The 144,179-nt window shown below is 42.4% G+C and overlaps 1 non-coding gene across 1 annotated transcript; it reads left to right on the forward strand.

Moving 5' to 3' along the window:
- The first annotated feature begins 133,192 nt into the window (after nt 1-133,192).
- Nucleotides 133,193-133,299, forward strand: LOC122666389. The gene has a single exon (XR_006333581.1). It is a non-coding gene; the product is annotated as a small nucleolar RNA R71 (small nucleolar RNA).
- Nucleotides 133,300-144,179: the final 10,880 nt, after the last annotated feature.

Consider the following 144,179-nt stretch of genomic DNA (forward strand, 5'->3'; position numbering starts at 1 on the left):
CAACCACCTTTGGAGCCCCTTGGACCCCTATCCACTTCCATTCCCAAATCCTCTATTATTGAGCCCCCCACATTAGAGTTAAAGGCATTGCCCTCCAACCTCAAGTATGTCTTTTTAGGACATGATCATACTCTTCCTGTTATTATTGCTTCTGATTTGACTTCTATTCAAGAAAAAGAGTTGATTAAGCTTCTAAAGGACAATAAGGAAGCCATAGGTTGGACCATGTCTGACATCAAAGGTATTAGCCCATCCATTGTTCAACATCATATACATCTGATGGAGAGTTCCAAACCTTCTAGGGAACCCCAAAGGAGGGCTAATCCTGTGATGAAAGAGGCAATCAAGAAAGAGATCCTAAAATGCTTGGATCATGGCATCATTTATCCTATTTCTGATAGCCAATGGGTGAGTCCTGTGCAGGTTGTGCCTAAGAAAGGAGGAATCACTGTAGTTGAGAATGCTAATAATGAGTTGATTCCAACCCGTATCCAAACGGGATGGAGAGTGTGCATTGACTATAGGAAATTGAATGCGGCAACTTGGAAGGACCACTTTCCCTTAGCTTTTATTGATCAGATGTTAGAGAGACTAGCTGGCCATGAATATTATTGTTTTCTTGATGGTTATGCAGGCTATAACCAAATTCATATTGCTCTAGAGGACCAACACAAGACCACTTTCACATGCCCTTATGGAACCTTTGCTTACCGGCGTATGCCTTTTGGGCTTTGCAATGCCCCTGCTACATTCCAAAGGTGCATGATGAGTATCTTTTCTGATATGGTAGAGCACTTCCTAGAGGTGTTTATGGATGATTTTTCTATTCACGGCTCTACTTTTTCTAATTGCTTGCATCATCTCTCTTTGGTTCTTAAAAGATGCATAGAAAAGAACTTGGTCCTGAATTGGGAGAAGTGTCACTTCATGGTAAAGCAAGGTATAGTTCTTGGTCACATTGTGTCCAAAGAAGGGATCAAGGTTGATAGATCTAAGGTAGACCTTATAGCCAATTTACCACCACCCAAGAGTGTGAAGGACATTCGATCTTTTCTTGGCCATGCAGGTTTTTATAGAAGATTCATCAAGGACTTTAGCCAGATAGCTAGACCTCTCACCTCTCTTTTGGCAAAGGACTGTCCATTTGATTTCTCTTCTGAGTGTCATGATAGTTTTGAGCAATTGAAAAGAGCGTTGACTTCAGCCCCCATTATTCAAGCTCCAATTTGGACAGTTTCATTTGAACTTATGTGTGATGCCTCTGATTTTGCTATAGGGGCTGTTCTTGGGCAAAGAATCAATAAATTGCCCCATGTGATTTATTATGCAAGTAGGACTCGAATGATGCACACTTAATTATACCACCACCGAGAAAGAATTTTTAGCTGTTGTGTTTGCTTTAGAGAAGTTTAGGCCCTACTTGGTTGGATCACATGTGATTGTTTATACTGACCATGCAGCTATCAAATATCTTGTGCAGAAGAAAGATGCCAAGGCTCGCCTCATTAGGTGGGTCCTTTTGTTACAAGAATTTGATCTTGAAATTAGGGATAAGAAAGGGTGTGAAAATTTGGTTGCAGACCATCTATCCCGGCTGCCTAATTCCTTGACTGTTGATTCTCCAGTCAACGAGAATTTTCCTGATGAGTATCTGATGGCAGTGTCTAGTGAACCTTGGTTTGCTGACATTGTTAATTATCTGGTTACGGGTGTGACACCTGCACATTGGTCCACCCAAGATAAGAATCGTTTCTTTTCACAAGTTAAGTATTTCTTTTGGGATGATCCTTATCTTTTTAAGACCTGCCCGGATCAAGTAATCCGGAGATGTGTCCCTGATCATGAGCAACAATCTGTCTTATCTTTTTGTCATGATCAGGCTTGTGGAGGTCATTTTGGGCCTAATAAGACTGCGGCCAAAGTTTTACAGTGTGGATTTTATTGGCCTAGTCTGTTTAAAGACGCTTTTACTTATTGCAGGGCATGTTCTTCATGCCAATCCTTAGGGCGTCTTACTAAGAGAAATATGATGCCCCTCAACCCAATTCTGGTGGTTGAGGTGTTTGATGTATGGGGTATTGATTTCATGGGGCCTTTCCCTAACTCTTTTGGTAACCTGTACATATTACTTGCTGTGGACTATGTGTCCAAATGGATTGAGGCAGTTGCTTGTAAGACCAATGACCACAAGGGGGTTGTGAAATTTCTGAAGGAGAACATCTTCTCCCATTTTGGTACTCCCCGGGCTCTCATTAGTGATCGGGGCAAGCATTTTTGTAATCGGCCTTTTGAGGCCCTCATGAAAAAATATGGTGTCGTCCATAAGTTGGCCACACCCTACCATCCCCAGACCAGTGGCCAGGTTGAGGTTTCAAATAGGCAGATCAAGCAAATTCTTGAGAAAACCATCAACCCGAACCGCAAGGATTGGTCTAACCGATTGGTAGATGCGTTGTGGGCCCATAGGACAGCCTTCAAGACCGATCTTGGTCAATCTCCGTACCGTCTGGTGTATGGAAAGGCATGTCACTTACCTGTAGAGATTGAGCACAAGGCCTTTTGGGCTATCAAGAAGCTTAACTTTGACCTACACACTGCAGGTGCCCATAGGAAACTCCAACTATCTGAGTTGGAAGAGCTTAGGAATGAGGCATATGAGAATGCCCGAATTTACAAGGAAAAAACCAAGGCTTTCCATGATAGACACATTTTGAGAAAATCTTTTGAGGTAGGCCAGAATGTTTTGTTGTACAATTCTCGTTTGCATATCTTTCCAGGTAAGCTGCGTTCTAGATGGGATGGGCCCTATATTGTTCAAAAAGTTTATCCTCATGGGGCTGTTGAAGTCCTCAATCCAAGTACAGGAGCTACTTTCAAGGTCAATGGCCAAAGATTGAAGCCGTACATAGAGATGCCTACTCCAGTTGACGAAGAGGTCATGAATCTCCATGAGCCTCTTTACCTTGACCCCTGATATCCTGGTATGTATCCCCTCCCTTGTCCTTATTCTTTCTTTTCTGCATGCATTGAGGACACTGCATGAATTAAGTGTGGGGGGGTGTGTTGGACTTTAATTGTGAATTTTGAATTTTGTGAATTTTGATTGTGGCGATAGTTTTTGGGTATGTGCATAAGTCTCTTCGATTTGCAAAGCGAGAGTGAGAGGGAATTAGGTGCCCTACTAGCATGTGAAATAATAAAAAAATCCCTTTTCAAGGATGGTAGTTGGTTTGTATTCGGTGATGGGGATTGAGTTTGAAAATATGAGTGCTACTTCATGTGATGGTTAGATTCCTCTATGTGTTTATGGACCCCTTTGATCTTTTGGCTAGTAGTTGAGACCAATTTGTTTGTGGCAAGGCAAGGCATGAAAGTGGAAGTGAATGAAAAAAAAAGAAAAAGAAAAAAAAACAAGGAACAAAAGAGAAAGTGGAATTCCTTAGGACTAGACAGGGCACTGTGCCTCATGAAGCAGGGTGACTTGATCGAAATTCCTTGGAAGGAAACTCAAAAAAAAAAAAAAACTCTTGCATCAATGTCTCAATGTCTTATGGATATATGCAAAAAGCGAAGCTACCAAGTATTTGGGTGTCGGTGTATGCTCCACCATGTCATTCAGAGAACATGAGTGGAGTAGAAATAGAGTTTGTGGTTGAGAAAGAAAAAAACTTTTGCCTTAATGCCTGAAAAAAAAAAAAGTATGGTCAACAATACTCAAGGCCTAAGTCTTTGGTTCCATCGATGCTATGGGGGGTTTACTTGAAGATGAGTAGTGTTCAGAAAATATGAGGAGATCCCTTGAACTTGATGCATGCTTGTTACATGAATTGATGTGGGTGTGATAAAATTCAAGTGTGGGGGAACCTTTGGCTCCTTGATCATTAGTTGAACACTTTTTGGGATTATGTGCACTGTCCTACTTATGCCATGATTAAAATTTGCAGCATTAATTTACAATTGAATTTTGGGTGTATATTCACTGCAAACACCCACGAGACACAACTCGTCCACTAGGGGTAACCTAGGGGTTTAAAGGCTTGTTGCACATGCTAAGTGCAACCGTGATTCCTATGAAAGTGAGTTAGGATTTTTTGCATTCTAGGTTAGTTTTTGTTTTTGCTTTACTTGAGGACAAGTAGCGTTCAAGTGTGGGGGAATCTGATGAGCACATTTATGTGTGAAATTTTAGGGCATAAATTATACATTTTACCACATTGGACAGAGTTACTCGGTGCTTTCTTGTGCTTTTCAGGGTTTAGGTGAATTCTTGTGAAAATGAAGGAGATGATGCTAAGGAGATGTTTTTAAGCTTTTTAGAAGTGTAAATGGATGCATAGCCCATCGAGTCAGCCTCGCAATGGTTCAAACGGCGCTTAATTCCGAGTTGAAACGAAGAAGTTATGGCCGTTTCCGTAACGATGCGTGAAAATGGTCTGCAGGGGTTTATTTATAATTATTGACAGTCGGATGGAAACAAAGTGAAACGAAAGTTCGGATTTTAGGGGCCTTAATGAAATTATCAGAAGTTACTTTACTGTACCCGAAAGATTCCATTTGGAAGGCTCTGGATAGTCCAACTTCAACTTGAGATATCTTGGGCTCCCCAACTCCGAATTGGATGAAATTTGGGTCTATTTTGTGTGATTTTTCGCAAGGAACACAATGGTGAGACCTATATAAGCACCCCATGCTCCACGTTTTCTGAAGGACAGAATGGGTATTTTATTTATTCTTGAAGGAATCCTAGTCATCACCCTTACTCTCTCTCTCCTCCAACTTCTCAAGGGCACTTCTGAAATTCTACTTGGGATAGATTTATATTTTCTCATCTATGGAAGGTTGAAAAATCAAAGATGCTTTGATTTTATTGCTTGGAGAAGATATCTACAAAGAAAAGGAAGCACTTGTTAAAATTGGAAGTTTATTTTTCTAGAAATAGAAGCTCTATGTAAACAATCTTCTCTTCTTCTTCTTTCTATTTTTTTCTTTTTTCTTAGGATTCAAGGCATTGTAAAAGAGGAAAGAGAAGAGAATATTCTCTTTTCTTAGGGAATATTTCTCCTACACTTCCATCTTCTCTCTTCTCCTCTCTTCCACCTATAAATACCCCTTACCTCTCTTGTAAAAATTTGCTCATTCACTTAGTGAAATTTCTTCTCTTCTTCTCCTTCTAATTTGTGATTTTTGGCTTTTCTAAGTTCTAGTTTGCTTTTATAATTTTTAGTTAATGGTTATAATAGGTTTAGTTTATGCTTTAATTTCAATTTAAGTCTTCAATTGGGTTGTAATTTCTTAATTCTAGTTTAGGTTTTAAGCCTTCTAGTCTAAGTTCTTAAGTTGATGACAAGACTTGAAGATTTAGAAGAGGAGGCCATGGTAAGTTTATGCAAGTATTCAAGCTTTTCATTTACATTCATGCAAGCACATCCAGGTTTTACTATCTAAACTCTCAATCTCATTCTCCATCTCCTCTATCTCTCTCTATCTTCTTCTTCTTCCCCCTCTATTTCTTTTATTTTAATTTTATATGGTTGTGGTTTATGGATGCATTTTTATTCCCTTATTTCTTTTTATGTGGTTAGTATGTGTGGCTGCATTTTTATTCCTTTCAATTCGCTTTAGTTCGATAGGTTAGATGCTCATGTGTTAGGACGCCGATTTAATCCCTTAATTTTGTTAGATGCTTATGAGTTAGGATGCATTGATTTTCGTTAGTTTAATTAGTTTAATTTAACACTTTAATTTGGTTCATTTTGCATTACTTTTAAGTTAGTTAAATAGAGTGGCGTATATCTCCTCGTGTTCGACCCGTAGCTACGATTGACCCGTACGCTTGCGGTTTTATTTTAACTCAAACAAGGGGGTCGCTTGGGAGGCGAAGATGGCCAAGGAGATTCGCGCGTTGTCTTCTCAGAAGGCTACTTTGGAGCCTGGGACCATGGACTTGTCTGGTAGGTTTGAGCCCTTAAGGGCGAGCTTCACACCCTATGGGAGCAGCATGTTGCCGATCTTGCCCATGCCTGTGAGCAAGCCATGGCTGACTTTCGAGTATCCCGTGCCTGTGTGGACATGTTCTATGCTTACAACAATGAGGTTTATACTATGGGTATAAACGATGCCGTAGGCTTTGTTCTCAGGAGGATTCCCGGTTATGACTTTAGGGAGTTTTGGAGCTATGTTCCTCCTGCCACTATGGATGCCGACGAGGTACTGGCCGATGACCCTTGTTCAGAGGAGGATGCTGAGGTGGTTTCATCCTCGGGCCTAGTTCCCCTTCAGCCTTCCAGGGTTCCTTCTCCTTCGTCTCCTTCTGCCGCTATGGATGCTAATGAGATGGTAGCGGATGTCCCTCGTCCAAAGGAGGGTATCAAGGTGGCCCGGTCCCCGAGCTTAATTCTCCCTTGTCCGGAGGAGGGCGTTGATGTCACTATCGTCCTTGCTCCTCCTGAGCCTTGATTTTATTTTTTCTTTATGTAATAGAATACTTTTTAGCGTATGCTTGTAGTACCTTTCATAATTTCAGTGTCGTCTTGCTATCTTTACCTTGAATCTTTGTGCTTGCAATTTACCTTTGTCTATTGTCTCATGGCCAAAGGACGTTGGTGGCATAGAGCCTCGTGGCCGATGGCCTTGGTTGGCATAGAGCCTCGTGGCTGATGGCCTTGGTTGGCATAGAGCCTCGTGGCTGATGGCCTTGGTTGGCATATAGCCTCGTGGTGGATGGCCTTGGTTAGCATAGAGCCTCGTGGCCGATGGCCTTATTTGGCATAGAGCCTCGTGGTCGATGGCCCTGTTTGGCATATAGCCTTGTGGACGATGGCCCTGTTTGGCATATAGCCTTGTGGCCGATGGCCCTGTTGGCATATAGCCTTATGGCCGATGGCCTTGTTTGGCATATAGTCTTGTGGCCGATGGCTCTGTTTGGCATATAGCCTTGTGGCCGATAGCCTTGGTTGGCATAGAGCCTCGTGGCCGATGGCCTTGGTTGGCATAGAGCCTCGTGACTGATGGCCTTGTTTGGCATAAAGCCTCGGGGCCGATGGCCTTGTTTGGCCGATGGCCTTATTGCTTGTGCGAACTCGATCGGTGATGGTGAAGTGCTCGACAATGGGAAAGTAAAACTAAGAGCTTTCATTTCTTGTTAATCTTCAACTTGAAAAAACTTCAAAAAAATCCTACTTGAAAAACTTAAAAAATTCTTGAAACATGTAAATAACTAACTACTTATAGCTGATCCTTGTAACTGTTCCTTCACTGATAGAACTTCTTTAAGTGTTCAGAGTTTTAGGGTCGACCTATTTTCCTGCCCCCTAGAGTTTTCAAGCGATATGTCCCTAGTCGTATCTGCTTGGAAACTATGTGGGGTCCTTCCTAATTTGCTGATAGCTTTCCTTCCTTCCTTGGTTGCGATGCCCGAGCTTTCCTTAGAACTAGGTCTCCCTGGTGGAATAGCCTTTCTTTGACTCTTGAATTATAATACTTGGCCGTTCGTTGCTGGTATGCCACGTTCCGTAGTAATGCTTTCTCATGAACCTCGTTCAAGAAATCCAAATTTGCTCGAAGTCCATCATCATATGTTCACTCGTTGAAATGCAATACTCTATGTAACAAGGCAAGGACCTCAACCAGTGCCAAAGCTTCGGTTCCGTATGTTAGTTGGAATAGGATCTCTCTGGTGGGTGTCCTTACCGTTGTCTGGTATGCCCATAGGACACTGGAAAGTTCCTCTACCCATCCCCCCTTCGCTTCATCTAGTCTCCTCTTGATTCCCTCAATCAGTGTTCTGTTTGTTACCTCGACCTGGCCATTGGCCTATGGGTAAGCTATGGAGATGGGTCGAAAGTCGATGTGGTATGTCTGACAGAAGGCCTTGAATATGGGATTGTTGAATTGCGTTCCATTATCCATAACCAGAATTCTTGGAACCCCGAACCCGTAGATCACTTTGTCGTGAACAAACTTTTCCATCTCTTTCTCTGTTATCTTCGCCAATGGCTCAACTTTGACCCACTTGGTGAAATAGTAGATCACCACCACCAAGTACTTCCTATTCCCGGACGCCGATGTGAAGTCTCCCAGAATATCCATCCCCCACATGGCGAACGGTATAGGACTAAGGATGGAAGTCAATTATGTCACCGGCTGATGAGGTACCGGGGCGAGCAATTGACATTTCTCGCAGGCCTTAACATAGTTTATAGCCTCTTCTTGCATCTTCGGCCAGTAAAATCCTTGACGCAGGACTTTATAGGCCAGGTTTTGGCCTCCCATATGGCTGCCACATATTCCTTCGTGTACTTCTGCTAAGGCATAGTTAGCTCCCTTGAGTCCTAGGCACCTAAGTAGCAGTGCCGTGACCGCTCTCTCGTATAGCACTCCATCGATCACCGTGTACTTGGCTACCCGAATTTTCACTTTTCTAGCCTCGAACCTATCCTTGGGCAATACATCATTCTATAGATAATTGACGATGGGATCCATCCAGCTTGGCCCTTCCTCGATCTCGTTGACTTGCTTTTCCTTGTATATCAGTTCATGGAGTATCTCGATGTATACCACACTGGCCAAGTTCTAGAGCTCATTATTTGCGAGCCTTGATAGGGCATCTGTTACGGCACTCTCGATCTGCGGTACTCGAACCATCTTGAACTTCTCAACTCTGCCACTAAATCACGAGCTCGCGTTAAGTAGGCAGCCATGCACTCATCCTTGGCTTTGTAGTCTTTGTTTACTTGGTTCACTACAAGTTGGGAGTCACTTCGGACGGGTAGGTGGGTGATCAGGATTGCTCTTGTGACTCGTAGTCTGGCAAGCAATGCCTCATACTCGGCCTCATTGTTTGAGGCTTGGAAGGTGAATCGGAGTGTGTATTGAATCCAAAAACCTTCCGTACTAGTGATTATGAACCCAACCCCGCTCCTCGCCACATTACTCGACCCGTCGATGAACATCTCCCACGATCCTCAATCATGCTCTAGTCCTTCCTCTTTTGGCTCGATCTCCAGGAAAGTGCATTCGACTATGAAGTCTGCTAGGGCCTGACCTTTGATTATTGTTCGAGGTTGGAACTTGATGTCGTACTCGCTTAATTCTACCGTCCAGGAGATAAATCGCCCTGGTATGTTTGGCTTGTGTAATACCTTCTTCAATGGTAGGTTTGTGAGTACGACGACCGTGTAGGCTTGAAAGTATATGGCCTTAGCTTCCTTACCACAATCATGAGTGCATAGGCTATATTCTTGATCCTGGTATACCTGGTCTCTGCATCGAACCAATACATGGCTGACATAGTGTTACACCCGCACCCGAAATATACCCTAATGCCCTGGGGCAAATTAGACCTTACCAAAGGGTAATGCCATGGTGGCTATGGTCAACACTTATGACCTTGAACCGAGTATTTTATTATAAGTGTCCCCTCAAAGTCTTGAGAGTATGGGTCAAAGCCCCGTAACTTTCCTTGAAGTTTGGGCCCTGATAGCAGCAACGGAGTCACAAATGGACTCACTTGACTGGTTTTGCTCTTAGATCCGCCCATGCTGTTACCTGCCCTTTTGGTTTATTTCCTTGTGGGACCTACATCCTCGTGTCCCGGACACCATAATTTGACCCTCGAACCAGATAAACCCTCACCCTTACCATTAATTGGTTAATTGGGCCATGAAACTGGGCCCACTAGACTTAACTAAAAATAAATAATGTGTTTTATACCCTAACTTAAACCAAACAAACCTTAGAAGACAAATAGGTCTTATGAGACTTGGGGTGTACCCAAACATGTCCTAATTAACTAACTAGACCTAATGGGTCAAGACATGGGCCAAACAAGACTTAAGGCCCAAATTAAAACCCATTTCACTAAGTGTTTTAGGGGCACATAAACAAACAAGGCCTAAGGCCCCTAAGGCCCTTAAAAGAAGGGATAAGTCTCCTATTCCCTTATCTCTCCCCCTCCCAAGCAAACCGTGGAGGAGAAGAGACAAGGAAGAAGAAGAAGTGGAAGTAGGAGAGGAATGAGAGGGGAAGAGAAGAAGATGGAGGCCATGCTAAGATGGCTGGCTGCTCCACATCTCCTCCTCTTGCTGTCCAGACAAGGCTGGAGAAGAAAAGAAGAAGAATAGATGGAAAGGAAGGGAGGAAGGAAAAGGAGGTGGATCTTCAAGGCTGGCTAGGGCTAGAATTGGAGCTCCTCTCACCAAGGTATGACCTAAACCTTTGGTACTTCTCTTTCCATTTTCATTATTGATAGATTCTTTGAGCTTAAGCTAACCTAGGGTTCCATTTGGGATTCAAGGTGATGCTTGGCCCTTAGTTGGAGCTCAAATGGTGATGACCAAATCCTATTGAAGACCTCTATAAGCTGCATTGCAGCCATTGTTGCTAAACCTTTGGTTCTAAGCCATGAAACCCTATCTTTGGAACCAAACCCTTGTGTGATCTTAGATCCATGAGGTAAGCCTAGGTTCTAGTGACCCTAGGGAGACCTAGACACCCTCTCCATGACCCTGAGTGCAAGGGGTACTCCAAGCTTCAAGCTAGAGGAGAAGCCCTTTGAAATCTCGGAAAGATTTTCGGTGGACGCACGACCGGATCCACCAATTGTGGTACTGTCTGTCAGTCCACCCAGTGTAATCCCAATGACTTGACCTGAATGGATGAAGGAACGGATTCATTCTGTTGCCTCAGCCCGTGGGTTAGTTCCCTCTCAGGTATGTCTCAGGGATCGAATGGATGCAAGGGTGGATTAAGATGGCGCATCTGCTCGCTCTCGGGTATGTCTCAGAAATCGAATGGATGCACGAACGGACCCAAACAAGAAGTTCCATCCATGGATCCACTCCTTGCATTTATACCTTTTGGCTTGAATGGAGTCAGGGATGGACTCACCCTATTGCTTCCGTCTATGAGTCCACTCGAGTTATCTTGGTTGAAACTTGATTTTAACCTTAGGGACCTAGCATGGGACCCCTCTATACATCTTTTAATGCTTGCTTTGATATTTTTAGGCTACCCAGCTCGATGGATAGCTGGTGCACCAGTGGGATTCATGTCAACCACGCCGGGTGACACCCGAGTTCGGTGAATGGGTTTTGGGTGTGTTGCATCAAAAAATGGCTCAACGGTCCTTCGAGTGCCGTAACCTGTAAAAGACCCTGGGTGACAAAGGAGAACCGGTGTGGTTTCGGCCTAGGACTCTACGATGCCTAAGTAAGATCTCTTTGAGAAAACAGATGAGTGAATAGAATTCAAGATGACTGATGAGATAGAATACCTTCCCTTTTATAGAAGGGGGTGGCAATGTGGAGAGTCCCAGTTGATGTGAGATGCCTTTGATAGCTGATAGAGTCCCTGAATAGCAGGGTTTTCTCTTGGTAGGTCATCTTCCGGTTAGACGTTGTATCCTAATGGACTTGCTGTCCTGGATGGATAGACTGTGGATAGGTTCTGGGTGTTTGAGTCTATTGTGGGTACGTTGACTAATAGGCGGTGGCCTAGAGTCCTGGAGGTAGTGCACGTCTTGCAGTTGGAGGCGGCGGTGCTCTAATCTTGTCCGCGGTCCTTCAGCGCACGTCTATCTACGTGCACAGGGGTCCGCGCCAAAGGGGGAGCTCACCCAGGGGGAGTTCTCCCAAGGGGGAGCTCTCCCAAATGGGGGAGCTCGCCCAAGGGGGAGTTCACCCAAGGGGACCCCCTTAGGCGAGCTCCCCCTTGGGCGAACTCCCCCCTGGGCGAGCTCCCCCTGGACTGCTATCCCTGCCCCAGCTGACTGGCTGGTTCTCGACCCATCAAATGACAGGAACCAAGGGGTGATGCCCATGTGTGCGATTTCCTTTATTTCTTCTTGCCCTTCACTCCTCTCGATCTGTATGGGTGGGTCATCTGCGAGGAAATCGGCCAAGGCTTGGCCTTTAACGGCCTTCTGAAGAATGTACTGGAGGGCAAACTCCACCAATGCCAAGGCCCACTTCCCAATTCGGCCCCTCGAGATCTGCCGTGTGAGCATGTATTTAATGACATCAGTCTGGCATATGACCTCGACCGTGGTTGGTAACAAATCGTATCGCAACTTGGAGCAGGACCAAAATAATGCTAAGCACAGCCTCTCTATTGGCGTGTAATGCTGCTCGGTCTCGGTCAGAGCTCGGCTAAGGTAGAACACTGCTTATTCTATCCCTGCCTCATTGTCCTGGGCTAACAGACCCCCAACTGAAGACTCCGTAGCTGTGATGTACAATTTTAATGGCACTCCTGCTCATGGTGGCACCAGTACCGGGGGCCCGACCAGGTAGTCTTTGATTGCATCGACCGCCTCCTGATGCCTGGTAGTCCAATGGAAGTCTTCCTCCAGCTTTAACTTTAGCAGCGAGGAAAACACCCTAGTTTGTCCTACCGAGTTTGATATAAACCACCGTAGGAAGTTGACTTGTCCAAGGAACTTCTGTAACTCCTTCTTGTTCGTCGGGGGGCTAGCCCCCCCTGATGACCTTGGTCTTGTTTTGGTCTACTTCTATCCCCTTTTTGTGAACAAGAAAACCCAAGAAATTCCCAGTTGCTACCCCAAATGCGCATTTGAGAGGATTCATTTTAAGGCCATGGGGCCTCATCCTTTCAAACACCCTCTCAAGGTGACCCAGGTGTTCCTCCTTAGCTTCGGACTTTACCACCACATCGTCAATATAGACTTCAACGAACTTGCCAATCATGTCGTGGAAGATGGTGTTCATAGCCCTCTGGTAAGTGGCACCAGCGTTCTTCAAGCCAAAAGGCATTACAACCCATTCATAGGTTCCCAGCGCTCCAGGACAATGGAAGGCCGTTTTTGGCACGTCTTCCTCAGCTATGAATATTTGGTTGTAGCCCGCATGCCCGTCCATGAAGGACATTATCTGGTTCCTAGACGCAGAGTCCACTAACATGTCTACTATGGGCATTGGGCATTCGTCCTTCGGGGTGGCTTTATGAAGGACCCAAAAATCAATACATACTCTTAACTTCCCATTTTTCTTAACCACAGGAACAATGTTAGACAGCCACTCCACATACCAGGCAGGCCTTATAAACCCGGCCTTGAGCAACCGTTCTATCTCATCCTTTACTTTTAGGATGACATCTGGCGCCATGTGCCTGGGCAACTGTTTTACTGGTCTGAAGTTGTCCTTAATGGGCAACCGATGTTCGACCAGTTTTCGGTCTAGACCTGGCATCTCAGAATAATCCCAAGCAAAATAATCTCTATATTTCTTCAATAGGGCTACAAGCTTTTCCCGAAACACATAACTAAGCAGACTACTAACAAAGATAGGACCTTTATCGTCCTCGCTTCCTAAGTTAACCTCCATTAATGGGTTCTGTACTTTCGCCGGTGTTTCTTCCATTTTTGACAGTGCAGGCTGCAAGTCCTCCATCCTAATTTCAGCCTTGAGCTCTTTCAGTTTTCTGGCCGTCGCTTCTGGCTGTTAAGTTGTTAGTGGTGTTTTAGGTATTAGAGGAGTACTTAACTTAATGTCGATGGACTGAGCTGTAATTGTTATTGTAAATATATCCCTCGGTCCCATGGTTTAAGTAGACTGCTTGCAACTCAAACTCGGGCAGTATTCTTCTCTTCTCTTCTTCAACTATTTTTTATCTCCCTCTTTTTTTCTCTTCCTCTTCTAATGCTGTTGGTTGTTGATGCCTTGATATTGTTACAGTTTACTAAAGGGAAATTTTATTTATACAAAAATCAATTAGAGGATAGAGCTTCCAAAATCTACTCAACCATTTCCACATTTTTCCCCATGGTCCTTTCATTCTGTTAATTCTTTCTTCTTCATATTTACTCTACCCCCCTTGTTTTTGATTTTTTTTCTTTTCCTTTATTTTCTGCAGTACTCCACTAAGTAGAACAAAAACTCGCAAGATCTTGCGAGATCTCAACGAGTTTCTCATTTTTTCAAGACCTCGAGACGAGATCTGATGTGATACGAAAAACTACCCCATCTCAGCGAGATCTCCGGTCGAGTCGAGATCTTGACCCAAAACACTTAACATTAGTTCCAGATCTCATGAGAGAGTCGAGATCTGGACTCTGTCTCGATCAAGAAGTTGTTTGGGAGCTGCTGCCACTGGTTTTTTTTACCATTTTTAGCTGGATTTCATTGTAGAAGCTGCTAGAGACATCAATCAGCTACTGTGGTGCAAGATTTGTGTATGATTTGTGGTTCTTGACATTAATTTTGAAGAACTTTGGAAAGGTAAACCATGATGGTGATGGTGATGATGGTGGTGGTGGTGGCATGCGTAGGGGTGGTTATAATGATGATCGTCATGAGGGGATGTGTGAGCAGTATCAGTATGAGCTGGGAACACAGGTAAGGCCTGTGCATTACACAAGTGAGTCTTAGTTTACGCATGCCACATAGGTTCGAGACCATGGTGTCCCCACTACGTACATCAGACGGAAGGGTCGTAAATAGTCACAAGCTCAGGATGATGACATGAATATAAAGACATGCTTGCAAGTTTCGGAAGTAGGAGTATAGATACTACTAGTGAGCGTCAGTCGTGACATTCACCTCAGCCTTATCATGACTATGATTATGGCCAAGAGAGCACCGGTTCTGAATATAGTGTCTATGGTCAGCTTGGGAAGTCAACACTTGAGTTCGGCAATCAAAGCATTGGGTCAGGTTTTATGGACATATTCCCAGTCCCAAACTAGCCACACCCATACATGCCTCAGTATGACAGTAGCAGTGGATCTCACGTCTCATGGAAACCAGCTCTTCTATACCCTAAGATAGGGGACTTGGCATATGTTGATGACAACACTTATATGTGTTCTGTGGCCAACTATGTGCAACACTACAACAACATTATGACATGGGAAGAATATGTGGAGTGAACCGTTCTGAATGAATGATTCGGCCACATTTTATGGGATGATGATAGATCATAGATGTAATATGTTAAACAGATTGATGTATTGTACACTATAACATTTCTAATGTTTATTTAAGTTGGTTTACATTAATTGAATGCTTTAATTGCTTTCTATTACTAAATTCTGTGCATAATAGGGTATTTTAGTACGTCGTCGCCTACCAACCTAGGGTTTGAAGTAAAACTTGTATTTGAATTTTGTTTTTGCAGAATCTTATAGTGTCATTGTGTTTAAATGGCCTAAAATAGGTTAAGTACCAAGTTTTAGTCCCAAAATAGGTCTAAAACCTACGAAACCAGCCATTGACTTGGAAAACCCAACTTGGAAATTTGGCTGGTCAAAACCTGTACTCAAGACGAGTTTTACTTCCTTGCTCCAGTGCTCCACTATGACAATCCAAAAAAAGGGCATACCCAATGCACGAGGCTCCTGCCACTACGAGGTCTAGGGAGGGTCATAATGTACGCATAGAGGCTGTTTCCAGACTCGAACCCGTGACCACATGGTCACAATGGAGCAACCTTACCATTGCACCAAGGTCTGCCCTCTCCACATTATGACAACCATATATTAATAAATTCCATATCTTGCTTCTAGGCTTCTTAAAAATGTTGATTAGTTCATATAATCTTGAAATTTGTCTAATATTTTCAGCAATGCACCAAAACAACAGTGGAGACAATACAACCTTTGCAATTTGATACATTTAATCCAGAATAACATTGTCTTACCAAAACACGATCTAATATAAGTTGAACAATGGGCTGCTCTATTTCCTCTCTCTTTCAATCAGAACATGGGAAGTCATACCATCTAAAACAAATGGTTATATTGTGAATCCACCAATTTTCACCATTAATAATTACTAAGATCATTTAAGTGCAATAATGGGTACAATATTCGATGAAGCATTAAAGTATTATTCATTATAATTAGTTTGTAGAAAGAAAAGAGTTTTGGACTATTATTGAGATTCATATGAGTCTCGGTATTAACGCTTGGTGCTAATACCGAGACATGTGAGAGGGTAGTTTAGTCATATGTTTTTTTATTTATTTTTATGTTTGATTTCTCTGTTTTACCCTTAATGAATATATATTGAAATTTAGAGAGAGATTATACATATTGTGTAACTCTTGGCTTGCACAGCTTCTCTTCTCCTCTCCCTCTCATTTTCTCTTCTCTTCTTCTTTTCCTCTCATTATTGACATGGTATCAGAGCATTAGGCACTGTCATAGCTCTCTTCAATTATCCTTAACACTATTTTGTAATCAAATATTGAAGATTGAAGGGTTTGTGAGAATGATGAGCACATTTATGTGTGAAATCTTAGGATATAAAGCATTCATTTTACCACATTGAACAGTGCTACTCGGGTACTTTTTCTCATTTTTCAGGTTTAGGGGCATTTTGGTCAAAGTGGAAAATACATGTCTAATTGGACCGCCAAACGCCAGATTACGAGTTGAAGACTTCAGTCGGGTTAGCTTTCCAATGCGCAACATCGGAAGTCACTTGATTAGAGCCAATTCGAGTTTAGAAGAAGAAGAAGAGAGAAAAATCAAGCATAGGGGCATAACGATAATTTTGGAGAATCAAGAATCTTTCAAAAGATATCGGATATTGGGCTCATATTTTCTGGAATTTAAAATGGTGTAACTTTAATTCTCGGGTTAGTTCCATCTGGACCTAGGATAAAAAGATATAGCCCAAAAACGATTCTTAGTGAAGTTGGAATTTAGGACAAAAAAATATAATAAAAAAAATGAGAAAAATATCTTTTCTCTCTAATCTCTCTACTAGCTCTCTCGGATTCTCTCTCGGATTGTATTTCTTTTATTTTGGTAAATTCGATTTCTATATCTTCTCTCTCCCACTTCCTCTTAAATTCCCTCATCTCTCCTATCTCCTTCCCATCTCCCTTTCACGAGCTCTCTCCCCCATATAAAACCCATCTTGACCGCACTCCAGCAGCTCTCTCCCTTCAGTCCTTCGTTTTTTATTTTTCAGTTTTAATTTTCTATTCTAGAATGATAATAGCAGCAGTAGTGCCGTTCCTCTTCGTTATACCCGATCTTTCATCCTCTTCTTTTTATTTTTAGTTTTTAGATCTTATGTAATTAGGTTATCATATGTAATTTTATTTTTTTTTTAGAATCATTGTTAGGATAAATTTTATTTCCCCATCCCTTCGATCATATGTGTAATCTTCATTATACACTTTGGTAATTTGTTCTTCAATATTGGATGCGACTTCAAGTGATGGGATTCAAGTGACGGAATCATCTTCATTGGAGTTATTCGAATCAACTAAGTTCTTCTTCTTATAAATTTTAGTTTTAATAATTTCTATGTCTTTTTCTCCATCAATCCTTCCTTCCCTCTTCATTACTTTCATGGCTAGCTAAACCTCTCCTTTTGAGAGTGGGTGAAACCATGAGAGAAGGAAGAATTGATGGCTAACATTGTCTATGTGATTAATGGACATGATCAATATTGGACTTACGATGGATGACCGCCCACAACTTGTATGTCATTCCAAGGGGAACTATATACATGTTCGTTAGCCGTATCCATTGTGACCCCGTTATGTTCATGTATTTTTTTTTTTTTTTTTGTTTACATTGTATGTTGTATGAGCACTGTTTTCATAGGATATGTTAGCCGTATATGAGCCGTGCCGCATATCTTATAGACTTAGGCCGTATGCATGCTTTGCCCTAATATGCTAGTCATTGATCTGCCCTAATTCTCATGGTGGAACTCATTCCCAAGTGACTTTCTTATTTTTAATTCATCCATTCCCTTAGCGGTTGACCTCCTCGTGTTCGACCCGTAGCTGCGATTGACCCGTATACTTGCGGTTAATTATTTTAAACTCAAACAAGTTTTTGGCGCCGTTGCCGGGGAGGTGACACTTGTTTAGTTTCCAATTTTAATTGATTCGTAGTGTTTTCAAAAAAAAAAAAAAGAGCTTTGTGCTTTAAATTTCGGATTGTGGCTTTTGTATGCTTGTTTGGGAGAGGAATTTTAAGAACCGGATAGAACGAGTTGAGATTCCAACTATGGGTGAGGAAGGAGAGAGGCAACCTATGACCCTTAGGGACCGCTTTTATCCCGCACGGGCTGCACAACCCTCATGCATTCGCTTATCCGCCGCCCAAGGAAACAATTATGAGCTTAAATCTAATTTCATTAGTATGTTGCCCTACTTTCATGGGGTAGCTAACGAAGATGCATATTTATTTCTTAGGGAGTTTGAGGAGGTATGTGTGCTCATTAAGATGCAACAATTGACTGATGATGCGGTTAAGTTGAGATTCATCCCCTTTGCACTTAAGGATCAAGCTAAAAAGTGGCTCTATGGTTTGCCTAGAGACTCAATAACTACATGGGATCAATTTATAGTTGTCTTCCTAAAGAAGTTCTTTCCCTTACATAAGACCAATAGGATTAGGAATGATATTCTGCAGTTCAGACACAGGCCAAACGAATCCTTCTCTAAATTCATGGAGAGATTCAACAATCTTCTTCAAGAGTGTCCTCACCATGGCCTAGATACTTGGCATCTGTGCCAAATCATCTATGAGGGTATAGATTATTAAACCAAGTAGTTGGTGGAATCCATGTGCCCAACTAGATTCACATCATTCACCGATGAAAATCAAGCTTGGGAGTTTTTGATTGACTTAGTGGACAAGACCAGAGAGTGGGAATCCACTTAAGAAAATGAAAACTCCGGTGAGGGATTTTTGGTAGAGGGAACTGTAGCCAAAGAGGCTCAGTTGGACAGTCTTATTAGAAGACTGGAAGCCATAGTGACCAAGGGACCTTCCCCGATAAATCAGGTTTGTCAGACCAACCCTTTGTGTAGTGGATACCAATCCTCATCACATGTGATGGATGAGTGCCATAATAGGTGTAGTGGGCATGGTAGGTATGAGAGTGTGCATGTAATGAACAATACTTATAGTGGAACCTATAATCCTGGGTGGAGAAATCACCCTAACTTCTCATGGAACCGAGATCCCAATCAAGTTGGTTCATCTACATTCCAGCCTCCAATCCAAGGTCAGTTTGCTCCCCTGCAGACTAACCCTAGATTTGTCTCCCCTCCCAATAATCTAACCCCAATGATGAATCAGCAACCACCTAAATTTTTGAAAAATAGTGATGAGTCTATCAGGTTAAATTCCCTTGAGAAGAGTATGGAGCTCCTCATGAGCACATTCCTGACCAGCCAACATAACATGGAGAGGCAAATCTCTCAACTGGCCAATACTCTCCATGAAAGGGAAAAGGGTAAGGTGGCGAGTCAACCAGATCCGAACCCTAGGACCTCTATGCCCTATCCACCTCACACTCAGTTGAACTCTATCCATCAGAGTCCACACCACTCAGAACCCTCTAGTCAATGTAATGCCATATATGCTCTGAGGAGTGGACGTGAGAACCAACAAAAGGCTCCAATTCAACCAACTCCTTTAACTTCTGAGCCTCCTATTGATGCTGTGAATGTTCTCCATCCATCACCCATTGTAAGTGCTCCACATGACCCTCCCATAGTTGTGAATGACCAGCCCCCTGTCCAAGGTTCATCTGATGAACCTATAGTGGTTAGTGAAGAGAAACATGAAGAGCCACCTGAGAAGACTTATGTCTCTAATGCTCCATTTCCCAATAGGCTTAAAAGCAACAAGAAGGATGCAATAACTGAAAAAGTTTTAAATGTCTTAAAAAGTGTGCAAGTTAACATCCCTCTTTTAGATGCTATTTCCCAAGTACCTACCTATGCAAAGGTCCTCAAGGACTTGTATACTCAGAAAAGAAAAATCAATGTACCTAAGAAAGCCTTCCTGACTGCCAATGTGAGCTCAGTTCTGTCACAACAGATAGTGGCTAAGTATAAGGATCCTGGTTGCCCAACTATCTCATGTATGATTGGTAACACTAGAATTGACCATGCCCTTCTTGATCTAGGAGCTAGTGTCAATTTATTGCCATATTCAGTGTATCAACAATTAGGGTTAGGAGACCTTAAGCCTACATCTGTCACATTACAATTGGCAGATAGATCAGTCAAGACTCCCAAGGGAGTAATTGAGGATGTGTTATTAAAGGTTGGGGAATTTCTTTTTCCCGTGGATTTCATAGTCCTAGATACCCAACCTGTGACCAATATCAAAGGTCAAATCCCAATTATCCTTGGTAGACCTTTCTTAGCTACTAGCAATGCTCTGATCAATTGTAGGAATGGTCTGATGAGGCTGTCTTTTGGGAATGCATCTCGTGATTTTAATGTCTTTCGATTGGGAAAGCAACCATGCTTAGATGAAGACGTACATCTAATTTTTGAACCACCTGATTTGGTTGCAACTGCTCTTAACACAGGTATTAATCAATGTCTAAAGGACTTGCCTCAATCCAACTATGGGGGAGAGCCTTCTAAATTGTGGACCAAGCCACCACCTGTTGAGCCAGATGGTAATCTGTCTACTTCTCTTCCCAAGTCACCACCAGTGGAACCGCCTGAAAAGGAACAAGAGGTGTTGTCCCAACAACACAATGGAGGCTCTATAATATTTGATCCAGGTAAGGGTACACACTCTACAATCTCTAGCACATCTTTTAATTCCTCTCTCATACCACTTTCTTCACCACATTCTTACGAGGTCATGGATTTCCATACACCTCCTTATTTTGAGCCACCATGATCATATCCGGTACGCCCCCTCTTCTTTGTCCTTAATTTTTTTTTTCATGCATTGAGGACACTGCATCATTTAAGTATGGGGGGGATTTCATTGAATTATAGTCTTTACTTTGGTTTGAGTGCGAGTGTGTAGCCTCTTTAGTTTACTTTTCTGAAAGACTTTGAGAGCATCCAAAATACCCTACACTTTAAAGTAATAAAAAATTTTGCACTGAGGAGGAAATTGAAATATATCGATCAAAGGGATTTTAAATTCTTTGAAAGTACGTTGTCTACTGAGAGAGCCAATTTTGTTAGTCATCCTGTTTACACGAGTTTTGGCTAGGTGCTAAGGTTGAACCATGATATACTTGCATGATATAGCTGATTGCCAAGAAAAAAAAAATTATTTACTCTTTGATCCAGTCTTGGCTTGTAGCCTATTTGGTTTGAGTAAGTAAGCCTGAGGGGTGTTTTACACCTAATTCCTTAAAGCCGTCTGGTTTGAGAGTAATTGGCCTAAAGCTCGCTATAAGAGCCACCTAGAAAGCTTAAGAAGTCAAGACATTGCACGGATTGGAGTAATGTGTGTTGGAAAAAAAAAAAAAAAAGAAGTTTGAACTCATACTGCATCAATGTCTAAAGCCACAATGTGGCAATCAAATGATATATGCACTGAGAATCTACTCCAACACTACTTAGTAACTTGGGTGTCTGGTGCAAGCCCTGCATGTCATTCAAGCCAATTGTAGTGGAGGGAAACTTGAGTTCAATACTTGAAAATGTATGGCAAAGTGAAATCGAAGTGAAATTGAAAGTGTGCATATGTTTAAAGGTTCTACCAAGGTTCCGAGCTGAAATCTTTTGTAGCCTTGATGACCTACTCGATCTAATCTCAAGGAAAAACAGTGTGACTCACCCGACCCCAAACCTCCCTAAGTTAGATGTATGATAATTCTCCAACTCAGAGTGGGATAATAAAGTTCAAGTGTGGGGGAATATCTAGAAAATCTCAAATAAATTATCTTGGGGTTGCATTCCTTATCTTGGCTATAGTATGGATTTACAAATTGAATTTTGTGTGTATATTCACTGCAAACACTCACGAGACACAACTCGTCCACTAGGGGTAACCTAGGGGTTTAAAGGCTTGTTGCACATGCTAAGTGCAACCGTGATTCCTACGAAAGTGAGTTAGGATTTTTGCATTCTAGATTAGTTTTTGTTTTGTTTACTTGAGGACAAGTAACATTCAAGTGTGGGGGAATCTGATGAGCACATTTATGTGTGAAATCTTAGGATATAAAGCATTCATTTTACCACATTGAACAGTGCTACTCGGGTACTTTTTCTCATTTTTCAGGTTTAGGGGCATTTTGGTCAAAGTGGAGAATACATGTCTAATTGGACCACCAAACGCCAGATTACGAGGTTGAAGACTTCAGTCGGGTTAGCTTTCCAATGCGCAACATCGGAAGTCACTTGATTAGAGCCGATTTGAGTTTAGAAGAAGAAGAAGAGAGAAAAATCAAGCATAGGGGCATAACGGTAATTTTGGAGAATCAAGAATCTTTCAAAAGATATCGGATATTGGGCTCATATTGTCTGGAATTTAAAATGGTGTAACTTTAATTCTCGGGTTAGTTCCATCTGGACCTAGGATAAAAAGATATAGCCCAAAAACGATTCTTAGTGAAGTTGGAATTTAGGATAAAAAAATATAATAAAAAAAATGAGAAAAATATCTTTTCTCTCTAATCTCTCTCCTAACTCTCTCGGATTCTCTCTCGGATTGTATTTCTTTTATTTTGGTAAATTCGATTTCTATATCTTCTCTCTCCCACTTCCTCTTAAATTCCCTCATCTCTCCTATCTCCTTCCCATCTCCCTTTCACGAGCTCTCTCCCCCATATAATATCCATCTTGACCGCACTCCAGCCGCTCTCTCCCTTCAGTCTTTCGTTTTTTCTTTTTCAGTTTTAATTTTCTATTCTAGAATGATAATAGCAGCAGTAGTGCCGTTCCTCTTCGTTATACCCGATCTTTCATCCTCTTTTTTTTTATTTTTAGTTTTTAGATCTTACGTAATTAGGTTATCATATGTAATTTTATTTTTTTTTTAGAATCATTGTTAGGATAACTTTTTTTTCCCCATCCCTTCGATCATATGTGTAATCTTCATTATACACTTTGGTAATTTGTTCTTCAATATTGGATGCGACTTCAAGTGATGGGATTCAAGTGACGGAATCATCTTCATTGGAGTTATTCGAATCAGCTAAGTTCTTCTTCTTATAAATTTTAGTTTTAATAATTTCTATGTCTTTTTCTCCATCAATCCTTCCTTCCCTCTTCATTGCTTTCATGGCTAGCTAAACCTCTCCTTTTGGGAGTGGGTGAAACCATGAGAGAAAGAAGAATTGATGGCTAGCATTGTCTATGTGATTAATGGACATGATCAATATTGGACTTACGATGGATGACCGCCCACAACTTGTATGTCATTCCAAGGGGAACTATATACATGTTCGTTAGCCGTATCCATTGTGACCCCATTATGTTCATGTATTTTTTTTTTTTTTTTTGTTTACATTGTATGTTGTATGAGCACTATTTTCATAGGATATGTTAGCCGTATATGAGCCGTGCCGCATATCTTATAGACTTAGGTCGTATGCATGCTTTGCCCTAATATGCTAGTCATTGATCTGCCCTAATTCTCATGGTGGAACTCATTCCCAAGTGACTTTCTTATTTTTAATTCATCCATTCCCTTAGCGGTTGCCTTAGTTTCTATTTTTAATTTGTTATCTTTGGTAATTTAATTGCTTCTATATTTGGTAATTTCCACAATTGGTAGTTTCCATATCTAGGTTGTTTCTATATTTGGTAAGTTGTACACTTCGCGTTAATTAAAAGTGGAAATTTATTCAGGGTTGACCTCCTCGTGTTCGACCCGTAGCTGCGATTGACCCGTACGCTTGTGGTTAATTATTTTAAACTCAAACAGAGAAATTGAAGTTTTGCGGCTTCTATTTTTCAGTTGAAGGGGTGCAGCAACCTATGTTGTTTTTTGGATCAGTTTAGAGACTAGGTCATGTTCTAAATTAAGAACTTGGTCTCTCTTTTCGTTTGTGGAAGTATTTTATGGAGTTTGATGGAGTAAAGGTTACATCGAAGCTAAAGATTAAAATCGACAACACTTGTCAGGGTTTTTGAGATCGATTTTTCAGGGTGAAAGAAAAATCAAATTTTCACAAGGTTTTGGATTAATTTTTGGATCCTATTTATTTGGTTGAATTTTTTGGAAGTGTACTGGACTGTTTCGGCTAGTACTTGGAAGCAGAATTTGGGAGCAGGTTTTTTGTGGAGTATCTTCTCTTGGAATTGATTTCTGTCAAGGTTTTTGACAAAATCGATTTTTTGTCAGGGTTTTTTGAGGTTCGAATTTTCCAGAATTTTACCTTTGGAAATTTTTTACATCTTTACTCCATCGATTTGATCTTGCATAATGGTTGATAATTCGAAGTCAGTGATGACCGAAGTTCTCTTCCTCCAATCGTATTACTGAAAAGAAATTGGAGGGGATCACTAACTTTCAACAATAGAGGAAAATTGTTAAGTTGGTTTTGATGGGATATGATTAGCAGGATAATTTTTTTTTGGGTGAATAAATAAATTCATTACCAAAGAGAGAAAACTACAGCAGCTCCCTTAGGGAGCAAAGAGAAACAGAAGAGAAGAGCCAAACCTCAAGAGGAGGAGGATCGGAGGGAGGTAGAAGAGAGACCACAGGAGACAACAATTAGCCTATTCCAAGGGGGGGGGGGCGAAGAAAGCCTAGCATTGATCTCAAAGGAAATGGCGTCCCAAAACTGCTGATGGGTTCACCATTTGGAGGTCCATTTCCTTAGGTTACGCTCCATCCAGATGTGATTGATCGTTACATAAAAAACTAACTTTCCAATAGTGTCACAAATAGAAGAACCTGCAAAAGTCATGTCAGTCCAAAGCCACTCTCTACTAAAGGGAAGGATTCTTCGACTTCTAGGCCAGCATTTAGCTAGAGGTCCCTTCCAGCTAGCTAAAGAGAAAGGACACGCGAAGAAAATATGCTCAGTGTCTTCCACATTGTTCCAACAAAGGCAGCATGAAGGAGGGACATCAATCTGACGATGACAGAGGAAGGACTGCATTGGAAGACAGTTGGAGAGCGCTCTCCAGGTGGAGAAGCATTGTCGGGGGATGTGATGCTTGAACCCTAGAAGATTTCTTCAGGGAGCCCAGGCATTTTTGGAGCCGATGTGATCCCAGGCAACTTTAGTACTAAAGCAACCCAAGGAGGAATTCACCCAAAGAATAGAATCACCTCTCCCAGATGGGCTTCTAATGATGGAAGGGAGGGCTGCCCAAATGCTGATATGCAACTGATGAGAAGAAGGCGGCGGAGTCGAACCATTGATGCCAAGAATAGTTGCAACCTTCGACTGTCTAGGAAGGCCCGATCTGTAAAAAGCTCTGGGGCTAACAAGATGGAGAAGGATGCCCATAGGATGCCAATAATCCATCCAAAGGGAAGTAGATGAGCCATCTCCAATGCGGGAGCAGATAGATCCTTGAATTAGGGTGCGAGCAGCTAAGATCTTGTGCCTAACCCAAGAAGCATCGGAGGACAGAGAAACAGTCCAGAAGGAATCATGCTATAGATTCCTCTAGTAGATCTAGTCAACCCAAATACTTCTCTTTTTAGAGACAATCTTCTAGATCAACTTGATAGTTCCAGCTAAATTTACCTCTTTGATTTTTCGAATCCGTGCTCTTCCAAAGAAAAGAGGCCATTAGGGATTCCAAAGCCTTGACAATAGAGTAAGGTAACCCATAGATGTTGGATCAGAAAATATAAGAGGATTCCAACATAGATTTGATGAGAACTATATGACCCGCATAAGAGAGAAGCTTTCGTTTCTGGAGTTGAAGACACTTTCTGATGAGATCCAACATTGGGGTGCAGTGATGCACAGAGAGCCTACCAAGAATCAGAGGAAGACCCAAATATTTAACAAGGAGCTGGCCAATAGTGAATCCCACTTTCTCAGTTAGAGCATCTCTTTCCAAATCAGAAACCCCAGCAAGGAAGAGAAGAGACTTTGATGGGTTTATGCACAGACCCGAGATCAATTGGAAGCACTGCAAACAAGACATAATGGTTTCAAAGGAGTTGATGGAAGCTTTGGAGAAGATCATTAGGGTCATCTGTAAAAGCTAAAGGAGAGCTTGAGAGCTTTGCACTTGGGTATGGGAGAAATGAGGTTCTGATCCGTGCAAGTTTGGATATCCCTTGATAAAACTTCCAAAGCCAAAGTGAAATTATAGGGAGAAAGAGGGCACCCTTGTCTGATTCCCATAGAAGTTGAGAAGTAGCCTGCCGGATTGCCATTTACTAGAACAGAGAGCCTTGTAGTGGAGATGCAAGCATGAATTCAATTGACAAAAGCTAGAGGGAATCCCATCTTGGTCATCACATTGATGATACAATCCCATCTAATGGAATCAAAAGCCTTGTGAATATCAATCTTCATAAGGGCAATAGGGGAATGACTGGATCTAGGAAAGCCTCTAACAATCTTATTGCAAAGAAAGATGTTATCAGAGATGTTCCTACCAAGGATGAAGGCTGACTGGTTATCGCTAACAAGCAAATCCACAACACTCTTTAGTCTGGAGGCAAGGATTTTGGCAATAAACTTGTAGATCAGATTGCAAAGAGAAATGGGCTTGAAGTCTGTCATAACTGAAGCACCTTCTTTTTTGGGGATAAGAAAAGGAAAGTGTGGTTAACCCCTTTGATTTGAGAGGGATTGAAGAAGAAGCTCTGACCAACTTTGATAAGGTCATGCTTTACAATGTCACAAGCGGCTAAAAAGAACCCCATATTAAAACCATCTGGGCTCGAGGCACCATCCATTTTGAGAATGTTACATGTGAAAACCTTTGTCGCACGATCCACCCATGAATGAGAATGCAAAAACCAAGTGAGCACTAGAGAGCCGGTGTGGCTCCGACCAAGGACTCTCCGATGCTTAAGTTAAGTCTCCGGTGCAATAGCATAATAGCTTAGTGAAAAGTGAGATGAGCGTTTGAGCCCTATACCTGAGTATTTATAGGATGAGGCGGCTAGATGCATCCTGGTATGGTAAGGGTCCGCTACCGGTTGGGCTCTTCCACGTGGTGCAGAGTGAAGAGGGATTTTCAGAGTCTGGCTCCTAGTTAAGTAAGAGTCCTTATGGGAGTGTGATTCGATTTCATCCTGGGATTATGGCCCGATTCGTATCCAGTGAGTCTCGGGATGTGTTGATGTTGCCCTGTGATCTGGGTGAGTCATATTTACTTCTTCTGGAGGGGCCTTAACCTCGGGCGGCCGCATCCTTGGTGCTCAGCTTCGTGTTCGGCATAAGTAAAGAGTGAGTGACCTCAAACGCGTAGTGCTCGGCTCGACGAACTCGGCCTAGCGTTTGCCCTCAGTGATGATTGGCTGTATAGCCGACCAGAGTAGGCTTGGCTCAGTGATCAGTGAAGCTAGTGCTCGGCAACGATGTTCGGCCATGTTGGTGCTCAAGGTGATTTGTCTTTCCCTTCGGTGTTCGGTCTAGTGTCGCACCATTTGGCTCGGCTCGGCCCTTGGGTTTGGCCCCGGTTTCTCCACGTGGCACTTTCTGAGTGGAGGGTGATTCTATGACTCATCATAGGCCCCCACTCATCAAAGCTCGGGTCGACTTTGATGAGTTCGATCTCTCGGTGCGCTGGCCATTCTATTCTGAGGCCGAGTCCGAGCTCTCCCTCTGCGTGGATTTGATGTCGTACGGACTCTAACAGTTGGGTTATCAGTGCCACATCACCCAGTGCAATAATGGCTTGGGAATTCGAACCGTCGGTGGCCCTGGCCCATTAGATCTCCTCCTCCAAGTGCTTTTCGGTCGTTGGATCTTGGCAACTCGATAGCTATAAATAGCAAAGCCTCTTCCTTCATTTGTCACTGTTCAAATCTTTGGAGTTCTTGGCTTGCTCAGAGTCTTCTAATCTTCAAGTGCTCGACGTCCTCTAGTTTTTCAGCACATGTTGTGTTCAGCTCATCTCCCAAGCCTCCTTCAATCAGTAAGTTCTCTTCTTCAAGCATGTTAGTTGGTAGTGGCTCGATGAGCGAAGTGCTTGCCGGGGTGCGAGGGGTTACTAGTCCGAGCTGAGAGCTCTCCACCCTTTCTCCCTTAATTAACTTGTTGGGCTCGGCTTCGGACAAGCCCATGGTGGAGTCCCGTCTGAACGACGATGCGGAAGCCCCCTTGCCCCAAGAGTCCGACCAAAAGGCTTGGCCCATCGCTGAAGGCCGAGAGCTCAGGATCGTCCTCAGAAGATGAAGAGTCCGATGAAGAGAGATCTTCTGATGATGAGGTCGGTTCGGTTGACTCCTCTACGAATGTCCCAGAGCCTGCCGAAGGAAGTGTTGGCACGGTCACTGAGGCTGATCTCCAATGGTTGAGGGAGACTTACGCCATACCCAAAGACATCAAGCTCCGAGCCCCCAATCCTGGGGAGATGGCCTGCTTCATTCAGCTCGGCGAGGTGGCTTTGTATGAGATCGCCTTTAAGTATGCCTTTAGGTTCCCAGTGCTCGGGCTAGTGGACCAGATTTTGGAACTTTTCCACTTGTCCCTGGGCCAACTGATGCTAAACGCGTGGTTGCTGATGTATGGCTTCCATATCTTCTTCTGCCAGATGGGCTAAGCGGCGAGCGTGAACCTTTTCTCTCGACTCTAGTATTTGAAGAAGTCTTCAGAGAAGGGGTGGTATTACTTCACCAACCGAACGTAAAAGAGTTCGGCGCTGAATACCTACAAGTACATAAGCCGAGTGTAAGCCTCCAATAAGCACTGGAAGCCTCGATTCTTTTTTACTTCCATTCTTGGCTATCCCTTTCAAACCGAGTGGAAGGAGATAAAGTTAAGTTATGTTAACCGGGTGCTGCCTCTGAATGAGTACGAGCAGACCTCATACGATCAGATTTGTCAGTACCCGCCATTCGACGTCCAACAACTTCTGGACGAGGTGTTTCTGAGGGTGTGGAAGCTGACCCTGGGTAGGGAAGCTGAGCTGAGCTCATTACTTACAACTTTTCTTAGTGTGTCCTGACTCTCCCTTTCCATTCTTGCAGTCATCGGTAACATCCCCCAAATGGACTCGGCTCAATTGAAGGCCGAGCTTACAAAGGAGAGGAGGAGAAAGGCAGTCGAGAAGTCCAAAGTAAAAGTTGAGGGCTCTAGGGCCGGCAAAGGAAAGGAGCTTGCCATGCCAAGCCCGAAGGATGCGGTGGTTGGCCTTGAGGCCGAGAAGAATAAGGACGAGCCAAGCCCTCCCAAGGAAGGAGCAGAAGAGGAGGGAGAAGGCCAACCAGAGCCCACCGCCGGGGGATGGCAAGCCCCCCAAGCTCTCCTTCAACGTTAAGAGTGCCCATCCGCTGGGGGTGTCCTTGGGCTTGGGTGTGGCTGGGCTGGCCCAGGGGCGGGCCTCGGGCAACAACCTACCGATTCGACCCCAATGGCATCTATTCCCAGGGGACTCGGCTCTATGCTTGGCCGCTCATGCCAAAGAGTGGCTTAACGCCGGTTGTCTCCCGGTGGATAAGACCATGCTGGAGGAGCTGAGCGACCTCGAGCTCTTATCCACACTTTTCCAGGACGTGGCGATGGTGAGTTTCTTTTTCCTCCTTCAAGTGTTTGGCAGTGTCATTTTTGGGTTCAACCCTTTCTGACTCTCGCTCTGCTCGTGCTATCAGGGTTTCTTCAAGGCGGTCAAGGGGGCTCTTTGGATGGAGAGGGCTCTTAATGACAATGCCTCCCTCGATGCCCAATCCCGAGCAGCGGGGAAGGAGGCCAGGAAGGCTATCAGGGAACATCGGGAGGCCGAGGAGAAGGCCAAGAAGGCAGAGTCTGACCTCAAGACCCTTCAAGACAAGATGGGCTCTCTCCGGGCCCAGCATGAGAAGGAGGTGCGGGCTCTGAAGGCTGAGCTCGAGCAGGCGAAGTAGAAAGCCAAGGCCAACCTGGCTTGCACCCGAGCCGAGGGGGTGGAGGAGTACCTTTAATCAAAGGACTTCAATGTGCTCTGCCACGGCTTTCAAAAGCCCTTATACTCGGCCGATTATGACTCAGGCCGAGCCGATCTACTGGCCAAGGTCAAGGCCACCTTCCCCAACCTCAACCTCAACCTCTCTCAGTTTGATTAAGATGCGGACACCGTGGTCGAGGACTTGGGCGAGGAGGGTGGGGTTGAGGTTCTTCAGGCTGTTACGACCGAGGTCACCCCACTGGCCAAGTTGTCTGCTCATACGAGGACACCCTTGAGCATGCCGTCGAGGACACTGTCGATCCCCCCACTCTCTGAAGCCTTTGATTTTTTCTTGCCAATGATGTACATGTCCCCGTGTTCGGGGTTTTAACAATTTTTCTTTCTTTTCCTTTTTTATACTGTGCCGAGCTATCGACTTTTCCTCTTGTTTTTTTTTTTGTATGTAACCGAGCAGAGTCGTCGGCCTTCGATTAATGAAAGAAAACTTTTTCTCAGAAGTTGTCTAAGTGTTTGTGTTCGGTTGTTTTCCTTTTACTTTGACAACGCTGTTCTCATGTCTGAGTGCCGAGGTCGAGCACTCAGCCTGAATCACCAACCGAGCTTCTTGCCTTAGCAATTTCTTCCTCTTTTAACCTTAGATGTTGGCTTGGCTAGAGTGCTCGGGCTCATCTTAAGATGCTGGGCCGAGGTTGAGCTCTCAACCGAGCTTGATGTCTTAGTAAATTTTGTTGCATTAGTTACTAGCTCGGCTCAGCCACTGTATTCGGCATTAGCGTAGGATTATTGCACCAAGCTGTCCACTCAGCCGAGCTCAATGCCTTGGGTGATTTTTTGTTGCCCCCCAGATGCTAGTCTACTCGGCCGTCATGCTCGGCGTTAAGATAGCTAACTCTTGAAGGTTAGTCTTATGAGCCAGGCAGCTTATGAGGGCTGGTATTATGACCTTATTGCCAACCTATGAGGGTCGGTCTTTATCATCGGCCAATCTATAAGGATTGGTCTTATGAACTTCTTGCCGACCTATGAGGGTCGGTCTTGGGCATCGACTAACCTATAAGGATTGGTCTCATGACTTGGGTGCCGACCTATGAGGGTCGATCTTCGGCGTCAGCCAATCTATGAGGATTAGTCTTATGACTCGGTATGTTGTAGACTTTAAATAAACTCGGGAGTAGAGAAGAATCTTACCTTATTGAATTTCAAAACTTCAAGTAAACATCTGAGCTAAACTGAACATAAAAGCAGTGGCCGAAGCCGAGAGCATAGGTGAAGACAAGTATGCATAGATTGAGCTGAGCTGAACAGAATACTTTATCTTTTTATTAAAAAAATTTCTTCAAATTCTCTGAGTTCCATGGCCTCAGTACCTTCTTGCCCCCCAGAGTCTGCAAGCGATACGTCCCTGGGTGAATTTGCTTGGAGACTATGTATGGTCCCTTCCAATTTGGCGCTAACTTTCCTTGTTGTCCCGGCTGAGTTGCGCTAACTTTTCTTAGGACGGGGTCTCCTTGGCGAAAGTGCCTTTGCTTCACCCTTGAGTCATAGTACTTTGTTGTCTTCTGCTGGTAAGCCGTATTTCGAAGCAAAGCTTTCTCCCTTACTTCATTGAGGAAGTCAAAATTTGCTCTTAGCCCGTCTTTATACGTCTTTTTGTCAAAGTTGAGCACTCTATATGAAGAGGCTTTGACTTCTACAGGGGTGAGTGCTTCGGTTCCGTATGCCAGTCGGAACGGGCTTTCTCCTATGGGTGTTCTCACTGTCATCCGATATGCCCAAAGCACGCTCAGTAGCTCTTCCACCCATCTTCCCTTTGCGTCATCCAATCTCCTCTTGATCTTCGCTAATAGTGTTCGGTTCAACACTTTGACTTGTCTGTTTGCTTTTGGGTGAACCACTGCCATCGGGCGGAAATCTATATAGAAGTGTTTGCAAAATTCCTGAAAGTTCGGGTTGTTAAATTGCGCGTCATTGTCCGTGATGAGCACTTTGGGTAGCCCGAACCGGTAGATGATTTTATCTCGGAAAAATTTCTCCATGTTTTTCTCAATGATGGTTGCCAAGGCCACGGCCTCAACCCACTTAGTGAAGTAGTTGATGGCTACCACTAAATACTTTTGATTTCTGGACGCTGGGGTAACATCTCCGAGAATGTCCATTTCCCACATGGTGAACTGTATTGGGCTCAACATCATGGTCAGCTTCGTCATCGGTCGATTTGGGATAGGTACGAATAGTTGACTCTTTTCACACGTCTTCACATACCTCAAGGCTTCCTCTTGCATTCTCGGCCAACAAAATCCTTGTCAAAGTATTTTGTACGCCAGTGCTCGGCCACCCATGTGGCTCCCGCATATGCCTTCGTGGACTTCCGCCATAGTGTACTTGGCACCTTTTGGCCCGAGACACCGGAGGAGGGGAGCCAAGATAGCCCTTTGGTATAAGACACTGTCAATCAAGGTGTACTTCACGGCTCAGATCTTGACTTTTCTTGCCTCATCTCGGCTCTCCGGGAGTTGATCATTTTCCAGATAGTTGAAGATCGGGTCCATCCAGGTCGGCCCATCTTCTTCAATGTGCTTGATGCTTTCCTCTTATAGGGATGGCTTTTCTAGAATTTCACTCAGTTCTACCACCCATGTGATCGATCAACCTGACACATCCGGCTTGTGAAGTATCTTCTTGAGGGGTTGATCGGTTAACACCGTGATCGAATGAGCTTGAAAATATGGCCTCAGTTTCCTTACGGCCGTGACGAGGGTGAATGTGACTTTCTTAAACTTGGAGTATCCCATCTCGGTGTCGACGAGAACATGGCTAATATAATATATGGGCTTTTACGCTCGGCCCTCCTCCCTGATCAGTACCGCGTTGACTGCCACTGGGGTCAAGGATAGATAAATTTGGAGCTCTTCCTTAGGCTCGGGTCGGGAGAGGAGAGGCGGATTCTCCAAGTATTTCTTCAAGTCGTCAAAAGCTTGCTGGCATTCTTCGGTCCACTTAAAATCTTTTGGGCTTTGAACGTTCTTTAAGGTTTTGAAGAATGGCAGGCACTTGTCACCCGACCTCGACATGAACCGAGCCAACGCCGCCACTCTTCTGTTTAGCCTTTGCACCTCTCGGATCGTCCTTGGAGGGCTCATCTCTTGGATGGCTTTGATCTTTGCCGGGGTGGCTTCGATGCCCCGAATGGAGACTATGAAGCCGAGGAATTTTTTTGAAGTCAAGCCAAAGGCACATTTGGCGAGGTTCAGCTTCATTTGGTTCTTCCTCAGTACTCCAAAAGCTTCTTCGAGGTAAGCCAAGTGATGCTCAGCCTTCAAGCTCTTCACTAATATGTCGTCCACATATACTTCCATGTTTCGACCGATCTGTTCACAGAACATGTGGTTCACCATCCGTTGGTACGTCATTCCGGCATTCTTCAATCCGAATGGCATGACTTTATAGCAAAAATTTTCATGGTCTATTCGGAAGGCCGTCTAGGACTCATCCTCTTCATGCGTTAGGATTTGATTGTAACCAGAGTACGCATCCATGAAGCTTAGCATCTCGTGCCCAGCAATGGTGTCTATCAACGGGTCGATCCGAGGTAGTGGATACTCATCTTTCGGGCATGCCTTGTTGAGGTCGGTATAATTGACACACATCCTCCACTTCCTGTTCGGTTTGGGAACCATGACGATGTTTGCCAACCAGGTCAGGAATTTTTCTTCTCGGATGAACCCTGACTATCGTAGCTTCTCCACCTCTTCTTTGATCGCCGCTTGGCATTCAAGAGCATAATTTTTTCTCTTCAGTTGGATCAAATTTTGGCTCGGATCCACATGGAGTCGGTGCTCGACAATGTGCCTCGATATGCCGGGCATGTCGACGGCCAACCAGGCAAAGATGTCGGTGTTCATCTTCAAGAAGTTTCCAAGCCGATTCCTTTATTCTTCACTCAATAAAGATTTGAGCTACACTATCTTCATTGGATCTTCATCACTTAGGGAGAATGGGATGAGGTCTTCCACTGGTCTCCCACATCTTTCGGTAAGCTCATCCTGTTGGTCTTTAGGGAGGTGCCTGACGCACATGGCCATTCCTCAGACATTTCCTTTATTTTGCTTGACGAATGTGGCGTAACATTCCTGGGCCTTCTTTTGGTCACCTTGGATTTCTCCGATCCTGTTCTCCGTGGGGAACTTCATCTTTAGATGCATCGACAAGATGATGGCCTAGAGGGCAGTGAGTGACGGGGAACCGAGTATGGCATTAAAGGCTACCACTGACCGTACCACCATGAACTTAACCTGGATCGTCATTTGGCATGGAGCTTGTCCGAATGTAACTAGTAGGTCTATCGACCCTTTGATTGTGGTCGAGGCTCCTGAGAATCCGTGGAGGGAGGTTCATTCGGGCTTGAGTGCATCATTGTCGAAGCGGAACTGTCGATAGGCATCGAGTGACATAAGATCCACCAACACTCCTATGTCGATCAATACCTGGTGAACGGGTCTCCTCGTAATTTCCACCTGCACCACCAAAGCGTCATCATGAGGTAAACTTATACCTTTGAGGTCGGCCTCGGTGAAGGAGATTGTTGCCTCAGACTTCAGCCTCTTGCTCAGCATTTCTGCGACTCCGACGAACCTAGCATTAGCCTTACCTTTTCGGGTGGATTCTTGCCCGAGTCCCCCAAGGATGGTTTATATGGGAGCTCCTTTGTCATTGCTCAGCCCTGATCCATCATCTTTCTTTTCGGCTTAGACTTTCTCCTCATCGCGTCTGGCCCTCCGACTTTCTGACCTTGGCTCGGCCTTCTTCTGATAGCGGTCTTCTGGAAACCGACCTCCGTGTTTTGCTCAGCTCCCTTTGACATACCGCTTCAGGTGTCCCACCTTGATCAGCTCTTTAATTTCTCTTTTCAGCTGATAGCAATCTTCGGTGTCAGGACTGATGTCTTTGTGGAACTGACAATACTCGTTGGGATTCTGGGATGACCCAGCTTGCATCGATCGTGGCCGACGGATGTACCCGTCATCTTGAATTTGCATCAAAATCTCCTTACATGAGGTATTCAAGGGAGTGTCTCGGGGCTCCGAGCTCGGCTGTCCTCTTCGATCGACGGTCAGTCTTTACCCACTTTTCATCTTTACGATTGTCGGTTGTGGGCCTTTTATTTCACCCACACCCCAAATATACCCTTATACCCTAGGGCAATCCAGACCTTACCCAAAGGGTAATGCCTTATGGCTATGGTCAACACTGATGACTTTGAACTAGAAATACCATAGAAAGAATCCCCTCGAAGCTTGGAAGTGTGGGCCAAAGCCCCGCAACTTTCCTTGAAGTTTGGGCTATGATAGCAACACCGGAGTTACAAACGGACTCACTCTTACTGGTTTTGCTTGAGGATCCGCCCGTGCTATCATTAGCCTTTTTGGATTATTTTCCTGTGGGATCCACACCCCCGTGTCCTAGACACCCTAATTGAACATTTGGACCATATGGACCCCTGCCCTCACCATTGATTGGTTGAGTGGGCCATGAGGGTGGGCCCACAAGGCCTAACTTGCATGAATAATGGGTTTTATACACCCTAGTCTAAATCAAACAGACCCTAGTGGACAATTAAGTCCTATGGACCTAGGGTGCACCCCAAACATGACCTAATGGACCTAATGGTTAGGACTAAAGCCAAACAAGCCCTAAGACCTAAACCAAAATCCATTTAAAGACCTAGGGCCACCAAGTGATTGGGGGTACCTAAACGAAACACACCCTAAGGCCCATCTAACCCCTTAAAGGATAACCTAAACCCCTCTCTTTCACTTATCTCTCCCCCTCCCCCATAAACCGTGGAGGAGAAGGGACAAGAGAAGAAGGAGAAGTAGAAGTAGGAGAGGAATAGGAGGGGAAGGGAAGAAGATGGAAGCCATGCCAAAGTGGCTGGCAGCTCCACACCTCCTCCCAAGCTGGCCGGACCCAAGGGAGAAGAGAAAGAGGAGGAGAAGAGATGGAGAGAGTAGCTGGAAGAAGGAAGCTCACCAAGGTAAGCTCCCTAAACCTATCTCTTCCCCATTTCTCTTTGTTTTTGTTGGTTTCTTGAGCTAGGGCTAACCTAGGGTTCCATTTCGGACTCAAGGTGAAGCTTGACCCTAATTGGGAGCTCTAATGGATGTTGACCTAGGCCTCTAAGTGCTGCAATTGCAACCATGGCCAATGAATCCATGGTTTGAACCTTGAATCCCAACCCTTTGGACCAATGTGAGACCCAAACGTTGTAAGGTCTTGGATCCTTGAGGTGAACCTAGGACCTAGTAACTCTAGGAAGGCTTAGACACCTCCCCCTTGTTCCTGAGGTGCAAAGGAGCTCCAAGCTCCAAGCTAGAGCTGAAGCCCTTTGCAATCTTGAAAGAGACTGCCGGCGGATGAACGGCCGGATCCATCTATCATGATACCGCCCATTAGTCCGCCCAATATAAACCCAGTGTGTTGGCCTGAGCGGACGAAGGCACGGATTCACTCTGTTTGCCACCGCCCAAAGCCTGTTGCTCTCGGGTCCTGTCTCAGGGATTGAACGGATGCAGGGGCGGACCCAGGAAGCACATCCGCTCGTGGATCCACTCCCTTTTATGACTGCCTCAGGTGTTGAACGGGTGCACCACCGGACTCAAGTAAGAATTTTCGCTCGTGGGTCCGCTCGCTCTGTTTTCACCGTTTGGCCTGAACGGAGTCAGGGACGGACTCACCTCTGCTGAGACCGCCCGTGAGTCCGCTTATACTGTCTTGGTTGAAATCTAATTTTAACCTTATGGGCCTAGTGTGGGACTCTTCTATGCATGCTTTAATGATTGTTTTTGTATTCCTAGGCTACCCAACTCGATGGAGAGCGGGAAGCCTATGTGAGATTCATGTAAACCACACACGGAGGCGTCCATGTTAGGTGAGTGGGTTTTGGGTGATTTATTGGGTTTGAATATATATTACTGTGATATCTTAAGCATGCTAGTATATATTTATAAGCATTGTGCGCATTGCATTATTATCTTATTGTGACCTAATATGAATGTGATAGCATGCTCACCATTGTATCGGATTACGATGCCGGGTGTGTCGGTACCAGAACCCCAATTTATTTAAATTATGAAAACTGTTATATGTCATCCTGATCTGTATGTGCTATGCCGTGCTGGTACCCGGGTACTAGATGGAATGGGACGTTGATGCACCCAGAATACCTCTTAGGATGATAGGACCTGCATATAGTATATCTATGGCTAGGATGCTTGCTCCCTTATGCTACGACCCTTACCAACAAGGGTTTATGTGTTGGATAGTCTGAGCACCTATGGTCTGTGGAGGTAGGAGAGGCCAGGGTAGGGGTAGTGATGGCTATCAGGGTTTGCCATTGGGTGGTCATGATGGCTTCTACCAGCGTAGGTCTCTTTGTGATAATTAAGGACTCACTGGGGCGATAGGATAAGTGACCCTCAGTGTTTCCCGAGTTATCACAATAGCATATACTTGACCGATAGAAATTGTGTGTTAGGTGGAAAATGAATCTAACATTAGCATGCTTCATTTTGACTGATATTGATTGTATGGTGTTTGTGCATTCCTCTTTGCTCCCTCACTAGCTAGTGTAGCTAACCCCATTGCGCAACCCCTTTTTAGTTGATTATGCAGGAGGTACTACTTAGATGAGCACTGTTGGATGCGAATCGTGTGGAGCCGGTGGCTGTGACTTGGATGTAGATGTACACCCAAAATCGTGGCAAATGTTTATTATTTAATTTTCTATCTTCATTCCACATTTATCTATAAACTGTATGTTTATTTATAAGGAGAGTAATGAATGGTTACTTATGTTAGAATTCTAATATGTGATATCATTAGAGAACCGATGCTCTATAATTTCACTTGATTTAATTTAATTTCGCTTCCGCTAACTCTGTATCTGGAGCAGTTTATTTCCTTTATACGTTCCTTTCTGTTATCAATATGTGATGATAGGGTGGACTGTGACTCGGGACACTGTATCTGCGATCCTGGTAGGTGTTGGGATGATGTGTGATTGTCCCAGTCATACCCCTAGGTGGCAAAATATCTTACATCGGGATAGGGGCGTGATAGAGTGGTATCAAAGCTTGATGCTCTGCACCAATCATAGTCCAGTATAACCTTTTGATTTACTCTCCACAAATAGGTTCTATAGTAAAAATCTCAAGAACATAAACTATTGTATGCAGACTTAGGGAGAAGACTGGTTGAAGTAGAAACAAGAACCTAGAGAGATAATAGGCAACATGGAACTTAGGACTTGGAACATAGGCTGTTGAGTAATAATTGTGTACTTGTTTGGTTGGGTCCTAAGTAGATACTAGTTGGGTAAGTATATGTTATAATCCATACTATAATGAATGAAACATAACCAACCCACAATAATCTACAATAATCTAAACAAGAGGAATTAAGCAGCATATGTAGATATAAATATATATATAATAGATTACAAGTTTCCAACTGTTCTAATTTCCTGCTAGGGCATGATTTTGCCCCTTTTGACCCAAAATCACAAGATTTCACTTGTGCTAATCCAAAACATTTGATTTGTTCCATCCCACTCAAGAGTACATTCATCCACCACAACTTAGAAAGTTCCTAAAGGTTCGCAAAAGCTCACCCAACCTCTTGATTAGAAAAAAGAAAGGAAAGGAGCAAATAAAGAGTTTCATAAAGATCCATCAAAGACTAGATAAACAAGAGCTGAAATAAAATAACTCCAAAGAACTGCTGGAGGAGAACTGAGCTAGGCATGTGCACCACCTCTACCACCGCGACCCAGGAAGGCATTGAGATCCTTCACCTCTCTCTCGATGCCCTCTAGACGCTGAGCCTAATTAGAGAATTGCTTCTTGACATCGTAAAAGCCATCAGCCATCCTCAAGGTCAGTCACCGAATAGCCATCATAATGTCGCTACCTCCCCCAAGTGCACTAGAAGTACCCGCTGTAGAAGGCCCTGAGCCCATAAACTCTAGATCACCACTGTCATCCTCATCCTCCTCCTTGGCCCCTCTGCCCTCCTTGTACTGGACCTGCTCACCTGTACTATCATAGTCATAATATAAGTTCATTTTTTGCAGTGCATTAAACCCGATAGGTCCCTCAGTGCATGTTCCCTTGGGTTCACGGTCAAGATCAACCCCAAGGAATAAGAAGATCCTAGTAAGTAGGCGACCATAGGGTAGAGTGTTGTTTCGGGTAGGATTCATCACCGCACGGGCCATGTGCTGCATGACCACGGGAGGCAGACAGATGGGCTGGCCAGTGTACAGAGAATGAGCCAGAACTATAGACATCAGAGGAGGTAATGTGCTGTGAACCTTAGAAGGAGTCAGATTTGTCTTGGCTATAAAGATTAGAACACGCTGCAAAGGGGGAAACTTGGTAAGGTCGACATTCTCCTCATAGTTGTCATTGGTGAGGACCTTGAATAATTTGCTGCTCTTATCTGAAAGCATGCATTTGTTTGGATGACTGCCTGGAGGATAGTATACTTGTTCACCTTTTGAAGGGACACTGAGAAGAGTCCCTAGCTCTGTGGCAATGAAACCAATGACTACTCCCTTTACATAGGAGGTCAGTCTATACTCATCATCTTCCTCCTTGTTTAGGACCAGATTTGCATAAAATCCCCTGTCCAATGTGGGATAGTAGAAGTCAGGCTGGATGAGCATGTTGGTCCACTGTAGTCTCTCAAACCTAGCCCCCACCTTGTAGGGTAGAAGCTCCTCTACAGTGACATCTCTCTCCATGAGAATCTTCCTGTTGAAGAGATGCTCCCTATAAATCCCTTCGGTCTTTTCAGAGGTAAACCGGTTCACATTATAGGCCGTAGGAGTGGAAGGCACAATGGATAGGTCTCTCCTTCTCTTTAGAGCCATGATTTGATTCCCTACACACAAAGGGCACAAACCAAAGAAGGACAGTGAATGTAAGCCCAATTGAAATGATGATATACAATTGGCAAAAAAAAAAAAAATTATAGGAAAGGTATGCTTGAATGATATGGAGATGAATTGAACAGAAGGTCATGCATCATTGGAAAATCAAATTTACATATACAAAGGATGATGATATAGAATATGAAATGTGGTTGCCATTGGGAACATGTGAGAAGCAAAGGAACAAGGTAAATTCATAAGTGAAGTCTACATGAGATCCCTAGTGTTGAAATATGAGATCTACACAAGCAATGTGGGTGCTCTTAAATATTATATATTTCAACCAATGTCAAACAAGCAAGATATTGAATAAGATACCCCACAAGGAGACAAGGATTTATTTATTTGAGGAAAAGGGCATGGGTATTAAGAATTTTGCAAACCATTCCAAGATTAAGTAGTGCATTGAGGTTGCATCAAGAGAAAGAATTATTTGGAAAATGAAGGATAGATTTCAAGGATTTTATCAAAATCATACAAGCAAGAGGATATGCTTGGAGATAATACAATGAGATGAATTTCTATGAGATTCTAAGGTATATAAAGGATTTAACATAAACTTGAAGGATTGAGGCTTTACCCAATCTAAACCTAGAACCAATCCAAGTAAATCTTACTACACTTGGCAACCATAGCAAACAATCTTCAAAATGCTTGCAAAGACTTTAAAATGTATAAGAATACGATGCACAAACAAGGAATCCAACCATATAGTGTCATTGATCGATTAGGACTTGTTTCACACCCAAAACCCTAGCCTAAATCGATTTTGGGCATGATCTTGGCATATATGGCCATGAAAGTGTAAACAAAATCATATCCAATCACAACCTAGGTTATCCATGCCAAATCCAAGAAGAAAAGGAGGAGAATATAAAGAGGCACAAGCCAAAAGTTCTACAATGGGAAAAAGGAATATGTAGAGACAAGCAAGTCCTACAATAGAAGAAAAAGGGAATGGAAAAGAGATTGAGGAAGAGGAATGGGAAGGAAGCCTTACCTTGAGAGTGAGAGAAGGAACCTTGAGGCTTGAGATTTAAGAAATCCACTCAAAGGAGTGCTAGGAGGCCCAAACGAAGAACCTTGTAGAGCCCCCTCCCATTGCGGTTGTGTTTCCCCTCTTTGGAGCCAAAAGTGAGTTTTAAAACTCACGGCTCTATTATGTAAATTCCACGAACTGACAAACGAATGGAACCACTTATCGTGACTCCGCCCGTCGATCCATTCCACATAGAACTTGAAATTTTGGGGTATTAGCCTGAGCGGATCAAGGAGCGGATCCACAGTAATGAGTCCGCTCGTAGATCCAATCGATTCTTTTCCTCTCGGTCTTTTGACCCTCTGAGAACGGACGAACGAACGGATTCACATTCCACATCCGCCCGTTAGTCTGTTCTCCTTGTTTCATGGAGGAATCACGAACAGACCCAGAGTACTGACACCGCTCGTGAGTCCGCCCGAGTTATTTTAGGATTTTGAGCCCAAATTTTTGGAGACCTTTTGTCCCACCCATGTATGATGAATTTATGCCTATACCCTAGGTTGGACACCCTGGTTGTGTGACCCATTTACGAGGACCACCTCAGCCATGCCTAATACCTTGATAATGAAAGGGATTTGGATTTATACCCGACTGGGCCAGCCAATATGAGATGGCAAGCATCAGTGTGTGTTGTGACTCCCCTCCTATGCGAGAGAAGGAGAGTTACCCTTGTGGATGCAAATCCTCAGACCCCGTTAGTGAGTGAACCTAAACCCTGTGGTGTAGAAACCCTTGATGGGGTATATAGAATCCAACCCTTAGTTAGACCAGAAGATGAGATCTTAGGCTAGATCATAATAACTTAGCCTGAGTGAACAATAAGAGACCGCGTGTATTTGGTAATCAGTCATTTATGACACCTCACGGACTAACGATGAACTCTATTTGTACCTTACTTGGTTTATCCAAACCTTGTATAGACTCATAGAGGGAATCCTAAGTTGTGAGGCGACACCCGAAATGACCTAGTATACTGTTTACACAAAATAATAAGCGTAAGCATACAGATCAATCGTAGCTATGGGTCAAACTCAAGGAGATGTACGCCACCCTATTTTACTCACTTTAAATTAACGCAGAGTGAACCAAATTAAAGTGTTAAATTAAACTAATTAAACTAACAAACTAACGGATCCTAACTCATAAGAATCTAACGAATTAAATTGACATCCTAACACATATCCATCTTACCATCAACTAATGCGGATTAGAAGGGATAAATTACAGCCACACACCACAATCACGTAAAAAAAACAAAAGAAGAAGAAGGAGAATAAGAAGAAGAGATAGAGAATGAGATAGAGCAGAGGGAGAATGAGATTAAGGGTTTAGAGAATAAAAACCTGGATGTGCTTGAACCCGGTTGAACTTGCTTGGATGAATTAATTAAGCCTTGCATGAACACTTGAATAAACTTACCATGGCTTCCTCTTCTAAATCTCCAAGTCTTGTCATCAACTTAGGAACTTAGACTAGAAAGCTTGAAACTAAACTAGAATTATTACACCCATATTGAAGACATAGATTGAAAGCATGAATCACAAGTATTACAACCATGAAATAAAAATCATAAAAGCAAACTAGAACTTAGAAAGCCAAAAATCACAAATTAGAAGGAGAAGAAGAGAAGAAATTTCACTAAGTGAATGAACTAAAAACTGAAAAAAAATTGAACTAAAGTTGAACTAGAAACTAACTAAAAACTGAACAAAAAAAACTAACTAGTTACAACCCAAAGGGTAAGGGGTATTTATAGGGGGAAGAGAGGAGAAGAGAGACGAGGGAAGAGGTAGGAGAAATATTCCCTAAGAGAAAAGAATCCTTCCTCTTTACATTACTTGAATCCGAAGAAAAAAGAAAAAAATAGAAACTAAGAGATAAAAATCTAAGCTACATAAACCTTCTATTTCTCAAAAAGTAACTTTCCTATTCTATTCTTGTGCTTCCTTTTCTTTGTAGATATCTTCTCCAAGCAATGAGATCAAGGTATCTTTGACTTTTCAACCTTCCAAGGATAAGAGAATATTTTTCAAATTAAATCTATCCATAGTTAAATCTCAAAAGTGCCCTTGGAAAGTTGGAGGAGAGAGAATGATGACTAGGACTCCACTCAAAGAATAAACAAAATACCCATTCTGTCCTTCAAAAAAACGTGGAGCATGGGGTGCTTATATGGGCCTCACTATTGCATTCCTTGTGAAAAATCACCCAAAATAGACCCAAATTTCGTCAAATTTGGAATTCAGGAACCCAAGATATCTCAAGTTAAAGTTGGACTGCTCCAGAGCCTGCCAAATGGAATCTTTCGGCTGACAAAAAGATAACATTTGATAATTGTGCTAAGGCCCCTGGAATCCGAACTTTCGCTTTACTTTGTCTCCAGCCAACTATCAATAATTACAAATAAACCCCTATCCACGGAAACGGCCGTAACTTCTTCGTTTCAACTCGGAATCAAGTGCCGTTTGAACAGTTACGAAGCTTACTCAACGGGCTACGCATCCATACTATTAACACCTCAAAATTATGCTAAGGGGCCCACTGTACTCACGTTCAAATTTGACTGATTGGCTTGATTCTTTCAGTGCTCAATCCAAACTTGATTTTCTCGACTCCTGTGCGCTTTCGGCTATTCTTAGCATCTTTTGCTCCATTTTCACAAGAATTCACCTAAAACCTGAAAAGCACAAGAAAGCACCGAAGTAACTCTGTCCAATGTGGTAAAATGTATGCTTTATGCCTTAAGATTTCACACATAAATGTGCTCATCATATACCATAACTAGTGCTACCCTAGTCCCTATGGATCGACCTAGGTTATAGATATGTCCATAGGAATATGATTGTAATTATTAAACTTATATCTATGATTGGTGCGATAATAAACATAATAATGTATCTTTTTATCCTTATGTAAGGTAGATTAGTTCTCCTGAGCCACAAGTGTGACTTTGGATAGACCTTACCGTGATAGCCAGTTGAGCCCTGACCCTGGTCAACCAGACCTTAAGGTTAGTAGGGGGTAAGTTTAATAATGACCGGGTAGGTTAGTAATGTAACCTGTTTAAGGAAGTGATTCAGACTCAGACCATGAATGGATTGTGTGGTTCTCGAGAGAGGACTAGTATGGACTTTTTCTTGTGGGATAACTAGGCGATAGGGTTAAAGATTGTGAAAGCTGAAACTGAAGGGGGTAACAAGATCTTTTCCAACAACAGACATAAAGGGAGTAATGGATTGCCAATGCGTTCCCTCCGTGCTGGGAGTGACACATATGGAGGTCCCATCAATATTCCAAATCATCCTGAAGTTGGGATAGGTAATGATATAACCTAAAGTGAAAGCATTCAGGATGTAAACCCTATGCTGGGAATTAGGCAGGTTAAGCCCTGCAACCCAAGAATGACCAGAATAGTAAAGACCTGAGTGGTATCACTTGATCTAGATGTTCTAGGAAACTTCCTGTTCTTCATCACACAGTTTAGTGTAGAAGACAGTGGAGTTGCCTCTGGAATGTGGAGACTATCGACTCTTAACCCAATGAAGCTTAGGGTTACTATGGACCACACCTTGCGGTGATGAGACCCTAGGGAGAAAGAGAATTGGATAACCTGACCTATTGTGTCATACAGGCACTGCCTCACTTTGACCCGACTCTGACTTAGTCCATGAAGTGGGCAATTAAACATGTTATTACACAACAAGCCCTTATACCTTGAGACCCGGGTTGCCTCAAATTTCGAGGATGAAATTTTTAATAAGGTTGAGGGGATGTTACACCCACACCCCAAATATACCCTTATACCCAGGGGCAATCCAGACCTTACCCAAAGGGTAATGCCCTATGGTTATGGTCAACACTGATGACCTTGAACTGGAAATACCATAGAAAGAATCCCCTTGAAGCCCTGCAAGTGTGGGCCAAAGCCCCGTAACTTTCCTTGAAGTTTGGGCCATGACAGCAGCACTAGAGTCACGAACGGACTCACTCTTACTGGTTTCGCTCGAGGATCCGTTCGTGCGATCATCAGCCTTTTTGGATTATTTTCCTGTGGGACCCACACCCCGTGTCCTAGACACCCTAATTGAACATTTGGACCATATGGACCCCTGCCCTCACCATTGATTGGTTGAGTGGGTCATGAAGGTGGGCCCATAAGGCCTAACTTGGGTGAATAATGGGTTTTATACACCCTAGTCTAAACCAAATAGATCCTAGTGGACAATTAAGTCCTATGGACCTAGGGTGCATCCCAAACATGACCTAATGGACCTAATGGTTAGGACTAAAGCCAAACAAGCCCTAAGACCTAAACCAAAATCCATTTAAAGATCCAGGGCCACTAAGTGATTCGGGGTACCTAAACGAAACACACCCTAAGGCCCATATAACCCTTTAAAGGATAACCTAAACCCCTCTCTTTCACCTATCTCTCCCCCTCCCCCATAAACCGTGGAGGAGAAGAGACAAGAGAAGAAGGAGAAGTAGAAGTAGGAGAGGAATAGGAGGGGAAGAGAAGAAGATGGAAGCCATGCCAAAGTGGTTGGCAGCTCCACACCTCCTCCCAAGCTGGCCGGACCCAAGGGAGAAGAGAAAGAGGAGGAGAAGAGATGGAGAGAGTAGCTGGAAGAAGGAAGCTCACCAAGGTAAGCTCCCTAAACCTAGCTCTTCCCCATTTCTCTTTGTTTTTGTTGGTTTCTTGAGCTAGGGCTAACCTAGGGTTCCATTTGGGACTCAAGGTGAAGCTCGACCCTAGTTGGGAGCTCTAATGGATGTTGACCTAGGCCTCTAAGTGCTGCAATTGCAGCCATGGCCAATGAATCCATGGTTTGAACCTTGAATCTCAACCCTTTAGACCAATGTGAGACCCAAACCTTGTAGGGTCTTGGATCCTTGAGGTGAACCTAGGACCTAGTGACCCTAGGAAAGCTTAGACACCTCCCCCTTATTCCTGAGGTGCTAAGGAGCTCCAAGCTCTAAGTTGGAGCTGAAGCCCTCTGCAATCTCGGAAGAGACTATCGACGGATGAACGATCGGATCCATCTATTGTGGTACTGCCCATCAATCCGCCCAGTATAAACCCAGTGTGTTGGCCTTAGCGGACGAAGGCACGGATTCACTCTGTTTGCCTCCGCCCGAAGCCTGTTGCTCTCGGGTCCTGTCTCAGGGATTGAACGGATTCAGGGGTGGACCCAGAAAGTACATCTGCCCGTGGATCCACTCCTTTTTATGATTGCCTCAGGTGTCAAACGGATGCACCACCGGACTCAAGTAAGAAGTTTCGCTCGTGGGTCCGCTCGCTCTATTTTCATCGTTTGGCTTGAATGGAGTCAGGGATGGACTCACCTCTGCTTAGACCGCCCGTGAGTCCGCTCGTGCTGTCCTGGTTGAAATCTGATTTTAACCTTATGGGCCTAGTGTGGGACCCTTCTATGCATGCTTTAATGATTATTTTTGTATTCCTAGGCTACCCAACTCGATGGAGAGTGAGAAGCCCATATGAGATTCATGTCAACCACACACGGAGGCGTCCGTGTTAAGTGAGTGGGTTCTAGGTGTTTTGTTGGGTTTGAATATATATTACTATGATATCTTAAGCATGCTAGTATATATTTATAAGCATTGTGTGCATTATTATCCAATTGTGATATGATATGAATGTGATAGCATACTCACCATTGTATCGGGCTACGATGCCGGGTATGCCGGTATCGGAACCCCAATTTATTTAAATTATGAAAAATTGTTGTATGTCATCCTGATCTGTATGTGCCGTGCCGTGCTGGTACCCGGGTACTAGATGGAATGGGACGTTGATGCACCCAGAATACTTCTCGGGACGATAGGACCTGCATATAGTATATCTGTGGCTAGGATGCTTGCTCCCTTATGCTACGACCCTTGCCAACAGGGGTTTATGTGTTGGATAGCCTGAGCACCTGCGGTCTGTGGAGGTGGGAGAGGCCAGGGTAGGGGTAGTGATGGCTATCAGGGTTTGCCACTGGGTGGTCATCATGGCTTCTATAGGCGCAGGTCCCTTCATGATAATTGAGGACTCACTGGGGCGATAGGATAAGTGACCCTCAGTGTTTCTCGAGTCATTACTATAGCATATACTTGACAGATAGAAATTGTGTGTTAGGTGGAAAATGAATCTAACATTAGCATGCATCATTTTGACTGATATTGATTGTATGGTGTATGTGCATTCCCTTTTGCTCCCTCACTTGCTAGTGTAGCTAACCCCATTGCGCAACCCCTTTTCAGTTGATTATACAAGAAGTACTACTTAGATGAGTACCATTGGATGCGAATCAAGTGGAGCCGGTGGCTGTGACTTGGATGTAGATGTACACCCAAGATTGGTGCCCTTGTGGTAATTGTTTATTATTTAATTTTCTATCTTCATTCCACATTTATGTATAAACTGTATGTTTATTTATAGGGAGAGTAATGAATGTTACTTATGTTAGAATTGTAATATGTGATATCATTAGAGAACCGATGCTCTATAATTTCACATGATTTAATTTAATTTTTCTTCCACTAACTCTATATCTGAAGCGGTTTATTTCCTTTGTACGTTCATTTCTGTTATCAATATGTGATGACAGGGTGAATTGTGACTCGGGACATTGTATCTGTGATCCTGGTAGGTGTTGGAATGATGTGTGATTGTCCCAGTCATACCCCTAGGTGGCAAAATATCTTACATCGGGATAGGGGCGTGACACCTTTTCTTCTTTGCCTTGACTTCACTCGCCTTCCGTGCTTGGAGCACCTCCACCATCTTTGCGAACTCGTTGCACCTCTCTAAGAGTTCAACCATGTTCTTAGTTGGTTTTCGGGCCAAGTCCTTGATGAGGTCCATGTCTATAAGTCCGTTGCTCATTGCCGTATGGGCAGTGGCCTCATCCAGATCCTTGATATCTAAGGATTCCTTGTTGAAGCGGGAGACGAATGCTCAAATCGACTCATCAGGCCTTTGTTTCACGTTGAGGAGATTGACCATCGTCTTCTTATGCTTCATGCTACTCTGAAAATGTGTGACGAAGGCACGACAAAGCTGAGTGAAGCTTGTGATGGAGTTCAGCGGCAACCATGAGAAACACGAGGTCGTTGCGCCCTTACGAGAAGAAGGGAAGGCTCGGCAGGAGACAATTTCTGTTCCCCGTACATGGTCATCATCGCGTTGAAGCAGTTAATGTGATCCTTCGGGTTGGTGGTCCCGTCATACCGGTCGAAGGGGGCGGTTTGAACTCAGCCAGGACTGGTGCGGTCATAATCTCGGGAGGATAAGGGTGTTGTCCTACCAGCAAGTAGGCGTCCAGGGTTGCCTATTTCTTCAATCCCTCAACTTGCTCAGCCAACTCTCATAGCCTCCTTTCTACCTCAGTTTCAAGTGCTCGGTCGTTCGAACCCTCAGCTTGGTGTCAATTTTCTTGTTCATCTAGTTGGGGTCGGCCATTCTGCCCCTCTGCTCGAGATCAGCTCGTGGACTCGTCCCGCCTAGGTCAGCCGTTCTGTTTGACTCGGACAAACTCACTCCCTCTTGTTCCTCTCTCCCCTTGGAAATTGGACCCGCGGGGGCTCCTCTGTTGTTCTTCTCAACAAGGTTGGCTTTGGCACCGAGGCCTATGGTGAGATCTTTCTCCTTCTTCAGTAATACATCTCCCGTTGGGCTCCCCCCGTTGTTCTCGGCATCCCCTCGGCTGGCTGTCCTCCTTGAGGCGACCAAAAAATACCGATCTTCTAGAGACCAAAGCTACCGGTTTGATCTCTCCCCCCACCCTCGGGCTCAGACGATGTTCCAACTCGTCCTGCCGAGCACTCCTGTGGGCACGCGGGGGTGGAGTTTTCTGACCTGGCAGATGAGATGACGCTGCTCGGCTCGGCTCGGCTCTGTGACAGCCAACGTTCTGATACAGGTTTCCTTCGACGAGTGCTGGGGTCAAAGGGGGCCAACTGGGGGCTGACCCAATAACCCCGCCTGGGCCATCTGACCCATAAAAGTACGTAGCATCTCGTTGGTGAACAACAGTTGCAGCTGAAGGTCCATGACTTGCCGAATATTCACCGAGGCTTTAGGATCCAAATTCTTCGGTACGGGGGGAGGCGGCAGTAACTTCAGCCCTTGTCGGTTAGGCTCGGCTCGGGCTGCCCTTCTGCTGCCGTGTCCAACACACTCCCCCCGTTTCCACCATCTACCGGGGGAGTTGGGTTGGCAGTGACGCCCGCACTGTGCTGAGTTCCTCCTCCTTATGGGGGTCTTCTAGCCGCACCTTATCGCGATGTTTCAGGGGGCGGGGGAGAGTGCCTCGCTTGTTTGTCAAGTTGTGGCTCATCTCCGTGGGAGGCAGAGCCATATTGTCCCGATCTTGTTTGCACGACCATTATCTTTGTTCTCTTGATTAGTAGAAACGACGATGTCTAGCTAACGTCGTTCCCATAGACAACACCAAATCTATTGTGTGTGAAAACTTCTGTCGCCTGGTCCACCCACACCTGAGCCTGCAAAAATTGAGTGAGCACTAGAGAGCCAGTGTGGCTCCGGCCAAGGACTCTTTGATGCTTAAGTTAGGTCTTCTGTGCAATAGCGTAACAGCTTAGTGAAAAGAGAGATAAGCATTTGAGCCCTATACCTGTGTATCTACAGGATGAGGCGGCTGGATGAGTCCTGGTATGGTAAGGGTCCGCTACCGATTGGGCTCTTCCACGCGGTGCGGAGTGGAGAGGGATTTTTGGAGTCCGGCTCCTAGTTAGGTAAGAGTCCTTATGCAAGTGTGATTCGATTTTGTCCCAGGATTGCGGCCCGATTCGTATCCCGTGAGTCTCGGGATGTGCTGACGTGGCCCTATGATCCCGGCAAGTCATTGTTACTACTTTTGGAGGGGCCTCAGCCTCGGGTGGCCATGCCCTTGGTGCTCAGCTCCATGCTTGGCACAAGCAAAGAGTGAGTGACCTCAAATGTGTAGTGCTCAACTCGACAAACTCGGCCTAGCATTTACCCTCAGTGATGATTAGCTGTATAGCCGACCAGAGTAGGCTCGGCTCAGCGCTCAGTGAAGCTAGTGCTCGGCCACGACGTTCGGCCATGTTGGTACTCAAGGTGATCGGTCTTTCCCTTCGGTGTCTGGTCTAGTGCCGTACCATTTTGGCTCGGCTCAGCCCTTGGGTTCTGCCCCGGTTTCTCCACGTGGTGCTTTCTAAGTGGAGGGTGATTCTATGACTCATTAGAGAGATCGAATAGCAGTCTCAATTTCAGCTTCATCAGGAATAGCTCTAAGAGAGGGGAGCAGGTCATTTGGGATGAATTTGTTGAGCAGGTTGTTTGGGAAAGGCCCAGGATCATCCAAAGAACCATTGAAAATTTTCTTGAAGTGCTTCACAGCCGTGTCTTTTATATATTTGACTCTAGTAATAGGAGAACCATCAGGAGCCCTTGGCATGAGAATAGAGCTTGCATATATCCTTACTTTCAAAGGTCGGTGAAAATAAGCTGAATTTGAGTCCCCTAATTCCAGCCATTTAATCCTAGACTTTTGCTTGAGAAAGCATTCCTCTTGAGAGAGAAGCGAGGAAATCTCAGTGGAGACTTCCTTTTCTTCTTCAGCCATGGCAACATTTAGGATATCAGATTGGAGCTGCAGCTGGATAGAGGAGAGCTTGTCTTTACATAACAAAACCTACTGACCAATGTTACCAAAGGAGGTTGAATTCCAACATTTGAGAGCATCCTTTACATTTCTAAGCTTCCTGGAAAAAGCAATAAGGGGGGGAGGAGAAAGCATTTATAGGCTTATCCCATGCATTCTAGATAGTAGGCAAAAAAGTTGGGTGAGATTCCCACATGTTGAAAAACTTGAAAGGATTCGGGCCAAAGGAGATTGAAGGTTGGATGGTAAGGGTGATAGGGCTGTGGTCAGAGATGCTAGACATATCGGAGGTGGCAAGAGATGAAGGAAGGGCTGAAAGCCATTCTTCATTATAACATTAAAATCTCCACCAAGGCCCCAAGGAGCATTTCCAATCTGATTTACAATGGAACGTAAATCAGTCCAAAGAGACAACCTATGAGAGGGGCAGTTTGAGGCATAGACAACAGTGAGGAGGAAACTTGAATGGCTAATGATATCAAGGAAGTTAAGATGCAAGAATTGAGAGGAAGAGGAGATGAGAGAGAGATTGTATTTACAAGGGTCCCATAAAAACCAAATACTGCCATTTGAATGGTGTTGGTAATTGGAGAGAAGAGACCAGCCTGGAGTAATGGAGGTTGAGATTCTAGAAGAGTTGGGTTCCTTTACATGAGTTTCAAGAAGGCAGCAAAAGCTTGCATGATCAAGCTTGATCTTGGATCAAATAGCAGCATGCTTTGAGGGGTTATTTAGGCCCCTAGTGTTCCAAAAAATGCCTTGGTTCATTTGGACAATGGGGCTAAAGGCAACGAAGGCTAATAGAGCCAAGAAAGAACCGACCTGGGCTAAGAGGAGTTGTGGTACCGGCGTTGGTAGGAGCCAACAAGGGAGGGATTTGCCAAAGGGAGGAGAGGGATGTCATGACCAGTAGGGGAGGTGGGTTGAACCGGCTATTTCAAATTTGGGTTAGAGGTGGTTTGATGGGTAGGAAATTTTTAAGGGGAAGAGACCCAAGAACCCACATGGGTTAAAAGGGGACCAGGGCCAAGAAGGGAAGGTTTAACAGATGAGGTGGGGGCCAGAGGGACAGCTGGAGGAGAGAGATAAAGTAATAATCTCAAAAGGGGGAGAAGGCATCATACTTTTCAAAATTTTGACCGACGAGGGAGCATTCAATGAGGAATAGGGTCCCGCAGAGGGTAAAGCATCAAGAGTGGTCGACAACAAAGGAGAATCAGACTTGGGAGCAGGAGGGCTAACACCAGAGAAGCTGGTGCGGGGGATCGATGACATACGAGATCGACTACGATCAGAGATCTGGAACTGGAGCAGCTTGGGGCAGGCATTAGCGTCCGTCACATTGTCAGAGGATAGGAGAGAGAACCTATTGTTACCATTGGGTAAGGACCCCGAAGCAGTAGGTGCAGCAACAGGTTTTTCCCGATGAAGATTCTGGTGTTTGGACCTAGTTCGAGTCCTACCATGCATAGGGGAGAAGACCTCAGAGAGGAGCTCGAGAAGGGGAAGGCAGAGTCTCTCAGAACCCATCAGAGGTAGGGCTTGCAGCTTTAGAGATGTAAAGCTTTGAATCATGGCCAAACGATTTAGAGGGTAAAGCATCAAAAGAGGCCGACAATAAAGGAGAATTAGACCTGGGAGCAGGAGGACTAACACCAGAGAAGCTGGTACGGGGGATCGATGACATGCGAGATCAACTACGATCAGAGATATGGAACTAGAGCACCTTGAGGCAGGCATCAGCTTCTGATCGTCAGAGGATAGGAGAGAGAACCTATTGTTAACATTGGGTAAGGACCCCAAGCAGTAGTGAGGGCAGCATGTTTTTTTCGATGAAGATTCTAGTGTTTGGATCTGGTTCGAGTCCTACCACGCAAAAGGGAGAAGACCTCAGAGAGGAGCTTGAGAAGGAGAAGGCAGAGTCTCTCAGAATCCATCAGAGGTAGGGCTTACAGCTTTAGAGACGTAAAGCTTCAAATCATGGCCAAACGATTTGCAAACCAGGCAGTGGGGAGGTTTCTAGTCAAAGTGAACCTCTTGCTAGAAAGAGTAATCGTCGCCTTCATGGATCATGATGAACGAAGGAAGAGGATCAGCGGTAGAGACCTCGATATATATTCTAGCATAGGCCAAATGATCTTTCTTGGAGGTGCGGAGATCAAAAAAAAGTGGAGTACCCAGGACTGATCCCACAATGTTGAGACCTTCAGAACACCAGTAGTGAAGGGGAAGACTTGGCAGAGAAACCCAGAGAGGGAGCGAAGAGACATCAAGTCGCCAGAGTTGAAGTTGATGATGCCATTGTCGGAGGAATAATGGCTTCTTTCCCACAAGCCAAGGACCACCTTTTAGAACTCGAGACTTGTCTTTATAATCAGAGAACTTAAATATAAAGAATCCATTTGCCAGTAGTGAAATCTCAAGATTCCCCTGAGTACGCCATTGTTTGGAGAGAGAGGTCTTCACCGTATGGAATGGAGGTCGAGAGCCAAGGAAGCTTCTAACCAAGCAATGCTCCCAAAGCCTTGCTTCATCTTCTAGAAAACCTGAAGGGCAGCAAGCAACTTTTGCAGAACCCATAATGGAAGGGGCAATAAAATGCAGAGGAATGCCATCATAAGATTTTGGAGCCAACCTGAATAGCAAACTCCAGTCAGAGGAAGCAACAGGTAACGTTGGAGTGGAACTAGAAGGATGTGGCGATGGGGGTGGAGGTGGAGTGGAGAGGGGGGAGGGGAGCGGGAGGTTCTAGGGGATGGCTACATGCCCCCAAAGGGAGGAGGCGAAGGAGCTTCACTAAAGGCTTGGCATAACTTATGTAAGAATAAACCAGATGATGACCCCTTATGGGATACTGTTGATGCTAGAATCTTAGGACAGATGTTGAATTCTATGGAACATCAGATTGTCGATTTGGTACACACATTGATACTATTAAGGAGTTATGGGAGTATCTTAATGTTTTATACTATGGACAAAACAATCTTTCCCGCATTACTTGTCCTAGGAGTTCTATAGGGTGATCAAAAGGGTCGTCCTTTGACTTAATACTTTGCTAATTTTAGAAGGATGTATGAGGAGCTTAATTCACTTCTTCCTATTACTTTTGATGTGGGAGAAATGCAAAGTTAGTGGGAGCAGCTTGATGTTATGGGGGTTTTGGGAGGACTTGGGAAGGAGTTTGATCTAGTTTGTTCCCAAATTCTTGGTGGTGGCAAGGTAGCCATATTATCCAAAAGTTTTTCCAGAGTTTTGGGTGTTTCTCGTGAGAATTCTACTAATGTTGATGCATCAGCTTTGGCTTCTTTTCCATCTAACCATGGGCCCAATAGTGGAGCTGGTAATGGTGGTGGTGGTTGTGGATGTGGGGTTGGTTTTGGGAAACCACCTACTTTGGGTACTCAGGGTGCTTCTAAGGGTTCAAATTTGTTGAAGACTTGTCACCATTATGGTCGCCCAAGGCATATCCAATGTTTTTGTTGGAACCTTCATGGTAAACCATCTCAGCAATAGTTTGCCAATTCTGCTACTACTACTGAGCTTGCTATTTCTACATCTCTACAGCCTAAGTGTAAGACTGTGAAGATATCTAATGAGGAGTATGCTCGTTTTACCCAGTTCCAGATTTCTCAGTCAACCCAGTCTTCAACCGCCACCTTTGTTCAGACAAGTAATGTCACTGCATGTATTTCGACTGCTACACCTCATCCCTGGATCATTGATTCAGGGGCTTTAGATCATATAACTGGTGTTTCAGTTATACTTTCCTCCTTCCAAAAGTCTTCATTCAGTTATACTTTCCTCCTTCCAAAAGTCTTCATTCAGTTATACTTTCCTCCTTCCAAAACTCTTCATCTAGTGTTACTTTAACTGATGGTTCCTTAACTAAAGTGACTGGTACAGGCACTGTTCATGTTACACCTTCTTTGTCTTTGTCTTCAGTTCTCTATTTGCGTAATTTCCCTTTCAATCTTTTATCTATTGATCGACTCACCAAAACTTATAACTATTCTGTTACCTTTTTTTCTGACTCTTGTGTATTTCAGAATCTTATGACGAAGAAGATGATTGGTAGAGGTCGCGAGTCGGGGGGCTATATATATTTGAGGATACTACATCTATGGTGAGTACCGGTGTGGCGCCACCCAACCAAATTTATTGTCTTTTTCACTTTCGATCACTATGTGAGTTATCTTCCTAGAGTCAATAAACTGTCTAACCAACCTTTTTCTTTAGTTCATTTAGATGTATGGGGTCCATGTCCTGTCATTTCTACATTGGGATTTCGTTACTTTGTAACCTTTGTTGATGACTATTCCAGGGTTACCTGGCTTTATTTAATGAAAAATCATTCTGAGTTATTTTTCATTTTTTTGTGCTTTTATGAATGAGGTAAATAATAATTTCATACTCCTTTGTGTATTCTTCATAGTGATAATGTTAAGGAGTATTTTTTTTGCCCCTTTTGCTGAATTTCTGGTTCAAGGTGGTATTATTCATCAATCCTCTTGTGCTTACACCCCATAACAAAATGGTGTAACCAAAGGAAGAATAGGAATTTAATGGAAGTTACTCGCTCGCTTTTATTTTAGATGAAAGTGACTAAATAATTTTGGGCAGATGTTGTTTTAACCTCATGTTACCACATTAATCGCATGCCTTCCTCTGTTTTACGTGGTGGTATTCTCTTTTCTTTTTTGTTTCCTTCTATGCCATTATTTGTTTTATCACCACGGGTGTTTGGTAGTGTTTGTTTTATTCGTGATCATCGTCCTGGTGTTTCTAAGTTGGATCCTAAAGCTCTCAAGTGTATGTTTGTTGGTTATTCTCACACCCAAAAGGGTTATCGTTGTTATTCTTTTGAGTTACAAAAATATTTTGTTATTGCTGACGTTTCCTTCTTTGAATCCACCCCTTATGATGATTTGCCTTTTACTGTGTCTGAGTTGGATGATGATCTTCCCATTTCTATTGTTCAGTGTTAACAGATTTAGAATTAGAGTAAGGTTTGGCTGATTAATGATCACCCCAAGCTCTTTATTTATATCATTGAAAATAGAGGACATAATCACAAATAAGCAATGTGGTACTAAAACCCACATAATAGAAACAAGAAAGTGTCCAGAATACCCTTATGATTCTAACACTCCCCCTCAAGTTAGACCAAATATGTCACTCATGCCCAAATTGACTAGATTAGGATGGAACAACTTCCTAGATAATCCCTTGGTGAAAATATCAGCAACCTGATCAGTAAACTTCGCAAAGGGAATACAAATCAACCCCTCTTCCAACTTCTCCTTAATGAAATGTATGTCCCCTGCAACATGCTTGGTGCGATCATGTTGTACCGAGTTGTATGCAATGCTGATTGTAGCTTTGTTGTCGCAGTACATCATAGGAAGATGAACAAGAACACCAAGGTCTTGTAGCAAGCCTTTCAGCCAAAGTAACTCACAAATACCCTGTGCCATAGCACGAAACTCTGCTTCAGCACTAGAACGAGACACCACATTCTGCTTCTTGCTATGCCAGGTTACAAGATTGCCTCCTACAAAAGAACAATACCCAGAGATAGATTTTTGATCTACAAAACTAGCTCAATCAGCATCAGTATATGCCTCTATTCGTAGGTGACCATGAGGAGACAAAAGAATGCCTTTTCCAGGAGCTAACTTCAAGTAGTGAAGAATCCGAAGAACAGCTTCCATATGAGAAGAATAGGGGTCATGCATGAACTGATTCACAGTACTCACAGCAATAGCAATATCTGGATGTGTGTGTGAGTGATAAATCAACTTCCCCACTAGTCTTTGGTACTAGCCATTATAAACAGGTTCACCCTCCTTTTTTTTGAGACGGACAGTAGCATCCATAGGAGTATCCGAAGGGTGACACCCTAATAAACCAGTTTTAGCCAATAAGTCTAGGACATACTTCCTTTAGGAGAGAAAGGTGCCTTTGGAAGATCTGGCAACCTCAATCCCAAGAAAGTGCCATAACTTCCCTAGATCTTTAATCTCAACTCTTGCCCAAGAAACTTCTTTAACCGGCTGATCCCATCACCATCGTTGCCAATAACTACAATGTCATCCACATAGACTATAAGAATAGTGAGTTTTTTACCAACTTTCTTTATAAAGAGAGTGTGATCAGCATTACTTTGCTTATAGCCCATAGAAATCATGGACTTGTGAAACCGACCAAACCATGCTCGAGGTGACTGCTTTAGCCCACAAATTGCTTGCTTCAACTTGTAAACTTTACCTTGATTACTGTCAGAAGAAAACCCTGGTGGAATATCTATGCACACCTCCTCACCAAGCTCTCCATTTCAGAAGGCATTTTTTACATCCAGTTGTTGTAGATCGCATCCAAGATTGGTTGTACAAGATAGCAAAACCCGAACTATATTCAACTTTGCAACAGGGGCAAAGGTCTCCTAATAGTCAATCCCATATGTCTAAGTGAAGCCCTTTACAACCAAACATGCCTTATAATGATCCATAGTCCCATTAACCTTTTGTTTGACCACAAATACCCACTTACTCCCACTAGTTTTTTCCCTGGAGGTAGGACTACAAGATCCCAAGTATTATTCCTTTTTAAAGCACTCATTTCTTCCAACATAACTACCTTCCACTTTCCATCTGTATAAGCTTTCTACCAATTTCTAGGACTAGAAACAAGAGAAAGAGAGGACACAAATGTACAAAAAGGTGGAGAAAGAGAACTATAAAAAACAAAATGAGAAATTGGATGTAGGATGCAAATCCTAGTACCTTTGCGATGAGCAATAGGTAGGTCAGAAGGAGAAGTCTCAACAGGAGGAGAAGGAGCTGGTTCCCGAGCCGGCAATTGGATAGGGATTGGTGCCACAGTGGATTACTGTTGCCCTTTTTTGGAACATCTCCTTGTGTAGGTGATGGTATTAGATTTGGCAATCCTCTTCTGAAAGTCACTGATGTTCTCTGGACCGGAGTCAACTCCCCTTGACTAGGAATATCACCACCATTATTTCCTACAAGCTCCCCTGTAAAGAAACCCCTTTAGATGAGGGGGCAGCAGCCAAAGCAGATGGTGCAGTAGCTATAGGAGATGGGGCAGCAATTATAGGAGAAACTTCAAGGGGAGGAAACATAGACACATCTTCACTATAACTAGAACTCTCCCCCTGAAGATATGGGGATTGATAATAAGGAAGACTCTCATGAAAAACAACATCCATACTGACCAGAGTACGACGAGAAGGGGGGTGATAACACTTATAACCCTTTTGGGTGGGAGAGTAACCCCAAAAAGATGCATTGCAACCCACGAGGGTTAAGTTTGCCAGGAGATTTTGTGTCCCTGGCATAGCACACACAACCAAACACCTTGGGAGGAACCACAAAGGTGGAAGTCCTATGTAAAATGTCAACCGGATTGTGGGAGTCAAGAACACAGGAAGGCAACCAATTAATGAGATAGGTTGCACTGAGAACAGCATCCCCCCAATATTGGGAGGGAACATGGCGTGAAAACATCAACACCCTAGCCATTTTCAATAAGTGTTGGTTCTTCCTTTCAGCCACACCATTTTGGTCTGGGGTATCAACACAACTAGTCTGATGAATAATTCTATGATCAGTAAAATACTTTTAAAATTGAGTTTTCCGATACTCGGTGCCATTATCACTTCTCAAAACCTTGAGAGTAGCCTGGAACTGAGTTTGAACTATTTTATGAAAATGCTAAAAACAAAAAAAAAAAAAATTTGACTTTGATGTGCATAAGATAAACCCATGTGTGTCTAAAATGACAATCGATAAAAGAAACAAACCAATGATGATCGAAAAGGGAAGTCTTACGACTAGGACCTCAAACATCAGAATGTACCAATTGAAAAAGTGAAGAACTCCTTTTATTTGAAATGGAATAAGTTGAATATGTCTGTTTGGTCAGAACACAAGCCTCACAAAAAAAATCTATCTTATCCCATTTTTTGACCAAAGTAGGAAATAAAGATGCTACAATCCCTAATGGAGGATGACCTAATCAAGAGTGCCACTAGTAAATTTTAGAAGAGACTAAGGAGTTCTGATGTGGAGATGGTAACGGGGATGGAGTGAGATGACCATCATCAAGTAGATACAAGCCACCATGCATTTTACCCAATCCAATCGTCTTCCCAGAGACCAGATCCTGAAAAACATAATGTGAAGGAAAAAAGATTACTTTGCAGTTAAGGTCACGAGTAATACTACTAATAGAAAGAAAGTTAGTAGTAAAATTAGGAATATGCAAAACAGAAGACAAAGAAAGAGAGGAAGTGTAGTTGATGATTCCTTTTTTAGAGATGGAAGAAAGAGAACCATCAGCTACTTTGACTTTGTCTTTCCCAGAAGTTAGAGAATAACAATGGAATCAATGTGATCTGTAGCTCCAGAATCAATGATCCAAAGATGGGAAGCTACAAAAGCATAGTGATCACCAAATGAAATACCTGATCGAGCAAAGTTTGAACCTAAAAGTGTTACACCCGCACCCAGATTTATTATTTAATAATGATTTCTCTTTCTTGTGTGACATGTAGATTCTGTTACCGTGTATGCTGGTGAGTTATTTTCACTTGTGGTCAAACCTAGCCACAAGATCGTTGACCATATCTCGGGTCTGCCTGTGGAAGAGAGATTCCTTAATCGGCAATGGAGAAGATTTATCGATGGTGATTTCGTCGATCATCCTCCCAGCACGAGTCCACAAAGTGAGGAGTACCGAAAGGTTTACCCCGTGTCCCCACAATTAGATACTTCCTTTGGCAAAGAACTAAGTATCGCGATCGAAAAGTTATTTGGGATCACGAAGGACACGTCATGACGACCGAGGGGTAAGATATTAATCTTGTAAATGATACTGAACCTTACTCTAGTTAACCTTGAAGTGTGGGCCAAAGCTCGACCCTTTTCCCTTATGTTTCTGCCCTTACAGTAGCAACGGACGCACGAGCGGACTCATCAGCACTGCATCCCTCTGTTAGTCCGCCCGTGTTGTCTTGGGGTTTTGTGTGTTTTCCTTGTGTGGGACCCATACCCCATACCTCGAGCATTCTAGTTTAGTCTTTTGGATGAGGTTGGCCTCATCCTTGTCTTTCCTTGGTCTATAGGTTGCCATTGGGTGGACCCATTGGCTAAATAAGCCTTTTAATGAGTTTTAACTCATTAAGCCTTAAATCCAAACAGACCCTAAGAGGGGGATTAGTCTTAAAACCAATACTTAACCCTTAAGCATCATTATTTCTCTACCTACCCAATACGTTGGAGGCTTGGAGCATTGAAGGCATTGGTGGAGGGAAACTTGAAAGGGGTTTTGAGAGGCTGTGGAGGTGGAGGTCACCAATTGATCCATCTTTGAGGTAGGCATCTTCACCTTCCTCTCTCTCTTCTCTTTTTGAAACCTTGGGAATCCCTTATCGATTTCAATGTTGGGGTTTCTCTTAGGAGCTCAAGAATTCCTAGTTAATGCTCCTTTAGACTTAAATCCTTTTCACCTTAATGCATTCATGGCTATGATTGACCCTTATGCTGTTCAATCATTGGAAACCTAGCTTAGGTTGGGAAGAACCTTGGGAATGGATTTGAATCCCCCAAATCCCCTTATTTTTGTGAAGGACATCATGTATTGGACCTCCAACGAAGGTCTGAGCTCACCTCCCCAACCCCAAGACCCTAATGGATCCATGAACGAAGGGCTGGAGGTGATGCTCTTCGCTGCTGTTCAAAGGAAGGGCAGCGGACGAACGATCGGACAAACTATCATGTATCTGTTCGTTAGTCCGTTCAGCCTAATATGGCCTTCCTCTTGGGCGGAGTTACGAGCGGACCCACCTAAGTGAATCCGCCAGAAACCCAGAATCCTTAAGTTACTCTCGGGCGTGTCTCAGGGTTGGAACGGATCTACGAGCGGACTCATGTTCTGCATCCGCTCGTGAGTCTGTCCTATATATTTTCAGGGCATGACCTGGGCGGATCCACGACCGGATTCACCAATCTAGCTCTGTTCCTTCATCTATTCCTGCTGTCTTGGCCCAAATTGTATTTATTTATTGGGACCTTTTGTGGGACCCACTTATATGGTCCTAACACTACTTTCACGTATTTTTAGACCTTAAAATCTATACGGGAGTGCGTGCACTAGATCAAACTTCACCAAACAACAATCAAATAATCGGTGAGTGGGCTTTGGGTGATGTTTGGGATTGATATACATAATTATAGGAATGCATTATCTAAATTAATATATTGATTTCTGTTCTTGCATTCATTCTTGCAATGTTGCATCTTGCATATGAAACTTGTGGATATGAATTGATGAGATGTAAGTATTATGTTTTATATTGTGATATTGGGTTATAGTGCCAGTTACACTGGTACCGGAGCCCCTTGACTGTTATAAATATGATAATTACTTGCTTGCCATCCTGGTCTGTATGCGCAGTGCTGTGTTGGTACCCAGGTACTAAATGGAATGGGACGTTGATGCACCTGGAATATCTCTCGGGATGATAGAAATGCATGCAGTATATCTGTGGTTAGGATTTACATTTTCCTATGCTACGACCCTTGCCAACAGGGGTTTAGGTGTTGGATACTCTGAGCACTTATGGTCTACGGAGGTGGGAGAGGCCAGGCTAGGGGTAGTGATGGCTATTGGGGTCTGCCACTGGGTGGTCATGATGGCTTCTACCGGCATAGGTCCCTTGTGATAATTGAGGATTCTCTGGGGCGATAGGATAAGTGACCCTCAGCGTCTCTCGAGTTATCACAGTAGCATAAACCATGACTTAGACTGCTTGCTAGGTGGAAAATATTAATTTAACATTTCATGCATCATGGACTATGTGTGATTGTATGTATGTGCACTCCCCTATCCCCTCACTGGCTCAGTGGAGCTAACCCCCTATGTACATAACTTTTTAGACTTTGATGTAGGTAATGGCTACTTTGCCGGTCTAGATGTACAGTCGGCAGAGTATGATGGTATTGGGACAGAGGAACCTGAGTACGTGTCGGAAGAACACGGCGATGGTTGCCCCTGTGATGATTGTGCTTATGGGCACTGACACTTTCGGGGATACTTCCCTAACTTTTTATTCTTTTGGGGTATTGTACCCATTATAGACTCTTTCTATAATAACTTATTATAGTTTTTGAGTAGTTATGTCATGGTCAGCTGACGTCAGTACTACTATTATATTATCACTTAGATTGCTGAACATACTGTAACTACTTATGTAATTAATGCTTCCGCTCATTATGACTCTGACAATTATTGAAATTATATTCCTTTTTACTTAATGTATTTTTGGGTGGGCCCTTGGGTGATGACCATGCGCTAGGACACTGTGTCATTGATCCTAGTAGGTATTGGGGTGACGTGTGCATCCCAATCACCCTCTTGACTATGCTTGTGGCATAAGCTCGGGATAGGGGCGTAACAACGTGGTATCAGAGTACATGCCATGGTTCACCAAAGGCTTTGGATTTACTCTACACAATAGGGTCTAATTAAAAGCTTTTAACAAGCATAATTGGAATGTGTGCAGAACATAGGAAGAGGACTAGTCAGGGAGCAACATGGAAACGTAGCAAATAATAGGGACATTATGAGAGTTAAAGAGTTATATATATATATATATATATGTTAATTGAGTTCCCTACACTCCAGCTGATCTTACTTGAACCTCCTGAGGAGGCAAGCAAATTACAAAGGACCCAAAACAAAAAGTTCCAAAATTCCAGCTGGTAGAACTATATATACATGATCCAAAAAAAAGGGGGGGAGAGAAATAAAAGACAAGTCAAAATAAAATATTGTTCAAACATTCCTCCAAAACACAAAAGAGCTGAAATTAGAAAGAGCCAACAGAAACTTCATTAGACTTGGGGTCTAATCCCCCATTCCACCATCATTGTCCTCCTCGTCATTACCACCTTCATAGTAGAGGTATGCATTGATGTCGTGGATGTCCTTCTCCATCCTCTCCAAGCGATGGTTTTACGAAGTGAATTGCCCATGGATACCTGCAAAACCCTCTAACATGTCTGAATTAAGCCAGGTCATGTTAAGGCTCATCTGATTAAGGTACTCAGAATTGCACCCATCTCTGAGGTTTCGGAACTGGAGGCATCGGCAGTATATTGTATTGGTCCCTCTTCCTCATCATCCTCACTGGCCTTTGTACCTGCACCTCTACCATCTATTAGAACCACCGGCTCCCCATCGCTATTGGTGGTGACTACAATCTTCATGTGAGCCAGGGAGTTCTTCCCAAATGGTTCTTTAAAACTTTCGCATGGTGGCTCATCACTCAGATCGACCTGAAAGTACTCGAAGATGCGGGATAGAAGCCTCCCGTAAGGAAGGGTTTTCTCAATCTTGGATTTGAACTGTACTTGCTCCATGTGCTTGATGATGACAAAAGGGAGACTTAACTACTGTCCTCGGTAAAGACAATACCCCAAGGTGGCGGACATGAGAGAAGGCTCAGTGCTATGTCCTTTCACTGGCACTAGGTTTGATTTGACTATCATAGTCAAAATCCTTTGAGAATAGCCAAACTTAGTCGGATTCACCTAATTATCATGCCTATCATTGGTCATGGTCTTGTACAGGTGTTCATACTCCGCCAAAGATATACAGAACAAGGGATCTCTGGCAGGCAGGTGATACACTCAAGCACCCATAGAACTAATCCCTAAGATAACCCCCAACTCTACCTCATTAAAGGTGATGTGAACCCCCTTCACAAAGGAATTGATCCTGAGCTTTTCTATGTTTTCTTGCTCTACAGTCATGTTGGCATAGAAATGCCCGATTAGCTTAGAGTAGTAGTGTCGAGGTAGAACCAACATGTTGGACCACCCTAGATACTCAAACCTTGGCCCTACCTTAAAGGCTGCTAGCTCTTCGACAATGGCATCCCTTCCTGTCTCGATTTGTCGTTCCCACAGTGTTTGGGCATATAAGACTTCAGCCTCTACGGACACGAATTGGTTGGCATTGAATGGTACCGGGGCCAGAATCGGTGTTGGTGCTGCAGCAACTGTGGGAGCCCTATTACTCCTTGTTTTGGGAGCCATTCCTTCACACCTAATTAAATTACACATAAGCAAACAAGGAACAAATGTGAGTGAGAGACCACACCAATGTTAATGGAATAGAGGGATTTAAAAGCAATGTATACAAATGCATCCAAAAAATTAGATAATTTCCTTTCCAAAGATAAAATAGAAAATCTTCCCAATTTCCAAAGGGACAATGGCAACACTCAAAAGGAAAGATTAAATTATTATTACAATAAACCTATGTAAGGTGGGGAGAATAGTTGTTAAACCCCATGTCTTAAAACCAAACCATCAAAACAAATGGGAGAATTCAGTTTTGGTAAGAGTTTGGCTAACCCTGGCCCAAATCGCTGGTGGTGTACATGGTTGGGCATGTTCACAAATAGATTTATAGTAAAGAGAACTAGAAAATGATGTCTCCTCATATTCTCAAACAATCCAACACAATGTAGAAGAATAAGAGAGAAAAACTTGAATGAAACCCTAGAAAGGAACTCAAACAATCTAAGGAATCCAGAAGGTTGAGGGATTTTTTATACCTTGAGGTTAGAAGATTAAGATTTGGAGTAGAAGAACTAAAATCCACGATTTAGAGGGCAAGAAATGTGGGGCGGACGAAGCTTGGACACCCTTACTCTGTTCTCCTACTCCTAACCAACTCTCCCAAAATATGAAACTGAATGGAGCGGTTTCTATTTTGTTAAAATCTGTCAAGCGAACTCACTAATTGTGAATCCGCTCGTGGAACCGCTGAGCCTATAGACTCTGACCTTTTATCTTCTATACTGGGTGGATGAACGAACAGAACCACGATATAAGGATCTGACCGTTAATCCGTTCGACCCCATTCCTCTCGGCCTGTGAGCACCCTGAGAATGGACGAAGAGCGGACTCGCATTCCTCATCCGCCCGTAAGTCCTTCCGATTTAAATTTTTGAACGGACTCACGATCGGACTCAGAGGAGTTGATCCGCTGGTGGATCCATTCGTGTTCTAAAGGGCTATTGGCCCATGTTTTTGGGCTCAGCCTCCTTCTTAGGATTCTTGTTGCCTCTGTGTGTTGGGACACACATTTTCTTGTGCAAATTATGTGCTCTTTCTCTATATTGTGCTTATTCCTCTCTTTCTTGTGCTAAAATGTGAGGCATCTAATGAAATCAGGTGCTAAAACATGGTCAATACTCGCAATCGGAATCGTTCTCCTCCTAGGGATGACACCGGTGATGTTTCTGAGGAAGGTTTGCCTGTACCTCCTTCGGTAAACACTAATGCCGATATCGCAGCGCTCTTGGGAAATATTCTTCATGATATGTGGAAAGAACATCGGGATCCCCAAAATGAGCAGCACGCTTTTATGCGTGATGTGACTGCCCAGCTTCAAAATGCTGGTAGGGAAGGACCAAGAGTACACCTCAGGTGCACGGAGTCCCAAATCCTCCAGCTAATGTCACTCCCATCATTCCCCCTCTTGGTTCGGCTGCTAATGAAGTTCCTGTAGTGCAAGTAAACCAAGATCTACCTCCCCCTCCTCCAACTACCTTACCTATCAGAAATGTGGTACCGGAATGGGTAGATGCCTCCAAACTCTCTGAGAGATTTCAAAAGCATCATCCTCCCACTTTTTACAAGCTGATCCATGACTCAATGTTCCCAGCTACTTGGCTCTGGGATCTCAAGAGAATCTTTGAAGTACTGCCGTATAATGATCTCGAGAAGATCCGATGTGCTAATTTCCAACTCCGAGGTGACGCTGATGTATGGTGGCGTTCCTCAAAAGATCATTTCTGGGCTAAATAACCTAATGCTACTTAGAATCAATTTAAGGAAGCTTTTCTCAAGAACTACTTTCCAAGAAACTTTCGGGAAAAGAAGGAAATTGAATTCATGAACCTCAGTCAAGGATCCAAATCAGTCCTTAAATACCAACAACTCTTTGAGGAGTATTTCTATTTTGCTCCGATCCATTTGAAGACTGAAGATGTGAAGGCAAGAAGGTTTGAAAGAGGACTTAGAGCCAATCTGAGTACTGCAGTGGTGTTGCACAAGTACCCCACCTATGCAGAGGTGGTTGAAGCTGCTATGCTGATAGAAGATCAGCAGAGATAGAATTATCGAGCTATCCAGGCAGGTAAGAGGCCAATGCCATCTCATGACTCTAGGGGACCCAGCAAGTTCCAGAGAAGAGGGTCTTATACCAATGCGGCCCCGATTCAATTCCGTAGACCTAATTTGGCTCAAGTGCCTAAATCTGTACCTACTTCTCATTATGGGGCACAAACTCTTATATGTTACAACTGCAAGGAGTCTGGTCATATGGCCAAAGATTGTCCACAATCACGGCAATAGGATTCATGGCTGGTTATGACTTCCAAACCACCCCTGGTAAGGACTATTGTTTGCCTACTTGCTCCTTCCGCAGTGAGCAAGACTCAGGGGCGAGTCTACTATGTTACTCATAAGGAAACCCAATCTGACCCTAGTGTCATCACAGGTACTACACTCAACCATCTTAGTCAAATTAATTAAGTTAGTTTACTCCATGTTTGGCTATTCGGTGTTTGCCAGGCATGATTTATGTGTGCTCCTTACTTGGTTATGTGTTATTTGATTCGGGGGCGTCACACTCCTTTGTATCCCCCTCCTTTACCGAGAAGTTACCTATTGAACCAGTCATACTGGAGCAAAAGTTGTTGGTTAGTACACCAACTAGAAGCAAGGTTGAGCTTGACTAATCCTTTCACTCTTGCCCTGTTCGAGTAAGCGACCATGGGCTTGAGGCCAGTTTGATCATCCTAGACATGAAAGATTTTGACGTAATTCTGGGAATGGACTGGTTATCTACGCACGGAGCTAGCCTGATTTGTGCAGAGAGGAAGATACTCTTCCGGATGGGAGAGGATAATGAGTTTGTGTTTAAGGGCAACAAAAGTAAGAAGCCTAAGAACCCAATCATATCAGCTCTCTAGGTCCAGAAGCTCTTAGCACAAGGTTGCCAATGTTACTTAGCCTCGATAGTGGACACTGAAGCTATGGTTACATCGATGGAAGAGATAAGTGTGGTAAGAGATTTTCCTGATGTCTTTCCGGAAGACCACACACGGTTATCACCAGATCGAGAAATGAAATTTATGATTGATCTGGTGCCCGGAGCGGCTCCAGTATCAAAGGCACCATACAGAATGGCCCCATCAAAATTGAAAGAACTTCAAGGATAGCTTAATGACCTACTGAAGAAGGGTTTTATTAGGCCAAGTGTTTCCCCGTGGGACGCACCTATTTAATTTGACTACCGTGAACTTAACAAGCTGACAATCAAGAATCGGTACCCGTTGTCTAGGATCGATGATTTATTTGATTAGTTACAAGGTGCTAGGGTATTCTCTAAAATTGATCTCTGCTCAAGGTATCACCAGCTGAAGATCAGAGATAGTGACATTATCAAGACCGCGTTTAGACCGTAATATGATCATTATGAATTCTTGGTTATGTCTTTTGGGCTAACCAATGCCCTGGCAGCTTTCATGGAGTTGATGAACAGGGTGTTTCATGATGTGTTTGATAAATACATCATTGTATTTATTGATGAAATCCTGGTCTACTCTAAGAGCGAAGAAGAGCATGCAAACCATCTTCGATTTGTGCTTCAGCGATTGAGAGAGAAGCAATTATATGCTAAGTTCAGCAAGTACGAGTTCTGGTTACAAGTGGCTTTTCTAGGTCATTTGGTATCTGCAAAGGGTATTGAAGTTGACCCCGATAAGGTACACTTGGTAGTTGACTGGGAGACACCTAAGAATGTAGCAGATATTCACAATTTTCTTGGTCTGGCCGGTTACTATAGGAAATTCATCGTGAACTTTTCCCAAATCTCTGCTCCTATGACTCAATTGACCCAAAAGGGAGTGAAATTCGAGTGGTCAGACGAATGTGAAAATAATTTCCAGGACTTGAAGCAACGACTGATTTTGGCCCCGGAACTTACCATACCAAATGGTACTAGGGGAATGGTAGTCTATTATGACGTGTCAAAGATGGGACTTGGTTATGTGTTAATGAAAGGTGATAAAGTGGTGGCCTACGCTTCTCGTCAATTGAAAGAATATGAGAGAAATTACCCAACTCATGATTTAGAGTTGGCGGCTGTGGTCTTTACTCTGAAGATCTGGAGACACTATCTGTATGGAGAGAAAAGTGAGATCTACCGCAACCATAAGAGCCTCAAATATTTTTTTACTCAGAAGGAACTTAATATGAGACAGAGGCGCTGGTTGGAGCTTATGAAGGACTATGATTGCACCATTCATTACCACCCAGGTAAAGCAAATGTTGTAGCAGACGCTCTCAATAAAAAATCACAGACCTTATCTATTGCATCCTTAGCTGTCAGCAAGGACCTTGTTGAAGAAACTAGAAGGTTGGATTTGGAGCTACTGGTAGAAGGTGTTACCCTATCTTTAGCAACTTTAACGGTGCAATCAACCTTGGTTGAAAAGATTAAGGCCGCTCAAGCTTTAGATGAACATTATAAGGAGATTATTGAAGCTATCTAGGGTGACAAGCAGCGTGATCTAGACTTCACATTGACAAATAGCGGCGTTCTCATGTTTAGAGATTGTCTATGTGTTTCCAAAGACGATCAGCTAAGAAAGGAAGTGTTGGCAAAAGCACATGAATCTCCCTACTCGATTCACCCAGGTAGTACTAAAATGTACAGGGACCTGAAAGGACATTACTGGTGGAGTGGAATGAAGAGGGATGTATCTGATTATGTAGCTCGGTGTCTCACTTGTCAGCAAGTGAAAGCGGATAGGCAACATCCCCATGGCCTGTTACAGTCATTGCATGTGCCAGAATGGAAATGGGAGCATGTTACTATGGACTTGGTCACAGGATTACCCTGTACGCTTAGGGGAGTTAAAGCTATATGGATCATTGTGGATAGGTTGACAAAGACGGCTCACTTCATCCCAATCAAAGTCACCTATTCTATGGATAGATTGGCCCACCTATACATTGATAACGTGGTTCACCTACATGGAGTTCCAGTCAGCATTATCTCAGATTAGGATCCCAGGTTTACTTCCAAATTTTGGGGTGGATTCCAGAGATCTATGGGTACCCTATTGAGCTTTAGCACTGCCTTCCCTCCACAAACCGACGGTCAGTCGAAGAGAATAATACAGACAGTGGAAGACATGCTTTGAGCTTGTGCCGTTGATATGTAAGGCAGCTAGGATGAGCACATTTTGCTTATCAAGTTTGCCTATAATAACAGTTACCAAACTACTATTGGGATGGCACCCTTTGAAGCACAGTATGGAAGGAAGTGCCGAACTCCCTTGTATTGGGACAAAGTAGGCGAGCGGCGCATTCTTAGGCCGGAGTTAATTCATACCACCTGTGAAAAGGTGGATTTGATCCGAGAAAGAATTAGAGCAGCCCAGTCTAGGTAGAAGGGCTATGCAGATCAAAGGCAAAAGGATCTAGAGTTCCTCGTTGGTGACAAAGTGTTTCCCAAAGTGTCACCTACAAAAGGTGTGATGCAGTTTAGCAAGAAGGGCAAATTAAGCCCAAGATATATTGGGCCTTATGAGATTCTTGCAAAGGTTGGACCGGTGGATTATCGGTTACCACTTCCACCATCTCTCGACAGTGTAAATGATACTGAACCTTACTCTAGTTGACCTTGAAGTGTGTGCCAAAGCCCGACCCTTTTTCCTTATGTTTCTGCCCTTACAACAGCAACAGACGCATGAGCAGATTGCATCTATCTATTAGTCCACCCGTGCTGTCTCGAGGTTTTGTGTGTTTTCCTTGTGTGGGACCCACACCCCATACCTCGGGCATTCTAGTTTAGTATTTTGGACGAGGTTGGCCACATCCTTGTCTTTCCTTGGTCTATAGGTTGCCATTGGGTGGACCCATTGGCTAAATAAGCCTTTTAATGAGTTTTGACTCATTAAGCCCCAAATCCAAACAGACCCTAAGAGGGGGATTAGTCTTAAAACCAAGACTTAACCCTCAAGCCTCATTATTTCTCTACCTACCCAATACGTTGGAGGCTTGGAGCATTGAAGGCATTGGTGGAGGGAAACTTGAAAGGGGTTTTGAGAGGCTGTGGAGGTGGAGGTCACCAATTGATCCATCTTTGAGGTAGGCATCTTCACCTTCCTCTCTCTCTTCTCTTTTTGAAACCTTGGGAATCCCTTGGGATCAATTTCAATGTTGGGGTTTCTCTTAGGACCTTAAAAATACCTAGTTAATGCTCCTTTAGATGTAAATCCCTTTCACCTTAATGCATTCATGGCTATGATTAACCCCTATGCTATTCAATCATTGGAAACCTAGCTTAGGTTGGGAAGAACCTTGGGAATGGATTTAAATCCCTCAAATCCCCTTATTTTTGTGAATGACTTCATGTATTGGACCTCCAAAAAAGATCTGAGCTCACCTCCCCAACCCCAAGACCCTAATGGATCCATGAATGAAGGGCTGGAGGTGATGCACTTCGCTGCTGTTCAAAGGAAGGGAAGCAGACGAACAACCGGACTCACTATCGTGTATCCGTTTGTTGGTCCATTTAGCCTAATATGGCTTTTCTCTTGGGCGGAGTTACGAACGGACCCACCTAAGCAAATCCACCCGAAACCCAGAATCCTTAAGTTACTCTCGGGCGTGTCTCAGGGTTGGAACGGATCTACGAGTGGACTCACGTTCCGCATCCGCCCGTGAGTCCGTCCCATATATTTTTAGGGCATGACCTAGGCGGATCCACGACCGGATTCACCAGTCTGGCTCCGTTCCTTCATCCGTTCCTACTGTCTTGGCCCAAATTGCATTTATTTGTTGGGACCTTTTGTGGGACCCACTTATATGATACTAACGCTACTTTCATGCATTTTCAGACCTTGGAATCTATACGGGAATGCGTGCACTTGACTAAACTTCACCAAAAAACAATCAAACAATCAGTGAGTAGGCTTTGGGTGATGTCTGGGATTGATATACATAATTATAGGAATGCATTATCTAGATTAATATATTGATTTCTGTGCTTGCATTCATTCTTGCTACGTTGCATCTTGCATATGAATTGATGAGATGTGAGTATGATGTTTTATATTGTGATATTGGGTTATGGTGCCGGTTACACTGGTACCGAAACCCCGTGACTGTTATAAATACGATAATTACTTGCTTGCCATCTTGGTCTGTATGCGTCGTACCGTGCTGGTACCCGAGTACTAGATGGAATGGGACGTTGATGCACCTGGAATACCTCTCAGGACGATAAAAATATATGTAGTATATCTGTGGTTAGGATTTACATTTCTCTATGCTACGACCCTTGCCAAAAGGGGTTTAGGTGTTGGATAGTCTGAGCACCTATGGTCTGTGGAGGTGGGAGAGGCCAGGACAGGGGTAGTGATGGCTATCAGGGTCTGCCACTGGGTGGTCATGATGGTTTCTATCGGCGTAGGTCCCTTGTGATAGTTAAGGATTCTCTGGGGCGATAGGAAAGTGACCCTTAGCATCTCTCGAGTTATCACAATAGCATAAACCATGACTTAGACTGCTTGCTAGGTGGAAAATATGAATTTAACATTTCATACATCATGGACTATGTGTGATTGTATGTATGTGCACTCCCCTTTCTCCTCACTGGCTCAGTGGAGCTAACCCCCTGTGTACACAATTTTTTAGACTTTGATACAGGTGATGGATACTTGGCCGGTCTAGATGTACAGTTGATGGAGTATTATGGTATTAGGATAGAGGAACCTGAGTACGTGTCGGAAGAACACGGCGATGGTTGCCCTTGTGATGATTGTGCTTATGGGCACTGACACTTTCAGGGATACTTCCCTAATTTTTTATTCTTTTGGGGTTTTGTACCCGTTATAGACTCTTTCTGTAATAACTTATTATAGTTTTTGAGTAGTTATGTCATGGTCAGCTGACGTCAGTACTACTATTATATTATCCCTTAGATTGCTGAACATACTGTAACTGCTTATATAATTAATGCTTCCGCTCATTATGACTCTAACAATTATTAGAATTGTATTCCTTTTTACTCAATGTATTTTTGGGTGGGCCCTTGGGTGATGACCATGCACTAGGACACTGTGTCGTTGATCCTGGTTGGTATTGGAGTGACGTGTGCATCCAAGTCACCCTCTTGACTGTGCTTGTGGCATAAACTCGGGATAGGGGCATGATAGAAAGAGAAGGTGAATTAACAGTAGTTGATGTAGTAGAGGCAGCTGCAGTGGAAGACTCGAGCACACTTAGGAATGCCTATAGATCCTCCTGAGATAGTCCAGTGTCAGTAGTAGGGGTTATAGCAACAGACTCAGAGTGATTGGCCTTCTTGTATGGTTTCTTATTTGTAGCCCGTTTGGCTTCAAAGTCAGTTGGTTTCCATGAAGTTTCCAACATTTTTCCTTGGTGTCGTAGGGCTTATTACAATGCTCATAAGTGACAATGCCCTTGGTAGAACCATCACCAGAAGGGGAGGAACCAGGAATCGGAGGAATAGTCATGGAAGCAGTCTGGAGAGCAGATCTCCTAGTAGGTGGAGGATGGAGCATGGCAGCCCTACAATTCTCTTCAAAGGAGACCAAAGCATAGGATTGTTCAAGTGTAGGAAAAGGAGAGTGGCCCAACACTTGAACTCTAATCTGATCATAATCCACATTTAATCCAGCCAAGAAGTTATAGGCCCGTATCTTATCAACATGCTTCTTGTAAGAGGCAATATCACTATGAGTAGAAGGACAGTAATCAGAAAAATAGTCCAACTATTGGCAAAGCCTACGAAAAGTAGCATAGTACTTGGAGACAGTCAATTCCCATTGAGTGATATGAAGGATTTTCCTCTGGAGTTCATATACCTGGGCATCATTGCCAAGCTGTCCATATGTTTCCTTATAGGCAGACCATATCTAGGCAACATTATCAAGAAGAAGAAATCCACCCACAAGGTCTGATTGCATGGAGCCAATCAGATAAGACATGAGAATACCATTATCGGAGATCCACCTGGTCAGAGAAGGGCCAGCTTCAGTTGGCATGACAGTAGTGCCATCAATATGGCCAATAAGCCCACGGCCAGCAATTGGCATAGTAGGAAGAGCGAGACCATATCAGGTAATTGTTCCCATCAAGTTTGATAGGATTAGGAAGAAGAGCACTGGTGTCATTCCGATTGTACCCATTATTAGTAGAAGTACTAGTATAGACTTCAAAGTCACCCATAAGTGCAGCACCAAAACCCAAATCGCAGAGAGAAGAGAACCCCAACAAATACTTCAAGAGAATGGGTAGAAATTGGTGGAGAGACCTTTGGTATGATAAAAATAAGTGTCTCCAAAAATCAGCAGCAACAGAGGCTCAAGTCCCAGAGATTGATTTTTTCAGTTTTTTGTAATGAGATCAATATAGGGAGAGAAGCCTGCAATAAAACACTGGATTGAGCTGAAACTTGGCGCAAGTGTGGGTCTAGAAGGGCCTAAGCACTCCTCCGAATATCAGCACAAACAGAGGACAGCAGCTCCTAGATCGATATTTGTCAGGGTTTTGAAAAAAAAAAACCCTGTTTTTGGAGAAATCGATCTAAGAGGTCTTCAAGGCAGATCTGAGATAGGAACTTATTCAAGAAAGGAGCCTGCTACAGTTCTTGATCTTCAATAAGGGAGATTGTTTCCTTATACTTGAGGTGGAATCAATCCAAATATGTGAGCTTCAAATATCGTTGCCAGGGTATTATAGATATCAAACAGATTAATTTAACCATGGAATGAGGTGAGAAAGGGCTGCAGCTGGATCTATGGATCAGCTCATTAGTGCTGCCCTATTGGAGAATAGAAAACAAAAGAAGAAAAGAGAGAAGAGAAGAGGAGATCGAGAGAGAGAGAGAGAGAGAAGAGAAAGAAGAAGCTGAAATTGGAAGGTAGGGGACCCTAATTCGAAATTCGAAACCTGCTCTGATGCCATGTTAAAGGATTTAGAATTAGAGTAAGGCTTGGATGATTAATGATCACCCCAAGCTCTTTATTTATATCATTGAAAATAGAGAACAGAATTACAAATTAGTAATGTGGGACTAAAACCCATATAATAGAAACATAATAGAAACAAGAAAGTGTCTAGAATACCCCTATGGTTCTAACATTCAGTCTATTGTTCACCATGTTCCACAGGCTGCCTCATCACCAACACCTCCACCTATTGTGTTTCAACATCACTACAAGAAATTACGGGCTCCCCCTATTCCCGTGAGTTATGCTCCATCTACTTCTTCACCAGTAGATCCTGAAATAGGTACTATTTTGCTCCTTTGGAACCTCCTTCTGATCTTGATATCCCTATTGCTCATCGTAAGGGTGTTCGGTCTTGTACCCAATACCCCATTTCTAATTTTGTTTCCTATGTTGATTTATCTTCCACCTTTCATTCTTGATTACAAACTGTCAAAAATCACCCTGTTCCAAAGTCTGTCACAGAGGCATTGTCTAGTCCGGGTTGGAAGGCTGATATGAATGAGGAATTATTGGCGTTGGAGGAAAATCAGACTTGGGATCTTATTCCCTTACCCTTAGGTAAATCTGTTATTAGTTGTCATTGGGTGTATGCGGTGAAAGTGAACCCTGATGGATCCTTAACTCGTTTGAAGGCCCGCCTTGTGACAAAGGGCTATGCCCAAATTTATGGAGTGGATTATTTAGATACCTTTTCTCTTGTGGAAAAGCTTACTTCTGTTCACATTTTAAGTTCTCCTGCTGCTACTTATCATTGGCCTTTATATCAGCCTGATGTTAAGAATGCATTTTTGCATGGGGATTTGCACGAAGAGGTTTATATGGAGCAACCTCCTGGGTTTGTAGCTCAAGGGGAGTCTGGTCTGGTTTGTAAGCTCAAGAAGTCATTGTATGGGCAGAAACAGTCCCCTCGGGCTTAGTTTGGCCGATTTACTGAAGTTGTATTAGAGTTTGGGCTGACACGGTGTGGTAGTGATCATTCTATATTTTTTAGCCGCTCTAGTGCAGGGAAAATATTCTTTGTTGTATATGTTGATGATATAGTTATTACAGGAGATGATATTGTTGGTATTGAGAACTTGAAGGTATATTTGCAGTAGAAATTTCAGACCAAGGATCTAGGGAAACTGAAGTATTTCTTGGGTGTGGAAGTGGCTCAATCGAAGAAAGGGATTTCTCCCTTAGAGCAAAAATATGTTCTTAACCTTCTTTCAAAGATAGGGATGTTGGATTCTAAGCCTTTAGATACTCCTATAGATCCTAATTTGAAACTTACTGCTGATGGTGGTGATATCGTGCCTAATCCTGAGAAGTATCGAAGGCTTGTTGGAAAGTTAAATTATCTAATAGTGACTCGGCCTGATATTGCCTTTCCTGTGAATGTGGTGGGTCAGTTTTTATCTGCTCCTCGAACATCTCATTGGGAGGCTATTACGCATTTCTTGCGTTATCTTAAAAAGGCTCTTGGACGTGGTCTTCTCTATAGTGATCATCGCCATGGGCGGATAGAGGGTTTTTTGGATGCTGATTGGGCAGGATCACTGGTTGATAGAAGATCTGCTACAGGTTATTGTGTGTTTGTTTGTGGGAACTTGGTGTCTTGGAAGAGCAAGAAATAGAGAGTAGTTGCTCGTTCTAGTGCAGAATCAGAATATAGGACTGTGGCACATGTTACCTATGAATTGATGTGGGTAAAACCGTTATTGGCTGAGCTTGGATTTGATATTGATTCTCCGATGCAACTATGGTGTGACAATCAAGTTGTTGTCCATATTGCTTCAAATCCAGTGTTTCATGAAAGAATGAAACATATTGAGGTTGATTGTCATTTTGTTCGAGAGAAGCTGCAATAAGGACTGATTTATCCTTGTAATGTTTGTACATGAGAGCAACTTGCAGATGTGTTCAAGAAGTCTTTGGGGAGTGCAAGAGTGGATTATATTTGTAGCAAGTTGAGCATGATTAACATCTATACTCTAGCTTAAGGGGGAGTGTTAATGAGATTCATGTGAGTCTCGGTATTAGTGCATGGTGTTAATACTGAGACACGTGAGAGGGTAGTTAAGTCATATGTTTTTTATTTATTTTTATGTTTGATTTCTCTGTTTTACCCTTAATGAATATATATTGTTTAGTGAGAGATCACACATATTGTGTAACTCTCGGCCTGCACATCTTCCCTTCCTCTCTCCCTCTCTCCCTCTCTCCCTCTCGTTTTCTCTTTTCTTCTTCTTTTCCTCTCATTATTGACATGGACCAACATTAGTTATCCTTATGTCACATCTCACAACGAAAGACAAATAAGGCATTTTACATCTATGAAAAATGGGGAGACAAAGATATCAACCCATTAAGAATAGGCGGTCCCTTAACTGAAGGCCTGATAAAGGGCCATATGCAAGAAGTTTACATTCGAAGACCTTGCTTCAGCATGGTGCTGGACCTAGTCTGGGTCAGTATGCAACAAAACTGATCACTTGGGTTTTAAAAGTAAAACACAATTTCATTGGGCATTAATAAATGTAGGGCTTTTGGGGCTACCATTACGCATATGTGATAGAATTGGCTGGCTGGCTTTTGGGGCCACTATTACGCATATTTGGATGGGGCGCAATATTAGAAGATGGACTACCAACTCTAGGTCATTTAGACAGATTTGGGATTCGGTGTTTGAATACAGAGAGTAGAGCGCATCTATAATGATATGAGGTCAACTAACACTTTAAACTACTTTATACACTCCGATAGTTCATTAAATGGCCAAGACTTGACATAACCAAGGAAAGAATGAAATATATGAACTGTTGTCTTTACTTCTAGTTTATTTACTATGTACTTGAATGCTTGTAAGTATATTAACATTTACACCTCATTGGGCATTATCTTATTCCTTACTATGTTGATGATTTTTGATGAAGACACACGAGAGGAGGCTTGTATAGTTCCAGAATATGATTAGAGTTAGAGCCTGAGGGCCTAAAAGACATCTAGTGATGTTAAAGTAATATTTTGAGTGTTGGATACAGATCAGTTTAAATACTTGCTTCACCAGTGTACAAATAACTCTTGTAATGTAACTTAACTTGTATGCATCCGCTGTGTTATACGTGTCTTGGATTTTTTTTTTGTTACTTTTACATGCTTATTTGTGACTTTTGGGTCATTACTCATGAGAGTAGTGCCTATTGGATTTGGGACATTACAAAGTCAACTATTTAATAAGGAAGAGAGTTTAGAGCAGCAACGCCAGCAAAAGTAAAATCCAGATAACTTATATTAAAACAATACAAGAAAGAGATATAGAGATATAGCAACGGCCTCAAGGTACCTAATTCCTTATGCTTGACCTTGACCTTGTCCACCAGCTGCATTGTCACCCTCTGCTCATTGTTCTTTATATCACACAATAAAGACGCTAGAACTTTTGCATAACCTAAAAGAAGATGTTCACTAAAAGAACAACATTCCCATAAGTTCACTAATCCCCCCCCCCACCACTACAGCAATTGACAGAAACTAATAGTAAAAGCTGAAGATGCATGACACACCTTGACTATGAGAGCATCCCAGTGCACGAAGCTTGGGAAGGGAAAATGTATGCAGCCTTACCCCCACTTCATGGAGAGGTTGTTTCTATGTTTCGAACCCGCAACCTAACGGTTGCAATCAAGGTTTAAAGTATCGGTATCGGGTATCGTATCAGTCAGGTGATTTTAAGAGGCATATCGTATCATATCATATTGTATCGGAGATACATATCGAACAATACGATTTCGTATAGAAATGGTCAAGATACACATGGAAATACATTTTTGGAACAAAAAACAATATAAATAAGCAAAATATATAACAAGTGTCATGCATAAACACTAAAATGGTGAATATTGTATAACCAAACAAGTACATTAAATTGAAATTGTTATAAAAGATGACGTTTTGTTGTGATTGTCTATGGCCATGAAGAGTATTGGATGATGCAAAGGATGATGTATAGCACTCCTTAATTCGCTTTTTAATCTAAAAGTGTGAAAAACCAAGACTAATGCAAGATTTTAGACTCTTGGTTGAGAGTTTTCCTTCATTTTCTCATTAGATTAGGAGTTGTATTACGTCTGTGAGTGAAAATGGCTTTTTTTTATGGAATGTATCGATGGTATCGATACGTATCAGTAATGTATCGGTATTTATTGGTAATGTATTGGTATGTATCGAGCCATATCGGCCAATACGTATCAATATGTATTAAACCACTCATAAAACCCTTTACCAGACTTATCGATCGTATCGGATCGTATTGGTCCATATTGGCCGATACATTGCGATACAATTCGAGACAATCCATTTTTTAATAAAAAATAGATGTATCCGTATCGATCGATACCGATATGTATAGGTCTGTATCGTATTGTATCGGTCGATTCTTAAAACCATGAGTATAATTGCAATAGCACAACCTCACCGTTGCGCCAAGGCTCACCCACTATGTAAAGCAAAAGTTTAGAATAATGCATTCTCCATCATAGTTGTCATGGCTCCAAGGTGAACCTAGATGGTGGCCAGTCATATTGTCACCTTGGCGACTATGCGTGCATGCACCAAAGGGGGGGTTATATGCAAAACTATAAATAATACTTCTTTTTTACTTATAAATAGAATAGAATTTCATACATAAAATTAAAAACTATTAAGAGATATGTAACACGATAGGGGGAGTCCCTCTATCGTGGTTTCCTTTATTAGTTTATGTCTTTAGTTGTTAGTTTCCTAATATAAGTTTCCTGTTTAGGCTTTAGGCTTTAGGCTTAATTAGTTAAGAGTTATATTCCTTTTGTAATTCTATTTTAGTTTAATATAAATATGTGTTGGCTGGTACGGTAGAATATACATTCTATCGCACAGCCCTTTTCTCCCATTGTTCTATCTTCTTCTCCATCTCTTTCTATCTTCTCTCTTCTCTTTGTCAGACACTAGTTACAAGTTCTGGGATTCTTTACATGGTATCAGAGCTATAACTAGTTGCCAGTTTGAGAGTCATTTTTAGTTTTCCGATTTTGTTTGTTTTGAATGAAAATTCTTGTACGATAAAGCATGTGCCTATCGATTTGCTGTTGCTACTATTATAGAGAGTGATCAAGTATTTCTGTTGTTCGAACAAGGGTTTCGTATACTGAGAATATTGAAAATTTACTATTATCGGGAGTTATTTGTTGCTGCTCTAAGGTTCAAAATTTTTTTTGGTTCAAAGGAGGTACATGACTGTTGATGAATCGTATACATCTATTAGCTAGTTGCTTTGATTGAAATCGCTTGTCACTACTCCTATTTGCTTCGATTGATATCGAAGATTTACTTGTGGAATCAAACTCTGGTATAGACTGAATTAGTTGCTGGTGTGAAATTGATTACTGATGTGAAACGAACTATGGTTTGTTTCCTATTTGGTTTGAGATTTGCAATTTGTTCGGTTGCAATTCTCTTCCGCTGTTGCTGTTCTGCCGCTATAGCTACCATCTATCGATTTGGATTCTTCAAATCTGTTGGGGTTTAGAAGTCATCGTCCCACAATTTACTGGTTGTGGGTTTCATTGTTCATTGTTGGCGCAAGCTACACAACAAAGCTTTTGGTTCGTCTTCATGCTGCTCTCACAATTTTAGTTTTGTCAATGGCGAGAGTTGCATCTTCTATCATTGGGTGGTTAACCGCCTCAAATTTGGTCCCCGCCCCTCCTCCTTCTCTCCCTTGTTGCTCGGTTGCAAGGTGGAAGATGCAACCTCCTGCTGGTTTCGTGCTAGTTGTCTTTCCGCAATCGAAGGTGAATGTTCCCCTAATAGTCGATACCGTGAAGGTCTCCTACACCTTCTCTATTAAACCCTATTTTTCTGTTTCCATTTAGTTTTATTGCCTATTTTCCAAGTTTGCCCCCACCCTCTCTATTTGTTTGAAGTATCCTTTTACGAATGACCTTCATTGTTGTTTGTAGTTTTCAACATGAATAGAATTAAAGCTGAATGCTTGAATAGTCTAAGGTAGACCCCTAGCCATATATTTATAATGAATAGAAAATATAACATGGATAGAATTGTCCCTAACTAAGCCGACATGGCTATACATATCATAAAAGTAGTAAAAGTCCAGAGTACCCCCACGGTATTCTGGTCCATACAATCCAACACTCCTCCTCAAGTTGGGGCATTTATGTCATGCATGTCCAACTTGACTAAGATAGGAAGAAACACTTTGCCACTTAGTCCCTTAGTGAACACATTGGCTAATTAATCAGCAGACTTCATAAAGGGAACACAAATAAGTTCGGCTTTGAGCTTCTCCTTGATGAAATGTCAATCAACCTCCACATGCTTAGTACAATCATGCTAAATAGGGTTATGAATAATGCTCATGGCTGCTTTATTATCACAGTAAAGCATCATGGGAAGATGGACAGCAACATCGATATCGTGCAACAATCCTCTAAGCCACAAAAGTTCACATATTTCTTGTGCCATTGCACGGAACTCTACTTCAACACTTCTCAAGCCTGCCCCTAACTGACTGGGATTTGGGATGAAGGACAGGGACCTCTGACCAGCCACCTAAACACACTATGGAGCATTACTCCAGTGGTTGAACCCCCGAGGATGTCCTACTATATACCTTTCAAAATATGGATTGCAAGCCCATGCAGATGCACTGCCCACAACATGATGTACAGCGTCAACCCCAGGTACTCTCTCTCTCCTATCCATAAAGTGGGGCCCACACCTATTCAGATGTGTATTAAACCCTGGATGAGGTGTTGGTGCAACGCCCAAGCCCTGGGCTAAACACCTGTGCAAGCACATGGCATATACAGCATAGCTGTATTCTCTGGGCAATTGGCCCAAAGGCCCAGAGAATCGCCCAGAGTGGCTGAAATGTGTATTTTGGACTCCAGACCTGTGGGACCATCCATACAGGCCATGAACACCCCTAGGGGTAGATGGGAATTTTAGGAACCATTACCCACCCCTGGTACCATGTGGACCCCACCTGAGCAGCCAGAATGGCTCAGAATCCAATCAAAAATGCATTCTGGAAGGAGGGGCCCAAAATCAAACAGACCCCAGTAAGGGCCAGCACTATAAATAGAAGGGGGGGCAGTACATATTTCGTTTTACTGCCCTATCTGAAATAGAAAAAGGAGAGAAGGAGAGGAAGAGAGCAAAGAGGAAGAAGAAGAGAAGGAGAAGAAGAGGAAAGAGAGGAAGGGAGGAGAGGATCACTGTGCTGCCAACCTGCACACTATCTCTACAGTATCCATCCTCAGGTAATGAATCCTACCTTTATATGTTGTTGTCCTCTATATCTGTCTAATGATCTCTGCTCTGTTGATGGTGAACCTGGCTAGTAAAGCCCAGGATACCTTGGACTTGCCTTGGGATGCATCTGATCTGACATGCAAACCTATTGCATGTAAGATCTTATCATTATAAGCATGATCATGCTGTTATTTTGCAGCTGGGACTGAAACCAATCTCTGTGCCAGACTACACTGCCCAGTTGCACCCAAAACAGGCAGTCTGGGCATGGATCTGTACATGCAAGCTGATCCTTGCTTAGCTTACTGTAGGAACAGCATCCTACCATGAATGTAGACGTAAAACTACCCTTGCATGCAGCTCAAACCATGGCTCTGAGCTAGAACACAGCCTGGGCTACTGTTCTCTGAGCTGTTTGGACAGCTCCTTATTTCCAAATGGGTGAACCAAGCCAAAAATCATTGGGACCAGTGGATTGTACCTCAAACATGGTCCATGACCATCATACATGCATTCATGGTCAATCTCATGGCTGCCCATGCAGAAAAATCCAAGAAACCAGGCCTGAACTCATCTCAAACAGGCTCTGGGCGATGCACTGGGCGATTGGCCCAATCACCCAGTGAAACGCCCACAGATATATTTTGGGTTGTACTGATGTCCAGACTCTGTGGGCCTTCACTAGTAGGCTATGTACTATGTGTGGAGGTGGTAAATGACCAAAATACCCTTCTTTACATCTGTCTAATGATATCCATACCTTGGGTACCAAAGTGGGCCCCACAAGGCCAGGTAACTATGCCTGGGATAGAGTTTCATCACCCATGCTACGCACCCTTGCCAACAGGGATTAAGGTGTTGGATGCCTGTGGGAGTGACCATATGAATGAGAAAAGAAAAGAAAAAAAAAGAAAGAAAGGAATGTTATTACACCGGAAAGGTGATTATGGGCTATAAGCCAGAAAAGAAATGTGATATGAGAAAAAGGATGGATGCCTCACAGGTTAATCCCAAAGGGCTGGTCGGGCTGACCTTGGTGACTGATGCAGGAGCTGATCGGTCCTCTCCAATAACTCAATGGGTGTATCGCGGGAAGGGGTTAAAAGCCACACCAGGGATACATTGGGGATTGTAGTAGCACTAAACCGCCTTAGTTGTGATGTTAGGTGGCTAATAAATAAAATGAATTGCACCTCATGTAGGACTCATATGGTTATGATTGCATGTGCATGCATGGTGATGTATTTCATTCACGGGCTCGGTGGAGCTCACACTCTATTATATATGTTTTTCTGTTAGATGATCCTACAGGTGGATGTTACCGTGGTGGGGAGACTTATCACCCGGAGGCGATCTATGGTGGTTATGATTGTATTAGTAGGGACCCGGATGGAGGTCATACCGTTGGTGCGAGTGTGTTCTGTGACAGCCGAGGATGACCCGTGAAGGGTGTTGCTGCTAACTCTTTTGTCTTTAGGGACTCCTTTTGTTTTTGTCGAAGTTTTTCACTGTTTTATTTTATAGCTTTCTTTTTTTTGGTGGCTCGGGTTACCCTGCCCTATATATTCTTTTGTTTAAGAGTTGTATATGGTAGAGGTAGGTACTACTCTTTCTATGGGAGTGAGAGAGGGAATGAACAAACAAAGTACTGTTTATATTTTCTTTTCCTGTATTACTACTCTTTCTAAATGTTTCAATGTAAATATAGCTTTCCGCAGCACTCTGAGTTTTACAATATGTACTATGATGGATGTGTGCGTTTGTAAATGGATTAACTGCTTCTAGATCCGTGGGATTTGGTGGATTGCTACAGTGCAATTCAGGTCATCTACCTAATCCTCCCAGGGGGTGGTTTGGGGTGTGACAGAGATTGGTATCCAAGCAAGAAGCTCTTTCTACATTCACAGACAATGGAATAAGAATAATAAATTGTAAGAATAAAATATATAATAATTAAAAGTTACAGGGGGTCAAATATAAATAAAAGACCGAACACACACTTAAAACTTTAATAAAGGTTAAGCTGTGGTAGAAGCCACTGCATAAAGTTCAAATGGAAGTACTACTTCCAATTACATCTGTGGAGAGATAAACCCAAAAAAAAAAAAAAAAGAGACTACATAATCCATGATTTAAAAAAAAAAAAAAAAAAGGGAAACTACATAAAGTCAGACTAAGTAAGGGGACTAGATCCTAGGAAGGAACTGATGTTGGAAGGCTACTCCTGGGGAGGAATGTCGCTCTGTGGAGGCTAAGTCTATCGAGAGTTAACGCGATAGTAGGAGTCCCAAAAGTCTAAGTGCTGCTCAACTGAACCTACTCTCCCCTCCAGAGAAGTGAAGCCCTAATCCATTCATGTTGACATCTGAGCCAGCTGGGTGTTGAGACCTCAAAACTGTGTCATCATATCAGACCACCCATAAGACTGGCACCTGGGAACTAGAAGCACCGGTCGACCCATAGGGAGGTAAATCTACAAACTGTGCACCAGTGTCCTCTGGATCACCCTCCTGCTCACCCAAACCAGCCCCCTCTGCTGTCGCTTGCTCCATCTCCATCTCCTCCTCAAACTCGGGATCGCTCTCTGGCTCCCCATGCTTCATCTTCTTGATGGAGGTCTTGCTGATGGGTTTTGACCTATCACCATCCTTATACTCTCCAGTAAGTGGAACCCCAAAATACTGGAACACAAGAGTTAGGAACATCCTATAGGGCAGGTTCCCATCTGATGGGTTCTGAATGGTACAGCATCACCTGCATCAATAAGTATGGGAGGTTGATCACTGGACCCCCCTTGCTGACCCCCAGTAAACAGTATGTGATATATGCTCGGAGCATAGAAATAATACCCTGGTTTCCACCCTTTGGATAGATGTTATAAGAAATACACCTGGTGATGATCCTGGTTGTAGGCTTGTAATCTGACTCAGACTTTAGAACCCCATCTGTCCCAGTCAAAGCCCTGAAGACCGTCCTCCTGTTCTCAGGAGAAAACATGTCAGAGATATCTACCCTAAGCTTGTAGTAACATCTGTTGCCTATGTTGGGCAGTCCCAGAATCTCTACTAAAATGGCAGTGTTAAACTTCATATCTACTCCCTTCACCCTGCTCTCTAGACTAAACCCTTGCACCCCAGAGGCTGGTACAAGGTTGCAATAAAAATACCGAACCAGGTTCGAGTAGCATGGCAGTGTATGAGACAACGTCGATGCCCAGCCTAGGGCATTAAACTTGGCATAGAGCCCATACTGGTGGAAGTCACCAACTTGCACCACCCTTCCATTCACAATATTCTAGGATTTCAACTTCGCCCAGTCTTGTGAATGCTCGTGCCTAGAAAACCAAAAGTGGTCAAACTCTAGTTCCTCAGACGAGGAATCATCTTCAGGCGATGCAACAGGTACTGCCGAAGGCAAAGAAGGCACAGGGTCAGACCGCAGGCACTTGCGGGTCACTGCCTTCCTCGCTGTACTGTGTCTACCACTTGTGGACATGGTTTCTGCAAGCAAGAAGCGAAAACAAGAATGAATTAGGACATGAAATTAGAAATTCCAACTAAAAGAAAAGAAAAATGTGGACAGCAATCCAAAGAAGGAGAAAATGTGAAGAAAACTTACCGTAGCCTCGCGTGGATGCACGAGAGACTTGCGAAAACACGTGGAATTGGTGTGGAATTAGTCAAAAGGACCTATTGAGTTCTGCCCTAGGGGTTTGGAGCTCTTAGAATAGAAAATGGGAGGAACAAATGATCTCTCGGACTGATATAACCTGAGCCCCGATTCTCTAGGCGATGGAGCCAAACACCCAGAGAATGGTTTTTCAATAGGATTTGAACTGTTGATGTAAGAACTTATGGTTTCTACACTAAAATGGCATGAATAATACTACTACAGCATTTGAATGATTATGTGAATAAAAAAATATTGTAGACACCCTAAAATTGCCCACAAAAATATTTCAAAAAATAACAATAAAGGGGTCAAAAGTTGGGAACCAGTCCAAAACCTAACCAGTCTAGATCCAAATTGGTCCAATGCCCAGACCCCTGTTGTCTCTACAAATATATATAATAATAATAAATAATAAATAAACAATAATGAGTAAGTACATCAATAATAAGACAATTACATAAGGGTATACAAGATCTTAAACTAAAACGACAGCTGGAACGAGAGTATCAAATAGGAAGCAAGGAATTGGAAGATTTTTGTGAACAATTTGGTTACCAGAAACTCAAAATTTTGAGACGCACAAAGCGTCCAAATAAAAGTCAACCCTATAAATCATATAAAAAACCTTTCCGACCAAGGCATCAAAGAAATGTCAAATATAATAAATATTTTCCTAATACCAATAAAAATGATACTATTGTTCAAAATAAACCAAAAAAATTCTATAAAAATCCCCTGCAGACTAATAAACCCCCTGTCTGCTATAAATGTGGGAAGATTGGTCATTTTAAAAATCAATGTCAAGTAAAAGCAAAGATCAACGCTTTAGAACTCGATGATAACTTGAAACAAAATCTGTGTAATATACTCCTCAATACCTCTAAATCAGAAAATGAGGATTCTAAGCACGAAATTAATCAGCTTGGGCACGATGAAGAATTATTCATGTCAGCTAATTCCAGCTCTGAATCTGATTGTCAGTGCAATCCATATAAGGCTTCTATCCACATTAATGGATTAAGTATAAACACATTAACAACAAATTAAGACCAGTTTATCAAAACTATTGATCAAATCACTGATCCCCAGGTCAAAACAAAAATGTTAACTGATTATATAAATCTCATTAAATCTCAACAAACTAATAAATCCAATAAATCTAAACTTTTTGAGAAAATTAATGAATATAATTTTATAAACATTATAAAAAGAGTTCAAAATACTCAGATAATGCCTACTTCATTCAATGAATCATCTATAGCCGATCTTCGCAAGGAATTAAAGGACTTAAAAACTGAAGTTGTTTCCCTAAAACAACGAGTTCAGGTCCTTAAACTTACTACCCAGCAGTACCTCGACATTCCTACGGCTGAGCCTGGAGAAGAAGTGTTTCATTATATGTTCGCCGGCGAAGGGCAGCCTTCTGAAGGACAATCCTCCCAAGGCATTCGCTCGGTTCATACTATCACCTCTCAGCGATGGTATATTTTAATAAATATAGTAGTCCATCGTGAATATACTTTTAGTGCCTTAGCATTAATCGACTCTGGGGCAGATTTAAACTAAAAACCACTCAAATGATGACTACTGCAAGTGGATCTAAGATGAATGTTAATTATAAACTCTCTAATGCCATCATTTGTAATGATGGGATATGCTTAGATATACCTTTCCTTTTGATTAAAGAACTCTCATCCATGGTTCTATTAGGAACACCATTTCTTCAAAAAATATATCCCTTTATAGTTGATCATAGAGGAATCCACAGTACCATACACAATCAACAAATCACCTTTGCCTTTGCAGATGGCCAAAAGAGCATGCTATAAATTCTTTACAAAGACAAATCAAATACAAAGAGAAATTTATTAATATCCTTCATTTTGAAATGCAACAGAAGACCATAAAAGAAAAACTTGAGAACCCTTAGTTATAAGTCTCCATAAAAACTTTTCAACATAAACTTGAAAGTGAAATCTGTGCAGAAGTCCCTAATGCCTTTTGGAACCAAAAATCTCATATTGTGACCTTACCATATGAAGATAATTTTTTAGATCATTTAATACCCACAAAAGCTTGGGCCGCTCAGATGCCGACGTCTCAGCAAGAGACCTGTCAAAAGGAAATCAATGACCTTCTCACTAAAGGGCTAATTCGCCCTAGCAAATCCCCTTGGAACTGTACGGCCTATTATGTTGAAAATAATGCTGAAATAGAACGCGGAGCACCATGCCTCATAATCAATTATAAACCATTAAATAAAGTCCTTAAATAGATTAGATATCCTCTAACAAATAAACGAGATCTTCTAAATAGGCTCCATGCGTCATACATATTTTCAAAATTTGATATGAAATCTGGATATTGGCAAATCCCGATTGATGAAAAAGATAAATATAAAACTGCATTTGTTGTTCCTTTCGATCAGTATGAATGGAATGTGATGCCGTTTGGATTAAAAAATGCATCTTCTGAATATCAAAATATAATGAATCAAATCTTTAATCCTTACTCCAGTTTCATAATAGTTTATATTGATGATGTCTTAATATATTCCAATTCCATTAATAAACATTGGAAGCATCTTAATATTTTCTTAAAGATTGTCAAAAATGCAGGATTAGTGGTTTTGGCCAAAAGGTAAAACTTTTTCAAACCCGTATATGATTCCTTGGCCATTATATTTCTTTTGGATCCATTCTCTCCATAACGAGCGATTTAATTTGCTAATAAATTTCCAGATGAATTAATTGAAAAGACCCAATTACAACGTTTCCTTGGAAGCCTGAACTATATATCAGACTTTTATAAAGACTTAGGCAAAGATTCCAAGCCTCTTTTCCTTCGGCTTCAAAAGAACCTTGTTCCCTGGACGGTTGACCGGACCAAGGCAGTCCTAAGCTCAAAGCCAAAGAAATCCCCTGCTTGTCTTTAGCCCAACCTGATCTATACAAGATAGTTGAATCAGATGCATCTGACATCGGATATGGAGGAATTCTTAAACAAAGACTTCCTTTGGGCAACGAACAATTAGTAAGATTTACTTCTGGGATGTGGAACTCAACTCAGCAAAAATATTCCACTATAAAGAAGGAAATTTTATCTTTTGTTCATTGCATCACTAAATTTGAGAGTGACTTGCTCAATAAAAAAATTCCTGGTACGAATAGATTGTAAAGCAGCTAAAGATGTTCTTGAAAAGGATGTCCAAAATCTTGCTGCTAAACAAATATTTGCTAGGTGGCAATCTTTACTCTCCATATTTGATTTTGATATTCAATATATTTTGGGAGAAAAGAACTCTCTGCCTGATTTCTTAACTCGTGAGTTTTTGCAGGGACAAAAATAAGCAACTTGTGACAGCCTTTTCAGGTATCCTTCCTACCCCTGATAAAAGCAAATCAAAGGCTATTCAAGGATCACCATCTCCTCTCTCTTCAATAACACCTCCCTCTCCTTCTTACCCAAGACACCAGTTTACTGAAATAGCCACCATCCATCTTTTCCCCATAGAGGAATACCATGTTCATCATAATCTAACCCCATCTCAAGTAGCCGCAGCATATTTCATTGATCAACCTATCCATGGAATAAAACCTATTGAGTTTTATGAACAAATTCTCATTGAAACCGGTTGTGTCAATATTATCCATACCTTCTCTAATGCCACCAATACCACTAAGGCATACTCCAAATTTGCTATACTAAATATAAAATCTTTTAATGACTGGGGGACCGATATATCCACCGAAAGGTCATTTCTAAATCCTTCTGCAATATCTTATACAACATATACCTACTTTGATTATATCAAAGCATGGGAACAGGTACTCATATACCAAAATATATTCGGAACACATTCTTGGTATATCCAATTCCGCTTGCAATACTCTATATCTCATATACCAAGTTGGTTCAAAAATTGGTTCTATATATGGGGTCTGATGAATTCGGACTTCTTTCCTTTCCCCCTCAAAGAATTTGTTCTTAAATTCAAAAATATAATTCTTCTCTTGATCCCTATGATATCACTATACAATTTCTCATCCTATATGAAGTACCATGGATCATGAAGTGGAAATACACCATACTCCCCGATGATAACCAAGCATGGGATTACATTCCAACTCTTTATTGTCAAGTTTACATCAAATGGTGGGATAAATTTAATATCTCTCGACTCGTTCCTAGCAAGATCCCACTTAAAAGGGGAATATATTCTGACGCATCCTTTTTCGGAGAAAGCTGCAGCTCTACCCCTTAGCAACCTGACGATCTTGCCTCCACTATTGCATCCATCCGTAAAGCAAATCTTAATTGGACCCTTGAGCAGATTCGTCAAAAAATCCTTGATGTTCTTTTGCCAGAAGATGACAAATGTCTACCTCTGAAGAAACAGTGGATCTTGCTCGTGATTCAGAAGATACCTTTCAGCTTGCACAAAGACAAGAATCTCCACATATTTATTCCATGTCATCCAGCACCAAAGGAAAAGGTTGCTCGGCATAATTTTGCATTTGACAAAAGAGGAAAACAGGGTCCCTTAGACATGGGGAATGCCTCGTCAGATGCAGAATTATTGCTTCACCAATAAAGTTTAAATGTCTTTTCAATAAAGCCCTGCGTCGATGGATCTTATCTGTAGCCTAAGCATCGCTGGATCTTATTTGAGGCAAAAGGCGTCAATGGATTTCACTAGCTTTGAAGTCTGCAAATTTGAAGACCCCTAAAGTCTGAAAATCTAGCTTATATAAGACACGGCTAGCAAGAACAAGGTCATCGATAGAAGAAGTTTTATTTTTCCTTTCCGCTAGAGTGTTTTGCTTTGTATTCTCCTTGAGTGTTTCAGTGAGTTGTGCTGTAGTAAGTTGTGTTCTAGTGAGTTATGCTTTAGTGAGTTGTAAATCAGTATGAAATCTCAATTGATCTCTGATATTATATTTGAGGTTTATGACCAGTTCTCTGGCTCTATATTGTTCAAAGACCAGTTCACTATCGGCTACCCAGAGTGCTTTTGGTTGGCTTGTTACTGTCTGTCTCCATATGTAAGTTTAATCTTTATTTTGAACATTTTATTAATGTTATGTGTGCAAGATTTGAACTTTGATTTACAATTAATCAAAGAAGATATTCATTTTACCTTGATTAATATAGATAGATTGTTTAGTTTATATGCTCGTTCTCGTCCTTCTGATGTTGTAGTTGTTTTGTTATATATTATTGATTGGTAAATAGATTTGCAAATGATATTTGAAGAAAAAAGCAACATTACTCAGAAAATCAATCTTCTACTCTTATGAGACTTCATATACTTAAACGTATTAGACTACTTGAATAGGCTATAACCCTAGAAAAGGAAAATATAAAACATATTCAGACTAATATTTATGATATAGAAAAGAATATTGAAAACCTTAATAGAACATTAAATCATCTTCAAAAGCAGGATTTACCCATATCTTCTACTTTTAGAACTGAGCTATCTGGACAATGGGATAGGATGGTATTCAATCATATATTTCTTGAAACTCATTTTGAGACACTTCAAGATTTTAAGTATGAACTCAATTATTTGAGACTCGGATAAGCAGTATTGCTCTTGCTGCCTCTAGATCTTGGGTTAACTCTGGTATACATATATATATATATATATATATATATATATATATATATGCAAGATCCGATCTGACCAACCCAACATTTCACTAAGAGCCAAACCCAATAGATTTTTTCTCTTGTCCTCATCCTCTTCCTCGACCATTTCAATAGAAATTGATATGATTATCCCAAAGAGAAAAAGAAGTCAAATCCAACCTAATTTAATTTCTTCCTCTTTCCTACAGCTTATCATTCTTGCATGTGAAAACCTCTATCACCCGGTTTGCCCACGGATGAGCTTGCAAAAACCGAGTGAGCACAAGAGAGCCGGTGTGGCTCCGGCGAAGGACTCTCCAATGCTTAAGTTAGGTTCCCGATGCAATAGCATAACAACTTAGTGAAAAATTGAGATGAGCATTTAAGCTCCATACCTGAGTATTTATAGGATGAGATGAGGTGGTTGGAGGAGTCCTTGTATGGTAAGAGTCCTGTATTGGCAGGGCTCTTCCGTGCAAAGTGGAGAGTTATTTTCAGAGTAGGACTCCTAAAGAGGTAAGAGTCCTTATGGGAGTGTAATTTGATTCCGTTGTGGGATTACATCCTGACTCATATCCCGTGTTTGTTGGGATATGACGACATGGCCCTTTGATTTGGGGCATGAAACATCAGTTGCTTCTGGAGAGTGCTCACTTCGGACGGCCGAGCCCTTGGTGTCCGGCCTCGTGCTCGGCTAGGTACTCGCCCTCGGCAAAGCCCGGCTATATGGTAGATCCCAGAGGGCATGGCTCAGTGCCCGATGGAGTAAGTGCTCGGTCGCGAGGCTTGGCCATGTTGGAGATTAAAGTGATGGTCCTCCTCGGTGACCAATTTGGTGCCGCATCCGTGGGCTCGGCTCGGTCCTCGGGTTCGGCCTCAGCACGTCCACGTGGCACTTTTTGGTTGGATGGGGATTCAATGACTCATCACAGGCCCCCCCCATTCATCAAGTCTTGGCTCATCCTTGATGAGTAAAGTCTTTCGATGTGCAGACTATTCCGTCCCGAGGCTGAGACTGAGCTCTTTTTTTGTGGTGATTTGACATTGTACGGATTCTGGTAGTTGGGTTGTCAGTGCCAAGTCACCTGGTGTAATGATGGTGCTCAAGAATTCGAACCGTCGATGGATCAAGACCATTGGATCTCCTTCCCTGAATTCTCCTCGACCGTTAGATCTCGGCCACTTGGTGGCTATGAATAGGCGAAGGCTCTTACCTTATTTCTCACTGTTCAAATTTGTTGAGTGCTCAGCTTGTTCAAGGTCTTCAGCTCTTCGAGTGCTCGACGTTCTCCAGTTTTAGCTCATTTCGTGCTCAGCTCGTCGTCCCAGCTTCCTTCAACCAGTAAGTCCCCTCTCTTCAACATGTCAGTTGGTAGTGGTTCTGAGGGCGCAGAGATCGCCAGGGTGGGAGTGGTCTCGAGTCCGAGCTGAGAGCTCTCTGCCCTCTCCCCCATCATAGACTTGTTGAGCTTGACCTCCGACGAGCCCGTGGTGGGGGAATCCCTTCAGGGCGATGGTGTCGAAGCCCCCTACCCCAAGACTTCGGCCAAGAGCCTCAGCCTATTGCTGAAGACCGTGCTGAAAGCTCGGGGATTGTCCTCAGAAGACGAAGCGCCCGATGAAGAGAGATCTTCTAATGAGGGGGTCAGCTCAGTTGACTCCTCCATGGATGTCCCAGAGCCTGCCGAGGGAAGCGTCGGCACGGTCGAGAGCATGGTTACCGAGGCTGATCTCCAATGGTTAAGGGAGACCTATGCCATCCCTGAGGACATCATGTTACACCCGTACCCCAAATATCCCCTTATACCCCGTGGCAATTCAGACCTTACCCAACGGGTAATGCCTTATGGCTATGGTCAGCACTGATGACCTTGAACTGGAAATACTATAGAAAGAACACCCTCAAAGTTTTGGAAGTGTGGACCAAAGCCCCGCCACTTTCCTTGAAGTTTGGGCCATGACAGCAGCACCGAAGTTACGAATGGACTCACTCTTGCTGAATCCGCTCGAAGATCCGCCCATGCTGTTATCAGTATTTTTGGGTTATTTTCCTGTGGGACCCACACCCTTGTGTCCCGAGCACCTTAATTGAACCCTTGGACCATGTGGACCCCTACCCTTGACATGGATTGGTTATTTGGACCATGAAGTGGGGCCCATAAGGCCAAACTCAAGTAAATAATGAGTTTTATTCACTATAACCTAGACCAAATAGACCCTAGTGGACAATTCAGTCCTAAGACATAGGGTGCACCCCAAACAGGCCCTAACTAGCTAAATGGACCTAAGGTCTATGGCTTGACCCAAACATGGCTTAAGACCAACCCAAAACCCATTGTAAGCCTAAAGACCCAACTACATTCTAAGACCCCCTAACCAAACATTCCCTAAGGTCCCTTCTACCCCCCTTAAAACTAAAAGAACCTATTTTATTCTCTTATCCCTCCCCCTCCCCAAAACCGTGGAGGAGAAGGAGGAAGAAAGAGGGAAGAAGTAGAAGTGGAAGAGGAATGAGAGGGGAAGGGAAGAAGATGGGAGCTATACCAAAATGGTTGGCTGCCCCACATCTCCTTCTCTTGCTGACCGGATCAAGAAGGAAGAAGAAGGTGAAGGAGAAGAGATAGAAAGGAAGGGAAGAGACCATAAAGGCTCACCTAGCCTTGGACTCCACCCCTCCATGGGAGGACCTCACCAAGGTAAGCTCCTTAAACCTAGTCTCCTCCATTTTTCCCCCTTTTGCTTTGATGTTTTCTTGAGCTTGGACTAACCTAGAGTTCCATTGGGACTCAAGGTAGAGTTCGGTCCCTAGTTGGAGCTCTAATAAAGCTAACCTAGGTTTGGTTTTAACCCTTGGTGCTGCAATTTCAGCCATTGTTGGAGAACTTGGGTTTTAGACTTTAAAACCCATCTCCTTGGACCAAATTGAGACCCAACCTTGTAGGATCTTAGATCCATGAGCTGAAGCCTAGGTTTTACTGACCCTAGGAATGCTTAGATACCCATCCCCTGTTCCTGAGATGCTAAGGAGCTCCAAGCTCCAAGCTGGAGCTAAAACTCCTTGAAATCTTGGAAGAGACTACTGGCGGATCAACGATTGGATCCATCTATCATGGTACCACTTTTCAGTCCATCCAGTGTAAACCCTGTGTTTTGGCCTGAGCAGAGTAAGGCATGGATTCACTCTGTTTGCCTCCACCTGTGGCCTGTTGTTCTCGGGTCCTGTCTCAGGAAATTGAATGGATGCAGGGGCAGACTCAAGAAACACATCCGCCCGTGGATCCGTTCTCTTTTATGATTGTCTCAGGTATCGAACGGATGCACCACCAGACTCAAGTACGAAGTTCTGCTCGTGGGTCCGCTTGCTTTGCTTTTATCTTTTGGCCTGAACGGAGTCAGGGGCGGATTCACCTCTATTGAGACCGCCCGTGAGTCCGCTCGTGTTGTCTTGGTTGAAACTTGGTTTTAACCTTGAGGGCCCTTCTATACTTGTTTTAATGCTTTCTTTTATATGCTTGGTTGGTGCACCGGTGAGAATCATGGGAACCACACTGGATGACACCCGATGCCCGGGGAGATTCATGCCAATCACGCCCGGTGACACCTATGCCTTGTGAGTGGGTTCTGGGTGACTTTGTTGGGTTTGAATATTATATAATTGTTAATAATAAGCATGCTATGTATATTTATAAGCATTGTGCATTGCATTTTATTCAACTGTGATCTGTTATGAATGTGATAGTATAATGCTCACCAATGTATCGGGTGTGCCGGTACCAGAACCCCAATTTATTTAAATTATGAAAAATTGATGTATGTCATCCTGAACTACATGTGCCGTGCCGTGCTGGTACCCGAGTACTAGATGGAATGGGACGTTGATGCATCCGAAATACCTCTCGGGATGATAGGACCTGCATATAGTATATCTGTGGCTAGGATGCTTGTTCCCTTATGCTACGACCCTTGCCAACAGGGTTTATGTGTTGGATAGTCTGAGCACCTGTGGTCTGTGGAGGTGGGAGAGACCAGGGCAGGGGTAGTGATGGCTATCGGTGTTTGTCATTGGGTGGTCATGATGGGTTCTACCGGCGCATGTCACTTCGGGATAATTGAGGTGTCACTAGGGCGATAGGATAAGTGACCCTCAGTGTTTCCCGAGTTATCACAGTAGCATATACTTGACCGATAGAATTATGTGCTAGGTGAAAAATGAATCTAACATTAGCATGCATCATTCTGCTTGATATTGTTTGTGTGATGTATGTGCATTCCCCTTTGCTCCCTCACTAGCTAGTGTAGCTAACCCCGTTGTACAACCACTTTTTATTTTGTATGTAGATAGCCTCTTAACGAGCACCATTGGATGCGAATCAAGTGGAGTTGATGATCATGACTTGGATGTAGATGTACACCCAAGCATTTGGGCCCTTGGGGCAATTGTTATTGTTATTTAAATTTTGTATTTATTCCACAACCATGTATAAACTGTATGTTTATTTAATAGGAGAGATTGAATGGTTACGAACACTGTTATGGTATTATGTGTTATCATTAGAGAATTGATGCTCTATATTTTTACATATTTGAATTTAATTTCACTTCCGCTAACTCTATGATTGGAATGGTTATTTCCTTTTGGTACGTTCCTTTCTGTTGTCTTAATGTGATGACAGGGTGGACTGTGGCTCGGGACACTGTATCTGCGATCCTGGTAGGTGTTGGGATGATGTGTGATTGTCCCAGTCATACCACTATGTGGCCAAATATCTTACATCGGGATAGGGGCGTAACACATCAAGCTTCGAGTTCCCAACCTTGGGGAGATGGCCTGCTTTATTCGGCCCAGTGAGGTGGCTCTGTACGAGATCACCTTTAAGTACGCCTTCAGGTTCCCAGTGCTAGGGTTGGTGGACCAAATTTTGGACCGCTTCCACTTGTCCCCGGGCTAGTTGATGCCAAACGTATGGTTGCTGATGTGCGGCTTCCACGTCTTCTTCTACCAGATGATCCAAGCCTCGAGCGTGAACCTCTTCTTTTGGCTCTGGTACCTGAAGAAGTCCTCAGAGAAGGGGTGGTACTACTTCACCCGTTGAATAGAAAAGAGTTCGGCGCTGAACACCTACAAGTACCTGACCCGAGTGTCGACCTCCAACGAGCACTGGAAGCCTCTATTCTTTTTTTCTTCAATTCCTAGCTATCCCTTTTGAACCGAGTGGAAGGAGATAAAGTTGAGGTTTGTCAATTGGGTGCTACCTCTGAATGAGTACGAGCAAACCTTGTACGATCAGATCCGCCAGCACCTGCCATTCGACATCTTACGACTCCTGAACGAGGAGTTCTTACGGGTGTGGAAGCTGACCCTGGGTAGGGAACCCGAGCCGAACCCCACACTTGTGATTTTCCCTGATCATACTCTAACTCTCCCTTTCTGTCCCTGCAGTGGTCGGTAATGTCCCCCAGATGGATTCAGCCGAGCTTGTTAAGGATAGGAAGAAGAAAGCGGTCGAGAAGGCCAGGGCAAGGGTCGAGGCCTCCAAGATAAGAAAGGGCAAGGCTGTCCTGCCAAGCCCTAAGGATACGGTGGTCGGCCTTGAGACCGGGAAGAGCAGGGGTGAGCCAAGCCCACCAAGGAAGGAGAAGAGCAAGTCGAGTCCACCAAGGGACATGAAGCACCACAAGCTCTCCATCAATGTCACGGATGGTAATCCCCCTGGGGCCGCCTCTAACCAAGAGATTGCTTGGCTGGCTTTGGGGAGGGCCTCGGCCAACAACGTCCCGATCCGATCGACCTGGCGCCTTTTCCCAGGTGACTCGGCTCTGACTTCAGCTGCTCATGCTAAGGAGTGGCTCGATGTAGGTTGGTTCCCTAAAGATAAAGCCATGCTGGAGGATTTGAGCGATCCTAAACACTTGTCTACCCTTTTCAAGATTTTGCGATGGTGAGCCCCTTCTCGTCACCTATCAAGTAACTCTTCCTCTTCGTGCTCAGCCACACTCACGCTCGGTTTGCTGTTTCAGGATTTTTCCAAAGCGATCGAGGCCACTCTTTGACCCGAGCGGGCTCTAAACCACAATGCCTCCCTCGAAGCTCAATCCACAAGAGCTGGGAAGGAGGCCAGCAAGGCCATCTAGTAAAACCGAGAGGCTAAGGCGAAGGCTAAGAAGGCCGAGTCCAACCTCAAGGCTCTTCAAGATGAGGTGGGCCCTCTCCGGGCTTGGCATGAGAGGAAGGTGCAGGCCCTGAAGGCTGAGCTTTAGCAATAAAAGAAGAAGGCCGAGGCCGATCTGGCTTGTGCCCAGGCCGAGGCGATGGAGGAGTACCTTTAGTCGAAGGAGTTCGATGAACTATGCCACGGCTTGCGGAAGCCTTCCTACTCCTCTGGGTACGATGAGGGCCAAGCCGATCTTTTGGCCGAGTTCAAGGCACCTTATCCCAACCTCAACCTCTCTCAATTTGATGAGGAGGCAGCCACTGTGGTCAAGGAATTGGGCGAGGAGGATGGGGTTGAGGTTCTCCAGGCTACTACGATCGAGGTCATCCCACTGGCCGAGCCATCTACCCATGCTAAGGACCCCAAGGGCTCTCCTGCCAAAGATCCTACCAAGGACATCATCGAAGACACTACCGATGACCATGCCAAGGGCGCCTCTGTGATCTGAAGCCTTTTGTTTTTTCTTTTTCTACTGGTGATGTACATGTCCCCGTGCTCGGGTTTGAACAATTTGTCTTTTCCCCTTTTTTTCCTTTTTTTTTCTTTTTTTGTGTCGAGCTTTCAGCTCTTTGTATGTACCGTGTCGAGCTTTCAGCATTCAATTAATGAAAACAAACTTTCTCTCAAAATTTGTTTAAGTGCTAGTGTCCAATTGTTTCCTCTTATTACTTTGACGACGCTGTTCTTATCTCTGAGCATTGAGGTCGAGCACTCACTCCGAGTGCTTAGCCGAGCTTCATGCCTTAGCAATTTTTACTTCGTTTAGCCTTAGCTGTCAGCTCAGCTAAGGCGTTTGGTTACGATGCGACAACGTTTGGCAGAGCCCGAGCTCTCAACCTTGCGGCTTGGCCATCATGTTTAGCCCTTGCCTGGTATCAAGGCACCGAGCTCGATCTCCCTGTCGAGCCTATGGACTTGGTTATTTCGTTTAAACAATCGTTGCTCAGCTTGGTCGCTATGTTCGGCATTTGACTGGTGAATTTGTACCGAGCCATCCACTCGGCCGAGCTCTAGGTTTTGGGTGATTTTTGTTGTCCTCAGACGCCAGTCTGCTCAGCCATCGTGCCCAGTGTTAAGGTAGTTAACCCGCGAGGGTTAGCCTTGTGAGTCAGCCAGCCTATGAGAGCTGTCCTTATGACCTTGTTGGCGACCTATGAGGGTCGGGCTTGGGCGTCGGCCAATCTATGAGGATTGGTCTTATGACCTGGGTGCCGACCTATGAGGGTCGGTCTTCGACGTTAGCCAATCTATGAGGATTGGTCTTATGACTTAGCTGCCGACCTATGAGGGTCGGTCTTCAATGTCAGCCAGTCTATGAGGACTGGTCTTATGACTCGGTATGTTTTAGACTCAAAACAAACTCAAGAATGAAGAGGAATCTCAATTTATTGAATTTCAAACTTCAAGCAAACATTTGAGTTGAGTTGAATCATAAAGTCGAGGCTGAAGCCGAGAACATAGGTGCACAGACTGAGCCGAGCTGAACAGAATACTTATTGAAAAAATTTCTTTAAATTCTTAGAATTCCATGGCCTCGGTACCTTCTTGCCCGCGGAGTCTGCAAGCGATCTGTCCCCGGGCAAATTTGCTTGAAGACTATATACGGCCCTTCCCAGTTGGGTGCTAACTTGCATTGCTGCCTTTGTATTAACGCGCTCGATTTCTTGAGGATGAGATCCCCTTGGTGAAAGTGTCTTTCCATCACCCTCAAGTCGTAATATTTTGTTGTTTTCTGCTGGTAGGCGGTGTTCTGAAGCAAAGCGTTTTTGCGGACTTCATCGAGGAAATTGAGGTTGGCCCTCAACCCGTCTTCATAGGTCTTCTTGTCGAAGTTGAGTACTCTAAATGATGAAGCTTTAACCTCTACGGGCGGTAGCACTTCGGTTTCTTACGCCATCCGAAATGGGCTTTCTCCTATGGGTGTTCTTATTGTCGTCCGATACGCCCAAAGCACATTTGGTAGCTCTTCCACCCATTTTCTCTTTGCCTCATCCAATCTTCTCTTGATCCCCGCTAACAGTGTTCGATTCAATACTTTGACTTGTCCATTTGCTTTAGGATGAGCCACTACCATCAAATGAAAATCTATGTAGAAGTGTTTGCAAAATTCCCGAAAGTTTAAGTTGTTGAATTGTGCGCCGTTGTCGGTGATGAGCACCTTGGGTAGCCCAAATCGGTAGATGATTTTATCTCGGAAGAACTTCTCCATGATCTTCTCAGTGATGGTGGCAAGGGCTCGGCCTCGACCCACTTAGTGAAGTAGTCGATGGCAACCACTAAATACTTCTAATTTCCAGACGTTGGGGTAAAATCCTTGAGAATATCCATTCCCCACATGGTGAACGGTATTGGGCTCAACATCGTGGTCAGTTTTGTCACTGGTCAGCTCAGGGTAGGTGCAAATAGCTGACACTTTTCGCACTTCTTCACATACTTCATGGCCTCTTCTTGCATTCTTGGCCAGTAGAATCCTTGTCGAAGTATTTTGTATGCTAGTGCTCGGCCCCCATGTGGCTCCCTCATATTCCTTCATGTACTTCTGCCATTGCGTACTCTGCCGCTTTTGGTCTGAGGCACTGGAGGAGTGGAGCTGAGATGGCCCTCTTATATAATACGCCATCGATCATCATATACTTCACGGCCTGGATCTTGACTTTCCTTGCTTCATCCCGATTCTCCGGGAGTTGATCATTTTCCAAGTAGTTGACGATCGGATCCATCCAGGTAGGCCCGTCTTCCTTAATGTGGGTGACGCTCTCTTCTTGCAAAGATGGCTTCTCCAAAATCTTGATGTACACTAATCGGTTTAGATTTGGAAGGTTAGCTTCGGCCAACCTTGACAAGGAGTCAACCACAGCATTTTCTTTTCTTGGTACTCGGGTCATCTCAAAGTGCTCTAGCTCGAAGATCAGTTCTCGAGCTTAGCTCAGATGTCATCATCCTTTCGTCTTTGGCCTCATACTCCCCGTTGACTTTGTTGACCACGAGTTATGAGTCGCTTTGCACCTCTAGTCATCTAACGCCTATGGCTTTGCTCACTCGGAGTCCTGCTAGAAGGGCTTCATACTCAGGCTCATTGTTAGAGGTTGGGACCTTGAATCTCAAGGCATATTGAATGCGAAAACCCTCAGGGCTGACTAGGATTAGTCCAGCTCCGCTACCGCCGGAGTTGCTTGAGCCATCTACATTCATGGTCCATGACGGCTAGGCCTCTTCCGTTGGTCTCTCACCTCCTATCTCATTGTCCAGTATGGTGCAATCGGCGACGAAGTCAGCCAGGGCTTGCCCTTTTATTGCGGTCCTTGGGCGATAGCTTATATCATATTCTCTTAGCTCTATTGCCCATGCGATCAATCAACCCGACACATCCGGCTTGTGTAGTATCTTTTTAAGGGGCTGATTGGTTAACACCGTATGGATGAGCTTGAAAATACGATCTCAGCTTTCTTGCGGCCGTGACAAGGGCAAACGCTACTTTCTCAAACTTAGAGTACCTCGTCTTGGTGTCGACGAGAACATGGCTGATGTAGTATATGGGCTTTTGTGCTCGGCCATCCTCCCTGATCAGCACCGCACTGACCGCTACCGAGGCTGCGGCTAAGTAAATTTGGAGCTCTTCTTTCAGCTCGGGTTGGGTGAGTAGAGGTGGATTCTCCAAGTACTTCTTCAATTCTTCAAAAGCCCATTGGCATTCATCCGTCCACAAGAAGTCTTTTAGGCTACGGATATTCTTCAAAGTTTTGAAGAAGGGTAAGCACTTGTCACTCAATCTTGACATGAACCATGCCAGTGCTGCTATTCTTCCGTTTAGCTTTTGCACTTCTCGGATCGTCTTTGGAGGGCTCATCTTGTGGATGGCCTTGATCTTCATCGGGTTGGCCTCAATTCCCCGAATGGAGACCATGAAGCCGATAAACTTACCCGAAGTCACCTCGAAGGCGCATTTGGCAGGGTTCAGCTTCATTTGGTTCTTCTCAGCACTCCGAAAGCTTCCTCGAGGTCGGCCAAGTGATGTTCAACCTTCAAGCTCTTCACCGACATGTCATCCACATATACCTCCATGTTTCGGCCGATTTGCTCGTGGAACATGCAGTTGACTATGCATTGGTACATCGCCCCGGTGTTCTTCAATCCAAATGGCATGACTTTATAATATAAATTTTAGTGATCGGTTCGGGAGGCCGTGTAGGTCTCATCCTCTACATGCATCAAGATTTGGTTATACCTGGAGTAGACATCCATAAAGCTCAGCATCTCGTGTCCCGTGGTGGTGTCTATCAACAGGTCGATCCGGGGTAGAGGATACTCATCCTTCGGGAACGCTTTGTTGAGGTTGGTATAATCAATGCACATTCTCCATTTTTCATTCGGCTTGGGCACCATGACGACGTTTTCTAGCCAAGTCGGGAATTTTTCTTCTCGGATGAAACCTGATCGTTGGAGTTTCTCCACCTCCTCTTTGATCGCTGCTTGCCGATCGAGAGTGTAGTTCCTTCTCTTCTGCTAGACTGGCTTTCAACTTAGATCCACATGGAGTAGGTGCTAGGCTATATGCCTTGGTATACCGGGCATGTCGACGGTCAACCAGGCAAAGACATCGGCATTCGTCTTCAAGAAATTTTTTAGCCGATTCCTTTATTCTTCGCTCAACAGCGATCTAAGCTATACCATCTTCGTTGGATCTTCGTCAATAAGGGGGAATGGGATGAGGTCTTCTACGGGCCTTCCGCGCCTTTCAGTGAGCTCATCCCGCTGGTCCTCAGGGAAGTGCTTAATGCACATAGCCATTCCTCGGACATTTCCTTTGTTTTGCTTAACGAATGTTGCGTAGCACTCCCGGGACTTCTTTTGGTTGCCTCGGGTTTCTCCAATCCCGTTCTTTGTGGGGAATTTCATCTTTAAATGCATCGGCGAGTTGATGGCTTGGAGGGCGATCAGTGATGGGCGACCGAGTTTGGTGTTAAAAGCCCCCACCGACCGTACCACTATGAACTTGACTTGGATCATTGCTTGGTACAGGGCTTGTCCGAATGTTACAAGTAGGTCGATGGACCCTTTGATAGTGGCGGCGGTGTCATGCCCCTATCTCAATGTAATATATTTTTCCATATAGGGGTATGATTGGGACAATCACACATCATCCCAACACCTACCAGGATCATAGATGCAGTGTCCCGAGCCACAGTCCACCCTGTCATCACATGTTGATAACAGAAAGGAACGTACCAAAAGGAATAAATCGTTCCAATCACAGAGTTAGCGGAAGCGAAATTAGATTCAAATATGTGAAATTATAGAGCATCGGTTCTCTAATGATAACACATAGTACAATATCAGTATTCGTAACCATTCAATCTCTCCTATTAAATAAACATACAGTTTATACATAACTGGGAAGGGAGTACAGAAATTAAATAATAATAAACAATCGCCCCAAGGGCACAAATGCTTGGGTGTACATCTACATCCAAGTCGCAATCATCGACTCCACTTGATCCAACGGTGCTCGTCAAGAGGTTATCTTCATATAAACTAAAAAGTGGTTGTACAATGGGGTTAACTACACTAGCTAGTGAGGGAGCAAAGGGGAATGAGCACACATCACATAATCAATATCAAGCAGAAAGATGCATGCTAATGTTAGATTCATTTTCCACCTAGCACACAATTTTATCGGTCAAGTATATGCTACTGTGATAACTCGGGAAACACTAAGGGTCAGTTATCCTATCGCCCCAGTGAGACCTCAATTATCCTGAAGGGATCTGCACCGGTAGAAGCCATCATGACCACCTAGTGGCAAACCCCGATAGCCATCACTACCCATGCCCTAGCCTCTCCCACCTCCACAGACCGCAGGTGCTCAGACTATCCAACACATAAACCCCTGTTGGCAAGGGTTGCAGCATAAGGGAACAAGCATCCTAGCCACAGATATACATATGCAGGTCCTATCATCCTGAGAGGTATTCCGGGTGCATCAACATCTCATTCCATTTAGTACCCGGGTACTAGCACGACATGGCACATACAGATCAGGATGGCATATAACAGATTTCATAATTAAATAAATTGGGGTTCCGGTACCTACACACCTGGCACCGTAGCCCAATACAATGGTGAGTATGCTATCACATTCATAACAATTCACGTCTGAGATAATCAATGCAACGCACACGATGCTTATAAACATAAAATAGCATTCTTAATATTGACAATTATATAAAAATCAAACCCAACAAAGTCACCCAGAACCCACTCACCTAACAAGGGTGTAGCCCGACGTGACTGGCATGAATCTCCCTGGGCATCGGGTGTCATCCGGCATGGTTCACATGAATCTCAACGGTGCACCAGCCTAGACATACAAAAGAGATCATTAAAATAGGTATAGAAGGGTCCCATGCTAAGCCCTCAAGGTTAAAGTTAAGTTTCAACCAAGACATCACGAGCGAACTCACGAGCGGTCTCAGCAAAGGTGAATCCGCCCCTGACTCCAATCAGGCCAAAAGGTAAAAGCAGAGCGAGCGGACCCACGAATGGAACTTCGTAGTTTAATCCAGTCGTTGATCTATTCGACACCTGAGGCAATCATAAAAGGGAGCGGATCCATGGGCGGATGTGCTTCGTGGGTCTGCCCCTGCATCCGTTCGATTTCTGAGACAGGACCCGAGAGAAACAAGCCACGGGTGGAGGCAAACAGAGTGAATCCATGCCTTTGTCCGCTCAGGCTATTACCCAGGGTTCGTACTGGGTAAACTGACGAGTGGTACCATGATAGATGGATCCATTCGTTCGTCCGTCGGCAATCTCTTCCGAGATTTCAAGGAGTTCCAGCTCCAACTTGGAGCTTGGAGCTCCTTAGCACCTCAGGAACAGGGAAGGGGTGTCTAAGCCTCCCTAGGGTCACTAGATCCTAGGCTTAACATCATAGATCCAAGATCCTACCAGGTTTGGTCTCAATTGGGGTCCAAGGGTTGGGCTTCAAGTTTCAAAACCAAGGCTTCATAGCCATGGCTACAATTGCAGCACCAAGGGGTTAAAACCAGACCTAGGTCAGCTCCATTAGAGCTCCAACTAGGGACTGAGCTCCACCTTGAGTCCCAATGGAACTCTAGGTCAGTCCAAGCTCAAGAAAACATCAAAACAAAGGGGAGAAATGGAGGAGAATCAGGTTTGGGGAGCTTACCTTGGTGAGATCCTCCAATGGAGGAGTGGAGTCCAAGGCTAGGTGAGCCTTCATGCTCTCCTCCCTTCCTTTCCATCTCTTCTCCTTCACCTTCTTCTTCCTTCTTTGTTTGATCAGCAAGAGAAGGAGATGTGGGGCAGCCAGCCATTTTGGCATAGCTCCCATCTTCTTCCCTTCCCCTCTCATTCCTCTTCCACTTCTACTTCTTCCCTCTTTCTTCCTCCTTCTCCTTCTCTTGTCTCTTCTCCTCCACGGTTTTGGGAAGGGGGAGAGATAAGGGAATAAAGGGAGTTCTTTTAGTTTTAAGGGGGTAGAAGGGTCCTTAGGGTGTGTTTAGTTAGGGGTCTTAAAATGTAGTTGGGTCTTTAGGCTTTAAAATGGGTTTTAGGTTAGGCATTAGGCCATGTTTGGTCCAAGTCATGGGTTTTAGGTCCATTTGGCTAGTTAGGGTCTGTTTGGGTTGGGTTCAAACCTCACTTAGGCCTATTAGCCCTTAGGTCTTGTTTGGTTTAGACTAGGGTATATAAAACCCATTAATTACTTAAGTTAGGCCTGGTGGGCCCCACTTCATGGTCCAGATAACCAACCCATGGCAAGGGTAGGGGTTCATATGGTCCAGGGGTTCATATGGTCCTAAGGTTCAATTAGGGTGTCCGGGACATGGGGATGTGGGTCCCATAGGAAAATAGACCAAAAAGACTGATGATAGTACGGGCAGATCCTCGAGCGGATTCAGCAAGAGTGAGTCCGTTCGTAACTCCGGTGCTGCTGTCAAGGCTCAAACTTCAAGGAAAATGGCGGGGCTTTGGCCCACACTTCCCAGGCTTCAAGGGGTCTCTCATTGTAATATTCTAAGTTTGAGGTCATGGGTGTTGACCAGTGCCACCGTGGCATTGCCCTTAGTAAAGGTCTGGATTGCCCCGGGGTATAGGGGTATATCTGGGGTGCGGGTGTAACATCCCCCCAACCTTATTAAAAATTTCATCCTTGAAATTTGAGGCAACCCGGGTCTCAACGTGAAGGCTTGCTAGACAACAATACCTTCAAATACCCACTATTGGAGAAAAGTCAAGGTCGGGTCAAGGTAAGGTAGTGTCTAGTTGACACGATAGGTCAGGTTCTATACGTCTCTTCCTCACATGGTCACATTACCACAAGGGTATGGTTCATAGTAACCCTAAGCCCTATTAGGTTAGGACTCGGTAACTACCACATTCCAGGGGTAACTGCACTGTCTTCTACAATAAACTGTGTTATGAAGAACAAGAAGTTCCCTAGAACCTCCAGATCAAATGATACCACCCAGGTCTTCACTATCTAGTTACCCTTGGGTTACGGGGTTCAACTGATTCAGCCCTCACGATAGGGTTCACACTCTGAATGCTGTCACTTTTGGCTATCTCATTACCTCACCCAACTCTAGAATGATTTAGAATATTAATGGAATCTCCTATTGTTCACTCCCAATACGAAGGGAACGCATTTGGTGACCCATTACTCTATTCATATCTATTGTTAGAGAAGATCTTGTTACATCCTTTAGTTCTAGCTTTCAAGGTCTTTAAACCCATCCCACAATGACTATACAGGGGAAGGTCTATTATGGTTTTCTTTCGAGAGCCAATCAATCCATCTATGGTCTCGGTCTAAGTCAAACCATGCTAATTAATCTTCCCAGTCATTATCAAGTTCATTCACTATTAACCCATGATCAACATGACCAGGGGTCAGGGCTTAACAAAGTGATCACAGTAAGGCCTCGGTAAGGTTACACTTATAGTACCAGAGAATCACTCTAGTCACACAAGCCCAAGGTCTTAAGGGTATACCTATATATACATACATGTATACAGACTACACAAATTTATAGGCAAAATTTCAAGAATTACCTTCATATCCTTTTTGACATATCTGTCATCTAGGTCAAATCACAAGAACAAAAGTTCTCGAGTACGGTTTGCTAAGTATTTTTGGAGGATATACTCACGGTGTAGGACTTTCTCTATGATTCTAAATATGGTTTGGAGGAACCAAGTAAAGTACAAATAGAGTCGTCACTAACTTAAGGTGTCAGGAATGGCCTCCGGTTACACATGGCCTTTGTGGCTCATTCAAATGAACCAGTCCAAGCCAGCCCATTACCTCCTTACTTAATATCTACCCACAGGGTTAGGTTTCCTATCCTTTAGGTTTGAGTCCACAAGTTCACAGGGTATAAAGGTCTTCATCCTCAAAGGTAACTCTCCTCCCTTCCAGGTATGAGGAGAGTCACGACGGTCATCAAGGCCTGCCATTTCTCATTGGTTGGCCTGGCTAGGTACAAGTTCTAATCCCTTTTGGCTCAAGGTATTGATTAGACTTAGGTGGTTCCCACAATTGGGTCACACAACAAAGGTGTCCAACCTAGGATGTAGGCATCAAATCATCATATAATGGGTTGGTCAAAAGGTCTCAAAAGTCTGGGATCAAATTCCCTAAAGAACAGTGAGCGGACTCACGAGCGAAGTCAATGCTCTGGTTCCATTCATGTTTCCCTCGCAAGACAGGGAGAGCGGACTAATGGACAGATGCGAAACGTGAATCCGTTCATTCGTCCGTTCTCAGAAGACTAAAGTCTGAGAGAATATGAATCGATCGGATCTACGAGCGGACTCATGATGGTGGATCCGTTCGTTGATCCAGTCAGTTATAAAGTCACTACATTTCAAATTTTAGGCGGGGTGGATTGACGAGCGGAGTCACGATAACTGATTCCGTTCGTTCATCCGTTCGAGGAATTTCAACAAAATAGAACCGTGAGTTTCAAAACTCACTTTGGCTTCAAGAGAAAACACAACTGTAGGGAGAAGGAGAAAGGCTCTACAAATTTCTTGAGGAGTTCTCTTGCAACTTCAAACCTCAAAGATCACTTCCTACTTAATTAAGGTAAAATTTCTCTTCTCCATTTTCCTTTCATTCTTCTATTCTTCTCATTGAGAGATTTTTGCTTGTGTTCATCTTCCTTCTTCATTTCTCCTTGGATTTGAGATAATTCATCCCAAGTATGATCATGTCTTGACTTTGCTTGCATTCTCATGGCCCATATACATCAAGTTTATGCCAAAATTGGTCTAGGCTAAGGCATTTGGGTTGGGAATCATGTTCCAATGATCAATGGCACTATAGGGATGGCTTCTTACCTGTTTATTGTATCTTTCATAGATTAAAGAGTTTGTGGAAGTAATGTAGGATTTGTTTACTATGCTTTAGTTAGTTATGTTGGATAGGTTCCAAATCTTGATTGAATAGACCCTTCAATTCCTTCATACTTGAGAAACCTTTGAAGTTCATGTCTAATTCAATTACATGTATCTAGACTTCGCCAAATCATCTCATTGATGTATCATCAAGCATATTTCTTATACTTTGTATAACAGTAGACAAAATCCCTGGAATCCATCTTCTCTTCTCAATAGTTCACCCTCTTAATGTATACCCAAATGCATTTTATATTCTTGGGATTACTCGCACAATCCTTACTATATTCTCTCTTTTTCTCAACAAATGGTTCTTGTCTCAAGTTGGAATATTCCATCCTACCCCTTGTTTGTTTGACATATAATGGGGTGTATGATAATCAACATATGCCTATTACTTACTTCAGTCCCATCTTCACATCCACACATATGGGATTACACGTGGGGCTTTATTTGCATAATATTCTTGTCCTTCGCCTTCCTCCAAACACATCTCCAATGATTTCCACATTCCCAGCATATATCATCATTTCATATTACGTTTCTATGCACTCCTTTGATTTCCCATCATCCATAGTCTTCCATTCAAATCATTTCCACATCAATTAGGCATTTCACTTCTCTAAACTCATTTGCCAATCATATACATCATTATTCCATTTTGGCTTACCTTCTTGCTACTCTACTTGGTGTTGCCTCATGCGTGCAGGTGTCCTCATGACTCCAAAAAGAAAGAGGGACACTGCCATTGTGCCTGCCATTCTTGTCACCCACCGGGTGTCTCAGTAACCCATGAAGGGGCCGAGGGACACTCCCCGGGTCATCTTTTTAGTAGGAGAATCCTCGTAGAAAGGGATATAACCGTGGAGGAAATGTTGGCATACCAGGTGGAGAATAGATTTGAGAGGTTGGAATGGTCCAACATGCTAGTTCTGCCTGAGTTCTACTACCCTACTCTGATCAGAGAGTTCTACTCAAAATTGCTGCTGTCAGAGGGAGATGATGGTGATCTCAGACTGACTATAGTAGTAAAGGGGTTTTACATCAGCTTTACCATCAAAGAGTTGGGGATTATCCTTAATGTTTCAACAGAAGGGAAAAAGGTTTACTATCCTTTGGACAGCAACCCAGACCAAAGCCTGCAACCGGAAGAGAGTAAGAAGTTGTTCCAAGTGTTAACAAACAATAGGTACAAGAAGAATAAGGATCTCTCCAAGTTTCCTCCTTCCCAGCGGGTCCTTACTTTCATTGCCAAAACAAATCTGGTTCCCTCCAAGACAAGCAGCACACACCCTTCTCTGATGTCTGCGGTATTAGCTCACTCCCTATAAACTGGCCAACCTGTTTGTCTCCCCTACATAATCATGAAGCACATGGCTTGCACCATTATGGATTCCACTCGAAGGCACACATTGCCCTATTATCGATTACTCACTTGGGTTTTCCTCTGCTTTGAGGTTGATCTTGATCAGGAACCCAAGAAGTCAAGCACTCGAAAGCCTATTAGGTTAGACGCCCTACAAGAGATGAACCTATACCCTATTTACGACAGTGCAGGGGGATAGATTCAACATGATAAGGGAAAAGGAATTAAAGATGATGAGGAAGATGACAGTTATGCCGATTCTGAGCTCAAGGGTCCCAAACCATTTGTAGCAGGTAACTCAAAGATCACAGGAGTAGGTGATGACTTATCAATGGCCATCAAGCGGCTGGGTGTGCGGGTGGCAGATGGCTTCAACAGGATCGGGAAACTACTTAATGTCCAAGCTTGGCGTATGGCAGATATAGAGTGAGGGATCGACAACATCAATTTCTTCCTCGGTCGCGGTGTTGATGCCAACACCGAAGACTAGCTTTGCTCTTCCTTCAAAATTCTCAGAAGTTATCTCATCAAACCAGTCCTTTTAGTATCTTGCCCCTAATGGGTACTTTGGAACTATTGCATTTTACTTTCCTTTAGCTTTTTGCATTTCTTTTCCTCTTTTCTTCTTTTCTTTTGATCAAACAGTGTGAAAGCTCTGAAAACCTTCAAAATCAATAGATATTCATGTTGATCATACATAGCCACTAACAGGTGTAATCTGATATTTAAACTAGAGAGGCACGGACATGCCCAAACAAAAAATGATACAATCATGGTCAGAGTCAAAATCTGGATTAAGTAGAATAGAGTCAGAGGCATCAAATGGTGAAGAACACTAGTTGCCTCAAGGAAAAGATCAAATCATGGAAATGGTGATATTTAGCATCATATATATATAATTAATTTTCACTTTTAGATCATTGTGGATTATTATGGTGGGTTAAATTTAATCTGTTACTGATCATAAATTATAACATATACATACCCATTGTTTGAGTTAAAATAAAACCGCAAGCGTACGGGTCAATCGTAGCTACGGGTCGAACACGAGGAGATATACGCCACTTTATTTAACTAACTTAAAAGTAATGCAAAGTGAACCAAATTAAAGTGTTAAATTAAACTAATTAAATTAATAAAAATTAATGCATCCTAACTCATAAGCATCTAACAAAATTAAGGGATTAAATTGACATCCTAACACATGAGCATCTAACCTATCAGACTAACGCAAATTGAAAGGAATAAAAATGCAGTCACACATAATAATCACATAAAAAGGAATAAGGGAATAAAAGTGCATCCACAAACCACAACCATATAAAAATAAAAAATAAAAAAAATAGAGGGAGAAGAAGAAGAAGATAGACAGAGATAAAGGAGAGGGAGAATGAGATTAAGGGTTTAGAGAATGAGATACCTTGATGTGCTTGAATACTTGAATAAACTCTCCATGGCTTCCTCTTCTAAATCTCCATGTCTTGTTATCAACATAGGAACTTAGACTAGGAAGCTTTAAACTAAAACTATTACAACCATTAAACTAGACTTATGAAATCAAAACTAGGAACTTGAAATCAAAACTAAGAACTTCAGCAAAAAATAGGAAAAGAAGAGAAAATTTCACTAAGTGAATGAAGTAAAAATTACACTAAAAAACTGAATTAAAATTGAACTAAAAACTAACTAAAACCTGAACTAAAAAACTAACTTCTTACAACCCAAAGGGCAAGGGGTATTTATAGGGGAAGAGAGGAGAAGAGAGAAGGGGGAAGTGTAGGAGAAATATTCCCTAAGAAAAGAGAATATTCTCTTCTCCTTCCTCTTTTACAATGCCTTGAATCCTAAGAAAAAAATAAAAAAATAGAAAGAAGAAGAAGAGAAGATTATTTACATAGACCTTCTATTTTTAGAAAAGTAAATTTCTAATTCTAACTTGTGCTTCCTTTTCTTTGTAGATATCTTCTCCAAGCAATAAAATCAACGCATCTTTGATTTTTCAACCTTCCATAGATGAGAAAATATCTTTCAAAATAAATCTATCCCAAGTAGAGTTCCAGAAGTGCCCTTGAGAAGTTGAAGGAGAGAGAGAGTAAGGGTGATGACTAGGATTCCTTCAAGAATAAATAAAATACCCATTCTGTCCTTCAGAAAACGTGGAGCATGGGGTGCTTATATAGGTCTCACCATTGTGTTCCTTGCAAAAAATCACACAAAATAGACCCAAATTTCATCCAATTCGGAGTTGGGGAGCCCAAGATATCTCAAGTTGAAGTTGGACTGTCCAGAGCCTTCCAAATGGAATCTTTCGGGTACAGTAAAGTAACTTCTGATAATTGCATTAAGGCCCCTAAAATCCGAACTTCCGCTTCACTTTGTTCCCATCCCACTATCAATAATTATAAATAAACCCCTACAGACCATTTTCACGCGTCGTTACGGAAACGGCCATAACTTCTTCGTTTCAACTCGAAATTAAGTGTCGTTTGAACCATTGCGAAGCTGACTCGATGGGCTATGCATCCATTTACACTTCTAAAAAGCTTAAAAATATCTCCTTAGCATCATCTCCTTCATTTTCACAAGAATTCACCTAAACCCTGAAAAGCACAATAAAGCATCGAGTAACTCCGTCCAATGTGGTAAAATGTATAATTTATGCCCTAAAATTTGACACATAAATGTGCTCATCAGATTGCCCCACACTTGAACGTTACTTGTCCTCAAGTAAAGCAAAAACAAAAACTAACCTAGAATGCAGAAAATCCTAACTCACTTTCGTAGGAATCACGGTTGCACTTAGCATGTGCAATAAGCCTTTAAACCCCTAGGTTACCCCTAGTGGACGAGTTGTGTCTCGTGGGTGTTTGCAGTGAATATACACCCAAAATTCAATTGTAAATAAATGCTGCAAATTTTAATCATGGCATAAGTAGGACAGTGCACATAATCCCAAAAAGTGTTCAACTAAAGATCAAGGAGCCAAAGGTTCCCCCACACTTGAATTTTATCACCCCACATCAATTCAAGTAATAAGCATGCATCAAGATTAAGGGATTTCCTTATATTTTCTGCACAATACTCACCTTCAAGTAAACCACTCATAATATCAATGGAACCAAAGACTTAGGCTTTGAGTATTTTTGACCATACTTTCTTTTTCGGGCATTAAGGCAAAAGCTTTTTTTTCTTTCTCAACAACATACTCTTTTTCTACTCCACTCTTGTTCCTGAATGACATGGTGGAGCATACACACACCCAAATACTTGGTAGCTTCGCTTTTTGCATATATCCATAAAACATTGAGACATTGATGTAAGAGTTTTTTTTTTTTTTTGAGTTTCCTTTCAAAGAATTTCGATCAAGTCACCCTGCTTCATGAGGCACAGTGCCCTGTCTAGTCCCAAGGAATTTCACTTTCTTTTCTGTTCCTTGTTTTTTTTCTTTTGTTTTTTTTTTTTTTTTTTTTTTTTTTTTTTTTTTTTCATTCACTTCCACTTTCATGCCTTGCCTTGCCACAAACAAATTGGTCTCAACTACTAGCCAAAAGATCAAAGGGTCCATAAAACACATAGAGGAATCTAGCCATCAAATGAAATAACGCTCATATTTTTCAATTCAATCCCTCTCACCGGATACAAACCAATTACCATCATTGAAAAGGGATTTTTTATTATTTCGCATGCTAGGACACCTAATTCCCTCTTTCTCTCGCTTTGCAATCAAAGAGACATATGCACAAAACCAAACTATTGTCACAATAAAAATTCACCAATTAAGCCCAACATCCCCCCCACACTTAATTCATGCAGTGTCCTCAATGCATGCATAAAAGAAAGAATAAGCACAAGGGAGGAGATGAAGGGGTTTACCGGATATAATCAACAAAGAGGATCATGAAGAGTCATGAGCTCTACAAAAAGTGCTAGGAGCAGCAAGAAATCTCAATCCATGGCCGAGTAAATGGAGAAATCGCTTGAGACCGGAAAACACTCGACCATGAATTTTAGTAAAGCGAGAAATAATATGGAAGTTAAGCACAATCGAGAAATATCCAATAGAAAAATCTATCCTCATGGGACAGTGAAAAATGAAGGCATTAAAACTCAGTGCCATAAATTCTTCCCTTCTCTCCCATTTGCAATGTAGAACACCTATCATTCTTTGAAAAACCAATCAAAAACGGATCACAATAAGCATAAAAGGATTATGAATAACCTCATCAACATAATCATCAAAAATGGGAGGTTTACTCAAATCAATCCTAGCAATAAAACTATCCGCTCTTTGCAGAACTTGGTTTGCTAAATAAGGATCATGGAAATATGCTTGAAACGCATCTTGACTAACATTGTCCTCCTCAACAAAATCATCAAACCTAGGAAGTTTGGACAAATCAACAAACGGGACAATGGAATCCTCAAAATGACCATTATCCGGGTTTTCCAAAGAAAGAGGGGGAGATCGAATTTCCTGGGTTTCTATGTTATCATAAAAATCTGATTCTAAATCAATAAAAACACTAGGCTCACTAAAATCAGAAATTTCAGGAAAAAGTTGGACTTCCCCAGGTAGCTCATCAAATCTCGCTTCACTAATATCCTGAGGAGACTCAATCTCAACAAATAAATCATCATGAAAAGCAGCTTGTTGGGAATGACTCTCATTAACCTCAAACTGGGGAGGTGGACTTTCAATACCATTAAATTGGGGATGGGGTGGTTCAAGCTGACTAGGTAATGTACCCGTTTCCCCCTCTTGCACCATGGTTATCAGTTGATAGAGTTGCTTCTCCATGGTATTTTGGCTTGTTGTGAGAAGGTCTATGTATTTCTCAAGCTCATTCAGTCTGGCCTCCTCACCCATGTTTTGAAACTCAAGGGGTTGGTGATATGGTTCAAGGAGAGGTGGCCCGTTAAGATTTAATGGAGGGTTGGGCATTGGAGGACCAAACTGACCATGATATTGGAAATTGGGTGGTCCAGCTTGGTTATTCCATTGATCCCACAAGAAATCGGGATGATCACTCCACCCCTGATTGTAAGTGCCAAAAAAATTATATTGAAATTGAAGACTCACATTCTCATCACCATAGTTACCCCCATACAGATTAGGGCATCCTTCCATAACATGGATTGTTTGGGGATGTAACCAATCAAAATTTTCTGAAAGCCCATAGTTGGGTTGGGGAGCAAAATTGTACTGGGGTGGTGCAAAATTATTCTCTATCTCACTACTTTTGGCTTCCCTAACCTGTTTAAACATTTCCTCCAAAATCATGGTTGCCTTAGCATAGGTCCATCTTTCCCCCCAAAGTCTTATTTGGAAGTGTATCTCCCATAATTCTAAACTAACCACCTATCCCAAATTGAGGTCTCCCATAAAAATAAAAAAAAAATTTAAAGAAAAATAAAAGACTAGAAAAAAAAATACTAAACACAAGAGGGAGCCCAAGGTAGATAGTGCATCTATCCCTCAGAAATCGAAACAATGGTTCCAAAGCTGTAAGGTTGTCATATAGGTTGACAGCAAGGGAACCCGTATAGTCTTCACGAGCCACCTACGGGCAACTCCAAATGGATTCTGATGTAGGGTGGAGGACTACTATACGTTTATGTTTCCAACGCTCTCACTATGTCGCTTTCCTATTATCAAGAGTGGTCACCTCCAAAGATAAGTCACATGCCAATCCAAACCACCCAACGAATCAAGGGGCACCAAGATTAGCTGGGTTTGGGCATATGAAGGACTTTAGATTGGGCGCACACTATTTGAAACAGAAGAGAAACAAGAGGAGGTTTTCAAAAACTAATTTTTTTTTTTCAGAAAAAGAAGAGAAAATAATAAACTAAAACACTTCGAACTACTTAAAAATCAAAAAAATAAAATGGACTATAATCTCCCCAGCAACGGCGCCAAAAACTTGTTTGAGTTAAAATAAAACCGCAAGCGTACGGGTCAATCGTAGCTACGGTCGAACACGAGGAGATATACGCCACTTTATTTAACTAACTTAAAAGTAATGCAAAGTGAACCAAATTAAAGTGTTAAATTAAACTAATTAAATTAATAAAAATTAATGCATCCTAACTCATAAGCATCTAACAAAATTAAGGGATTAAATTGACATCCTAACACATGAGCATCTAACCTATCAGACTAACGCAAATTGAAAGGAATAAAAATGCAGTCACACATAATAACCACATAAAAAGGAATAAGGGAATAAAAGTGCATCCACAAACCACAACCATATAAAAATAAAAAATAAAAAAAATAGAGGGAGAAGAAGAAGAAGATAGACAGAGATAAAGGAGAGGGAGAATGAGATTAAGGGTTTAGAGAATGAGATACCTTGATGTGCTTGAATACTTGAATAAACTCTCCATGGCTTCCTCTTCTAAATCTCCATGTCTTGTTATCAACATAGGAACTTAGACTAGGAAGCTTTAAACTAAAACTATTATAACCATTAAACTAGACTTATGAAATCAAAACTAGGAACTTGAAATCAAAACTAAGAACTTCAGCAAAAAATAGGAAAAGAAGAGAAAATTTCACTAAGTGAATGAAGTAAAAATTACACTAAAAAACTGAATTAAAATTGAACTAAAAACTAACTAAAAACTGAACTAAAAAACTAACTTCTTACAACCCAAAGGGCAAGGGGTATTTATAGGGGAAGAGAGGAGAAGAGAGAAGGGGGAAGTGTAGGAGAAATATTCCCTAAGAAAAGAGAATATTCTCTTCTCCTTCCTCTTTTACAATGCCTTGAATCCTAAGAAAAAAATAAAAAAATAGAAAGAAGAAGAGAAGATTATTTACATAGACCTTCTATTTTTAGAAAAGTAAATTTCTAATTCTAACTTGTGCTTCCTTTTCTTTGTAGATATCTTCTCCAAGCAATAAAATCAACGCATCTTTGATTTTTCAACCTTCCATAGATGAGAAAATATCTTTCAAAATAAATCTATCCCAAGTAGAGTTCCAGAGTGCCCTTGAGAAGTTGAAGGAGAGAGAGAGTAAGGGTGATGACTAGGATTCCTTCAAGAATAAATAAAATACCCATTCTGTCCTTCAGAAAACGTGGAGCATGGGGTGCTTATATAGGTCTCACCATTGTGTTCCTTGCAAAAAATCACACAAAATAGACCCAAATTTCATCCAATTCGGAGTTGGGGAGCCCAAGATATCTCAAGTTGAAGTTGGACTGTCCAGAGCCTTCCAAATGGAATCTTTCGGGTACAGTAAAGTAACTTCTGATAATTGCATTAAGGCCCCTAAAATCCGAACTTCCGCTTCACTTTGTTCCCATCCCACTATCAATAATTATAAATAAACCCCTACAGACCATTTTCACGCGTCGTTACGGAAACGGCCATAACTTCTTCGTTTCAACTCGAAATTAAGTGTCGTTTGAACCATTGCGAAGCTGACTCGATGGGCTATGCATCCATTTACACTTCTAAAAAGCTTAAAAATATCTCCTTAGCATCATCTCCTTCATTTTCACAAGAATTCACCTAAACCCTGAAAAGCACAATAAAGCATCGAGTAACTCCGTCCAATGTGGTAAAATGTATAATTTATGCCCTAAAATTTGACACATAAATGTGCTCATCAGATTCCCCCACACTTGAACGTTACTTGTCCTCAAGTAAAGCAAAAACAAAAACTAACCTAGAATGCAGAAAATCCTAACTCACTTTCGTAGGAATCACGGTTGCACTTAGCATGTGCAATAAGCCTTTAAACCCCTAGGTTACCCCTAGTGGACGAGTTGTGTCTCGTGGGTGTTTGCAGTGAATATACACCCAAAATTCAATTGTAAATAAATGCTGCAAATTTTAATCATGGCATAAGTAGGACAGTGCACATAATCTCAAAAAGTGTTCAACTAAAGATCAAGGAGCCAAAGGTTCCCCCACACTTGAATTTTATCACCCCACATCAATTCAAGTAATAAGCATGCATCAAGATTAAGGGATTTCCTTATATTTTCTGCACAATACTCACCTTCAAGTAAACCACTCATAATATCAATGGAACCAAAGACTTAGGCTTTGAGTATTTTTGACCATACTTTCTTTTTCAGGCATTAAGGCAAAAGCTTTTTTTTCTTTCTCAACAACATACTCTTTTTCTACTCCACTACTGTTCCCTGAATGACATGGTGGAGCATACACCAGACACCCAAATACTTGGTAGCTTCGCTTTTTGCATATATCCATAAAACATTGAGACATTGATGTAAGAGTTTTTTTTTTTTTTTTGAGTTTCCTTTCAAAGAATTTCGATCAAGTCACCCTGCTTCATGAGGCACAGTGCCCTGTCTAGTCCCAAGGAATTTCACTTTCTTTTCTGTTCCTTTTTTTTTTTTTTTTTTTTTTTTTTTTTTTTTTTTTTTTTTTTTTTTTTTTCATTCACTTCCACTTTCATGCCTTGCCTTGCCACAAACAAATTGGTCTCAACTACTAGCCAAAAGATCAAAGGGTCCATAAAACACATAGAGGAATCTAGCCATCAAATGAAATAACGCTCATATTTTTCAATTCAATCCCTCTCACCGGATACAAACCAATTACCATCATTGAAAAGGGATTTTTTATTATTTCGCATGCTAGGACACCTAATTCCCTCTTTCTCTCGCTTTGCAATCAAAGAGACATATGCACAAAACCAAACTATTGTCACAATAAAAATTCACCAATTAAGCCCAACATCCCCCCCACACTTAATTCATGCAGTGTCCTCAATGCATGCATAAAAGAAAGAATAAGCACAAGGGAGGAGATGAAGGGGTTTACCGGATATAATCAACAAAGAGGATCATGAAGAGTCATGAGCTCTACAAAAAGTGCTAGGAGCAGCAACAGAAATCTCAATCCATGGCCAGTAAATGGAGAAATCGCTTCAGACCCAGAAAACACTCGACCATGAATTTTAGTAAAGCGAGAAATAATATGGAAGTTAAGCACAACTGAGAAATATCCAATAGAAAAATCTATCCTCATGGGACAGTGAAAAATGAAGGCATTAAAACTCAGGCCATAAATTCTTCCCTTCTCTCCCATTTGCAATGTAGAACACCTATCATTCTTTGAAAAACCAATCAAAAACGGATCACAATAAGCATAAAAGGATTATGAATAACCTCATCAACATAATCATCAAAAATGGGAGGTTTACTCAAATCAATCCTAGCAATAAAACTATCCGCTCTTTGCAGAACTTGGTTTGCTAAATAAGGATCATGGAAATATGCTTGAAACGCATCTTGACTAACATTGTCCTCCTCAACAAAATCATCAAACCTAGGAAGTTTGGACAAATCAACAAACGGGACAATGGAATCCTCAAAATGACCATTATCCGGGTTTTCCAAAGAAAGAGGGGGAGATCGAATTTCCTGGGTTTCTATGTTATCATAAAAATCTGATTCTAAATCAATAAAAACACTAGGCTCACTAAAATCAGAAATTTCAGGAAAAAGTTGGACTTCCCCAGGTAGCTCATCAAATCTCGCTTCACTAATATCCTGAGGAGACTCAATCTCAACAAATAAATCATCATGAAAAGCAGCTTGTTGGGAATGACTCTCATTAACCTCAAACTGGGGAGGTGGACTTTCAATACCATTAAATTGGGGATGGGGTGGTTCAAGCTGACTAGGTAATGTACCCGTTTCCCCCTCTTGCACCATGGTTATCAGTTGATAGAGTTGCTTCTCCATGGTATTTTGGCTTGTTGTGAGAAGGTCTATGTATTTCTCAAGCTCATTCAGTCTGGCCTCCTCACCCATGTTTTGAAACTCAAGGGGTTGGTGATATGGTTCAAGGAGAGGTGGCCCGTTAAGATTTAATGGAGGGTTGGGCATTGGAGGACCAAACTGACCATGATATTGGAAATTGGGTGGTCCAGCTTGGTTATTCCATTGATCCCACAAGAAATCGGGATGATCACTCCACCCCTGATTGTAAGTGCCAAAAAAATTATATTGAAATTGAAGACTCACATTCTCATCACCATAGTTACCCCCATACAGATTAGGGCATCCTTCCATAACATGGATTGTTTGGGGATGTAACCAATCAAAATTTTCTGAAAGCCCATAGTTGGGTTGGGGAGCAAAATTGTACTGGGGTGGTGCAAAATTATTCTCTATCTCACTACTTTTGGCTTCCCTAACCTGTTTAAACATTTCCTCCAAAATCATGGTTGCCTTAACATAGGTCCATCTTTCCCCCAAAGTCTTATTTGGAAGTGTATCTCCCATAATTCTAAACTAACCACCTATCCCAAATTGAGGTCTCCCATAAAAATAAAAAAAAAATTTAAAGAAAAATAAAAGACTAGAAAAAAAAAATACTAAACACAAGAGGGAGCCCAAGGTAGATAGTGCATCTATCCCTCAGAAATCGAAACAATGGTTCCAAAGCTGTAAGGTTGTCATATAGGTTGACAGCAAGGGAACCCGTATAGTCTTCACGAGCCACCTACGGGCAACTCCAAATGGATTCTGATGTAGGGTGGAGGACTACTATACGTTTATGTTTCCAACGCTCTCACTATGTCGCTTTCCTATTATCAAGAGTGGTCACCTCCAAAGGTAAGTCACATGCCAATCCAAACCACCCAACGAATCAAGGGGCACCAAGATTAGCTGGGTTTGGGCATATGAAGGACTTTAGATTGGGCGCACACTATTTGAAACAGAAGAGAAACAAGAGGAGGTTTTCAAAAACTAATTTTTTTTTTCAGAAAAAGAAGAGAAAATAATAAACTAAAACACTTCGAACTACTTAAAAATCAAAAAAATAAAATGGACTATAATCTCCCCAAAGAACGGCGCCAAAAACTTGTTTGAGTTAAAATAAAACCGCAAGCGTACGGGTCAATCGTAGCTACGGTCGAACACGAGGAGATATACGCCACTTTATTTAACTAACTTAAAAGTAATGCAAAGTGAACCAAATTAAAGTGTTAAATTAAACTAATTAAATTAATAAAAATTAATGCATCCTAACTCATAAGCATCTAACAAAATTAAGGGATTAAATTGACATCCTAACACATGAGCATCTAACCTATCAGACTAACGCAAATTGAAAGGAATAAAAATGCAGTCACACATAATAACCACATAAAAAGGAATAAGGGAATAAAAGTGCATCCACAAACCACAACCATATAAAAATAAAAAATAAAAAAAATAGAGGGAGAAGAAGAAGAAGATAGACAGAGATAAAGGAGAGGGAGAATGAGATTAAGGGTTTAGAGAATGAGATACCTTGATGTGCTTGAATACTTGAATAAACTCTCCATGGCTTCCTCTTCTAAATCTCCATGTCTTGTTATCAACATAGGAACTTAGACTAGGAAGCTTTAAACTAAAACTATTATAACCATTAAACTAGACTTATGAAATCAAAACTAGGAACTTGAAATCAAAACTAAGAACTTCAGCAAAAAATAGGAAAAGAAGAGAAAATTTCACTAAGTGAATGAAGTAAAAATTACACTAAAAAACTGAATTAAAATTGAACTAAAAACTAACTAAAAACTGAACTAAAAAACTAACTTCTTACAACCCAAAGGGCAAGGGGTATTTATAGGGGAAGAGAGGAGAAGAGAGAAGGGGGAAGTGTAGGAGAAATATTCCCTAAGAAAAGAGAATATTCTCTTCTCCTTCCTCTTTTACAATGCCTTGAATCCTAAGAAAAAAATAAAAAAATAGAAAGAAGAAGAGAAGATTATTTACATAGACCTTCTATTTTTAGAAAAGTAAATTTCTAATTCTAACTTGTGCTTCCTTTTCTTTGTAGATATCTTCTCCAAGCAATAAAATCAACGCATCTTTGATTTTTCAACCTTCCATAGATGAGAAAATATCTTTCAAAATAAATCTATCCCAAGTAGAGTTCCAGAAGTGCCCTTGAGAAGTTGAAGGAGAGAGAGAGTAAGGGTGATGACTAGGATTCCTTCAAGAATAAATAAAATACCCATTCTGTCCTTCAGAAAACGTGGAGCATGGGGTGCTTATATAGGTCTCACCATTGTGTTCCTTGCAAAAAATCACACAAAATAGACCCAAATTTCATCCAATTCGGAGTTGGGGAGCCCAAGATATCTCAAGTTGAAGTTGGACTGTCCAGAGCCTTCCAAATGGAATCTTTCGGGTACAGTAAAGTAACTTCTGATAATTGCATTAAGGCCCCTAAAATCCGAACTTCCGCTTCACTTTGTTCCCATCCCACTATCAATAATTATAAATAAACCCCTACAGACCATTTTCACGCGTCGTTACGGAAACGGCCATAACTTCTTCGTTTCAACTCGGAATTAAGTGTCGTTTGAACCATTGCGAAGCTGACTCGATGGGTTATGCATCCAGTTACACTTCTAAAAAGCTTAAAAACATCTCCTTAGCATCATCTCCTTCATTTTCACAAGAATTCACCTAAACCCTGAAAAGCACAATAAAGCACCGAGTAACTCCGTCCAATGTGGTAAAATATATAATTTATGCCCTAAAATTTGACACATAAATGTGCTCATCACCCATCTAGTACCTACTTAAGACTCAACCAAGCAATTACACAGCTGTAGCCTAACAGCCTATGTTTTCAAATTCTAAGTTTCATGTTGTCTATTATCATCTAAATTCTTGTTTCTACCCCCAATCAATCTTCTCCCTAAGTCTGCACACAACCATTTATGTTCTTGAGATTTTTAATTTAGAACCTAATTTATGGAGAGTAAATCAAGTGGTTACGTTCAGACTGTAGTCGGTGCAGAGCATCACGCTCTGATACCACTCTGTCACGCCCCTATCCCGATGTAATATATTTTGCCACATAGGGTATGACTAGGATAATCACACATCATCCCAACACCTACCAGGATCACAGATGCAGTGTCCCGAGCCACAGTCTCCCCTATCATCACATGTTGATAACGAAAAGGAACATACCAAAAGAAATAAATTGTTTCAATCACAGAATTAGCGGAAGCAAAATTAGATTCAAATATGTGAAATTATAGAGCATCGGTTCTCTAATGATAACACATAGTACAATATCAGTGTTCGCAACCATTCAATCTCTCCTATTAAATAAGCATCCAGTTTATACATGATTATGAAAGGAATACAGAAATTAAATAATAATAAACAATCGCCCCAAAGGCACAAATGCTTGGGTGTACATCTACATCCAAGTCGCAGTCATCAACTCCACTTGATCCGCATCCAACGGTGCTCATCAAGAGGTTATCTGCATATAAACTAATAAGTGGTTGTACAACGGGGTTAGCTACACTAGCTAGTGAGGGAGCAAAGGGGAATGTGCACACATCACACATTCAATATCAATCAGAATGATGCATGCTAATGTTAGATTCATTTTCCACCTAGCACACAATTTTATCGATCAAGTATATGCTACTGTGATAACTCGGAAAACACTGAGGGTCACTTATCCTATCGCCCAAGTGAGACCTCAATTATCACGAAGGGACCTATGCCGGTAGAATCCATCATGACTACCCAGTGGCAAACCCCGATAGCCATCACTACCCCTACCCTGGCCTCTCCCACCTCCACAGACCACAGGTGCTCAGACTATCCAACACATAAACTCCTGTTGGCAAGGGTCGTAGCATAAGGGAACAAGCATCCTAGCCACAGATATACTATATGCAAGTCCTATCATCCCGAGAGGTATTTCGGTTGCATCAACGTCCCATTCCATCTAGTACCCGAGTACCAGCATGGCACGGCACATACAGATCAGGATGGCATATAACAGATTTCATAATTAAATAAATTGGGGTTCCATTACCGGCACACCCGGCACCGTATCCCGATACAATGGTGAGCATGCTATCACATTCATAACAATTCACATCTGATATAATCAATGCAATGCACACAATGCTTATAAATATACAATAGCATGCTTAATATTGACAATTATATAAAAATCAAACCCAACAAAGCCACCCAGAACCCACTCACCTAACAAGGGTGTAGCCCGACGTGACTGGCATGAATCTCCCCGGGCATCGGGTGTCATCCAGCATGGTTCACATGAATCTCACCAGTGCACCAGCCTAGACATACAAAAGAGATCATTAAAATAGGTATAGAAGGGTTCCATACTAGGCCCTCAAGGTTAAAATCAAGTTTCAACCAAGACAGCACGAGCGGACTCACGGGCGGTCTCAGTAGAGGTGAATCTGCCCCTGACTCCGTTCAGGCCAAAAGGTAAAAACAGAGTGAGCGGACCCATGAACGGAACTTCTTAGTTAAATCTGGCCATTGATCCGTTCAACACCTGAGGCAATCATAAAAGGGACCGGATCCACGGGCGAAAGTGCTTCTTGGGTCCGCCCCTGCATCCGTTCAATTTCTGAGATAGGACCCGAGAGCAACAGGCCACGGGCGGAGGCAAACATAGTGAATCCGTGTCTTTGTCCGCTCAAGCTATTATTCAGGGTTTATACTGGGTGGACTGATGGGCTGTACCACGATAGATGGATCTGATCGTTCGTCCACCGACAGTCTCTTCCTAGATTTCAAGGAGTTTCAACTCCAGCTTGGAGCTTGGAGCTCCTTAGCACCTCAGGAACAAGTAAGGGGTGTCTAAGCCTCCCTAGGGTCACTAGATCCTAGGCTTAACCTCATGGATCCAGGATCCTACAAGGTTTTATCACAATTGGGGTCCAAGGGTTGGGCTTCAAGTTCCAAAACCAAGGCTTCACAGCCATGGCTACAATTGCAGCACCAAGGGGTTAAAACCAGACCTAGGTCAGCTCCATTAGAGCTCCAACTAGGGACTGAGCTCCACCTTGAGTCCCAATGGAACTCTAGGTCAGTCCAAGCTCAAGAAAACATCAAAACAAAGGGGGAAAATGGAGGACAATTAGGTTTGGGGAGCTTACCTTGGTGAGATCCTCCAATGGAGGAGTGGAGTCCAAGGCTAGGTGAGCCTTTATGCTCTCCTCCCTTCCTTTCCATCTCTTCTCCTTTACCTTCTTCTTCCTTCTTTGTCCGGTCAGCAAGAGAAGGAGATGTGGGGCAGCCAGCCATTTTGGCATAGCTCCCATCTTCTTCCCTTCCCCTCTCATTCCTCTTCCACTTCTACTTCTTCCCTCTTTCTTCCTCCTTCTTCTCCTTCTCTTGTCTCTTCTCCTCCACGGTTTTGGGGAGGGGGAGAGATAAGGGAATAAATGGAGTTCTTTTGGTTTTAAGGGGGTAGAAGGGTCCTTAGGGTGTGTTTAGTTAGGGGTCTTAGAATGTAGTTGGGTCTTTAGGCTTTAAAATGGGTTTTGGGTTAGGCATTAGGCCATGTTTGGTCCAAGTCATGGGTTTTAGGTCCATTTGGCTAGTTAGGGTCTGTTTGGGTTGGGTTCAAACCTCACTTAGGCCTATTAGCCCTTAGGTCTTGTTTGGTTTAGACTAGGGTATATAAAACCCATTACATACTTAAGTTAGGCCTGGTAGGCCCCACTTCATGGTCCAGATAACCAACCCATGGCAAGGGTAGGGGTTCATATGGTCCTAAGGTTCAATTAGGGTGTTCAAGACACGAGGATGTGGGTCCCATAGGAAAACTAACCAAAAAGACTGATGACAGCACGGGCAGACCCTCGAGCAGATTCAGCAAGAGTGAGTCCATTCATAACTCCGATGCTACTGTCAAGGCCCAAACTTCAAGGAAAATGAAGGGGCTTTGGCCCACAATTCCAGGGCTTCAAGGGGTCTCTCATTGTAATATTCTAAGTTTAAGGTCATGGGTGTTGACCAATGCCACCGTGGCATTGCCCTTGGTAAAGATCTGGATTGCCCCTGGGTATAGGGGTATATCTGGGGTGTGGGTGTAACAAGCGGCCCCCGAGAATCCATGGAGGGAGGTTTCTTCCGGCTTGAGTGCATCATCACCGAACCCGAACTGTCAATAGGCGTCAAGTGACATGAGATCCACGGACGCTCCCGTATCGATCAACACCCGCTGAATGGGTCTCCTCGCAATTTCCACCTGCACCACCAAAGCATCATCATGAGGTAAACTTATACCTTCCAGGTCGACCTTGATGAAGGAGATGGTTGCCTCGGACTATGGCCTTTTGCTTGGCATCTCCGCGACCCCGACGAATTGCGCATTTGCCTTGGCCTTCCGTGTAGATTCGTGTTCGGGTCCTTCAAGGATGGTGTATATGGGAGTTCATTTATCATTGCTCAGCCCGGATCCATCATCTTTCTTTTTGGCTCAGGCTTTCCCTTCATCGTGCTCGGCACTCTGACTCTCAGGCCTCGGCTAAGGCTTCTTTTGATCGTAATCTTTGGGCCGTCAACTTCTGCGCTCTTCCCGGCTCCCCTTAATGTACCGCTTCAGGTGCCCGGCTTTGATCTGCTCTTCAATTTCTCTTTTCAGCTAGTAGCACTCTTTTGTGTCGCGACTGACGTCCTTATGGAATAGGCAGTACTTGTTAGGGTTCTGGGACGACCTAGCTTACATCGATCGAGGTCGGTGGATGTACCCGTCATCCTGTATTTACATCAAAATCTCCTGCGAGAGGTATACAAGGGTGTGTACTCAAGACTTTGAGCTCGGTCCGTTCTCTCGGCTTAGCGGTCAGTCTTGGTCCACTTCTCATCTTTTCAAGCGTCAGTCACTGACCTTTTCTTCTTTCCCTTGCTTTTATTCGTCTTTCATGCTTGGAGCAACTCCACCATGTTAGTGAACTTATTGCACCTCTCCAAGAGCTCGGCCATGTTCTTAGTAGGTTTTCGGGCCAAGTCCTTGATAAGTATTGCACCTCTCCAAGAGCTCGGCCATGTTCTTAGTAGGCTTTCGGGCCAAGTCCTTGATAAGGTCCATGTCTATGAGTCCATTGCTCATTGCCGTGTGGGTTGTTGCCTCATCCAAGTCCTTGATGTCCAAGGATTCTTTGTTAAACCGAGAGACGAATGCTTAGATCGATTCATCGAGCCTCTGAGTCACGCTAAGGAGATTGACCATCGTCTTCTTGTGTTTCATGCTACTCTGGAAGCGCGTGACAAAGGCTCAGCAGAGCTGGGCGAAGCTTGTTATGGAATTCGGCGGCAGCCACGAGAACCATGAGGTCACCGCACCTTTATGGGATGACGAAAAAGCTTGGCAAGATACCACTTTTGTTCCCCCGTACATGGTTGTTTGAGTTAAAATAAAACCGCAAGCGTACGGGTCAATCGTAGCTACGGGTCGAACACGAGGAGATATATGCCACTCTATTTAACTAACTTAAAAGTAATGCAAAATGAACCAAATTAAAGTGTTAAATTAAACTAATTAAACTAACGAAAATCAATGCATCCTAACTCATAAGCATCTAACAAAATTAAAGGATTAAATCAGCGTCCTAACACATGAGCATCTAACTTATCAAACTAAAGCGAATTGAAAGGAATAAAAATGCAGCCACACATACTAACCACATAAAAAGAAATAAGGGAATAAAAATGCATCCATAAACCACAACCATATAAAATTAAAATAAAAGAAATAGAGGGGGAAGAAGAAGAAGATAGAGAGAGATAGAGGAGATGGAGAATGAGATTGAGAGTTTAGATAGTAAAACCTGGATGTGCTTGCATGAATGTAAATGAAAAGCTTGAATACTTGCATAAACTTACCATGGCCTCCTCTTCTAAATCTTCAAGTCTTGTCATCAACTTAAGAACTTAGACTAGAAGGCTTAAAACCTAAACTAGAATTAAGAAATTACAACCCAATTGAAGACTTAAATTGAAATTAAAGCATAAACTAAACCTATTATAACCATTAACTAAAAATTATAAAAGCAAACTAGAACTTAGAAAAGCCAAAAATCACAAATTAGAAGGAGAAGAAGAGAAGAAATTTCACTAAGTGAATGAGCCAATTTTTACAAGAGAGGTAGGGGGGTATTTATAGGTGGAAGAGAGGAGAAGAGAGAAGATGGAAGTGTAGGAGAAATATTCCCTAAGAAAAGAGAATATTCTCTTCTCTTTCCTCTTTTACAATGCCTTGAATCCTAAGAAAAAAGAAAAAAAATAGAAAGAAGAAGAGAAGATTGTTTACATAGAGCTTCTATTTCTAGAAAAATAAACTTCCAATTTTAACAAGTGCTTCCTTTTCTTTGTAGATATCTTCTCCAAGCAATAAAATCAAAGCATCTTTGATTTTTCAACCTTCCATAGATGAGAAAATATAAATCTATCCCAAGTAGAATTTCAGAAGTGCCCTTGAGAAGTTGGAGGAGAGAGAGAGTAAGGGTGATGACTAGGATTCCTTCAAGAATAAATAAAATACCCATTCTGTCCTTCAAAAAACGTGGAGCATGGGGTGCTTATATAAGTCTCACCATTGTGTTCCTTGCGAAAAATCACACAAAATAGACCCAAATTTCATCCAATTCGGAGTTGGGGAGCCCAAGATATCTCAAGTTGAAGTTGGACTGTCCAGAGCCTTCCAAATGGAATCTTTCGGGTACAGTAAAGTAACTTCTGATAATTTCATTAAGGCCCCTAAAATCCGAACTTCCGTTTCACTTTGTCCCCATCCGACTGTCAATAATTATAAATAAACCCCTGCAGACCATTTTCACGCGTCGTTACGGAAAACGGCCATAACTTCTTCGTTTCAACTCAGAATTAAGTGTCGTTTGAACCATTGCGAAGCTGACTCGATGGGCTATGCATCTATTTACACTTCTAAAAAGCTTAAAAACATCTCCTTAGCATCATCTCCTTCATTTTCACAAGAATTCACCTAAACCCTGGAAAAGCACAAGAAAGCACCGAGTAACTCTGTCCAATGTGGTAAAATGTATAATTTATGCCCTAAAATTTCACACATAAATGTGCTCATCAGATTCCCCCACACTTGAACGTTACTTGTCCTCAAGTAAAGCAAAAACAAAAACTAACCTAGAATGCAGAAAATCCTAACTCACTTTCGTAGGAATCACGGTTGCACTTAGCATGTACAACAAGCCTTTGAACCCCTAGGTTACCCCTAGTGGACGAGTTAAGTCTCGTGGGTGTTTGCAGTGAATATACACCCAAAATTCAATAAATCAAAAAGAATGATGTAAATTTTTCTCATGGCATAAGTAAGATAGGGCACACAATCTCAAAGAAATACTCAACTAAAGATTAAGGAGCCAAAGGTTCCCCCACACTTGAATTTTATCACCCCACATCAATTCAAGTAACAAGCATGCATCAAGTTCAAGGGATCTCCTCATATTTTCTGAACACTACTCATCTTCAAGTAAACCCCCCATAGCATCGATGGAACCAAAGACTTAGGCATTGAGTATTGTTGACCATACTTTTTTTTTTTTTTTTTTTTTCAGGCATTAAGGCAAAAGTTTTTTTTTCTTTCTCAACCACAAACTCTATTTCTACTCCACTACTGTTCTCTGAATGACATGGTGGAGCATACACCAGACACCCAAATACTTGGTAGCTTCGCTTTTTGCATATATCCATAAGACATTGAGACATTGATGCAAGAGTTTTTTTTTTGAGTTTCCTTCCAAGGAATTTCGATCAAGTCACCCGCTTCATGAGGCACAGGTGCCTGTCTAGTCCCAAGGAATTCCACTTTCTTTTCTATTCCTTATTTTTTTCTTTTTCTTTTTTTCATTCACTTCCACTTTCATGCCTTGTCTTGCCACAAACAAATTGGTCTCAACTACTAGCCAAAAGATCAAAGGGTCCATAAAACACATAGAGGAATCTAGCCATCAAATGAAATAACGCTCATATTTTTCAATTCAATCCCTCTCACCGGATACAAACCAATTACCGTCTTTGAAAATGGATTTTTTATTATTTCGCATGCTAGGATACCTAATTCCCTCTTTCTCTCGCTTTGTAAATCGAAGAGACTTATGCACATACCTAAAAACTATCGCCACAATCAAAATTCACAAAATTCAAATTCATAAAATTCACAATTAAAGTCCAACACACCCCCCCACACTTAATTCATGCAGTGTCCTCAATGCATGCAGAAAAGAAAGAATAAGGACAAGGGAGGGGATACATACCAGGATATCAGGGGTCAAGGTACATAGGCTCATGGAGATTCATGACCTCTTCGTCAACTGGAGTAGGCATCTCTATGTACGGCTTCAATCTTTGGCCATTGACCTTGAAAGTAGCTCCTGTACTTGGATTGAGGACTTCAACAGCCCCATGAGGATAAACTTTTTGAACAATATAGGGCCCATCCCATCTAGAACGCAGCTTACCTGAAAAGATATGCAAACGAGAATTGTACAACAAAACATTCTGGCCTACCTCAAAAGATTTTCTCAAAATGTGCCTATCATGGAAAGCCTTGGTTTTTTCCTTGTAAATTCGGGCATTCTCATATGCCTCATTCCTAAGCTCTTCCAACTCAGATAGTTGGAGTTTCCTATGGGCACCTGCAGTGTGTAGGTCAAAGTTAAGCTTTTTGATAGCCCAAAAGGCCTTGTGCTCAATCTCTACAGGTAAGTGACATGCCTTTCCATACACCAGACGGTACGGAGATTGACCAAGATCGGTCTTGAAGGCTGTCCTATGGGCCCACAATGCATCTACCAATCGGTTAGACCAATCCTTGCGGTTCGGGTTGATGGTTTTCTCAAGAATTTGCTTGATCTGCCTATTTGAAACCTCAACCTGGCCACTGGTCTGGGGATGGTAGGGTGTGGCCAACTTATGGACGACACCGTATTTTTTCATGAGGGCCTCAAAAGGCCGATTACAAAAATGCTTGCCCCGATCACTAATGAGAGCCCGGGGAGTACCAAAACGGGAGAAGATGTTCTCCTTCAGAAATTTCACAACCACCTTGTGGTCATTGGTCTTACAAGCAACTGCCTCAATCCATTTGGACACATAGTCCACAGCAAGTAATATGTACAAGTTACCAAAAGAGTTAGGGAAAGGCCCCATGAAATCAATACCCCATACATCAAACACCTCAACCACCAGAATTGGGTTGAGGGGCATCATATTTCTCTTAGTAAGACGCCCTAAGGATTGGCATGAAGAACATGCCCTGCAATAAGTAAAAGCATCTTTAAACAGACTAGGCCAATAAAATCCACACTGTAAAACTTTGGCCGCAGTCTTATTAGGCCCAAAATGGCCTCCACAAGCCTGATCATGGCAAAAAGATAAGACAGATTGTTGCTCATGATCAGGGACACATCTCCGGATTACTTGATCCGGGCAGGTCTTAAAAAGATAAGGATCATCCCAAAAAAAATACTTAACTTGTGAAAAGAAACGATTCTTATCTTGGGTGGACCAATGTGCAGGTGTCACACCCGTAACCAGATAATTAACAATGTCAGCAAACCAAGGTTCACTAGACACTGCCATCAGATACTCATCAGGAAAATTCTCGTTGATGGAGAATCAAAATAAAGAATTATGCAGCGGATAGATGGTCTCGCAACCAAATTTTCACACCCTTTCTTATCCCTAATTTCAAGATCAAATTCTTGTAACAAAAGGACCCACCTAATGAGGCGAGCCTTAGCATCTTTCTTCTGCACAAGATATTTGATAGCTGCATGGTCAGTATAAACAATCACATGTGATCCAACCAAGTAGGGCCTAAACTTCTCTAAAGCAAACACAACAGCTAAAAATTCTTTCTCAGTGGTGGTATAATTAAGTTGTGCATCATTAAGAGTCCTACTTGCATAATAAATCACATGGGGCAATTTATTGATTCTTTGCCCAAGAACAGCCCCTATAGCAAAATCAGAGGCATCACACATAAGTTCAAATGAAACTGTCCAAATTGGAGCTTGAATAATGGGGGCTGAAGTCAACGCTCTTTTCAATTGCTCAAAACTATCATGACACTCAGAAGAGAAATCAAATGGGTAGTCCTTTGCCAAAAGAGAGGTGAGAGGTCTAGCTATCTGGCTAAAGTCCTTGATGAACCTTCTATAAAAACCTGCATGGCCAAGAAAAGATCGAATGTCCTTCACACTCTTGGGTGGTGGTAAATTGGCTATAAGGTCTACCTTAGATCTATCAACCTTGATCCCTTCTTTGGACACAATGTGACCAAGAACTATACCTTGCTTTACCATGAAGTGGCACTTCTTCCAATTCAGGACCAAGTTCTTTTCTATGCATCTTTTAAGAACCAAAGAGAGATGATGCAAGCAATTAGAAAAAGTAGAGCCATGAATAGAAAAATCATCCATAAACACCTCTAGGAAGTGCTCTACCATATCAGAAAAGATACTCATCATGCACCTTTGGAATGTAGCAGGGGCATTGCAAAGCCCAAAAGGCATACGCCGGTAAGCAAAGGTTCCATAAGGGCATGTGAAAGTGGTCTTGTGTTGGTCCTCTAGAGCAATATGAATTTGGTTATAGCCTGCATAACCATCAAGAAAACAATAATATTCATGGCCAGCTAGTCTCTCTAACATCTGATCAATAAAAGGTAAGGGAAAGTGGTCCTTCCAAGTTGCCGCATTCAATTTCCTATAGTCAATGCACACTCTCCATCCTGTTTGGATACGGGTTGGAATCAACTCATTATTAGCATTCTCAACTACAGTGACTCCTCCTTTCTTAGGCACAACCTGCACAGGACTCACCCATTGGCTATCAGAAATAGGATAAATGATGCCATGATCCAAGCATTTTAGGATCTCTTTCTTGATTGCCTCTTTCATCACAGGATTAGCCCTCCTTTGGGGTTCCCTAGAAGGTGTGGAACTCTCCATCAGATGTATATGATGTTGAACAATGGAGGGGCTAATACCTTTGATGTCAGACATGGTCCAACCTATGGCTTCCTTATTATCCTTTAGAAGCTTAATCAACTCTTCTTCCTGAATAGAAGTCAAATCAGAAGCAATAATAACAGGAAGAGTATGATCATGTCCTAAGAAGACATACTTGAGGTTGGAGGGCAATGCCTTCAACTCTAATGTGGGGGGCTCAATAATAGAGGATTTGGGAATGGAAGTGGATAGGGGTCCAAGGGGCTCCAAAGGTGGTTGGATGCTCCAGACCTCAGATAAGGGAGTATCATCAACACCCTCCAATTCTTGCATACATTCTTGAAATCCCGAATCAAAATCAATCTCAAAGAACGTATCAATATCATCGGGAAATCCTTGAAGCATATGCACCTCTTCATCCATGTCAGGCTGCTTGCCCAACCTAAACACATTGAAGTCAACAGAAGTATTGCCAAAAGATAATTTCATGAGACCATTCCTGCAATTGATTAAAGCATTACTGGTAGCTAGGAATGGTCTACCCAATATGATTGGGATTTGGTCCTTGAAGTTGGCAGTGGGTTGGGTATCTAAAACAATAAAATCTACAGGAAAAATAAATTCCCCAACCTTCAACAGGACATCCTCAATCATTCCCTTAGGAACTTTAACCGACCGATCTGCAAGTTGAAGAGTAATTTTGGTCGGTTTCAGTTCTCCCAATCCCAGTTGTTGGTAGACATGAAAGGGTAAGAGGTTCACACTTGCACCAAGGTCCAATAAGGCATGATCAATAGTAGTATGGCCTATAGTGCAAGAGATGGTGGGGCTTCCCGGATCCTTATGCTTGGCTGCTACAGGCTGTGAGATTAGAGAACTAATGTTAGCAGCCAAGAATGCCTTTTTGGGCACATTGGTGGTCCGCTTTTGGGTGCATAAGTCTTTGAGGACTTTAGCATAAGCGGGGATCTGGGCAATAGCATCCAACAAGGGGATATTCACCTGAACCTGTTTGAACACATCCAATATCTTCTCCATAGAAGGAGACTTCTTGCTAACCAACCTATTTGGGAAAGGGGCAGGTGGGGTATAAATTCTTTCAGGGTTGGTCTTTTTGACTTCCTCAACAGAATCCTCTTTGGTTTCCTCAACCAAATCATCTGGTATATCTTTAGGTTCATCAGACGAACCTGAAACTGTAGGCACTTCAATGGCCTCTTCAGAAGGGGGGAGAGTCAACAGGAGTATGAGATGATAAAGACCGAGGTGCACTAGCCTTGTTGATACTCACGGCCACTCCTTAAAGCATAAACAACATTTACCTGCCGGAGGGCCCTTGGTTGTTGGCCTTGTGCAACATTGGTTGGAGGAGCTTGGGTACCTTTTGTCAATATGAACCTGATGCCTAGGATTTGGCTCAGGCTGGCTAGGTAACTTCCCTGTTTCCCTCTTATACAGGATTGTGACAAGCTGGTTGAGTTGTTTTTCCATGTTATTGTGGCTTGTCATGAGAAGAGCTATCTTGTTGTCCATCTCATTCAGTCTTGTTGCCTCTCCTATATTGGTAAACCCTGGGGGTTGCTGATAAGGTGCAAGGAGAGGAGGCCTAGCAGAATTAATAGAAGGTCCTGGATGAGGACGAGGGGGAAAGGGGTTAGGAGACATTCCTTGGCTTTGTGGTGCATAGTTGGTCCTTTGGGCACCAACCTGGCCTTGATGGTTAAAGTTGGATGGGCCTGCTTGGTTCCCTTGATTCCATGAGAAATTGGGGTGATTTCTCCATCCTGGATTGTAAGTATTGCTATATGGGTTATTTTGGTAGAGAGCACTTACATTCTCAGTGCTGGAATTGCCCACCAAGGTGTTGGGGCATTCCTCAGAAAGGTGTCCAGGGGTTTGGCACCAACTGCATACCGATACATGGTTGACTTGGTTGACCGGATTAACTGGTATAGACTCTTTAAGAACTATGGACTCCAACCGTTTTATGAGGCTATCAAGTTTGGCCTCCTTGGCTGGCATACCCTCAATGAGATACCCCTTAGTGGTCCTTTCAGCCTCTTGGGAAGATTCCCATTCCCTAGTCTTATCAGCCAAGTTGGTTAAGAATGTCCATGCATCATTCTCCTCAGAAAAAGAAGTAAAGCCTGCTGGACACATAGACTCTACAAGTTGCTTGGTCTGATAATCAATACCCTCATAAATAATTTGGCATAGCTGCCACAAGTCAAAACCATGGTGAGGGCATTCTAAGAGGAGGTCCTTGAATCTTTCCATGAATTTAGAAAAGGACTCATGTGGTTTCTGCTTGAACTGGAGGATGTCACTTTTAAGCTTATTGGTCTTGTGAAGAGGGAAGAATTTTCTCAAAAAGACAATGGTGAACTCATCCCATGTATTAATGGAGTTTGTTGGCAGTCCATAGAGCCACTTCTTGGCCTGGTCTTTCAGGGCAAAGGGTATAAACCTAAGCCTAACTGCATCATCAGTCAAATTCGGACCTTAATTAGAACACAGACCTCCTCAAATTCCCTAAGGAAGAGATATGCATCCTCATTAGCCATCCCATGGAAATGGGGTAGCATGCTGATGAAGTTGGTCTTGAGTTCATAGTTATTCCCTGTAACAACAGGCAGACTAATGCATGAGGGTTGTGCAGCCCTGGTGGGGTAAAACCTATCCTTAAGAGTCTTGGGTTGTTGGTCACCCATGGTCAAAGGTGGTAGAGAAGGTGGTCTTCTAATAAGACGATTACTTGAATCACGAGTCCACACCTTAGCCACCTAAATAGATGAGGTCTCCTTTAGAAAAATTAAAGAAAAATAAAACACTTAAAAAAAAAAAAAAAAAACTAGAAACAAGAGGGACCCCAAGGTAGATAGTGCATCTCTATCCCTCAAAAATCGAAACAATGGTTCAAAAGCTATAAGGATGCCATATAGGTTGACAGCAAGGGAACCCGTATAGTCTTCTATAGCCACCTACGTGCGACTCCAATATGGATTCTGATGTAGAATGGAGGTCTACTATACGTTTATGTTTCCAACACTCTCACTATGTCGCTTTCCTGTTATCAAGAGTGGTCACCTCCAAAGATAAGTCACATGTCAATCCACCCAACCAAGTCAAGATGTAGCGTCATAGGTAACTTAATCCTATGAGGGACACCAAAAGATGGAGGGTTGAAGCATATGAAGGACTTTAGATTGGGCGCACACTATTTGAAACAGAAGAGAAACAAGAAGAGGTTTTCAAAAACTGATTTTTTTTTTTTTTTTCAAAAAAAAAAAAAAAAAAAAAAAAAGAGAAAATAATAAACTAAAACACTTCGAACTACTTAAAAATCAGATAAATAAAATGGACAATAATCTCCCCGGCAACGGCGCCAAAAACTTGTTTGAGTTAAAATAAAACCGCAAGCGTACGGGTCAATCGTAGCTACGGGTCGAACACGAGGAGATATATGCCACTCTATTTAACTAACTTAAAAGTAATGCAAAATGAACCAAATTAAAGTGTTAAATTAAACTAATTAAACTAACGAAAATCAATGCATCCTAACTCATAAGCATCTAACAAAATTAAGGGATTAAATCAACGTCCTAACACATGAGCATCTAACCTATCAAACTAAAGCGAATTGAAAGGAATAAAAATGCAGCCACACATACTAACCACATAAAAAGAAATAAGGGAATAAAAATGCATCCATAAACCACAACCATATAAAATTAAAATAAAAGAAATAGAGGGGGAAGAAGAAGAAGATAGAGAGAGATAGAGGAGATGGAGAATGAGATTGAGAGTTTAGATAGTAAAACCTGGATGTGCTTGCATGAATGTAAATGAAAAGCTTGAATACTTGCATAAACTTACCATGGCCTCCTCTTCTAAATCTTCAAGTCTTGTCATCAACTTAAGAACTTAGACTAGAAGGCTTAAAACCTAAACTAGAATTAAGAAATTACAACCCAATTGAAGACTTAAATTGAAATTAAAGCATAAACTAAACCTATTATAACCATTAACTAAAAATTATAAAAGCAAACTAGAACTTAGAAAAGCCAAAAATCACAAATTAGAAGGAGAAGAAGAGAAGAAATTTCACTAAGTGAATGAGCCAATTTTTACAAGAGAGGTAGGGGGTATTTATAGGTGGAAGAGAGGAGAAGAGAGAAGATGGAAGTGTAGGAGAAATATTCCCTAAGAAAAGAGAATATTCTCTTCTCTTTCCTCTTTTACAATGCCTTGAATCCTAAGAAAAAAGAAAAAAATAGAAAGAAGAAGAAGAGAAGATTGTTTACATAGAGCTTCTATTTCTAGAAAAATAAACTTCCAATTTTAACAAGTGCTTCCTTTTCTTTGTAGATATCTTCTCCAAGCAATAAAATCAAAGCATCTTTGATTTTTCAACCTTCCATAGATGAGAAAATATAAATCTATCCCAAGTAGAATTTCAGAAGTGCCCTTGAGAAGTTGGAGGAGAGAGAGAGTAAGGGTGATGACTAGGATTCCTTCAAGAATAAATAAAATACCCATTCTGTCCTTCAAAAAACGTGGAGCATGGGGTGCTTATATAAGTCTCACCATTGTGTTCCTCGCGAAAAATCACACAAAATAGACCCAAATTTCATCCAATTCGGAGTTGGGGAGCCCAAGATATCTCAAGTTGAAGTTGGACTGTCCAGAGCCTTCCAAATGGAATCTTTCGGGTACAGTAAAGTAACTTCTGATAATTTCATTAAGGCCCCTAAAATCCGAACTTCCGTTTCACTTTGTCCCCATCCGACTGTCAATAATTATAAATAAACCCCTGCAGACCATTTTCACGCGTCGTTACGGAAACGGCCATAACTTCTTCGTTTCAACTCAGAATTAAGTGTCGTTTGAACCATTGCGAAGCTGACTCGATGGGCTATGCATCTATTTACACTTCTAAAAAGCTTAAAAACATCTCCTTAGCATCATCTCCTTCATTTTCACAAGAATTCACCTAAACCCTGAAAAGCACAAGAAAGCACCGAGTAACTCTGTCCAATGTGGTAAAATGTATAATTTATGCCCTAAAATTTCACACATAAATGTGCTCATCAATGGTCATCATCGCGTTGAAGTAATTGATGTGATCTATCAGGTCGGTGGTCCCGTCAATACTGGTCAAAGGGAGATGGCTTGAACCCAGCCGATAGTGGTGTAGTTATGATCTCGGGAGGATAAAGGTACCGTCTGACCACTGAGTAGGCATCCGGAGTCGCCTGCTTCTTTAACCCTTCAACTTGCTCGGCCAATTCTCATAGCCTCCTTTCTACTTCAGTTTTGGGTGCTCAGTCGTTTAGCTCCTAGGCCCGAGGTCAGTTCTCACGTTCATCCGACAGAGGTCGGCCATTTCAGCCCTCGTCCTGAGATCGGCCCGCGTGCTAGTCTCATTGGGGTCAACCATTCTGATCGGCTCAGTCAGCTTCACCTCTTCATGTTAGTCTCTCATCTTGAAAGTTGGACCCGCGGGGGCTCCTTTTTTGTTCTTCTTGGCGAGGTGGGCTTCGACGCCAAGGGCTATGATGAGATCTTTCTCCTTCTTCCATAACACGTCTCTTGTTGGGTTCCCCCCATTGTTCTCAGCATCCCGTCGGTGGCCCGTCCTCCCTGAAGCAACCGGAGAACACCGATCTTCTAGCGACCAAAGCTATTGGTTCGATCTCTCCCCCCGCCCTCAAGCTCTGATGATGACCTGACTCATCTCACCGAGCACTCCTATGGGTGCAAGGGGGTGGAGTTTTTTGACCGGGTGGACGGGACGACACTACTCAGCTCTACTCGGCTTGATGCCAGCCACCGTACTGTTACAGGTTTCCCTCGACGAGAGCTGGTGCCAAGGGGGTGCAACCGGCGGCTGGCCTAGCAACCCAGCCTAGGCCATCTAACCCATGAAAGTTTGCAACATCTCGTTGGTGTGCAGTAGTTGCAACTAAAGGTCCATGACTTGCTGATTGTTCACCGGGGTTTCAGGATCCAAATTCTCTAACATGAGGGGAGGCGATGGCAAATTCAACCCTTGTCAGTTCAGCTTGGCTCGGGCCACCATATCAGGTTGCAGTTCATCCCCGCAGGAGGCAGAGCCGTGTTGTGTCGACCTTGTTTGCATAACCATTGTTCTTGCTCTCTTGATTGGTAGAAACGACGATGACTAGCTTACGTCATTCCCATAAACGGTGCCAAATATGTTGCATGTTAAAACCTCTACCACCCAGTTCGCCCACGGATGAGCCTGCAAAAACTGAGTAAGCACAAGAGAGCCGGTGTGGCTCCGGTTAAGGAATCTCCGATGCTTAAGTTAGGTTCCCGATGCAACAGCGTAACAACTTAGTGAAAAAGTGAGATGAGCATTTGAGCTCCATACCTGAGTATTTATAGGATGAGATGAGGCGGTTGGAGGAGTCCTTGTATGGTAAGAGTCCTCTATTGGCAGGTCTCTTCCTCGCAGAGTGGACAGTTATTTTTGGGGTCAGACACCTAACGAGGTAAGAGTCCTTATGGGAGTGCAATTTGATTCCGTTGTGGGATTACATCCCGATTCGTATCCCGTGTTTATCGGGATCTGACGAAGTGGCCCTGTGATTTGGGGCAGGTAGCATCCATCACTTCTGGGGATTGCTCGCTTCAAACGGCCGAGCCCTTGGTGCCCGGCCTCGTGCTTGGCTGGGTACTCGCCCTCGGCAAAGCCCGATTGTACGGCCAATCCCAGAGGGCACGGCTCAGTGCCCGTTGGGCTAAGTGCTAGATCGTGAGGCTCGGCCATGTTGGAGATTAACGTGATGGTCCTCCTCGGTGACCGATTTGGTGCCACATCTGTGGGCTCAGCTCGATCCTCGAGTTCAACCTCAGCACGTCCACGTGGCATTTTCTGGTTGGATGGGGATGTTATGACTCATCAATCATAATGCAACAAACATGAGGCTATAAATGCTAATGTGAAAAGGAAAAATGAATAAAAACTTTCTTGGCACTCTAACATGGCATTCAAACCATATATGCATAACCACCCGCCCCAACAAAAAATGGAGGTTAAAAGGGTTTGCGCATCAAATGCAAATAGAGTTTCCCCTTCAATTAATCACATCATTTTACATGTCACATTTTTTCCTTCCCATTGTCATGATTAGTTTATCTATACTATTTTGCTTCAATTCTTTATGGCTTGAGATGAATCAAGAAAATATTTAGTATGACCTTATTATTGTGTAATCATTTAAATTTTCTTCATGATGGAGGTCCCAGAATCCACGTGAGAGAAAAGTTCTGGCAACTCTAATGACAACGGTAATTGTTGAATTAGCACTATCACATACTATGAATGGATATCCAAACAAGACCATGACCACAAGAGAAGAAACTAAGAAGAAGAGCAGTTTGCCTTTTGAAGATGATAGACTTAAACTCAACACTGGAGATTGGCTTACCTTCAAGAGAAGAAAACCCTAAACCGAGATAAAGAAGAGCAATTCACAGTCGCTAGAGAGCTTGGCTAGGGCTTTGAAACCATTAGCAAAAAAAAAATTCAGATGGAAATTTAGAAGATAACCAGAGAAAAACCATGACGGAGAAATCAGAGAAAATGTTTTCAATTGTGAATTCACCTAGAGGGGAGTGAATAGGTGAAGATAGCGGAATATGCTAAAATAATGCGGAATAAAAAATTATCTAAAGAAGTCAAGTAAAGCAAACAAGCAACAAAAATAACACACAAGATTTATACTGATTCGGCCAAGCTTGCCTACGTCCATTCCTCTCACCGTAGAGAAAATTTCACTTTGTCAAATCTTGAGTAGGAGCAAGAGGACTCAACAACAACTAATCTTGATTATTGAGCAAAAGAACTCAACCTACTCTTGATTCCGAGCAAGAGGACTCAAAACAACATATAAAATGTAAATAAATACTAAGATTAAAGTTACCTCAACCTTAGTGAAACTTTAATACCTTTCAAACTATGAAGCTTTATGCAAAAAGAGTGAAGAAAGCTAAGTGAGAATGAATGCCTTGAATGAGTGCTTGAATTCTCACTTGAGATTGACTTGTCTTTGGAGGCTCTTAATTATGATTAGCAGTGATGTTTAGAGCCTTAAATAAGTGGGTATTTATAGGCTAGATGACTTGAATTAATTAGGAATCCAAGTAAGGATCGGATTCTACAAGCCATGTATAATCCGGTATGCCGGATCACCTAATTTCCTTTTTAAACAGAGGAATAACGGTCAAATTATACTCAATAATATATTGATCCGGTATGCTGGATAGCCATCCAGTATGTCGGATCAAGGTAAAATGCAGGCAGATAGGATCCTGTATGCTGGATCCTTATCTAGCGTACTCCGGAGAGCCACTGTGACCACTTTCCTGAGATTCCCATTAATCCGGTATGCTAGATGGGGATCCGGTATGCTGGATTGGGCATTTTCAGTGGAAACAGTCCAATATTAATAAGGGGTTGGTTTGGGAGGATTCCAATACCAAAAAGTCAAATGTCTAAGGGGTCAATTTACCACTTAAGGACATTCTAAATGGATGTATGCGTGCGTGTGTGCATTACATCAATTGTGACTTAAATATTACACATGTTTAATTACAAAGTCTTCAAATCTTCAATCTTCAAAATGCTTATAGCCTTTAGTCTTCAAGGTTTGACTTCCATGTCTTTGAAATCATCTTTGAGCAATGTTCTTGTAATGTATACAATCTTGTGTATGCTCTTGTGTATATGCATCTGTATACGCTCTTGTGTTTGTTCTTGTGTATGCTCCCCCTCACTTGGTGCTATGTTCTCATCTAAATACTTTAAACAAATGTTAGTCAGAGAGAGACTTTATTTGTTATCATCAAAACATGGCTTGGAGTGTTATAAGGAGTTTTCCTCAACAATCTCCCCCTTTTTGATGATGACAAATAATCCAAGCGAATAACATAATTATAGAGTAAAAAACATGTAGGCAAATGCAAAACAAGCAAAGAGTTCCAAATATACATGCATGCACAATAAAAAATTCAAAACTTGGATATATTCACCATTTTCAAAGCATTACATTTTATTCTCAAATATTCTCCCCCTTTGTCATTGTCAAAAAAAAACATTACACATCATGCATTAGGATCAAATGGTGGATAGGTGGAATAGAGCTTGAGGCACCGGGAAATGGTGGTCTAACTCCTTGAGGGGTGATCCCTTGAGGAGTAGCTCCCGGTGTGTCAAGAGAGAGAAAACTAAGATTGAGAGAGAGTTGATGCACGGCATTAAGAATCTTGTCTTGGCGAACATTTAGAGAGTCAAATCCGGTCCTCACATCGTTACAAAGAGAGGTAACATCACCTTGAATTATTTGTTGACCGAATTCAAGTTCCATGATCCGAGTATTTGCTTCGTCCATGTAATCATTGATGCTAGAGACCCATTCAAGAAGAGAATGAGGGATTTCTTCATGTGCTTGACGATCCGGTGGAGCATCATCATCCAAAATCTCATCTGCTTCAATGAAAACATTAGTAGGAGGGGGGATAGCAATGGTGTGAAAACTATTGCGAGTAATGTGTTGAAAGGTGATGGTGGATTCCTCCTCTCGAGTAAGATCAATACTAAACGCTCGAAATAGATGAGTGAGAAGCCGCCTATATGGAAGATTAGTATGCCTTTGTGGGTGAGCACACGATTCCATATATCGCATAATGAAATATGGAAGACAAGTGGGTGTATTGGTATAAACACAAAAAGTGAGATAGGCTTGAGGGGTGAGGCACTTATTTCGATCACCTCCCTGAGGAATATAATTGTGTTGAATAATATAGGAAATGACATGAGGGATGAGGCAAATTCTACCAGTTGCCACGGTTGCCACCTGAGGATCATATTGCTTTAAGATGGAGGAGTAAACTTCTTCATGGTTTAAGAAATCTCTAAAAATAGTGCTTTTTGGAGTCCAAAAGCTACATGGTCCATCGCAAGAAAGTCTAAGATGGCGAGCAAAATCGAAAATGGAAAGCTTTATGTGAACACTCTTCACAAAAGAATGGAGTTTCAAGGAATCATTTGCCCCACTAAAATAGAGATTTGCATAAAAGTATTTGACTAAGTAAGGGTAGCAAGGTTCCGCCATGTTAAGAAGGGGTTCCCAACCATATCTTTGAACCTTTCTTCAAGTCTAATACTATTGAAAGAAAAGATATCAACTTCACGTCCTTCCTCGATTTTCCAGGAGAGATAGAGGGGCCAACTAGCACGGCAATCAAGAGAGCGAAAGAGACGATCTTCTCCTGGAGCATAAGGTTGCCTTGAGGAGCTTCTGGTTCTTCCCCTTTTGGAGGGTTGTTGTCTATTGGGCACAACATCCTTGCCTTTTCTACTCATATTTGAAAGAAATATGAAAATAAATTATGTATCAAGTGAGAATTAGAGTATAGAGTGAAGAATGAGTGAACAGTGATCAAGAAAATGACAAAAAGAGAGACTTATATAGGCTTGAAATCAAATGTAACAGCTATAAAATGGTCAGAAATCAATGATCTGGTATACCGTTTCAAGCAATAAAGATAAAAAACTGCTAGATAAGCTAATCCGGTATACCATTTTGTGATCCGGTATACTGTTTCAAACAAAAACAGTGAAAACAGCAATTTTGAAAATCATTTTCAATTATTCAAAGGGGTCACACAAGCCAAGGTTTCTTCTAAGAGAGAAGAATCTTTCTTCACTTAAGGGTTTTGTGAAGATGTCCGCAAGTTGCTTCTCGGTCTCAATATAATCAAGTCGAATTTCACCTCTTTGAGCTGTATCACGTAGAAAGTGATGACGAATATCAATATGCTTAGCTCGAGAGTGTAAAATTGGATTCTTGTTAAGGTTAATTGCACTTGTGTTATCACATTGGATAGAGGAAGTGTCAAACTTAACTCCATAATCTTGGAGTGTTTGCCTCATCCATAGCACTTGTGCACAACATCGTCCTGCGACGATGTATTCAACTTCGATGGTAGATAGAGCAACTGAGTTTTGCTTCTTACTAAACCATGAAACCAAACATGATCCAAGAAAATGACAAGTACCACTTGTACTTTTCCGATCAACATGACAATAGGCAAAGTCGATGTCAGAGAAGCTAATAAGGTCAAAGTCATTGTCCATAGGGTACCATAGGCCAATGCTTGGAGTTCCTTTCAAGTACTTAAAGATCCTCTTTACAGTACTCAAATCGGATTACATAGGTTTGGCTTGGAACCTAGCACAAGCACAAACACTAAATATTATGTCCGGTCTACTAGCCGTTAGGTAAAGTAAACTACCTATCATACCTCTATATTTGGTCGGGTCAACTGGGGTTCCATCTTCATCCTTAGACAGAGTTACAGATGTACTCACTGGAGTACTATATGACTTCTGCCCATTGATGTCAAACTTCTTTAATAATTCCTTAAGATACTTAGTTGGACTGATGAAAACCCATTAGGGGTCTGTTTTATTTGAAGTCCTAAAAAGAAATCCAATTCACCCATAAGACTCATCTCAAATTCACTACTCATACTCTTACTAAAATCATGACAGAGACATTCATTTGTAGATCCAAATATGATGTCATCTATATATATTTGAATAAGAATTAAGTCTTTATTCTTATGTTTCACAAAGAGAGATGTATCTATCTTACCCATTGTAAACCATCATCGATCAGAAACTTACTTAGCTTGTTGTACCATGCTCTTGGAGCTTGTTTCAAGCCATACAAGGCTTTCTTCAGCTTGTATACATGGTCTAAAAAACTTAGGGTCTTCGAATCCAGGTGGTTGGATGACGTGTACTTCTTCATTAATGAAGCCATTTTAAAATGCACTCTTCACGTCCATTTGATGTAACCTGAAATTCTTATAACAAGTAAATGTGAGCAACATTCTAATAGATTCAAGTCTGGCTACAGGTGCATAGGTCTCATCGAAGTCAATGCCTTCATGTTGGTTAAAGCCTTGGGCAACCAGTCTAGCCTTATTTCTAGTTATGTTACCATCTTCATCAAGTTTATTTCTAAATACCCATCTAGTTCCAATAATCTTGGAATTCGAGGGTCTTGGCACTAAGTCCCAAACTTGATTCCTTTCAAATTGGTTAAGCTCTTCTTGCATAGCAATTATCCAATTATTATCCAAAAGTGCTTCTTTAATGTTCTTGGGTTCAATGGTAGAAATAAAAGCCACATTGGAACAAACATTTTGGATTTTACTCCTAGTTTGTATACCTTTATCTAGGTTTCCAATGACAAGGTCAAGGTGGTCTTTAACAGTTCTAATCTATTTAGGAAGTTGATGTACCTGATCATTAGATTCATTTAAAGTAACTTTTTCAACTCTTTTCCTAATTTCAAGTACTTCATCTTCATCATCTTCTTCTAGGTCTTTATACCTTACTTTTGTCATAGATTCATCAAATCTAACATTCATAGACTCTTCCACAACTAGTGTTCTTTTATTAAACACTCATATGCTCTACTATTTGTGGAGTAGCCTAGGAATATACCGTCATCAGCATTTTCTTCAAATTTTTCTAAGTTATCCTTAGTATTAAGAATGAACAAGCACAACCAAATACTTTGAAATAATCAACTTTAGGCAATTTGTTATGAAACAATTCATAAGGAGTTTTCATTAAAAATAGGTCTTATCAATACACGGTTCAACACATAACAAGTCGTGTGAACAGCTTCGGCCTAAAGATACTTAGGCAAGGAATACTTATTGAGCATTGTCCTAGCCGTTTCTTGGATAGTTCTATTTTTTCTTTCAACCACACCATTAGATTGTGGTGTTCTAGGAGCCGAGAAATTATGTGTTATACCTTATTTTCGACAAAACTCACCAAATTCTTCTATGTTATCAAATTCACCTCTATGGTCACTTTTTATGGAAATGATCAAGTAACCCTTTTGATTTTGTATTCTCTTCCAAAGAGATACAAATTCCTCAAATGCATCATTTTTATGCTTAAGAAAGAGGGTCTAAGTGAATCAGGAGTAATCATCTACAATAACAAATGTGTACTTCTTACCTCCTAAGCTTGTGGTTTGTATAGGTCCAAACAAGTCTAAGTGAAGTAATTGTAGAGGTCTTGAGGTAGCAACAGAATTAATGGCCTTATGAGAAGCTTTAGTAAGTTTACTTCTTTGACATGCCCCACAAGTGTGTTGCTT

Source organism: Telopea speciosissima, chromosome 6, assembly GCF_018873765.1.
Source record: "Telopea speciosissima isolate NSW1024214 ecotype Mountain lineage chromosome 6, Tspe_v1, whole genome shotgun sequence".
In the NCBI taxonomy this organism is placed as follows: Eukaryota; Viridiplantae; Streptophyta; class Magnoliopsida; order Proteales; family Proteaceae; genus Telopea; species Telopea speciosissima.